We start from the raw sequence: 144,179 nt of genomic DNA on the forward strand, positions 1-144,179 counted from the left end.
TAACGTAACAGCAAACCTGTTTTTGGTATAATGATAATTTTCATGCATTTTACTGTAAATTGGACATTTTTTTGGATAATTGTTTATAATGTTAACTTAAATCGGTCAATTGATCAAGACAAATTATTATATGTATTGACAATTGTATTTGAAGTCAACTTGAACCAACGAAACCTTTAATATAAAAATGTAATATTTTTCAGTAATTGTATAATATTTGTACATGATGTAACAGCAAACCTGTTTTTGGTATATTGATCATTTTCGTGCTTTTTACTGTCACTTTGACATTTTTTTTTAATTGTATTTGATGTAACCTTTATCGGTCAATTGATAAAGATAATTTTATTATGCATATTGATAATTGTATTTGATGCTACCTAAAATCGGTCATTTGATCAAGACAAATTTATTATATGTATTGATAATTGTATTTGATGTTACCTTTTAATCGGTCATATGATCAAGATGTTTTCTAAGATGTATTGACAATTGTATTTGAAGTCAACTTGAACCAACGAAACCTTTATTATAAAATTGTTATATTTTTCAGTAATTGTATAATTATTGTACATAATGTAACAGTAAACTTTTTTTGTATAATGATCATTTTCATGCATTTTTGTGTAAATTTGACATTTTTTTATAATTGTATTTGATATAACCGTCATCGGTCAATCGATCAAGATAATTTTATAATATGTATTGACATTTGATGTTTCCTGAAATCGGTCATTTGATCAAGACAAATTTATTATATGTATTGATAATTGTATTTGATGTTACCTTAAATCGGTCATTTGATCAAGACAAATTTATTATATGTATTGATAATTGTATTTGATGTTACCTTTAATCGGTCATATGATCAAGTTGTTTTCTATGATGTATTGAACATTGAATTTGAATTCAACTTGAACCTTTATAATAAATTAGAATATTTTTCAGTAATTGTATAATAATTGTACATAATGTTACAGTAAACCTTTTTTGGTATAATAATCATTTTCATGCATTTTTGTGTTAATTTGATATTTTTTTATAATTGTATTTGATATAACCTTCATCGGTCAATTGATCAATATGTTTTCTAAGATGAATTGACAATTGTATTTGAAGTCGACATGAACTAACGAAACCTTTAATATAATAATGTAATATTTTTCAGTAATTGTATAATAATTGTACATAATGTAACAGCAAACCTGTTTTGGGTATATTGGTCATTTTCATGCATTTTACTGTAAATTTGACGTTTTTTTGGATAATTGTTTATGAAGTTAACTTAAATCGGTCAATTGATTAAGACAAATTTATAATATGTATTGATAATTGTATTTGATGATACCTTTAATCGGTCATATGATCAAGATATTTTCTAAGATGACTGGACAATTGTATTTGAAGTCGACATGAACGAACGAAACCTTAAATATAAAAATGTAATATTTTTCAGTAATTGTATAATAATTGTACATAATGTAACAGCAAACCTGTTTTTGGTATATTGATCATTTTCGTGCATTTTTTACTGTAAATTTGACATTTTTTTATAAGTGTATTTGATGTAACCTTTATCGGTCAATTGATCAAGATAATTTTATTATACGTATTGATAATTGTATTTGATGTTTCCTTTAATCGGTCATATGATCAAGATGTTTTCTAAGATGACTTGACAATTGTATTTGAAGTTAACTTGAACCAACGAAACCTTTAATATAAAAATGTAATATTTTTCAGTAATTGTAGAATAATTGTACATAATGTAACAGCAAACTTGTTTCTGGTATATTGATCATTTTCATGCATTTTATTGTAAATTTGATTTTTTTTTATAATTGTATTTGATGTAACCTTCATCGGTCAATTGATCAAGATAATTTTATAATATGTATTGACATTTGAAGTTACCTAAGATTGGTCATTTGATCAAGACAAATTTATTATATGTATTGATAATTGTAATTGATGTTACCTTAAATCGGTCATTTGATCAAGACAAATTTATTATATGTATTGATAATTGTATAAAACAGTTTATTCAATTTTTGATGAAATCAAATAAAGTTTAATTTTGGACCCAGATTTTGACCAACTTGAAAACTGGGCCAATAATCAAGAATCTAAGTACATTTTTAGATTCAACATATCAAAGAACCCAACCGATTCATTTTTTGTCAAAATCAAACTAAGTTTAATTTTGGACCCTTTGGACGTTAATGTAGACCAATTTGAAAACATGACCAAAAGTTAAGAATCTACATACACAGTTAGATTCGGCATATCAAAGAACCCCAATGATTCAATTTTGATGAAATCAAACAAAGTTTAATTTTTGACCCTTTGGGCCCCTTTTTCCTAAACTGTTGGGACCAAAACTCCCAAAATCAATACCAACCTACCTTTTATGGTCATAAACCTTGTTTTTAAATTTATAGATTTCTATTTACTTATACTAACGTTATGGTGCGAAAACCAAGAAAAATGCTTATTTGGGTCCCTTTTAGGCCCCTAATTCCTAAACTGTTGGGACCTAAACTCCCAAAATCAATACCAATCTTCCTTTTGTGGTCATAAACATTGTGTTCAAATTTCATTGATTTCTATTTACTTAAACTAAAGTTATTGTGCGAAAACCAAGAATAATGCTTATTTGGGCCCTTTTTTGGCCCCTAATTCTTAACTGTTGAAACCAAAACTCCCAAAATCAATCCCAACCTTTCTTTTGTGGTCATAAACCTTGTGTCAAAATTTCATAGATTTCTATAAAATTAAACTAAAGTTATAGTGCGAAAACCAAGAAATGCTTATTTGGGCCCATTTTGGCCCCTAATTCCTAAAATGTTGGGACCAAAACTGCCAAAATCAATACCAACCTTCCTTTTATGGTCATAAACCTTGTGTTAAAATTTCATAGATTGCTATATACTTTTACTAAAGTTAGAGTGCGAAAACTAAAAGTATTCGGACGACGACGACGCCAACGTGATAGCAATATACGACGAAATTTTTTTCAAAATTTGCGGTCGTATAAAAATCACTTACCACTCCTCTAAACACTTCGGAAGTATATCGGAAAGGGGTCATCTCAAAATTCATTTAGATGTTGATATAAGCTGTCATCACTTCTTGGATGTTGTTAAGACTTTTAATTGTTTACCTACGACTGGGACATTTTCTATCATCGTTTTTATGACAAATGAAATTTATTAGTTGGATACACTCGTTCGTAAAACGATTTTTGTTGGTAAATTTGACAATAAATTAAAATAAATATTTTTGTATAATTTTCTGGGCATACGTTTAAGTATTTAGTTGTAATTTAACAGTGGTTTTGAAGATACTTTGAGAAATAAATATACTTTTGTGTCTATATGCAATAAACAGAAAGGGAAAAAAGGGGGGGGGAATGATTAAAGACATCAAAAGATACAATATATATATTTAGACAGAGATTCATAATAAATCTTACCTTCAACTTTGCACCCATTGATGCTTATGCCAGCCCCCGACCCAACCCGTACTACAGTTGATGGGGACTGACATATCACAATAGTGGTGGGGTGGTGCACTGTGATTCACCTCACACCCCTTCCACATCTCAGCATGGTTTCAGACACTCTGTTACAGACTCGAAAGCCACGGACACATTTCTCTTCCTTTGACGATACGAAGGTGGCATTAATATACATCAATAGTTCCAATGACAAAATTACGTGACGTCCTGCCATTTTGATTTCGCGGTCAATAAGTATTTCGCGGTCAATATGCGATAACGAGGGAGGACGGATACACGATGCATGCATTTTTTACTATTTATTTAAAAAAAAAAGTATTTTTTTATTATTATATGATTTTAAAAATAAAAAGTGAATAAATGAATATTTTTACGGAAAAACTTCGAATCCAACTTTTACACATTTTTTTTTATCTTGTTTTCCCCCCCAAAAAAATGACCGCGAATGACCCATTTACGCAATATAAATTAGGTCGCCCTAATTTTGGTTAAAAGTTAATGGATTGAATTTCCTAAAGTACAATACATGTGCTAGATAGATTAATAAAATTTAGGTTGATCATGAAACTATGTTAATCACAATTTTGATTGATGTTTCGTTATGGGAAAAAAACGAGAGGAATTTAATTAGACTGTATAAAGGACAAGGTTGGCCTTAACTTGATATAAAAACAACTGAAAAAAGTAAGAATTTCAAACTACATTCGACTCACCTTAAAGCTAAAATTTGATTCCGAGAAAGGTATGTGCATTAATTGATAACTTTACTTATTTTTTTGTCTTAAAATAAGGGTTTCAATTTTTTCTTTTCTTTTTTTAAATCAATTTCGATACAGTTTTAGACAAAATAGTTTTGATTCCAATCAATTATAAGAATATGTGAAACAAAAATATTTTTTTGTGGTTAAACAACTTTGACTTGCTTAATTTAGAATAAACATTATTTCTAATAAATTTCTGAACTTCAAATTTATATGTATAAGTGTGAGTATGTGTCAATTTACGAAAGTTCTGATGTTTTAAACTTTTTTTACAACAGAAAAGAAAAATGGCAAATTTTTTACCAGACGAGGATTCGGTATACAACTGGACCGAGTGAGTACATATTTGATTTATGAACATTCAAAGTTCATTCTAAAATCGTTACCATCGATTTTATTCTTTTTTGATTTCCTCATAAACATTCATGGTTTTTTTCAATTTAAGTTCTTTTAAATAATCAATTTGAATAATGGAAGTTTGATATCTTTTCAATTATCTATAACACATTTTAGTTTATGTACAAGAAAACATTAATGATTTATCTCTTTTTTAATTCGCAGACTGATTTATTTTTACAAGACTTCCCATGGAGTGGGGGAGATGAGAGAGGGGAGGAGAGTAGCCCAATTCATTTTGGCACGGTCTTTAAAGAAGAACCAATATCGTAAGTTTCCTTGTCTCTTCTTGTATTTTTGTAGGAATATTGTAACTCTGAGACATTTCAATATGATTAAACACATGCTATTTCGGAGTAATGGATAAAAAATATTGGATGTATATATATATATATGCATTTTCTATCTGTTATGTGAAACTACAACATTATATCTTCACAAAACTGGGAATGTGCTGTTAACATTTATGTAAAAACCTACTTTTTTAGTTCATTTTCATTCCAAGAATTAATTTTGTAGTGGTGTAAAGAGATTCTATGAAGTGGACTCTTCAAGAGAGAGTTTACTTTTGTCACCTGAAGAAAAAAAGAAATCATCTAGGTAAGTTTTAGATGTGAATTTTCGGTATATGATGTACAACTTTGCAGTTACGTCCAGTCAGAATAGGGCCGATAAATATGATGTCTCGTGTAAAGAAAGTGTCACGCTTATTGCACGTTAAGAAACCTTGCAACAGCTCTTCCAGGGGATCCGTAGGTGACCTGTTGCAAGGCTGAATTTCTGTCCCTATGCAATATACTCTCCGATTTCCCGTGGTAGTCTAAATTTCTCCGACCTTGATCTACCGCGGACCACCTTATTACAAAACCTATATATTGTGTTTATTGTTAATTTATTTTTGACCTAATATACATGAAATATTTGCCAACAACCAATGAATCAATTTTGTATATATTGTATATGATTTTTTTATTCAGCAAAAAAGGGGTAAAACGACGGTTGATAACAGAGGATAAAGAAAATGACCAGAAGATGAAAAGGTAAGTTGCTTTTTTATTGTTTTTTTTTCATTTGTTTACAAACCAAAAATAAAGATTTAATGTCATAACGTAGTATATTTATTAAACATATGAAACTAACACGAGATATGACCTTAATCATTATTACAAGTAAAAAAAAATGGGGTAGGATACTTTAAGATTAAGCGCTGAACAAAAAAACAAAACTCTCTGGCTGATAATCAATGATTATCTTTGAACGTTGTTAGATTGTAAGTGAGAAAAATAGAGAAAGAAGCATTAAAAGGAAAAGATATTGTAACCATCAACGATACAGATACACACAACTACATTGTTTATAGGAAAAAAATATCGAGTTATCTCTCTTTATACATAGTCTCAATTATATATAAAAAGCGTTTTTTTTTTATAAAGGTGTTATTTCTTCAATATGCGTTTTCTGTCTTAAATTAATAGACAATGATATAACTGTTTTGCTGGATCAGTGTTTGTTTTATATATGTCTGCTTTGTTCTTTTTATTTTAAAACAGATAATAACAGATAAAACAATTAACAGAAGTGATAGGGAAAATGGAGGAAAATCATTCTACTACTATTCACATCTTAAAGGGTATGATAACCCAGTTGGAGAAAGAAAAGCCAAGAAGGCAGAACATTATTACATTATGAATAAAGTATTTGTACTTGTATTTGTATTGGTTTTTTTTTAATAACACATTCAGTACTAGAAATGTATTGCTCAAAGATTACATTACGTTAATTTCAATAAGTCATTTGCTCATACTGGAAAATATCGAACGTAAACAACAACTAGACACATTACAAAATCATGCTTACATTATAGTTTAGTCGCTACACGATTTTATTTGTTTTCTTAAATAGAACCCACAACTATTTATACTTCTTAGTATATAAGGATGGGCCAACTTCAGGTGTTGAATCATTTAAAAGGAGTGGGTTACACAGATGTTTAAACACCTGTAGTATATTTAAGGAGTGGTTGCTTCGGTGTTAAAAGACACCTGTTTATATGATTTAAACGTGTGCTTTTACACTGGTTTCTGACAGTGTATTTAGGAGTGGTTTGCTAGGGTTTTAGGACATCTGTTTTAACTTGTGCTTCTTGAAAAAAAAATACAATGCGTTCCTTTAAAGGATTGGGTTTGTCATATGCTTAGACACCTGTTTCTGATAAAACGTATATAGGAAGGGGTTCACACAGGTGTCGGGACATCTGTTTATGTAGCTAATGCTTTTAAGTGTAAATCTATAAGGAGTAACAGTTATTCAAAATATGGTGTGAAGGTTCGCATTGCATCAGTGTATTATTAGAGTGTTTAAAAGTGAACATTTATAAAGTGCTTACACTTTCACCTCAAAATATTTATAACCCCTCTTATTTTTAAAAAGAAAAAAACTTTGACCCCAATATTTTATAACCCCCTCATATTTATGGCCCCATTTGAAAGGGGGTGTTATAATTATGCACCCACACTCAAGGGGCTTTGGGTGTTCAGTGATACTACACTACTTGGAACATTTCTATGAATGTATTATATGGGTTATATGCCTTTACTCCAAGACAGAGCAAAACAATTATTTTAAATTTGAATTTTTCATTTTTTTGGCATTTAGTTTTAATTGTTCGAAATACTTGCAACCGGACTTTAACAAACATCTATTTTCTTGTCATCTTTGTTTATATCAAAATCTACTTACTTGTCTGAAAAACATTTGCAATTACCCCTTGCAATCGCTAACTTTTAAATTATCTCCCTTTCACGATCTCCCGAATAGAAGATCACTTTACCTTCAGCGAAAATGGCTACAGCCTGATCGCATTTGGTTTGAAAAGCAATCGTTATTATAATATTAGAAAGGAATAGACATCGAGTGATTTGGATTCAATGGAAGACAAGTATAAGAGCTGTGGAAATTGCAGCGCACGTATGAACGTGTTAGATACGCACGATGAATGCTACCGACATCGGATTTGTCATAAGGCCTTTCCCTGCAATATTTGCCGGGAATGGGATGATGAGAAACGGTCACTCGTGGATAAAATGCTGGAGAAAGCCAGGTCAAAGCTTTCTTTTTATCAAGTGCCGTTAACCCTTCTGTGCAGGAGGCAGGCAAGATGAATGAAAAATTAGCATGAATAGTACAGGAAAGCTGATTATGAAACTATTCACCAGGGCAATAGTCTGAAACTATTGACTGGCAAATGGTTCTGTGGAATGAAATAGCACAACTATTTCATTACTTTTTATATAGAAAAAACATACTGAAGTATAAAAATGTAAAATACTACTAGCACTATTTTGCCATACATGTTATAGTTGCTATTTAGTTTTAATATTTAACTTTTAATGTCGATAACTGCACTACCCTAAAGTGCATTGCACATGTATGTAGTGGAAATATACTGAGCCAAAACAGTTCAGCAACAAAAATGTAAAATTTTATTTTATTACAAAATCATAACAACATATAATTTTAATAATAACTAAATGGAATTATGACTTGTCAGAAGTAACATGAATGTTTATCACTCACCTTCATAAGGATTTTCTTTGTATGGAGCGAGGGGAGGTCAAAATGCGGAAATGAGTATAGTGTTATTTAAAATTAATTTCTCAGCCATATCCGAATTGGTTGCTGCCTTATACCAGTCATAAGATAAAAATTGGGATACCATAAAGCATATTTTGTTAATAAGGAACAAAAGGGTAAAACATGCTACACAGAGGAACAAGTGATAAGTATGCTGGAGTTTCTTATTGACAACATATTTGTTGAATTTGGAGGTAGACTTTTTCAACAAATTGTCGGCATTCCTATGGGAACGAACTGTGCGCCTCTCCTTGCCGACCTCTTCTTATTTTCATATGAATCGGAGTTCCTTCAGACACTTGTCAAAAACAAGAAGACCAAAGAAGCCAGGTTATTTAATTTCACTTTCAGATATATTGATGATGTTCTTTCCATTAACAATCCGAACTTTTCTGATTGGATTCCATTAATATACCCACCAGAACTAGAAATTAAAGAGACCACAGACACGGCTTCCTCCGCCTCATTTTTAGACTTATTCCTCGAATTTGACATACACAGTCATCTCAGTACCAGAATCTATGACAAACGAGACGATTTTAATTTTGAAATTATCAATTTCCCCCACCTTAGTAGTAATATACCAACTTCACCTCCATATGGAATATATATTTCCCAACTTATTAGGTATTCAAGAGCTTGCAGCTCCTATTCAGACTTTGTAAAACGTCACCAGTGTCTGAGCAGAAAGTTGATGAACCAGGGGTATGTCAAAGAACGTCTCGTCCTTTTTCTAAAAAAGTTCATCGGAAGATACCCAGAACTTGTTGATAAATATTCCGTATCAACTTCACAAATAATACAAGATGGTCTTGAAGTATAGATTTTGCGTACTGACGTTTGTTATCATCTTAATTAAGTGTTATAGTATTCTTTTATATGTCTTTTTTAGATATTAATTTGAAGTGACTCTGTGGTTATGTAAAACCACATACTTTGAACGGCAAAATTATTTCATTTATTGATATTACTTTTACTGAAGGATCTTGACATGCTAAGAATGACATAACTATTTTATACAATAATACCACTTTTTCTGTTTAGTCGGTTTTTATGATATACATTTGACATGAAACTGTACTTATGTATCCCGTCATACTTTGAACCATACCATTTTTTTAATTATTATTATTACTTTTACTGTAAAGTCTGGTTTTTGTTATATTTACTTTACGTGAGTCTGCATTTAAGTATGCCGTTATACGACAACATTATTTTTATGTCTACCTGTGCGAATTTCAAACGCGCAATTTTACACCGGTAATGAAAACCTTCTATCTTTTAAGGGTAGACTTTACATATATAAATTCAGCCGTATTTGACGTGAAACTGTACTTATGTATCCCGTCATACTTTTGAACTACACCATTATTTTATTTATTATTTTTACTGTTAAGTCTGTTTTTGTTATATCTACTTTACGAGAGTCTGCATTTATGTATGCCGTCATACGACAAAATTATTTTTATGTCTACCTGTGCAAATTTCAAACGCGCAATTTTACACCAGTAATGAAAACCTTCTTTCATTAATGGGTAGACTTTACATAGTTAAATTCAGTCGTATAAGAAAAGCAAAATGAGAATGTTAAATTTGATGTATGCCTTTTTGTGCTTCTTTGTTACATTTGTTGTTTATGTAGTGATATTAAGATGATAACACAATATTGACTGTTGTACCCCTATTTTTGGAAAAAAAAGTTTTGTTTCCAGGTTTAAGTGAAAAAAATAATTTGTTTTGGACCCTGAAAAAAGAAAATGTTTGTTTCACCCTCAGCTGCCACTATATGTAATACTAAAATTGAAAGAAAAAAATTGTTTTCAATTTGTCGCAAAAAAAATAGATTGTTCTTCGCCGAAGGCGAAAACAAAAGTTTGCACAAAAAAAAAAAAACCATAGCCCACCCCAGAAAATCAAATGGTTGCTACCTAATTTATCTTTGGAATAAATATTATGGCGGAACTTATGTTCTTTGACAATACTAATAAACGACAAAAACATTTTCTATTTTGGAGTGCGTATTAAAAAATTATTTGTGCCTTTTTAGTCCGGTGACTTTCTGTCTTATCACTTTTGCACTTAAAATTAACGGTACCAATTTTCTTGCACCAGATGCACATTTCGACAATTCATGTCTCCTGAGAGATGCTCGTGGCATCCACATGTTGTGCTTGAAGGAAGAGATTGTTGTGTTCTCAAGCACAATCTTTTGGCTGAAATAAAATATTTGTTTGTCAGGACGTTAAAACGACAAATTTATTATTTTACCTGTGTGACGTACATAATATAATTGTCATGTAAGGTACACACAGTAAAGACATATCTGTGACGACTCCATCAATAATACATGTGAAAGCAGAAGAGTCCCAAGGTTAATGCTTTAGAAAGCTATATACTACATGGCTTTACCCTAATTTAAGATAATATGTATGCATGTATTTGTTGAATTGGTATTGGAAATGTGGTATTTTTTAATATTGTTTGATATGAAAGGTTGTACTTTATGCAGATACAAACATTTTATTGACTCAAACTCAATTACAATTAAAAACCAATTTTTCAGAGAACAATTGAAGGTCTTTCCACCTGGATAATAAGAATGAAATTTAAAAACGGTGTTAGAAAATGTCACTCCTTGTTGATGTTATTTGATACCTCAAACTGATATACAAATAATAATAATTTTGTAGTTTATGGTATGGAGAGGTTCAATCGCACTGTTTTCACCTTAAAACAAAGAATTATATAACTTAATGATATCTGTAATGTCTGCATTGGACGATTATACAGGTTTTAACAAAAGGCATTGACTAACACATAACACCATTGAAGGTACGATCTTTAACACAACACATTTTTACAGGTAAACCTTAAAATGCACAAGGTAAAGCTAGATAATTAGAAGTTGAACTGATCTGCATTAAATGATCCATAAGATATAGCAAATTTCTCTACATCTGAGGGACATTCAAATGGATCCAGTTTGGTCTGATTTTTTTTAAGTCATCATCACATAATACTTTCTTTGTCTTCCATACAGAAAGCATGTGTTTTGCTGGTTCTATAGGATCAATTGCTGTCATTTTTACTGGATCTGTATTTACTATCTTCTGCCAATTAAGGCACACCTCCAAAAATAGGAGTAGGAAAACTATCCACCAATATTAAAAAAGAAAAAAAACGGTCACACTATTTAATTATTTAAAGTTATATCATAATCTTCCACCAATAAGACAAATGGTCAAGGTTTATTTACACACACATAAAAAAGAAAGATTCATCTTCTTATTAATTTTAAATGTCATCTAAGCACACGGTCTCTCATCTGCTATAAATTGGGAATCACAAAGATTTTGAAAAAGTTAAAATGTTTATACTAATCAAAAAAAAACTAAATGAGACAATTTATCCAACTAGATGAGATAATTTATACTATCTGAAAATAAATTATCCATCAGTATGAAAAAAATTAAGGGAAACGGGGAAGTATCAAGATGCGATCAGTCCTCAACAAGGCATATATAATTAACACACGTGACTGTTTTTGACTTCTTTGAAATGTCCAGTAACTGATATCTTCTAGCATGTAATTTATAGCACAAGCTTCTGCATAATGGTTCTAGTTGAGTATCAATGTCTGATGTAAGAGCTTGAGAATTCAACCGTGTGCAATAAAAAAATATGGGTTTACTATTACGGTTGTTATATGAATTGTAGCATCTACTTTATGTTTGGCAAATAGCATACTAATAATGTTTAGTATTTCTAACATAAGTGGTTTTCGTATGCATTCTAGTTCTTCACAAATCAACCGGAAATGATTCATAGTTTTCTGGTATAGCTTTATTGAACACAGCCCGTTTTTTCTAAAGAATGTAGGTTCCAGTGAAGATTTTTAGTCGGACTGGAATTCTAGATTTGTCTCTTATATTGACTGATATAGTTAAAGAAGCTCAAGCAATGCAGAATATCTTATACCAAACTGACGTTCAAGGTTCTCTTTATCTCCTTGCTAGTAGAATTGTTTATAAAACCACATTCTTGACGATGACTTTCCCAAGGGTGACTGGGGTATAGAAATATGGTCACTTGGTCTTCTCCCGACCGGCAGTAAAACGCTTGCCAAAGTGGGGCGTCCGTTTGGCTGTGCGGGATGTATCAAGTTCGCAGCAACGTCCGGTCAGAAGGGGGACGTTAAATCCGATGCCTCGTGTAAAGAGAGTGCCACGCTCTTTGCACGTTAAGAACCCTTGCGACAACTCTTTAAGGGGTCCGTAGGTGGCCTGTTGCAAGGCTAAATTTCTGTCCCTTTCCAATATACCCTCATTTTCCAGTGGCAGTCACAATTTCCCCGACCATCATCCTAGATGACCTCTATTACAACTTCCTACCTATTGTATTTATTGTTAACTTGTTCTCGTCCTGAATATGCATGAACTATTTGCCACTGGACGTTAAGCAACCAACAATCAATCAATCAATCAATCTTGACGATGATTTTCGTTGTCTCTTGACAGCCATTCTTATTTATCAAAACCACCAATTTTTTTTCACCTACAGTACCCGGGAATTTCTTTTTACATTTGTTGCAACCTGAGGTTGCTGCATGTCTACACAGCTTTCTACTAGCAGGAATGTCACATCCAACACGTACGAGTGCAAGTTTAAAGCATTTCAATATGAAAGATGGCTTATTTGAAAACAATCTGACCAAGACTTCTCCATTTCTTTTAAGAGGATTAACAAAGGTATTTGTCTTAGACTCTTCAGATGAGGTTTTTATACATGTACCAAGCCATTTTTGCTAAGGAAAATGGTTTAAAATTTTATTTTATTTTGAGGTAGAACTTTACCTAAAAGATTGCTTTCAAATAACTGGATATTCATCCTTACATCTGTCTTTGTCCGAGGTGTCTAGACTCACTTTTTGTGCTGACATGAATTGTCATCGATATGGTTATATTTATAAATTTACTGTTCAGAATTTTTTGAAATACTAAGACGTTATAACCTCGCATATATTGCACAAGTTGTATTTGGCAAAACTTTTAGGAATTTTCGACGGTTTAAAGACCTAAAACAGAAAAGAAATATTTAAACAATGTGTTATGTATTACTTAGTACTAGTATAACATTTTTGAGGTAGACGGCATCTGTTTAGATTAGCTTTTTATCATACGACCACGTCGTATATTGCTATCACGTTGGCGTCGTCTTCGTCGTCCGAATACTTTAAGTTTTCGCACTCTAACTTTAGTGAGAGTGAATAGAAATCTATAAAATTTTAACACAAGGTTTATGACCACAAAAGGAAGGTTGGGATTGATTTTGGGAGTTTTGATCCCAACATTTTAGGAATTAGGGGCCAAAAAGGGCCCAAATAAGCAGTTTAATATGTGTACACTATTTAATCATTATAAAATTATAAAAATATGTAAAATTATTACTCAAGAAACAACACAGAGAGACAAAAAAAACCATGAACTAGATTTTAAAGTGATTTTTTTTCGCGATCTATTTATCTGGAAACAGAAGAATTGTTCACAGAAAAATAAAAACAAAACAGTCATGGATCTTTTATTTGCGGTGTGATATTCACAATAAAATATACATTTATGTATTCAGCTACCAAATACAATAAAAGTAAACACTAAAACGTACACTCTCATACAGTTAGCCCTAAAAACCTTGCATTTCATTTCAAAACAAACACTCATGCCTTATAAATAACACATATAAACTACTACACACTAAAATGGCTAAAAAAGAAGACCCAAACAGCAAGCACTAAAAAAATAATATTTACATCAAACATTGTAACAACGATACACCGACAAAAAGCAAAGATTGTAATTTTTTCAAAGAGAAAGTTTCATAAGAATTTTATATTTAAATTTAATGACATTATTGATAGTAAAGATTCATATGTTTATCTTGGTCTGCTATGTATCTCTTCGAAAAAAGTTGGTAGACTGTATTTGATGCATTGGCGGTTATTTTGACCTACTTCTCGGATATATGGGGGTTGGAAAATAAAAATAATACTGAAAAAATATATCCACAGTTTTGTTAGGGCATTTTTTTTTTGGGGGGGGGGGGGGGATCGTCTACGCCAAATTTAATGGTGTATGGGGGAACTTTGAAAGATTTCTACTTGAACTTCACATCAAGTTAAAATTGGAATGTTTTTGGCACAAGCTAGCAACAAATGATATACACGAGTAGTGGGTAAACTCTATAAGGTACTTTGGTATATGCATGAACATGGAGGTTATGATAACAAAAAAACGAATTGGCAAAATTTGTATCAGATCTAGATGATTGTCCATGACTAGCATATATTGAAATTCTACAACTTGAAGTGCACCTGGAGTTGGTGACAGTGCTGGGGTTGGTGCAGGTGTTCCAGCCTGTATAAATATAAAAATGAAATATAAGTTGTTATCTTAAAATGTCTTGTAAAATCAATTAATATATCTAATAGAATCTAACAAAAAAAAATGCTGTACTCCGAGGAAAATTCAAAGAGGAAAGACCCAAATCAAATGTTCTAAAACATCAAACATCAAACGAATGGATAACAACTGTCATATTCCTGACTTTTTTCAGGCATTTTCTGTAAAAGTAGTGCCATATTCTGTGTTACATGAAGTAACGGGTTTTTGTTTGCTACTTTATTGAACTGTTTGTCATCGAGTGATGTTAGGTACATAGTATTACCTGATGGTTTCTGGAATTATGTATTTGCAAGTCTTCATTTCTGTGGTGCACTTTCTTGCAGGTATCACATGGAAATTTATCTTCTCCCTGGTCCAATGTTGAACTGTTTGGAACTGTTTTCATGAGAATGTACTTATTTATTAAATAAGAAAAGTGCTGATATTCAATAATTACAGCCTTAATTTCACTCCCTGGTATTGTTAAATATCACGAGCCATATGGCGAAGGGAAATTCATTCTCAAGATTGGCATTTTTCGCAAATCAATATGGTGTGCTTTTCCGCCAGCTAGTACATCTTATCATCTATCAAAAAATAACCATGAATATTTAATAGCGGGGGCTTAAGATTTGACGTAACAATACATAACAAGTACAAAATAAACAAATACTAACCGATTTTACTTCCAATGATCACTTGATATAGCACACAGGTATATAATTAAAAAATGTCGTCGTATATATTTGTAACAGGAGCAGGTCCCCGTACATTGTGATGTTCAGTTAGACTAGTTTAGTGGCGTACCCGTCCCTGAACGTATCTCACAGATGCTCGTTTTGGCTTTGAAAACGGAGATTTTTAAGAACACCTTTTATTTTCAAAAGTTAAACTGATATATTTTCTTTATTCTATTCCCACATTTGGCACATTTCCTATTTTCATTCTCAATTGTACGAATAATTTTAACATTTAATGCTCGGACTGACTGAAATAGTTGTCTGTAGTCAACTGAAATGTATCTACTAAAAGTAAACGGTTCTGTACCAGCCAAATATCACTTACGATTTGACGGTACAATCTGTTGGAATTGAGAGAAATGAAGACGTCTGAAATAAACCCTTTTAAATATTTGCTACCTTAAAGTTTCAAGCAGTGGTGTAAAACAGATTTCAGCCTAGCAAAATGGTCTTCTATATTAGATGAAAACACCACAATGTCATCTAAAAATAACATACACTCACTTAAACGCGCTTCACCCATGCATCTCTGAAACGATTTTTAGCGTTTGTCAGAACAAATGGGAGCCTTTTAAACTCCTAGAATCCCAAATGACTTTTTGAAAACCCGATATTCTGCTTTTCGTACTCTTCAATATTCATGTGCCAATATGCCGACCGAAGGTCAAGTCGTGTAAAATACATAGCCCCAGCTAGACAATCAATCGTCTTGTCAATGCGAGGCAAAGAATAACTACCACGAATTGTCTTCTTATTTAAAGATCTAAACAAAATCTCAAATAACTGTCCTTCTGAACGAGAACAGCGTTACTAGCGTGAGGACTGTTTGACTCCCTTATACAGCCCGCATCCAACATTTCACTTACATGTCCTCTTGCCTCATCACCTCATCGAACAATGCTGTTTGAATACGCCTGTTAGCTTGTCTAAGAGGTTTATTATCTGATTACTGAATCTCGTGTTCAATCATATATGTGAGCCCAATGTCAGTGGGACCTTTTGAGAAAATAGACCTCCACTTACTAACTAAACATTTCAATCTAAGTTTAGTGTCATCCGGAACATCGACAATCTTTAAGCTAATTATTCCTAGAGATGACAACTCCTGATCAGACGAAATAATTTTCACATCATCAACATCACTTTCAGAAAATTAACATGACGGACAACCTTAATTTCATTCAAATTACACAAGTGTGTTTTAGGTTTTATTACAATAGCTTCATAACAAAAACTTGTTTCACAACAATTAATCATCTACGAGGCCCCTCATGGGGGGGGTCCTAGTAATCACATAATCACCATTTTGTTGCCAATATAATCACATAATCATTAAACATTTGCTTATCTTTAGTAATCAAATAATCATAAACTAAAAATACAGTCCTAGGTAATCAAATAATCATGAAATATTTGGCTTAATAATCAAATAATCATTAAAAAAACGGCCAAGTAATCACATAATCAAAAACCCCATGAGGGCCCTCATCTACGATATTTATGAAGTTATCCTTCTTACATTTCTAAGTTTTGCATTCAAACCTTTTATAATAATTTAAATTTTATTTAATATAAATAAACAGCTTTGAATGGATGCAATAATTCTCGTAAAATCAATATAAACAGATTGGAATATTTTAAATTTATATTTAAAACAAAATATTCTTTAATTTATAGATAGAAAACAGCAGGGAAATAATATTCATTAAAATGGCATGTCCCTTCAAGTTCCAAATTAGAAAAAGAAAGCTCTGACACGTGCGCTTACACACAAGTTTGGAAACTTTGTTGTTCTTCTAACTGTACTTAATCTTAATCGGAAAAACATCAATGAATTTGGTTAGCAGTTTGGTCTTGTCCCACTTAACTTTAGAGTCCAATCCTCTTGTCTAAAATAACTTCTTGATTTAGGGATTAAACAATGTACCCTTTTTCTGGTCATTATGAGTCAGCTACAAAACTGTGGCCCTCATGTAACTGTTTGATACTGATCCTCTGAAAATTCCTTTGCATGATTTGCACTTCATCAGCAATCTCCTGTACAGTGGTTGATTTTTGTGTTATGTAAATGAAATATATTGAGTCTGTAGAAATGTAAGTGTTGTTTTATTTTGCATAACCTTTCACATGTACAAACATGTATCATTTCTATGATTTATATAAAAAAAAAAAAGTATTCATCGTCTCTTGGTATCTTTGATTACTTTACATGTACATCATACACTACCGATAAATATATGCATTTCTGGACAAGTTTCCGTTTATTAAAGTGAGAACTTACATTGTTTAGCTGCAATAAAAAAAACACACACACTATAACGAATTAATAAAATTGGTAAACGACAATAGAGCAGACAACAGCCGAAGTCAACCAATGGGTCTTTAATGTAGCGAGAAACTCCCGCACCCGGGGGCGTCTTTCATCTTGCCCCGTTAAAAAAAATGTGCATTAGTTCAGTGTTAAACTCCGAATTGTACACAAGAAACTAAAATTAAAAATCATTCAAGACTATCAAAGGCAAGAGGCTCCTGACTTGGGACAGGCGCAAAATTGCTTAAAAACATACTTAAATGAATATTCAGTGATGCATTAAAACACACTTACCAATTACATTTCAACACGAGCTAGAAGTGTTTAGAAACGTACTATGCGATGCAAGATTGGTATTATAAGGTAGTCTCTACCAAAAGGCAGATAAACAACCTTTCTCTGGAAATCATGATGGTCAAATAAAATCATTTAACCTCTCCCTATAACTTTAAGCAATAAGATGTACATTATCTCAAGTCATATGGATTTTTGTGGTATGTGTCTACACTAAGCTTTTTCCGATTCATGCAACCGGTTTGCTACTTGTGAAATATGATTTTATTTTAAAAGATCTATTTGATATGGGGTTGAAAGGCAATATGCCTAATTTTATTTCTAATTTTCTCTCTAACAGACAATTTAATGTTAGAGTTAATTCGACCATGTCTGATCTGTATGATCAAGAGATGGGTGTCCCTCAGGGCAGTATTTTATCTGTTACATTATTTAGTCTTAAAATCAACAGCCTTGTTGAAGTTTTAAAAAGTAATATTGAAGGTTCATTGTACGTTGATGATTTTTTAATATGTTACAGAGGCAAAAATATGAATAACATTGAAAGACAATTACAATTATGTCTTGGAAGAATTGAAAAATGGGCCTCGGAAAATGGTTTTAAATTTTCCACTTCAAAAACGGTCGGGATGCATTTTTGTAACAAAAGAAAATTGCATCTTGATCCAGAACTAACTTTGTACGGCAACCCAATTAAAATGGTTGATGAAACCAAATTTCTTGGTTTACTTTTCGATAAAAAGTTAACCTTTCTACCCCATATCAAAATGTTAAAAGCGAGATGTTTAAAAGCTTTAGATATTTTAAAAGTTGTCGGCAGCACTGACTGGGGTGCTGATCGCAACATTTTACTCAATTTATATAGATCTCTTGTTAGATCTAAACTAGATTATGGTTCTATAGTGTATGGCTCTGCAAGGAAGTCCTACATACAGATTCTCGATGCTGTGTATCACCAAGGTTTGCGTCTCTGTCTTGGCGCATTTAAAACCTCACCAGTTGAGAGTCTGTATGTAGAGGCTGATGAGCACTCACTCACTGACAGACGTTTGAAGCTTGGACTTCAATATGCTGTCAAACTAAAAGCCCATTCAGATAATCCTGCCTACAGCTGTGTTTTTAATCCGATTTATGAAGATATTTTTGCAAAACATGAAAATAAAATTCCTCCGTTAGGTTTACGTTTAAAACCACATTTAGCTTCTTTTGATTTAAAATCTGTTGCTCAAGTTCAAACTTGCAAATGTCCTCCATGGGAACTTCCCAAACCAAAAATGATATTTGATCTCCGTGAACACAATAAAAATAAAACAAATCCTCTTTTAATTCAGCAACACTATGCTGAAATTAAAGCCGATTATCTAGATTTTTCAACTGTCTATACTGATGGATCAAAAGATGGTGATAGAATTGCATCTGCGGCTGTCTTCAGGGACAGAGCTGCAACCCTCCGTTTGCCATCTGATGCATCCATCTTTACTGCTGAAGCAGAAGCAATAATTTTGGCTTTGAAATTTATTGCTTCTTCAGATAAATCCAAATTTATTATATGTTCGGATTCACTTTCATGTTTACAAGCTATACGAAATACTAAAATTAAAAACCCAACAATCCTGAAAATTTTATATGTAATGAGGAATTTAAAAATTCTTCTGAAAGAAATAATATTTCTATGGGTTCCGAGTCATGTTGGAATCCTTGGAAACACAGCTGTAGACCTTGAGGCAAAGAATGCCCTGGGTGACCCTCTATCGAACTGTGATATACCATATACTGATTTTAAATCTAATATTAGGGAATATGTTTTTAATATATTGAAAAATAAATGGAGTAAAAAAGATGATAATAAATTGCATGAAATTAAACCTAATTTAGGCAAACCTTTTAATAATATTATGTGCAGAAAAGATCAGTGTGTTATTACTAGATGCCGTATTGGTCATACTAGAATAACACACGAGTATCTTTTAAAAAATGAAGATGAACCACAATGTGTTCCTTGCAACTGCAAGTATACTATTAAACATGTTTTAATTAATTGTATTGACTTTGCTGATATTCGTAAGAAGCATTTCAATGTCAATAATATGTATGATTTATTTAATAATGTTCCATTTACAAATATTGTTGCTTTTTTAAAAGAAATTGGAATTTATTATAGAATATAAAATTGTTATTATATTTAAATCGATTTTAATTTTTATCACGTTATTTTACTGTTGATTTTTATTTGTATATACTCAATTTGCTTTAGTCAAGAATTTTAGTATATTGAAAAACCTTTTGTCTTATTTTAAAAATATGCTTTAAATTGTAAAAATAGTCGAATTAGCTCTCGCCGCGATATAGCCTTTTTGTGCTAATGCGGCGTAAAGCTACCAACAATCAATCAATCAATGAAATATGATTTTGAGCGTTATTTATCTTTTCATTAATTTCTGAAGTGATCTTATCTCTTTACAGGCCTCTGGTTAACCAGATATTTATTGAGATGGCGACCCTATTGCAATAGTCATTATATTGACCATTCCTGCCCAATTACCAGCACGGCATGTTTGTAGTGGTATGTTATAGCATCTCCCTTATTTTCAGCCACGTCATAGATGTTTAATGATTGACCTTGAAGTAAACGGGTAAAGAGATATTCAAGATTCTCATTGTTTATTTCTGGATGTCCTATTTAACTTCTCCAAGATGTGTGCAAATAGTTTCCTATTTTGACACAACACTAATACTGGCTGAAGACGTATTCTATCAGCAAGATCTTCGTTTCCTGTGAAAAGTTGAGAAAAAGGGTTGTATAGACAATTTCCATTACCAGTAGTTTTGAGAGCCAAACTGTTGGCATTTACAGGTCCTAGAACTGTTGGTAGAAGTGCTTGCGATAACCTGTCAGTAGTAGAGAGTGTTCAGTTTTAGGCGCCGAAAAAAGGTAGGCACGCTGGCACGGATAAATATGGTCATGCCCCTCCCTCCCTGTCAATCAACAGAAGTCATGACCTTTCGTTTCGATTACACCTAAACTTATTTGGTCATAACGATCTGTGAAAAATCTATACATTCACACGTTGTATCCAAATAAGTTCATCGGGTGAGGCTGAAAAGATAGTGTTACCTCCTCGAACAACATTTGCCTGGTCATATACTCAAATTTGGATTCAGATCGACTACGTCATCGTGTAAAAGAATAGATTGATCAAATTTGGATTCAGATCGACAATGACTTCGTCGTCGTCGTGTGGAAGTATAGGTTTTCACAGATCGAAGTGAGCAAATAAGGACATGGAGGGAATTTGGTCACTATGAAATGAGAATATAAATTGATAGTTTTTCTTCACCACTTCATCATTCGTCGATTGACCGAGATGGAGAACGCACGTTGTAACATAGAGTTAAATAATAACAGATTTGTACAGGCCAAAGAATGGAAAGACCAAATCAGAATTGATGTGCGAGAATGGGAGCTGAAAGACGGAAAGTTAATCCCAACGAGAAAGGGAATTTCTCTCTCTTTAAACAGATGGAAACTGTTGACAAACAGTTTTGATAAATTGGACCAAGCCCTAGCGGAACAGAAAGACCACTCATCACACCTTGGGGGAAACGTGTACTCATCCGTACAAGCCAGAGCTAATTGTGTAAACATAAGACAATATTGGTTACCTCCAAATGAAACAGAGGTAGTGCCTACCAGAAAAGGGATCACGCTTAGACCTGGAGAATACGCTAAACTGCAAGACGTTGCTAGTGTGATTTGTGACTTTGTGCCAGAGTTGAACTCTATTGTTCCTTGTCCGTATAGCTCAGACCATCAAAATCAACTTGGATTTCTACGATGTTCCGAGTGTAATCCAGACAACTTTTTGGTTTGGTGAGATTGACAATAGATATAAACTTTAGGTTAAATCCAATCATCAAATTCAACTACGATGTGTAATATCGACCATGTTATGGAATGGAACGGTAACATTGATAATGTACAAGAACTTTATGTGAAATATTGACTTGTTAATATGAAGTTGTAATTATTTCATGTGTAATAGTGCAAAACTATGTAATTAAATTTGTAAATTTTGAATTCTGTCTTGCCTTTTCTATTACTAGTATTGTTCAGTGTAGCACAGGGAAATCAGTAACATGAAAATTCGCGAAGTATTTTTCCGTTCGCTTTGTTTAAAAATACGGTATGCTTTGCTCATTTGAATAGCGTGGAAAAGTACTTTTTGAAATTTCATTCGTTTTATCGGACACCTTCTTATTTCTCGTTGCTTGATATAAACGAGATAACAAAAAGAATACAATTTAATATATGTTTGTGATGGAAATACTAACCATTTCAAAACAATGTTCATATTAGACGAAGTAATGTAAACATTTGATCACCAACATGTGGTAACTATAAACACACTACCGGTAATGAAGGTATCGAGTAATGACTCATACTGAACAAATATAGCAAATAGTAACATGAACATCTGACACGTTCAACCAATGAAATCTTATTTATCCTTTACACAATCATATAGGAAAGTTCCACACTGTAAGGAACTGGTACTTAGAAAAATGGTTTTTCAATGTGATGTATGTTTAAAAACCTTTGGTCGACAATCTGAACTAAACAGACACAAGAAATCTATTCACAGTAATGGTGAACGATTTACTTGTAGTAAATGTGACAATACGTTCAACAGAAAAGACGTATATTCCGATCATTGTCGCAAGTGTAAAATCCTTTGTAGGTATTGCGATCTAGAATTTGATCGTCAAAGAGAGTTAAACCAGCATGTAAATTTGCATCACACTGATAACAAATTTATGTGTATCAAATGTGGGAAGAAATATACCGGGAAATGCGGATTATACACACACCGTCAGCAATGTAACCAAACAGTAAGTCAATTTCTCTTATGATAGAAACAAAAAAGATACGGATAGATGTTACGAACACAACACTAAACAATAAGTTGGGTTTCAGAGTTGTTCTACCTTCTTTACCAATGGTATGTTCATATATTTCCACGTGAATTTCACAGAAAAGTATGCACCAAGTAAATTACTACAACACGCAGAAAGATTTACAAATTTTAATAGCGAATTAAATAACAGATAAAGATAAATATTTTAAAGATAAAAATCATTTTTAAATCGCCGCATTCATAGAATTTTTAGAGAAAGAAAATGAATCAAATTGAATTGTCGGCCAGAGATCAAGATTTTCATATTCTCAACCTGAAGTTATTACAAACGCCATAGTATGTATGGTAGTATTGGATTATTTACCTTTCATATTGTTGAAGGGACTTTCAAAATAGAAAATTCATATATTGACAAAAATGTACTTTACATTTAACTTCTTCGTATACATGTAATTAGCATTTGTTTTATTTTGGAAAGTAAAAACAAATTTCATCAGGAAAGCTCAAAGCCAAGGCTTATAATACCTACGGACACACTTTAATTCATAGTATCATTAAACAATGCATTTGAAGAGTAATTCCATGAGAAACTCAAGCCCTTTGAACATGAACTAAACTACCGGTTAACCGGTTAATCGGTCGAAAGGTTGTCCCAGTAACCGCTTAGTCAAAACTGTACAATTTGACAACACTACTTTTTAATAGTTCTTGGTCGTAGACGACTAATATCGGTAGCCTCCATATTCGATTGTTCAGTTTTTGTTTTAACTTGGTCACTTTCTGTTTTAGCTTGCGATTCTCTGCCTCAATTCTCTCTTTTTCTGGATAAAGCCTTTCTATTGACTACAAAGAGAAAACAAAAAACTGTGTCTTAACATAAAATTCCATCAAAGTTTAGGGCAAGATTTTTTATTTTAAACTGTGACTTTGAGATAAAGAACAGCAATACAAGCACTGATCCTTTGCTTTGGATATTGTGTTGTGCGTGTAGGGATTTTGTATCATGAATTTATACGCCTTAGGCCTTCTTTTGATTATAAAGTTAGTTTTTGAGTCAAGTAGGTTATTGTTCTTCCTGGGTGTATTTCATTTTTATTTATTTGTAATATTCTCATAACTAACGATATCAATAAATTATCCTGAAAATGTACAAATGGATCCAATTCTCAACATTTAGTATATCAATAATCAATTTAAAAATAGTTTGTACATAAAAGCTTACGAATGCTAAAGTAAATTTATCTTACCACAGCTAGATCCAGGAACGATTCCATGGTTCCAAAAGATGGACCCGGCGAAAATAATCTCTTGCGAGCTTTTGACTCCCAGGCTATAGTCTGAAATGGAATGTTAACATATACATACATGTATAGAAATGTATGATAAATAATGCTCGAATCAACATTTTTAAAACAAACCTGTTCATTGAAGCTAGATATAATTCATGACGTGAATAAGTTCAAAATTCGTCAATAAAAAACAATTGAATATACGTTTCGCTGTCTACATCATTGTCTTTTGTACGTTTAGCTCCCATTCTTGCGTGTTTTGTTTTTCTTTTAAATCATGACAGTTTATTAAACATGGAAGTACCAAAAGGAAAAAAAATTAACTCAGTAAAGTAAATTTTCGCTTACCGCTGGTTCTTCTACAACTGGAGTCTCTATAGTTTTTGGACTCCCCCGACTCCATAAAACCCTTCTAGTGGGTTGGTCAAAAACCTAGTATCAGAAAAAAAAAAAAGAAAAAGAGAAGATATTAGTTTTACATGTTTTACATTGGTTAGGTTTTGTATAAATTCAGGTTTGTTTAAAGCTTTTCAAGATTTTCATATTCTCAACCTGAAGTTATTACAAACGCCATAGTATTTATGGTAGTATTGGATTATTTACCTTTCATATTGTTGAAGGGACTTTCAAAATAGAAAAGTCATATATTGACAAAAATGTACTATACATTTAACTTCTTCGTATACATGTAATTAGCATTTGTTTTATTTTGGAAAGTAAAAACAAATTTCATCAGGAAAGCTCAAAGCCAAGGCTTATAATATCTACGGACACACTTTAATTCAAAGTATCATTAAACAATGCATTTGAAGAGTAATTCCATGAGAAACCCAAGCCCTTTGAACATGAACTAAACTACCGGTTAACCGGTTAATCGGTCGAAAGGTTGTCCCAGTAACCGCTTAGTCAAAACTGTACAATTTGACAACACTACTTTTTAATAGTTCTTGGTCGTAGACGACTAATATCGGTAGCCTCCATATTCGATTGTTCAGTTTTTGTCTTAACTTGGTCACTTTCTGTTTTAGCTTGCGATTCTCTGCCTCAATTCTCTCTTTTTCTGGATAAAGCCTTTCTATTGACTACAAAGAGAAAACAAAAAACTGTGTCTTAACATAAAATTCCATCAAAGTTTAGGGCAAGATTTTTTATTTTAAACTGTGACTTTGAGATAAAGAACAGCAATACAAGCACTGATCCTTTGCTTTGGATATTGTGTTGTGCGTGTAGGGATTTTGTATCATGAATTTATACGCCTTAGGCCTTCTTTTGATTATAAAGTTAGTTTTTGAGTCAAGTAGGTTATTGTTCTTCCTGGGTGTATTTCATTTTTATTTATTTGTAATATTCTCATAACTAACGATATCAATAAATTATCCTGAAAATGTACAAATGGATCCAATTCTCAACATTTAGTATATCAATAATCAATTTAAAAATAGTTTGTACATAAAAGCTTACGAATGCTAAAGTAAATTTATCTTACCACAGCTAGATCCAGGAACGATTCCATGGTTCCAAAAGATGGACCCGGCGAAAATAATCTCTTGCGAGCTTTTGACTCCCAGGCTATAATCTGAAATGGAATGTTAACATATACATACATGTATAGAAATGTATGATAAATAATGCTCGAATCAACATTTTTAAAACAAACCTGTTCATTGAAGCTAGATATAATTCATGACGTGAATAAGTTCAAAATTCGTCAATAAAAAACAATTGAATATACGTTTCGCTGTCTACATCATTGTCTTTTGTACGTTTAGCTCCCATTCTTGCGTGTTTTGTTTTTCTTTTAAATCATGACAGTTTATTAAACATGGAAGTACCAAAAGGAAAAAAAATTAACTCAGTAAAGTAAAATTTTCGCTTACCGCTGGTTCTTCTACAACTGGAGTCTCTATAGTTTTTGGACTCCCCCGACTCCATAAAACCCTTCTAGTGGGTTGGTCAAAAACCTAGTATCAGAAAAAAAAAAGAAAAAGAGAAGATATTAGTTTTACATGTTTTACATTGGTTAGGTTTTGTATAAATTCAGGTTTGTTTAAAGCTTTTCAAGATTTTCATATTCTCAACCTGAAGTTATTACAAACGCCATAGTATGTATGGTAGTATTGGATTATTTACCTTTCATATTGTTGAAGGGACTTTCAAAATAGAAAAGTCATATATTGACAAAAATGTACTATACATTTAACTTCTTCGTATACATGTAATTAGCATTTGTTTTATTTTGGAAAGTAAAAACAAATTTCATCAGGAAAGCTCAAAGCCAAGGCTTATAATATCTACGGACACACTTGAATTCAAAGTATCATTAAACAATGCATTTGAAGAGTAATTCCATGAGAAACTCAAGCCCTTTGAACATGAACTAAACTACCGGTTAATCGGTCGAAAGGTTGTCCCAGTAACCGCTTAGTCAAAACTGTACAATTTGACAACACTACTTTTTAATAGTTCTTGGTCGTAGACGACTAATATCGGTAGCCTCCATATTCGATTGTTCAGTTTTGTTTTAACTTGGTCACTTTCTGTTTTAGCTTGCGATTCTCTGCCTCAATTCTCTCTTTTTCTGGATAAAGCCTTTCTATTGGCTACAAAGAGAAAACAAAAAACTGTGTCTTAACATAAAATTCCATCAAAGTTTAGGGCAAGATTTTTTATTTTAAACTGTGATTTTGAGATAAAGAACAGCAATACAAGCACTGATCCTTTGCTTTGGATATTGTGTTGTGCGTGTAGGGATTTTGTATCATGAATTTATACGCCTTAGGCCTTCTTTTGATTATAAAGTTAGTTTTTGAGTCAAGTAGGTTATTGTTCTTCCTGGGTGTATTTCATTTTTATTTATTTGTAATATTCTCATAACTAACGATATCAATAAATTATCCTGAAAATGTACAAATGGATCCAATTCTCAACATTTAGTATATCAATAATCAATTTAAAAATAGTTTGTACATAAAAGCTTACGAATGCTAAAGTAAATTTATCTTACCACAGCTAGATCCAGGAACGATTCCATGGTTCCAAAAGATGGACCCGGCGAAAATAATCTCTTGCGAGCTTTTGACTCCCAGGCTATAATCTGAAATGGAATGTTAACATATACATACATGTATAGAAATGTATGATAAATAATGCTCGAATCAACATTTTTAAAACAAACCTGTTCATTGAAGCTAGATATAATTCATGACGTGAATAAGTTCAAAATTCGTCAATAAAAAACAATTGAATATACGTTTCGCTGTCTACATCATTGTCTTTTGTACGTTTAGCTCCCATTCTTGCGTGTTTTGTTTTTCTTTTAAATCATGACAGTTTATTAAACATGGAAGTACCAAAAGGAAAAAAAATTAACTCAGTAAAGTAAAATTTTCGCTTACCGCTGGTTCTTCTACAACTGGAGTCTCTATAGTTTTTGGACTCCCCCGACTCCATAAAACCCTTCTAGTGGGTTGGTCAAAAACCTAGTATCAGAAAAAAAAAAGAAAAAGAGAAGATATTAGTTTTACATGTTTTACATTGGTTAGGTTTTGTATAAATTCAGGTTTGTTTAAAGCTTTTCAAGATTTTCATATTCTCAACCTGAAGTTATTACAAACGCCATAGTATGTATGGTAGTATTGGATTATTTACCTTTCATATTGTTGAAGGGACTTTCAAAATAGAAAAGTCATATATTGACAAAAATGTACTATACATTTAACTTCTTCGTATACATGTAATTAGCATTTGTTTTATTTTGGAAAGTAAAAACAAATTTCATCAGGAAAGCTCAAAGCCAAGGCTTATAATATCTACGGACACACTTGAATTCAAAGTATCATTAAACAATGCATTTGAAGAGTAATTCCATGAGAAACTCAAGCCCTTTGAACATGAACTAAACTACCGGATAACCGGTTAATCGGTCGAAAGGTTGTCCCAGTAACCGCTTAGTCAAAACTGTACAATTTGACAACACTACTTTTTAATAGTTCTTGGTCGTAGACGACTAATATCGGTAGCCTCCATATTCGATTGTTCAGTTTTTGTTTTAACTTGGTCACTTTCTGTTTTAGCTTGCGATTCTCTGCCTCAATTCTCTCTTTTTCTGGATAAAGCCTTTCTATTGGCTACAAAGAGAAAACAAAAAACTGTGTCTTAACATAAAATTCCATCAAAGTTTAGGGCAAGATTTTTTATTTTAAACTGTGACTTTGAGATAAAGAACAGCAATACAAGCACTGATCCTTTGCTTTGGATATTGTGTTGTGCGTGTAGGGATTTTGTATCATGAATTTATACGCCTTAGGCCTTCTTTTGATTATAAAGTTAGTTTTTGAGTCAAGTAGGTTATTGTTCTTCCTGGGTGTATTTCATTTTTATTTATTTGTAATATTCTCATAACTAACGATATCAATAAATTATCCTGAAAATGTACAAATGGATCCAATTCTCAACATTTAGTATATCAATAATCAATTTAAAAATAGTTTGTACATAAAAGCTTACGAATGCTAAAGTAAATTTATCTTACCACAGCTAGATCCAGGAACGATTCCATGGTTCCAAAAGATGGACCCGGCGAAAATAATCTCTTGCGAGCTTTTGACTCCCAGGCTATAATCTGAAATGGAATGTTAACATATACATACATGTATAGAAATGTATGATAAATAATGCTCGAATCAACATTTTTAAAACAAACCTGTTCATTGAAGCTAGATATAATTCATGACGTGAATAAGTTCAAAATTCGTCAATAAAAAACAATTGGATATACGTTTCGCTGTCTACATCATTGTCTTTTGTACGTTTAGCTCCCATTCTTGCGTGTTTTGTTTTTCTTTTAAATCATGACAGTTTATTAAACATGGAAGTACCAAAAGGAAAAACAATTAACTCAGTAAAGTAAAATTTTCGCTTACCGCTGGTTCTTCTACAACTGGAGTCTCTATAGTTTTTGGACTCCCCCGACTCCATAAAACCCTTCTAGTGGGTTGGTCAAAAACCTAGTATCAGAGAAAAAAAAAGAAAAAGAGAAGATATTAGTTTTACATGTTTTACATTGGTTAGGTTTTGTATAAATTCAGGTTTGTTTAAAGCTTTTCAAGATTTTCATATTCTCAACCTGAAGTTATTACAAACGCCATAGTATGTATGGTAGTATTGGATTATTTACCTTTCATATTGTTGAAGGGACTTTCAAAATAGAAAAGTCATATATTGACAAAAATGTACTATACATTTAACTTCTTCGTATACATGTAATTAGCATTTGTTTTATTTTGGAAAGTAAAAACAAATTTCATCAGGAAAGCTCAAAGCCAAGGCTTATAATATCTACGGACACACTTTAATTCAAAGTATCATTAAACAATGCATTTGAAGAGTAATTCCATGAGAAACTCAAGCCCTTTGAACATGAACTAAACTACCGGTTAACCGGTTAATCGGTCGAAAGGTTGTCCCAGTAACCGCTTAGTCAAAACTGTACAATTTGACAACACTACTTTTTAATAGTTCTTGGTCGTAGACGACTAATATCGGTAGCCTCCATATTCGATTGTTCAGTTTTTGTTTTAACTTGGTCACTTTCTGTTTTAGCTTGCGATTCTCTGCCTCAATTCTCTCTTTTTCTGGATAAAGCCTTTCTATTGGCTACAAAGAGAAAACAAAAAACTGTGTCTTAACATAAAATTCCATCAAAGTTTAGGGCAAGATTTTTTATTTTAAACTGTGACTTTGAGATAAAGAACAGCAATACAAGCACTGATCCTTTGCTTTGGATATTGTGTTGTGCGTGTAGGGATTTTGTATCATGAATTTATACGCCTTAGGCCTTCTTTTGATTATAAAGTTAGTTTTTGAGTCAAGTAGGTTATTGTTCTTCCTGGGTGTATTTCATTTTTATTTATTTGTAATATTCTCATAACTAACGATATCAATAAATTATCCTGAAAATGTACAAATGGATCCAATTCTCAACATTTAGTATATCAATAATCAATTTAAAAATAGTTTGTACATAAAAGCTTACGAATGCTAAAGTAAATTTATCTTACCACAGCTAGATCCAGGAACGATTCCATGGTTCCAAAAGATGGACCCGGCGAAAATAATCTCTTGCGAGCTTTTGACTCCCAGGCTATAGTCTGAAATGGAATGTTAACATATACATACATGTATAGAAATGTATGATAAATAATGCTCGAATCAACATTTTTAAAACAAACCTGTTCATTGAAGCTAGATATAATTCATGACGTGAATAAGTTCAAAATTCGTCAATAAAAAACAATTGAATATACGTTTCGCTGTCTACATCATTGTCTTTTGTACGTTTAGCTCCCATTCTTGCGTGTTTTGTTTTTCTTTTAAATCATGACAGTTTATTAAACATGGAAGTACCAAAAGGAAAAAAAATTAACTCAGTAAAGTAAAATTTTCGCTTACCGCTGGTTCTTCTACAACTGGAGTCTCTATAGTTTTTGGACTCCCCCGACTCCATAAAACCCTTCTAGTGGGTTGGTCAAAAACCTAGTATCAGAAAAAAAAAAGAAAAAGAGAAGATATTAGTTTTACATGTTTTACATTGGTTAGGTTTTGTATAAATTCAGGTTTGTTTAAAGCTTTTCAAGATTTTCATATTCTCAACCTGAAGTTATTACAAACGCCATAGTATGTATGGTAGTATTGGATTATTTACCTTTCATATTGTTGAAGGGACTTTCAAAATAGAAAAGTCATATATTGACAAAAATGTACTATACATTTAACTTCTTCGTATACATGTAATTAGCATTTGTTTTATTTTGGAAAGTAAAAACAAATTTCATCAGGAAAGCTCAAAGCCAAGGCTTATAATATCTACGGACACACTTTAATTCAAAGTATCATTAAACAATGCATTTGAAGAGTAATTCCATGAGAAACTCAAGCCCTTTGAACATGAACTAAACTACCGGTTAACCGGTTAATCGGTCGAAAGGTTGTCCCAGTAACCGCTTAGTCAAAACTGTACAATTTGACAACACTACTTTTTAATAGTTCTTGGTCGTAGACGACTAATATCGGTAGCCTCCATATTCGATTGTTCAGTTTTTGTTTTAACTTGGTCACTTTCTGTTTTAGCTTGCGATTCTCTGCCTCAATTCTCTCTTTGTCTGGATAAAGCCTTTCTATTGGCTACAAAGAGAAAACAAAAAACTGTGTCTTAACATAAAATTCCATCAAAGTTTAGGGCAAGATTTTTTATTTTAAACTGTGACTTTGAGATAAAGAACAGCAATACAAGCACTGATCCTTTGCTTTGGATATTGTGTTGTGCGTGTAGGGATTTTGTATCATGAATTTATACGCCTTAGGCCTTCTTTTGATTATAAAGTTAGTTTTTGAGTCAAGTAGGTTATTGTTCTTCCTGGGTGTATTTCATTTTTATTTATTTGTAATATTCTCATAACTAACGATATCAATAAATTATCCTGAAAATGTACAAATGGATCCAATTCTCAACATTTAGTATATCAATAATCAATTTAAAAATAGTTTGTACATAAAAGCTTACGAATGCTAAAGTAAATTTATCTTACCACAGCTAGATCCAGGAACGATTCCAAAGTTCCAAAAGATGGACCCGGCGAAAACAATCTCTTGCGAGCTTTTGACTCCCAGGCTATAGTCTGAAATGGAATGTTAACATATACATACATGTATAGAAATGTATGATAAATAATGCTCGAATCAACATTTTTAAAACAAACCTGTTCATTGAAGCTAGATATAATTCATGACGTGAATAAGTTCAAAATTCGTCAATAAAAAACAATTGAATATACGTTTCGCTGTCTACATCATTGTCTTTTGTACGTTTAGCTCCCATTCGTGCGTGTTTTGTTTTTCTTTTAAATCATGACAGTTTATTAAACATGGAAATACCAAAAGGAAACAAAATTAACTCAGTAAAGTAAAATTTTCGCTTACCGCTGGTTCTTCTACAACTGGAGTCTCTATAGTTTTTGGACTCCCCCGACTCCATAAAACCCTTCTTGTGGGTTGGTCAAAAACCTAGTATCAGAAAAAAAAAAGAAAAAGAGAAGATATTAGTTTTACATGTTTTACATTGGTTAGGTTTTGTATAAATTCAGGTTTGTTTAAAGCTTTTCAAGATTTTCATATTCTCAACCTGAAGTTATTACAAACGTCATAGTATGTATGGTAGTATTTGATTAATTACCTTTCATATTGTTGAAGGGACTTTCAAAATAGAAAAGTCATATATTGACAAAAATGTACTATACATTGAACTTCTTCGTATACCTGTAATTAGCATTTGTTTTATTTTGTAAAGTAAAAACAAATTTCACCAGGAAAGCTCAAAGCCAAGGCATTTGAAGAGTAATTCCAAACTTAACCACAATCATCTTTGGGGTATCTTGTTTAAAAAATGTGTGGCATGACCCGGTCAACCAACCAAGATGGCTGCCATGGCTAAAAATAAAACATAGGGGTAAAATGTGACTGCGAACTTGATACATCCCGCACAGCCAAACGGACTGGGGAATAGAAATATGGTCACTTGGTCTTCTCCCAACCGGCAGTAAAACGCTTGCCGAAGTGGGGCGTACGTTTGGCTGTGCGGGATGTATTAAGTTCGCAGTCACGTCCGGTCAGAAGGGGGACGTTAAATCCGATGCCTCGTGTTAAGAGAGTGCCACGCTCTTTGCACGTTAAAAACCCTTGCGACAACTCTTTGAGGGGTCCGTAGGTGCCCTGTTGCAAGGCAAAATTTCTGTCCCTATCCAATATACCCTCATTTTCCAGTGGCAGTCAAATTTCCCCGACCATCATCCTAGATGGCCTCTATTACAACAACCTACCTATGGTATTTATTGTGAACTTGTTCTCGTCCTGAATATGCATGAAATATTTGCCACTGGACGTTAAGCAATCAATCAATCAATCTTGTGTACTGTTTTCTCATTGGCAAGATATTCTATACTGTTTGTGATTAGTCTATGTTAAAAAATTGTGTATGCTTTTTTATATACACGTATGATATGTTCACTGATGCGACCACTGAGTGATTTTCGTATAAACATTAAAATATTTATTATTGCCTGCACCAACAGGAATATGCACTTCACTTTCAATCTAAAGTTTTGCAACTTGTGCCTGGATACTTCTCTCAACTTAAGCATGAGTTTTTGTTGGATGGAATGTTCACTTGCATATTTGTTGTATATGCGGTGATACTGGCGTCTCATATTTCAAACTGTGTATGACCTCCTCAGATGAAGCATAATATTGGGAGTTACCGCAAGAAGTATTATGTTTAAAGGAACATTGTTATGACATATAAGTATAGTACCACTCTGATTTTTTACTGTGTAAATAGTCTCTGGTTATATGCCAATGTATAAAATTTCATCATCTGTATGCAGGTATGAAAGGTAAGATACTTGTACGTATATAATGTTTTGTTCTTTTGTTGTTATTTTTGTATGATGTATTGTGTTGATTTATATATGCCTTCAACCCTATTGGGGGTATAATGTGCATTTATTCAATAAACTAAACATTAATGAAGAAAAAGAATTCATTATACACACAATTTTACAATATATTTACAGACAAAAGACTTCAAAACTAGATTAAGGACAGACGAGAAAGCATCTATTATCATAAAGCCACAATCATGAAGCTGATGAACAACATATTAAACGCCATATCCTCTTAACACGAGCTAAACGTAAAGTTGACGATGATTTCTCACAAAGTCTTCTTAAAATCATACGCTCAGATTTACAGAATATTGATGAGAAAAATTGGTGGTCTGCCAATCGTAACCAATTTATGTTTTATGTCATCAGAAAATTTGAAGTCACGTTTTAAAGAAAGTAACACATCGCTTTGCTCATAATGGCAGATCCACTTTCTTCATCAAGTCCAAATCAAGTATTTTTGTGTTATTACTTTTTTTCCACCACTCGAATACAGTATAGGGATTTGTAATTAAGTGTTAGCAATTTAAAATGTGTTGCGAATGATATTAACCAAGTTTTTTTTGAATTGAAGATGTTTAATAAAAGATGTTTATAGATTTTTAAACAGTAATTTTATATCTGTTTTTTTCTGATTCAAAGCTAGATCGTTTTAATAATTTGCAAATATTCGAAAAACTTGTCCGAGAAAATAGTCATCGAAGATATTAGAAAGGTAAACAGTTTGACACGTGTAATTATTGCCACAACAGCTTTTGGGATTGGAGTAGATATATAAGATGTGAGGTTCATAATTCATTGGGTGCCTCGCGTAGCCTTCAATGTTTTATGCAAGAGAGTGTGCGAACAGGTAGGGATGAAATAACATCTATATCCATCTTTTTTTCCATCCTATTGATAAAGCCAAAAATAGCGCTAATGAACACATGATTTGGTACTGTAATTCAAATTCATGTAGGAGGAATAATTTGATTCATCATTTTCCCCCTGATTTACACGATCCAACACATCACACTCGAGTTGTGATAGTTGCCGGAAAAACTGTTCCTGTTCAGAATGTTCAACTTTTGACAAATAATCCTCTCAGACTAGGATGATAATGCTCTTTCTGCAATTGAAGGCATTAAACCTTTCAGGCAAGTCGTCACTGAAAAACAACAGGCAATTCGACAAAGTCCTGAACAAATGTTTGCTGCATTAGTCAGAGAACATAATCAACTTTCTGTTCTGAGTTTAGACATTGTAACACATTTAAGCCAATAAATGAAAACAGATATACAACATTACATTTTTTTTAAATTTCAGACAAGAAAATCACCGGCTTTAAAAAGTATTAAAGATGCTGTAACATCAATTCAAGATAAAAAGCAAAAGAAATTTGCCGCTGCTAGAGGAGACAAAGCTGATACTTCAACAAGGGCACCAAAGACATCAACGCCTACACCACCACAAATTTTGATTGATGTGTTCTCAATGGAAGAAATGCATAATGTCCTGATGAGAAATAATTATCAGGTATTTTTACAACTTTAATTATTTTATGCTTTAAGCCTAGGAGAAAGAGTAAAGATCGTAAAACTAAGAAATTGTACATTTCCATGTAGATATTTGGCAAAAACAACAAACAATGCATAGGTAGTCTCAATAGTGACCAATAGTTCATTAAATGACTATATAATCTTATATCTTCTCTTTGGTATATAGGTTATTGGAATCTATGAGGTGATAAAGGTATTGCACCAATCTTTTACATTTACAAACCTGGAGGAAGCTCAATTGATAGGAAACAGTTTATGAATTTAAATGGAGGCTTAATATGGGATCGAAATTTTAAAAATTCAGGTTACAGTCACTTGCCCAGAACCGACTTTAACCACTGTGGTATGATAAAGCCGCTCATCTTAGCAGACATGATGGACAAAGATGACTGGGACGGGTTCAATGATAGGTATTCATCATTTCATATTTATATCTAGTTTTTGTAAAAAAAATATTCAATCAACAAATATAATATGAAATAACCTCATATTAAACTGTCTCTTTCAATGCTGGAAGTTAAGTAATAACTGTCTGAAAGATATCTCCCTTGATTTTGTTAAATATGTTAAGGTCGTTGTTTTAAGTTAAAGCGATTTTCTTTTCATAGATTTTCTAATTGAAAGTAAATTGTACTCCTTATATTGCCTATATCGTTTTTGAGTATATTATTCCATGCTATTGAAATAAAATAAAAAAACATAATTGACGGTTGAAATATTGAGATATTAAATTTTTTAAATGTATTTTGATGAAGTAAGGTTTGCTATATGTTCACGAACATTGTTATTTTCTTTTACAGATACCTCATTTCTTGTCCAAAGGAAGTTTTGTTTACATCATCGATGTACAAGATACCCATCCCAGAAGGAATGAAGATTGGTTTGGATAGAATTTTTACTGTTATTGACCAAAAGCATGAGGATGGGATCCAATACATATTTAATGAAGATGCTATAATAGTATTTAATATCAATTCTCTGTAAATATAAAAATGAGCTGGCCATGACATGATAAAGAATTCCACCAAATGTGACCTCAATACATTTTATGTTCTTATTTTCTCAACAAAAAAAAAATTTCACTCCATAATCATAATGTGTCACCCTGTTGTTGCCATGGAAACATGACTTTTCAGGTAAAAATAAAGGTAATTCAAATCTTGTTAAATTTGTGTTTGAAGACTGCTTAATGTCATGGAAAATTTTCTCCAAGAATATTTTAATGTTAAGTTTTAATAGGCCAATATGCAGATTTATCGAGGTTTTCTATATTTTAAAGAATTTAGTGGTTCTACAGTGTTCCATAGATTCTTAAAATATGTAGATGTTTTCATTTCTTTCCACACTGATTTCAAAGTACTTTCTGACCTCAATATAATATATAGTGGGAAAATTCTTGTTTAGTTAATTTAGAAAAACATTTTAAAACAATACCTATATAGGTAAACTGTATCCTGCTGATCGAACCTAAGCGAAGTACTACCACTACATGTCCCAGGAGGACTATATTATGGCATTGTTGAATTGTCTTTGACCCCCTCCTACTACACAGTAAACGACAAAATTATTTTCCATTACCTGTGTGACGTAACACAAAATTTGTCAAATTCAAATTATTTTATTCAAGAAAACTCACAAAGAGCATAAAATGAACAATATAAATGCATATGTACATAAATATTGAGAAAGAGTTATAGCTGACAAAGAAATCTAATACACACATAAGGGAACAGTCATTATTTATCAGCTGAGGGGGTCGGTGCATTTTAGGGGGGGGTCATTGCCAAAAATATCATACCACTGGGGGGGTTACCATCAAAAAATATTTTAACTAGGGGGGGGGGGGGTCACACAATAAACTATAAAGGTTTTTTATGTCTGACTTGTATATAAATTGTTGACAAAATTGAAGTGAGTGTGCAATCTGTGACATAATGTCTGTTTATTAAATCTTTGATAGTGTAAACTGTAAAGCACCATGCAGCAGGATATGCCTAATTTCTCAAGGGCAGTGAATCTGATCACTCCTTATCAAAGTTGTGTAAATTTACAATCAATAAATTAACAACACTATGAAACGTTTCTCCTTAGTTGTGACCACAGGAAACAGTGAGTTGGAAACTTAAGGTTTCTGGACATGCATAATTAACTTTCTATTAAGTCATGATAGTGTTTAAATCATTTTGATGTGATTCTTGAGATGAAATGGGTGTGTATATATAATTATTTTGATGAAAGCAAGGATGCGTATTAGGTATATGTCCGTCACGTGGTAATAAGTATACTTATTTTATGAAATTATTACAAAGATATCGAATAAGAATAAAAGATGATCTCGATATTATAGGTATATCCATAGATGTAATACCCATAGTATTACATCTATGGTATATCCCTTCTGTATTCTTTAATTTTTAAAGGTAATATTTTTCTATTCGTTAGTATTTTTTGCCCTTTTCTCCTTTTATTCATATTTTAACACCAGTGTTTTCTGTTCTTTTTATTTATTTATTTTTCTGTAAATTTTATCCATTCTCCGATATTCTTTCCTATCCAGATTTCTGACCTTAATAAAAAAAAATATACTTGATGGGCGCCATGGTATTCACACACACTAAACAATACACTATATAATTTGGAAAAAGAACAAATATTCAGCTGGGGCCCCGTAACAAAAATGTGTACTTCAAAGAAATTTGATAACACACTAAACTCTTAAAACATACATCTGTACAAAACAAAGAAAGGCCAGAGGTTCCTGGCTTGGTTGTATATTTCTTTATCTCACATAAACCATTTACATATTTAATCAAGAAAGGACAAGAACCATTTAATTGGTGTTATTTTATTTGCACTTCCTAAATCATTTGTACATTGGAATCCTGAACCCCCATTCATAACTAGATATTTTAAAGTTCAAAGGTTAAAAAAAATAAGATACAAGGGCCTGGGATTGGGATTAAAATAACAGTCAGTATTGAAAGTTTATCTACCAGTATTCTGATAAAATTTGTAGAATTATAGTAGCAGTAAAATAAATTAATAAATTGGAACATACAATTTTCTGTATATTTTTTTCTATTTTTCTACATGCACGTGTCAGATATTCCTTTTTGAAAAAAAAAACAAGAAGAAAAGCTGTTTTTTATACTCAGAGCTTCTCAAAAGCTGGTTACTATGTAGCTGGTCATCATCTCCTCAACACAACTGGGAATTTTTTTTTTTTGGGGAGGGGTCAAACTTTTGAAATTATGTTCTTAGGGGGGGGGTCATTATGTGGTTTTATAAAATAATGGGGGGTTCCCAACATAAAATTTTGTATAAATAATGACCATTCCCTAAAAAGGAAATATTATATTATATGGTATGATAAATATCAAGGGAGACAACCCTGTTCTTATGTAAATACTCTGTCAAGTTACCATATCCATACAACAAATAAATATATATATATATATATATATATATATATATGACAGAACACTAAGATGATAATTTTTCTGTTGCTTTGCTATCAGTTTTGTAAAATATACTCAAACTTAGAAATCTAGATATATTTCTACATACATTGGCATGTTCATTACTCATAAGCCAAATAAATTTGTTATCTGAGTTCAGTTTTGAACTATTCTTATTATAGCAAATGTCTATATAGGTTTGCCTAATAGTAAAATATTTTTGGCAATCTAACAAAATGTGTTTTTCATCTTCTACTTCACAAGAGGAACAGTTCTTACATGTTCTGTCATTAACAGGTGTTTTTGGTATTGTATATCTACCCAATTCAATTTGCAGTCTATGATTGCTGGTTCTACATCTACTCAAGTTATATTTATCATTTTCGTTACAAATATTAACAAGATAATTTTCAAATTTGAAAATGCTTTTGAAAGTTCTATATGTTCTCAGTTTCTCACTGGTTTGAAGTTGTTATAACCATCTAGATTCAAACTTACTTTTAGTAGATTTTATTATCCTTTGGATATCACCATTTTTCATCTTTCATCTCACTTTGTGAGTTTTCTTGAATAAAATAATTTGAATTTGTATAAAACATATTTTTGCCGTTTATTGTACATAATAATTTTGAAATCTAAACACAAAGGTGTTTTAGTTTAATAGAATATAATTCATGATTTATTCCCTTGATTTTGTGTAAACCTGTTTTTCATCCCTCTCATTATGTCCATCAGGTTCAATAGTACGTAGCTAATGCATCCATTATCTTTCTCTCTATTTCCTCCTTTCGGAATCCTAATTTTGGTTCAACCATAATTATTTGACAGGTGATTCTAAAAGTATGTCCGGTTCTTATGGTGTCTCTTTATTGGACAGTTTCATCCCTTTGAATAACACGACCGGTGATTGTCTGATGTTGAATTTAGTTTCTGTTTTCCCATACTGCAGCTTGCAAGTTCCAAGTAAATCCGAACATACAATAAATTTGGATTTATCCAAAGAAGCAATAAATTTCAAAGCCAAAATTATTGCTTCTGCTTCAGCATTTGCTTTTTGAACCCAATTTTCAATCTTTACCAGTAATAATCCTCAAGAAAGTTCAACAATGTGTTCCCCACTGATATTGGCAGTATTGACAAATCTTGTAAGACACTGGCTTACCAAATTTCTTGACAAGTTATGCAAGGACATAGAATATGTTGATTGTATTGTCGGTATTCACTGGAATACAGATAATTCAGAGTTCTGTAGTACTTATTTGGTCTGGCACATAATCTTTAACCAGTATTTCTATTAAACTAGTTATACTCTTGTCTAAATTAATTTTGTGATTCCACTCCATTATGTGTTCGGACTTTGTACCATGAGTTTGGTGGAGTTCGTGCTGCTTAAAGTCCACATAGCAGGATTAAACTTTTTTTTCTCAAGATAATAACTTCTTAGCTAATTTCAAATTTTCTTGTTCTAGTTGTATTCTCTTGGTTTCTTCACGTAACCTTTCGGTGTCCAAAATTAAGTTTTCCTCTTCCAACTCTGCCAATTAGTTACCAAAAGGTACCAGGATTATAATTTAGTACGCCAGACGCGCGTTTCGTCTACATAAGACTCATCAGTGACGCTCATATCAAAATAGTTATAAAGCCAAACAAATACAAAGTTGAAGAGCATTCTCCCCCTTTTTATTTTTCTATTGACATGACATATAAAACTTACAGGTTGTTATTAAGTTATACAAATATTCTTTTTGTATTTAATGCTGAATCTGCTTTGTGAGCTGTGTCATAAAATTAGTAAATATAAAAAAAAAGTAAAAACACAAAAATACCGAACTCCGAGGAAAATTCAAAAAGGAAAATCAAAAATCAAAAGGCAAAATCAAAAGTCCAAACACATTAAACGAATGGATAACAACTGTCATATTCCTGACTTAGTACAGGCCTTCTTATCAATTAATTCTAGGTTTAAGTAAAAAAGCAGTTAACATTGCATCAAGGGCAGAGTTAGGCCAATGTCAAATAGATTTATATGTAAAGGTTCCAGCACTAAAATATATAGCAAGAGTATCTTGCACAAAAAATTAATCCGTTATATGATTCATACTGCACAACTAAACTGTTGGATGAAACAGGAACCTATTCTTTGTATACTTTTGTAAAAAAAATATAACTCGTGAAAATAATTTAAATATATCTGATATACAAAATATTGACTTCATAAAAGAAAAATATAAAATGAATAAAGAGGGGGGATAGGACCTTTATCGGGACTCCGGGATCGGGTGTTTTTAAGCTCGGGATTTCGGGATTGTCCCTTTCGGGATCTGGGAATTCTTTTTTCGAATTCAGGTATCTCGGGATCTCGTATTTTTTAAGACCGGGATTTCGGGATCAAGACCCCTCCTACCCCCTCTCAATAAACACATGAAAGATATTATGCAAGAAAACTATAAAAAGCTATTCTTTAAAAAAAATCAATTCTTTAACATCGATGCATTTAAATACTTCATAAAGGTAATGGAAAATATATTTGTCGTTTACAGTATAGAGGGGCTGGACAGGGGTAATTTTTTTTTATGCTTGAAGATTTGGTATACAGTTTTAGCATGTCATGTTCCGATCTGATATTAATTTGCATAGTTTAGATCCCACGATCTATTCAATTTAAACGTGTTTCAAAAATAGATACTATGAAGTATAACAATAGTGATGGTGTGTAAAATTGGTGGATTTAGGCTCACGATATTTCGGACCTTTCGATAACGCATTTCGTAGAGAAGTGTTATTAACAATGTTGATGTCACCGGCAATAACGTGGCCAGCAGGATTATATGTGAATTGGGAACAAGCGCGTGTGAAATCAGAATAAAATATGTTCATAGGAAACATATAATAGGTACATCTTTACCAACTTCCACAAGAAATCTACAAAAACGGTTAAAAATTAATTCAACATCACGAGCACGATGAAAGCCCCATATTTCTGATGCGTAACTAAGAACGGAACCAACCATACTGTCAAATAAAATACAACATTGATCAGTTGAAATGTAAACGCTTTTGAGAGTATTCATTAGTTTTGATAAGGCCTTGGATCCTTGCTGAGCCAGACGTTTCTCTGTTTGTAGAAATTTGCCATTAGAATGTAGAAATATTCCGAGGTAAACATATGAATCAACTATTTGGAGTTCCTTGTTGTCATACAAAAAAATAGTCTTAACCCGCTGCCAGCCATTTCTAAATACAATAACTTTCGTTTTGTCAGTGTTTACTTCAATATTTCATTTTATACAATATGTTGACAATTTATTAAGTAACAATTATGTTGTAAAATAGCAGGTGATTTCCCAAATAAAACGCTATCGGCTGCGAGTAAAACTAGGTATATTAAATATTCGTTCAGAGTTACGACATCATCAGTTGCATCAATAGACAACCCCAAGGGTGACTGGGGAATAGAAATATGGTCATTTGGTCTTCTCCCGACCGGCAGTAAAACGCTTGCCGAAGTGGGGCGTCCGTTTGGCTGTGCGGGATGTATCAAGTTCGCAGTCACGTCCGGTCAGAAAGGGGACGTTAAATCCGATGCCTCGTGTACAGAAAGTGCCACGCGCTTTGAACGTTAAGAACCCTTGCAACAACTCTTTGAGGGGTCTGTAGGTGGCCTGTTGCAAGGCAAAATTTCTGTCCCTATCCACATACCCTCATTTTCTAGTGGCAGTCCAAATTTCCTTGACCATCATCCCAGATGGCCTCTCTTGTATCGACCTACCTATTGTATTTATTGTTAACTTGTTCTCGTCCTGAATATGCATGAAATATTTGCCACTGGACGTTAAGCAACCAACAATTAATCAATCAATCATCAATAAACACTGGACACTTTTAATTTGCAAAACACTCATTTGCAAATCCGCCGCCGCCTCAAATAAGAGCTACAGTATCATGTATATAACCAAAATGTGCGGAATTACATGGGATTCAATATTTACATTGGTTTTCTACTGTTTCTATTATATTTATTTTGCTATTTGATTTATAAAAACATGGGATTTTCATTATCCCATGGGACAGGGCAAAATCCCATGGGATTTTTTTTGGTCCCATGGGATAATTGTTGTCCCATGGGATATTTGTTGTCCCATGGGACAAAAAAATCCCATGGGATTATAATTATCCCATGGGATTTTTAATATCCCATGGGACAAAATAAAATCCTATGGGATTCAAATTATAAATATATAGATATAATTATACAGTAATGTGCATGTTACAATATATTCTATTTTGGTAGTAAATTGTTATAAGATGAATCTTTTAAATTGAATATCGTTTTTTCTTTGAAAATGTTAATTCAACATATTGTTCTATAACTCTTCAAAACTTAATTTTTGAACAACAAAGCAGATATTGTAAGTATAAATATATGTTTATTTATGAATTATAGAATACTTTTTCGAAACACAATTATTTACCATTTGAAATCAGTGAAAAACTCTATTATTAGGCTAAGCATACTAGTAGCTATTTAAGTAAATGTATTTTTTTTCATAATATCCCTCCACACAAAACATTAATAGTTTCTTATCATCAAGCATTGTGTGTTTGTATTGTCCACTTTTTGGTCATTCAGCAAAGAACATTGACATTATTGTGGTTTCAAGATCGTTTGGTATTTTAAAAAACTCTAAATCATTGACTGACTGATGAAAATAATGACTGATCCAACATTGTCTTTGAATTTATTCTGGTCTTGTTTCTATGTTTTCTTCATTTATTCTAGGTGATGAATTTCAATCCTTCTGAAAAAGAACCAACACAAATTGAAGTTATTGATTATACAAAATTGTTTGCATACATGTAGTAATAATATGAATTTCAATAAAAATAGCTATGCGGTATGGATTTTACTGATTGTTAAAGGTTGTCCAGTGTCATCATGGTCATCAGTTGCTAACCGCCTTCTTCCTTTGGTCTCTGATGGAGAGTTGTCAAATTATCAATATACCACATCTTCCTATTCTAATACTATATAACAATCAATTAATTTATTGTTCTTTATAACAATTTTTAACATTTGGGTATTTTCCCAAGCTATATATATAAAGATCAATGTTAAAACTTTAGACAATTATGATACCATTCCATTTTTCACAAGAATTCGCAATATATTTTACAAAACGCAGACAAAAGAAATAACATTTCCTGAAGCTTTTGAAGTTCTGACAGTTCAACTTTATTTCAATAGAAAAATAACTAGAACTCTTTGGAATATTGGAAATTATAACATTGCTACAAAAATGTTATATTGTTTTATCCTTATTTTTTGTGTTGTTGGCTTGCTGTTTCATTTTTATATACAGTTATACATACATCAATAATCTTCCTCTTTATTAAAATTAAAAATAGATATTTTTGATATCCCAAAACATAACAGATCTATTGAATAACTTATTACCAAGTTCACAAACACCAATGTGGTTGATATTAATTTTAAGACATGTATATTAATGTTCCAGACCATATCAGTATTTGGACCGTATGTTTACAGTCTGGAACATATAAGTATACTCTTACAGTCCGACCATATGCATACAGTATGACAGTCATACCATTTGAGTATACTTGTACAGTGTCTAGTACCAGCTAGACCAAACATGTGTTTTTATTTCAATTTTAACTTAATACAAATTTAACTTTTTGTATTATCTATTAAAAGGTTTCAGTTATATTGATCTGTAATGTAAATTTGTTTCTAATAAACTTGACCAACTTCTTAAAATTGGGCAGACTGTACGTGTACAGTCCAAATACTCATATGTTCTGGAATATAAACATGATTAACGAGCATTTGACAGGATGTCATGCTAAAATCCCATTAATATAAGTACTAAATTTTGAGTATTTACATGTAAATCCACAAGTGACTTACTGAAATTCATGAGGAACACTCACCAATATTTAAGGAGAATACAATTTAGAGGAAAGACTGGACAGATGAATGCACAAACACTATCATGACTATTAAGGAGGCTCACAGGTATAAGATTTTCAGAAAAAAAAATAAACACTTATTTTTCATTACCATGATTACAAATTTTATCAGTTACCTTTAGTAGAATTTTGTTACTTTATCATATGGTACAAAAATAATTCAAAACAAGAATGTGTCCAAAGTACACGAATGCCCCACTCGCACTTTAATTTTCCATGTTCAATGGACCATGAAATTGGATAAAAAATATAATTAGGCATTGAAATTAGAAAGATAATATCATAAGGAACATGTGTACTAAGTTTCAAGTTGATTGGACTTCAACTTCATCAAAAACTACCTTGACCAAAAACTTTAACATGAAACATGCACTTTCATTTTCTATGTTCAGTGGACCGTGAAATTGGGGTCAAAAGTTAAATTTGGTTTAACAATTAGAAAGATCATATCATAAGGAACATGTGTACTAAGTTTCAAGTTGATTGGACGTCAACTTCATCAAAAACTACCTTGACCAAAAACTTTAACCTGAAGCGGGACAGACGGACAGACGAACGAACGAACAGACGGACAAACGGACGCACAGACCAGAAAACATAATGCCCCTCTACTATCGTAGGTGGGACATAAAAATAAAGGACACTGATGAGTTAAAAAAGATATTACATCTCAAATGCTTAAAAATGGCGTTTTTGCACCAAAGGGAGATAATTTAGAGCTTTTTCAATGATATATACATTTTAAGTCATCTGGTGTCAAACCGAATTGATCGTTTTGAAGGATTTGGTGTATCATATGATAAAGTAATAAAAAAAATTGAGTTATGAAAAAAAAGTATTAAATATTTTTCTGAAATTGTTATACCCTAGAGCCTCTTTAAATGTCATTTGATCTCTATTGGAGAAATGTCTCATTGGAAATCAGACTGCTAAGTGTTTCTTATTTTTATATCAACCCAGCCATATTATACCTGTCCAATATCAGGAGCTTGTACATAGTTCAGTGGTTGATGTTGGTTCATATCCGTCATTTTTATTTTTCATAATTTTTTGTTTTTATAAATTAGTCTGGTATATTTGACGTTTGAATTGATGCTCTGTTTCAAATTTGGTTAGTGTTGTCTTTTATAGATTACTATAACATGTATAGGGTATGGGTTTTCTCATTATTTACACGTTACAGGTCATCAATGGCCTCTAATAAGTAATTACAATGGTTACATCCACTAAATTGAACTCTGATGGATAGTTTTCTCATTCATCTTTAACCCTGCTTTCCTGACCTTGAATTATTCATGAATATTCATGAACAATTCATGAATATTCAAGGTAACAGTTCATGAATATTCATGAATGTTAAATGGCACCTTGAATATACATGAATATTGTTTGAACTGAATAAGCTTGAATATACATGAATATTGTATGAACTGAATAACCAAGAATTAACATGAATAATTATCTATAGAATATTCATGAATTTGAAATAGAATGTCTTTGAATAATGCATGATAGAATATTCTAGAATCACCATGAATGAAAAATATATATCTATCCCAATATTGAATGCTCAATACATACTCTAGAATAACCTTGAATGTGAATATTTCATGAATATTGAATGGTTGAATATTCTAGAATAACCATGAATATTGAATGGTTGAATATTCTAGAATAACCATGAATATTGAATGGTTGAATATTCTAGAATAACCATGAATATTGAATGGTTGAATATTCTAGATTAACCATGAATATTGAAATAAGTGTCCTTGAGAGGTTTTTTGAAAACCAAAAGCAAATACAGACATTTAAGTTTAAAATATTTTTTAATCATGATAGCTGTGAAATATGAATTTACAATCACTTTCATTAAGATCTAGCAAAATTGTCCACTATTTGATCTAGGATTTAATCCAAACCCTTCCTTAATCTATGTGTTTTCAGATCTATTTTTAAACTAAAGACCGGCAAATCTATTGGAGCAAAGTGATAATCATACATAATTTTTACTTATTTGCAGATATATTTTTTTGTCTGATAGCTTTTTGAACATTTTGTAATTTTGCAATGATATCTTTTTCTAGATTATCTGGTCATTGTTCTAAAATTGTTATTGTCAAAAGTTCTTATGTACATGTAGGCCTATCTTATGCTGGCTTGACTTCGTGCTTTGCATTGGCTTTTCTTCCTTTCATACTATGCTCAACCCGCTAGTTTTCTTCAAAAATGAACAGGAAAACATCTATGACACGTGGCTGAAAGTCACTTATGTTGCTTATTATTTTCTTGACATCTGAACTATTCTTTGTATTGTAAAGAAAAAATTCATCCTCTACGATTTCTGGCTTATGGTGTTTCGTGGAATGAAATTTTTTCTTCATTTTTTTTTATCTTCCTCTAGCTTCTCAATTCTCTTTTCAGAATCAGCAAAGGTTTTAACTTTGGAGGCCAGTTTTGGATATTCTGTTTAATCCTGTGATAAAAATAAACAAGTAGAATATTAAGATTTTTTAATTACATTGTTTTAAAATACATTGTTCTTAACTACACATTTAAGAGTATTACTACTGCTTCAGTACCAACATGATTTACCAGATATATTGCAAAGGCCGATCAAGGGGGGGGGGGGGGTTCAGGTGGGGCCTGGGTCCCCCCTTTCGTGGGAAAATTTGATCATATAGGGAATCACTGAAGCATGACTGGAGTGCCCCCTCCTTATGAAAAGTTCTGGATCCGCCACTGTATTGATCCAATATCCACCCTTTTGTAGTACATGTATGTATCACATTTTTTTTGTAATAGTAAAACACCCATGCAACCATGCATCCCGTATTGCTTGATAAGGTTGGAATTGGGATCCATACTATAAATGGGTGGCTATTGGATCAATTACCTAAAATTCATGTAGATCAATAAAAGTGACTTAACAGATAAAATTATAAAAATTCATGATTTTAACACAAATTGAAACCTTAAATGTAGACTTTAATGGCTAGGTGGGTAATTAAAACTTGTTAAAAGTTAATGATAAGCATACATTGTACATTAGACATGATAATGGGCTAACTTATATCAAAGATCACTGGGGAAAAAACAAATGAGATCATTCTTATCAGAATGTCATTAAAAAATTCAATGCAAATATTAGTATATTTTTTTTTTGTCAATATTGGTGCTTTAATTGCCATGCATTATGGATTAAACACACTAATTGTTTCATATAATAACAGTTATGGACTTAAAAAACTGTAAACCACAACAAATTTCATTTTATACAAAAATTGACATCTTAAAAGTCATTAATTTATAATTAAATATGTATAAACTAATATTTAATTTAAGCAATAAAGTCCCACACCGCTCATTTACCAGTCTTTCCCATAAATAACTTATCTTTGATCGGTTTATGTCGATAAAGGTTGCAACTTGCTAAATTTAGCTCAGTCCTCTTTAATAGAAATCTATAATATCTAAAAATTATTTCAAAACTAGAAAAAAGAAAAACAACTTACCATATGATAACAAAATGTAGTAACAACTGTACATAGTTTTTCCATATCTAACTTGAACAAGTCACACATAAATTCTGTAGAATCTTCATCCTCTCCATTAAAAATAAGAGTTGTTTTTGGTGTTATCCTGGACATTTTCCAAGAAAACAATAATGTCTAAGCCATTTTCCTTTAATGCAAACTTTTTCTATCACTGGCTAATTTTATAAACTCTGCCTCTGACAATAACATGATTAAACACAATCTTTTTCTAAAAAGCACCAACAAATTATTTGAATCTTGTAGCTCCATGTGTGTATTTTACTTCCCAGTGGTCAGTTGGGGCAATGTAGGGATAAGTTCTTACATTTTGTAAGTCATGCATAAATGTTAAATAAATGAACAGGTCAAAAATATTTAATGTTTATAATTTATGAAACATACTGGCAGTTTCAAGGTTTATATTAATTTAAAATAAAAGTATATAATAAAACATTATTTCATTATCAAAAAGAAGTATATGCAGATTTTCCTGTATGTGCCCCATTCAGAGACTGAACTAAAGGAAGTTAATTCCAGATGTGAACTCAGCAGGGGACAATCTGATAAATGCACACAACCAGATCTGAATTAATAAAAGGAAGAGCTGTGTGGTTAAAAGTAATTAATATTGTTAAATGATTTGTAATGTATAAAAACTATATAAATTAGGAATATAGGATAATGTTGGGCAATGATAACTTACTTTTTGAGGTGCTAGAGATTACAGTGTTACAAATCATGTGTTTTTTTTAATCTTATTAACTTTACACACATTATCATAAATTGCTGGATGTTTAGAAAATTTTAATAAATATTTTTATAAAGTTTATAAAAGATTGGCTGTAATAATGCTATGATATGATTATTAATGAAATTTAAGAGTATTAAAGGGGGGCATCCAATTTTTAATTAAAAAAAGGGGGGGGTGGAAAAATTAAATATGAACTTATTTTTTTAAACTTAGTAATATTTTTGGATTATAATTTTTCAAAACAACTGTTGGGGAATTTTGCAAAGGAGCACTTTTTAGAGTTTGTCACACAATGGAAACATTTCCAAATTTATTCCTTATTATTCAATTCATGAAATGTATGCCAAAACTTTTTTTTTTTTTTACCATGTTTATTTTATGATCATGATAAGGCCAAAAAAAAAAAGGTGTGTTTCCGGTCGCCCGACCGACCCTAATTTTTTGGCGCCGACCCTAACTTTTTTTTCCCGGAAAAAAAAATTAAAAAAAAAAATCCGGATTTCTTTCGTTTTTTTCCGGAAACGGTTTTTGTTTAGTATAGCCTTTGAATGGCATCTTTTAAACGTTTGATTTCAAATAAAATTTTAATACAGTAAGCATTTGTGTGATACAGATTGAAGTCAAACAACGGCATGGCTTCTGCTATGGCCATCAGTCAAAGTGTGTTATCAATAACAATCGATGAGTGTCCACACAGGAACGAGAAAAAAAGTATAATAGCCCCATTTTCTAATTCTACCACCTTTATTGATATATTCAATCAGTATCATGACTTTGGATTAAAGAACAATGAATTTACTGTGACTGGAAAAAACCATGAAATATCTCAGTTCTGAAAAGTTTGAAAATTTTATAAGCTGGAAGTCCTGGCCAAGTCTTCTGCAACTTTTGAACATGGACTATTCATATCTTGTATACTTTATACAATGAACTGATGAAAATAACCTGAAAGAATAACAAACTGATTATAAAAATACACAAAAAAACAACCGAAGCAGGCCAGTAAAAAAAAAAAAAAAAAAAAAAATACCTACCTACCGACCCTAATTTTTTGGGGCATGCAACAGGAAACACACTTATTTTTTTTTTGGCCTAATTAATAAAATTAAATTTATAATACCTTACATGTTTTGTATGAAGATGTTATGAATATCACCTACATGAGCTATCTAATAAAATTATCATCATATTTTTTTTCATTTTACTGTGGAATACATACATGTACATGTATGTTATTCAGCATCAACAATCAAGTAAAAATATACATACAAAAGTCCTAGACTGTGTAGAACAAATTTCATTATCAATTTTTATGCGATTTGCCACAAATAATTCTGAGTCATTATCATGCAGCTTTATTGATGCTTATTCATGTTTGTCACACAATGGAAAAATATTCTAAGTCCAAAATGTATTCCTCATTATTCATTCTTATTCATGAAATGTATGCAAAAAAATTCTAAGTCCAAACATTCATTCTTATTCATGTTTATTCATATTGACAAAAAGGGTTGTATTACCCCCAAAAAACAATTTTGAAAGAAGGAAACTTAATTATACTATGATATAGTAAGTGACTAGCATTTTAAGAACATTTATTTGTTGTCTCCAAACAGTTATTAAAAATTCATGTATATTCCACTTAATTCATGTTTCTTATTCATGAATAATTTTGACACTGGAATGGTAACCATGAATGGAAGTGGAATATTCATGAATATTCATGAATATTCTACCTTATTCATGAATACATGAATATCATGAAAGCAGGGGACCACATCTTATTTTAATAAATATTTAATCATTATTCACGAACAAAAACTTTTATAACAGTGGACTTACCATTTAGGCTTTGTTGACCTCTGTAAATCTTATTTTGTTGATAATTTCTTCTGTTTATAGTTTCCCCTTTATCTTTAATGTTCTTGCCCTACACATAAAAGGGTGAACATCATTTAATGACAAAAATAACTACTATATCATAATTAGTAGGCAACTGAAAATTTTGCCTTATTTGTATATAACATCAACTTACTCATCATTCTTGCTGTTCAATATCATGAATATTATCATTATTCTATGAATCAGAGGTCACAGTAAAATTAACCTTGGCAGGCAGACATCTTTTTTTATATGATACCTTGTATTCATTCCATTCAACAAGTAGACCTATGCCAATGTATGCTTAGAAAAACTGATAAAATGACAAAACCAAGAAAACTTATCATTGACCAAAGAACAATAAAATGCGGTCATGGTTTATATATGAATCTGCCATTCGGACATGCACAAGGGGCCTTATTGCTTACAGTATCCGGAAAAAAGACCAAAGCAAAAACTAAACATTTTCAAAGTTCCTTATACCCTGCCATTTTGTTATGGATGTGTCTGTTCCAAGTCAGGATCCTATAATTCAGCACTTGATTGTCGTTTGTTTATGTGAAACATATCTGTTTTTTATTTTTTTTGGTACATAAATTAGGTTGTTAGTTTTCAACTTTCAACTTGGCTATCATCATGATCATGTGTAAATTCATACAAGTGTTCGGAAAACAGGAAGTTGTGGAGTGATGAATCTGAAAATGCATCACACGGTATAGCTGACTTATTTATTAAACCCTGAAACCAAATTTCAGAAATCCTTCTATTGTAGTTCCTGAGGAAAATGGGACGAAAAATATTCATTTACTGATGCAAAGATGGATGGACAGACAGGGGGTAAAACAGTATACCCCCCCCCCCCTTTTTTTAAAGTAGGGGTATACTTTTAATACGGGGGTATAAAAACCCTTGCAAGATGTCAAAACAAAAAGAAGTAACCTAATTCTTACTTGTTAGGGGCTATTTATTTATTGTCGGTTATACAAATAACAATACAACATAAGCTCTGAAGAGCTTTTATCCGACATACATACATGACAAGCACAATACATTTGTACATGAAACATAAAGCTCATCAATGAGATAGTAGTCTCAGATAGAGAGAGACGGGGTCAACCAAACTCCCCTATTCAATCTGAATGTAGGACAGAAAGTCACATTTAAAAAGTCACACACAGTCACAGGACAAAAAGTCACAATTTAGTTTAAAGATTATTTTTCTTTGAACAAGAAAACACTCTTTTTGTATTTTTCTTGAAGTTTTATACATCATGTACATGAACATGATGTAGCAACTTTGTAATTAAAATTTATTAAAATCAAATAAATCAGTGCTTTAGGTTTGCGCACATTACCATTACATTTGCACACAAAAATCATTACGTACAATGTGTGCAGCTTTTGATTACATTTGCACGCATTTTTTGACATGTAAATATAAAAAAAAAGATATGGTATGATTGCGTTTTACAGCTGACTATGCGGTATGGGCTTTACCTCTGCTTTGCTCATTGTTGAAGGCGGTATGGGCTTTACCTCGGCTTTGCTCATTGTTGAAGGCTGTATGGTGACCTATGGTTGTTAATGTCTGTGTCATTTTGGTCTCTTGTGGATAGTTGTCTCATTGGCAATCATACCACATCTTTTTTATATTGGCTCATTGTTGAAGGCCGTAAAGACCTATAGTTGTTAATGTCTGTGTATTTTGGTCTCTTGTGGACAGTTTTCTCATTGGCAATCATACCACATCTTCTTTTTTATAATATGAACATTATGAACGATCATGACAATTTCCTTAAATTAAAAATGAATATATGTAATAAAAAGAAGAGTCGTCTCATTGGCATACCACATCAGTGACATGCATATAAACTTTTTTTGCACATGACTAGAATTTTCCTTCTTTTATGGTGGTTCACTCTGCATTCAGAAGGTCACTTCCATTTATATGTTGAAGTTCCCTTCCTTCCAGGTTTGTGACTGGCAAGATTTTACATAATCTTGGCTGCATTCCCCACCCACCACCACATTGCAAATTTCAGTCCAAGTGGATACTTTTATAATTATTTTTATGCTGTTCACTTTAAAAAAAAAATTTGCAGTTAAATATTTAGTTTGGTTTTTATTTATAAAATATGATTTACATATTGCATAACTTTGCCTTATTTGTTTGCGACTTTATTTTTTATTTTAAGAAACAGTAATTGGTTTACAATTATGGTATGTTAATGGTTTTAATAAAATTCAATATTTGAAGAAAGAAAGACGGATGACATGCAAACATTTTCTTAAACATGTTAAAACATTGACTGTTTAATTTCAAGTATCATTACGATTTTTTTTTTAAATGTTTATCATTTACTTATATATATAATGTTTGTCCAAATTTAAATGTGCAAATTTAACTAGGGGGGGGGGGGGGGGGGAAGTGAACCAAAATTTTCATTTAATATAAGAATTTTAACCGGACTTGGACTGAAACTAAATATTGCAATGTAGAATACGAAATGAAATAAAGTAAGGGGAATTTTACACAGCAAGGGAGTTTGTATACTGAAATTTTATGGATATCACTTTGTACATGTTATATGGATGAAATATTTTACCTATTTTTATATGCATGTCATCCATGCCATCATTATTTTTGTGTTACATTTTAATTTAATTTAATTTATTTTTTTTGTTGAACTTTTTTAAAATTTAGAAAAAATTTACAACAAAAACTGGTTAAATAAATCTTGAAAGTTCACAAAATATAACTTTTTAAAATTATTTATTATTATAAGATCAAAATTTAGAAAAATATTTTATCACATCCTTGATGATAAGTTAAAATACCAGACAGAATAGTTCAAAACTCTACAGATCATAATAAATCACATGACCAACCCTATGGCCAACCTACTATGATACTGTTTTATACAACACAATTTAGATGTCCAGAAATTCTAACAGTCACCTCGGTATATGATAAAATTACAAAAAAGTCATCACAGGGAAATTTTTATGTCATATCCAGTATTATTATGTCATATCCAGTATTATTATTTCATATCCGGTATTATTATGTCATATCCAGTGAAGATTTTAATGTCAAATCCAGGAATTTGATTTCTCAAATTAGTACATATCCAGTAGAGAATCGGCTGTATACATGGGTTTGACTCTCAAGTACATGAAGCTGATGCTGTATTCACTGTCTCATTCTAATGATGAATTTAAGATAAAGCTACCTATCATTGAATAAGATTTACCTGAACGAATGTAACTCTTTTAATATTGTATTTATACTAACTTTAAATCAATTTTAGAGGGCCTTCGTAACCTGTAAATTGCAGACGTTAGACCCCGATCTTAATTAACTATGGTGTTCGGTTTTCCTTCTGAAAGTTTTAGGTTCTAAATATCCCGACACTCCAGTTTACCTTCAACAGTAAAAATTGGCTGCCCCATTACAACCTTCAACAGTAAAAATTGGCCGCCCCATTACAACCAAAAGTGCTAGAAGTGGCCTTATATTACATCACAAATCAATCAATCAAAAATTAGCCCGAGTTTTTTTAAGTCTGCCTTAAGATTACTCTGATACATGTAGATCCGAACAAGGATTGTTCTTCAAATTTCAGTTGTCAACAAGTTTATGATTATATGGTCATTTTTATAAATTTACTGTTACAAAACTGAATTTTTCAAAAAACTTAAGGATTTTCATATCCCAGGAATAGATTACCTTAGCCATATTTAGCACAACTTTTTGGAATTTTGGGTCCTCAATGCTCTTCAACTTTGTACTTGTTTGGTTTAATACTATTTTGATCTAAGTGTCACTGATGAGTCGTACAAAATGTATGTAGACGAAACGCCTGTCGGCGTACTAAATTATAATCTTGGTACTTTTGATAACTATTAAAAATTATGACAATGTGAGAAGTGAATACAGTAGCTGTCATGTCTGTTTATTGGAGATGTCCACTTCATAAATCTCTTCATATTTAATATAACAAAAAAAGGCTTTTTCAAAAAGAAAATTAGTAAAAAAGGGGAAATGGGGCTGACTGGCAGATTCTTAAAATAAATGATGATGTTACAGCTGATGAAGGCCTCTATGTGACTTGGAGATTATAATGATTAGGAAGAACAGCAATTAAAACAGTCTTGTTCAGTCTTTTGTACCATCTTTTTTAGTGATTGTCATTTGTTGCTCATTTGCTACATGTCTGATGTTAATTATTTTAACATTGGCACTCATACCACCTCTTCCTATATCAATTCATAGTTCTAGCAGAAATGAAGTCATTGGTTTCCTCATTTATACTGTTTCACAATTTTTAATGCCTTGGTAATGGCATTTTATACCTTACTAAACAGTATTGTTTTTGCTCATTGTTGAAGGCAGTTAAATGACCTACTGTTGTTTCAAATTACCATGATATTAACCTATATAGATACATGTTTCCTTGAAGAACATACCATAACACTGTATGGATTTTGTTTTAATCCATTCCCCATCCCCCTTTTTCACATTTATTTTTGAAAAAGCCATGTGATGCAAGGCACTGGAGGTATACAAATTAAAAATGCCCAATGCACCATTTGACAGATTTTAAAATATTGAACATTGATGAGTCACTGAATGAAGTTGTCGTTATTAGCCTCATATTATCACATAACAATTTTGTTGTGGTCTCGTACATGTATTCTTTTTTTTACATAAATAAGGCTGTTAGCTTTCTCGTTTGAATTGTTTTACATTGCCTTATCGGGGCCTTTTATAGCTGACTATGCATTATGGGCTTTGCTCATTGTTGAAGGCCATATGGTGACCTATTGTTCTTAATGTTTGTGTCATTTTGGTCTTTTGTGGATAGTTGTCTCATTGGCAATCATACCACATCTTCTTTTTCATATGTAAGCGTCTAAGGAGCATATTGTAAATCTTGCACTTTAAAAGCAATAATTTTTATACCAATGTAACCTGTACTGAATATTATGCCAATTATATCTCCGACTGGACATCCATCATATGTCATATCATACATGAATCTAAAACTTGTGCTGTAGATACTTAACTTTATAGAAAAACTTTATATTTAGAGACTATATAACTTTATAGAAAAACTTTATATTTAGAAACTATATGATTTAAGCATATTAAGTAAATGTGTTTTCTTGTTTAAATTTTAATCTTTAAAATATATATTGTATATCTTACTGTACAGTATGGGATTTGCTCATTATTGACAGTTGTTAATTCTCTGCTATGTAGATATTTCATTGACAACCATTCCACATCTCCTTTTTTTATTTCGTTGGTATGCTTGGTGTCATGTAATATAATTAATTATGGATTTAGTCCCCCAAAATTTACAGTGCAATGGACATTAATAATGGTACAATCCACAGTGGTCAAGCAGCTTTTGTGCAATCCGTTTGTCAGCTAACAGATTGTCTAGGTTCCCCTTTCCCTTATTCCATTATTTTGTATTATGTCTTTCAGGAAATGGTACTTTTTGCTGACCTCAATCTGTAGCCGGGAGAATGATTGATTAAAATTTGATATGAAGGATTTATGAGTGGGATGTTTCATCTTCAATGCCTTATACTTGATGCAGTCATCCACATCGGTTGATGGGCCCAGTAACTGAACGCCAGGTCAAAAGGGGTCTTCTTTCTACTAGATACTGAAATAAAAAAAAATGTATGTATATGACATATCAATGTATACATATATATATATATACATATATAAACGAGTCTAAATTGAAAACTATGTTCAAACCTATGATTGCTTTGGATAAAAACCGCAATATATATATATATGTACTTATTTTTTATTCAAATGAAATGGAAACAAAATTAAACTATATTATTACATTTGTTGCAATGAACTACATGCAATGAGTTTATCAGTTACAGTGATTTCACAATAGAATAAAGACCAATAGACGCTGTCAATAGAAACTAATTGAAAAGGATGTGTAGAAAAGGAAATATAGTTTTTTACATTTTCTACTTTTTTTTTTTCATAAAAAGGAAATTTGCCTATGATTACAAATATGCTCAACTTGTGACAGAACAACAACAATATCATCAATATTAAAACATTAAAGAATGAGAGTCTGAAGTTTAAGTAAAATTACCTGGTAATATATTTCGTTGGGTGGTAACACTTTTATGGACACTGATGTTGCTAGGCTGTATAGTCCACTTTAAAACTGAAATTAAACATATTAATTTAAAAACCTGTCAATAGATAGATTCCTTTAAAATTGTTATAAAATTTATGATATTATTAAGGCTATTTCATTAAATGCATGTAGGTGGAAGATGATTATGCATAATGGTAAAAAAAAAACCATGGCCCACATTCAATAATTAAACTTCTACCATCCTACCATTTTAATGGAGACTAAGCCTTTACCGAAACTATACATGCTATATGATGTTGAGTTATGAAGTACTATGAATCCAGGAAGTTTGAACATATATAAAATTATATGTCATTAACAGCTGCTTATTGTTTATATATTTGTACAAGAATATAAAAAAAATGTTTTATTAAAGGCATCATGTAGGAACAATGTATGTATGTTAATGTCAGATGCAGGAATAAATCCATCATGTCCATCAATAAAATAAAAAAGCGCAGAATAATTTTAGATGTCTTTTTTATGCTATGCCTATACTATTATTAGGTAGGCATGTTCCTGGTGTGGGTGTCTGTATGAATCTGTTCTCTTGTGGTAAAATACAATTTTGTTCTAGGTTACTTAATGGTCACATCAATTTGAATCTCTACTTGATTTGAATTATTTAATTACCTTTAATATGTGATTTGTACAAATGTTTAATGTTGTTGTTCTCGAGCAGTTTCCTCTCTCTTTCCTCTCTGGTCTCAAGTTCATTTTCTATGTCTGGAATTTGATATGGATCTATGATAAATGTTTAGATGAAATAAAATTTATGTAGATTACTGAAATAAAATTTATGCAGATTACATAACATTTTCTGAAAGGAATGTTAAACTAAAGTGTCAACAAAAAAGGGCAAAATATGATTAGGATATTAACCTGTAGGCTGTTACTTTCTTGCCTGAAGAATCTTAAGTATTTATAAATCTGTGTTTTAATATGCTAAATGAACATTATTAGTGATTGAATTTATATAAGATAAACAATCAAATGAAGTTAACACACACCTTTTAAGAATATAATCATCATATTAATACATTATTTCCTTTGTAGTAATATACCTTGTTCTAAATTCTTTTCAGGCGAAGTTGATGGTTGATCCTCGTTGGCAGGTTCTTTGGTGCCACTACTGCCTTGAAATTCTATGGAGAGAAAAAAATGCAGGTAAATAATTATGATGCTTAATCATACTGAACAGACACAGTTTTTCTGTCCAAAATTGATTTTGTTGATCTTGCTAAACCAGATAGACATAATTATATATACTTATGCTATACAATTGACATGAAAGACAGTACACACATTGGTCAATAGATATAGGAAGATGTGGTGTGAGTGCCAACGAGACCACTCTCCATCCAAATAACAATTTCAAAAAGTAAACCATTATAGGTCAATGTACGGCCTTCAACACGTAGCCTTGGCTCACACAGAACAACAAGCTATAAAGGGCCCCAAAATTACTAGTGTAAAACTATTCAAACGGCAAAACCAACGATCAAGTTTACTTTCTCCATATCAAAATAAGAAGATAAAAAGACACATTTATAACTTATTATACAAATAACTATTTCTGTGTTTGTTTTTTTCCCAGATTCATAAAATTTGTCTATCAACTAACATGAATGGAGAAAAACAAGTTTAACTTAAGGTAGATGGGGTGGGGTGTCTTAATTGTATTTCATAGAATTTTTTAATAATTGGACCATTAATCATAATCTACGTCATAGAATTTTGAGATAACCTATGAGAATATAACTTTAATAGTATGCTTTCAGTTAAGAAAAAGAAAAAAATGGGGTCCCCAGACCTGTTTTCTTGCTACATAATAAAACAGGTAAATTTCTAAAACATTACATTGTTAAAGTACCTTAATCTGAATTATCTGCCCTTGCATTTGAGTTGCCTCCCCTTAATGCCTTATGTGGCAAAATTATAAAAAAAAATAATTTAACAAATGTTTACTGTTTTTTGTAAAATACAACCCTAAATATGATACAGCATGTCATTTTCTATATTGAAATGAAAGTTTCTTGCACATAAATTTCCTACTACTTTCAAAATTTGCACATTCTATTAAAGATATAGACCTTGTTTTCTGGTATTCCGAAATCCATGATGGAAGAACACACCCTATCTACCTTAAGGTTAATCATTGATATTAGCATGATTGTTTTAGTATTGAGAAACATTTAAATCTATCATTTACCTTGTACAGGTATGTTGTGCTGGTAGTTGTCTGTTGACTCAGATGGCAAGTCTACAAAAAACATCAGTAGTTTCTGGTAAGTTTATACAGTATTAAGATGCAATTTTAAGGAATTAAATAATAACATCTAAAATGAATTTTAAGTTATTTTTCACTTAACATTTATTACTTTAGGCATAACTTTCATAACTTGAAATATTGTCAAACAAGTAAGAATTAAAATGTATCAAATACCAGATTTTCACCAAAAAAATCATGAAATTATTATTCGAAAAAATACCTAGATTTCCAAATATATGTATGATGATGAATATATAATATAAGGTCTTTAAAACTTCTAGCAGCAAAATATTTGCAAATTCAAATTGAGAACATGCAAATCAATATTCTACATTGCTTTGTACACGATTGTTATACTGAGCTGGATTTTAAACATGCTTGTAAACAAGGAACACAATTAATTCCAAACATGAACAAGCACGTCTTTTCTTTATATCCTTAATAATAAAGTTATTTTTAATTGATTAGTAGAGATGCAGCCATAAAACAAAAGTTTATCAGTTAAGAAAGGTATATATAACAAAAAATTCCGAATTTTTGCAAGAGTATTCAGTTATTGTCTGGACCCGATTTATCAAAAATATTATAATCTAAATTATGTTGTTGCTTGGGAAATTTTCATTGCATTTCTCATGAATAGTCTTGAAATATCATCAATAATATAATATTTTGGAGTTGACATTGGTTTAAATAGTTTATACATACCTGTCTCAGTTGGTGTTATATACACGACTTTGCCATCATTGTCAAACGTCTTAATTCTTTGAAGTGGTAATGTGATGATGTTTCTTTTATAATTTTCTATAACCTTTTCCCAGATGTCTTTCAGTTGTTGATGTATTTCTTTATAGGAGGATGACCGGAAGTGGTGCATGTCTGGACCTTCGATGTGAAAAGGTTCATCATCAGGACCATCATGGAAGATCATGTTACCATCTTCCATATGCCACCAAACTCCTTCGCCAGGTAAGATGTAATCACTTATCCTCTCCAGATGGCTTTGTAGTAAAATAGGTCTTTTATTAAGAATGGTTGAAGGAATTAAAGTTCTGGGTTTGGCCTGAATTTGTTTCGCGAGCTTTTGAATGATAGATTCTTGAATGTAAATACTGTCCTGCTTGCTGGATTGTTGACAAGTGAATCGAAGAACTGCGTTGTCGCATACGGTTTTTGGTTGACGGTTACTGGTGTTTTCTGAAATTCTTCGTAGATCTCCAAAACATCTTTCTTCTTGTTCTGTTATGAGGGACCTTAAATTAAATATTCTTTGAACTTCTGCAAGATGGATGGATACACTGTGGAAATGACTACCAAAAATTTCCTTGATGTCATTTTAGACGGGACTCCGACAACGTTTCTGCAATTTATCGCGAGAAGAAAGCTTTGATTATATAGCCTTAGTATCTGTTTTGGAGATCTGGTGTTGTACTTAGAATACGAAATGTTGGTTATTTCAAGAAGCGAGTTAATAATCTGTCTTATGCTTGGATCAGTCTGTTGTGAAGAAGCTAAAAAATGGGATAATTTTACTAAGTATAGCCGCGCATCGGATCCCTTTATTTGATTTTTATCTCCGATGGTGTGTTTTGAAAATTCCTCTTATTCTTTTTGAAGTTTTTTGTCGCTTATATGGGATGGTAATTCAGTTATAATGTTCTGTATAAAATTGGAAAGATCATGTAATGGTTCCATGCCAAATATTTTATAGTTGTTTAAGTTCAGATGATGGGTTGAAAGAGTAGGATTTGTTGTCATTAGAGCTGGTGGTCTGCAAATTCCATGAAGTAGGGCGGATAGATTTTCTTGTAGTTCAGGACGTAACATGTTGTGAATATCAATATCTCTGCTTTCTAGTTCTTCTATGAGGTCGTCTTTCTTTAAATTTTGGAATGGATTTAAATTTCCCTTTTTCAGTTCTTCGAAACATCGTGTGGATTTTATTAAACCGACTCATTCATCTAGTGTAAGAGGTGAAATGCCATAACAAAGAACAAAATTTCCATGAGCATTCGCGTGAACTCCACATACACAGGGATAATTTCCACCTCTCTGCTGTCCGATTTCAAATTGTCTTGCAGGACCGTCGCCGCTGAATACACGCATCACATCAAAAATTTTAATATTACCATTGTCTGCTGTGATAGGTTCCGATAAAATTTGGAGGTCTTCAATTCTAACTGCAGTGTAACTGGATTGTTCTACGTCGCTGCTACCTGATTGGCCGAAAATATATAACTTTGGTTTTTCTACTATACCTTGAACATTAATTGGCTTACGGTCTTTATACTTCTCTTGGTACTCTATGTCAGTAAAATAGTTGGCAGGATCATATAGCCATGAGATGGTGAAACATACATAGGAATGGTTTAAGATGCAGCTGTGGTCGTGCCATAGTTTAATTTTTCTTGTTCTTTCAGTGAGTTTTAGATGTTCTATTTTATCTGAAAGAGTTCCTGCTGGTGGTTTTTGTCCGATCCTGATATAACGAGATGTAAGTTGGTCCATGGTTAAGCTGTCATATTCCTGGTCACTAAAATATCGTAATACTCCACTGCTTACCTGTTCCTGCAAAGCTATTCTTCTAAGTCTAACGAGGGGGAATTTTCTACCATGTATAACTGTTGTTTTCTGCTGCAATTTTCCATCTGTTATTGTAGTTGAAATGATGTCCTTTGGTGCTATTTCTTCCCCTAAATACAAGTCTCCGGAGGCTATCTTTACCTTTATATCTTTCTTCAAGTGGGATTACTGCCTTGGAGTAGGGAGGGAAATCTTTGTTCTGCTGACGATAACCACTTTTTTTGCCCTCCTTACCCTTCTAAAATATGCCCTTTGGTTTTTATAAACTTTTGATTTGAATTTGTTGGTGTTAATTCCTTTGCTTCTAGCATATTCCTGTATAATTTGCCCCCCGTTTGCAGGAAACTTGTCGTTGCAGGTCATTTGATATTTACGGGCTAGAGCTGTCCAGTTGATCGTGTCCCCTTCATTTTTGGATTTAATCTCTGCTAAAAATTCTGTTCTGTCAAATCTGTAAGAGTCAAATTGTCAATGGTGGTTTTTGTGTTTCCTCTTACCAGTTTTCTCTTTCTCTAGACTCTTATTTACTCTCTGTTGGGCGTTGTCTTTGGTTTCAAAAAAATTGCCGAGGCGGATCCTGTCATGCTCACGGAAGGAAATTGATGAAGAAAGGAAATTGTTAACGTCATTTCCTCCGTCGGTGAAAGATTCATTGATTTTTTTCCTGCTTTCTTGCATATTTTAATTTTTGTTGATTGCAATTCCTTTGGTGTTACTGGTGGGGACAGCATGATGGAATCTGAAATGGGTCTTGGAAATTTCATATCTAAACGTTGCTCTACTATGGGTTGGATGATGTTGACGATTGATTTTATTACTTTCATTCCCTTGGTAGTGGTATTGCTGTTTGGTGATGTTATCTTTAATATGTTTTCTGTCCCTTGTTCGTAAAGCTGGTGTGCATTTTCAAAATTAGGTGCTATGGATTTATGAAGAGTTGAAAAGTTGAAATGAACAGTTGAACAAGGTCTACAGTCGACTAGCTGGTGTTGAAGCCTTTCATTGGAGCTAAGTGAAAGCCAATTTTTAAGAGAAAAATGGCCAAGAAAAGAATGCTGCTGTCCAGATTTGTTAAGATTTTGCCAATATTTCTTGTCTGAGAGATATGATTGTAGTTTTGTGGTTTTGCTTCTAAATTGATCGAAATTCAAATACATTTTTGGGTACTTTTCCATAAAAATTGAATAGTTGTAGTATCTATCTTTCATGTTGATATTATTTGTCAGTCTCTCCTTATTTTCTTTATCTTTTTGGGTATTCCACCAGTGTATTGTCTCTATATCTTTGGTGGATCTGCTGATGATCACTTTTGCAAAGTTACAGTAGTTTTTCTATTTTCATTTTTTTAAACTACTGTTTCTATTTATTTGATATATTCAAATAGATTATCAATTGGTTTGAACAATAGTTATATGAAGGGACAACACATATAAAGTAAAATATGTCACGGGTTGTAAATTCTGCAATTTTTTTTCGTTAAAACTGTTGATAACCCTAATAATACATAGAGGTAAACACTTATGTTGATTCCCTAAAAAAACATCTTGTGAGAAAGTGTTAATTAGAACAAAGTAAGTATGATGGTTTTTTTGTATATGAAACAAACACTGCCCACCCTGTTTTATACTATGTTCCCCATTCTGACTATAAGCAACATAGTTAACATCAGAGCAGGATCCCAACCCTCCTTCGGACCTGGGACAATGGTATAACAGTACATATTTCGACATATTTCTTACTCTTTATTAAACATAACAAAAACAACTTATTTGGTAGATTGTAAGACCTTGCATATGTATTTACATAAAAGTAGACATACCTGAAAGGTATCCTTTTAATCAAGTTGGGGTCCTTCACAGTAGTTTACGGTTCTCTCCAACTCTCTTAATCAAATCGATTCGTGACATGCAATGGTCCAAACTCCCCTTTCCAGATAACCCATACCAATGCACATCTCGGTTTAAGCTAAAACTTTCTACCCTTGGAATTTAAATGGATCCATGTATTTCTCTTTGTCTTTTTTCAAGGGAAATTTCAATTTGTAAATATGTTTTTCCTCCATGATTATCTAGTTAATTGCATAATGCATGTTTCGTCGGCGAATATAAAATCCAGCATGGACTGAAAATCCCTAAGAAATTTCTCATCAAGATACAACAGAATATCGTGCAAAACCACAAAGAAAATGATGCATCAAGTCATTTGTTATTATAGACTAACACTTACAATTATTAGTCATAACGCAATACCTTTGGACATTTAAGGTAGCACAATACAAAGATTTTTTTACTTCCAATCACTAACCTTTGAAATGCTGTAACTTGCTGTTTTGAAGTTCATCCAAACAAATTTCAAACATCAGAGAATGTCTTAAGAAAAGTATTTTTCCAAAACAGAATTTGTAAAATGAGAAAACAGGGAGGAGGGCAAAAAACAGCCATTATCGGACCTTGTCCTTAAAAAAAAGAAAAACAATTGGTGTAGTTCTCTCTTGCAAAGGGGAATATAACAAACAAAATTGTGCGTTATGTCAAAATAACTAAGACAACAACCACTTGATTGTCTAGCGGGGAATGGATTCGAATACACTTTTTTTGTTTCTATCAAGTTAAGCATTATATATAGTGGCAGTGAATTTTGTCAATCACCAAGGTTTTTATCCTTAAGCTGTGTATAACTATCCTTGCATATGAAAATGTACCTGTCGAGTTCACGATTTTACAACTAGCAACTAGATGAAAACAACAGAGTTCAACATCTAGCATATTAGAATATATTCAGAGACATCGTTTTTGATAAGCTGATTAATATGACCATAAGAAACACATACTTTGATTGGCTGAACACGATTGTCTTCCCTTGGGAACAGTTCCAAATATGAAACAATGATATTTTTCGTGATGATTTTCACGATTACCCTTAATTTTTAATATTTTTCAAAGAATGCAAAGACGTATTATAAGGCGTTGTAGATAGAGTAAAGAGAATTTACCCTTGGCGAACGCACAGTACTATATGGGTGAAACTCAGCACAAACAGATCAAGGGCGAGTCGACCCGATACCATATTCACTTTTGTGACTACAAATATCTACATATCTAACGTTCATAAAGATGAAAAGAAATCTAATAATATACATGAATGAAACGGTATATATCTACGATAGTGATTGTTTTTCAATCTTAATTTACAAATTGAATGATTCAGATGCTTACTCGCGAATTAAGTTATGAAATTTTAATACACAGAAAGAGATGCAGCAAACATTCTGGTGACGGCTCAATATTTTTAAGCCGGCCCCATATGCCGTCAAAAGACTTCAAGTCTTTTCCCACCAAAAGCGTGATATATTTTACTGAAATTTTTGTAAAATTCATAATAATGCTGTTGTTAGTTAAAGGTTAAATCTACTACAATTATCTATTAAAAGTATTTAAATTCACCTTGAAATACTTCTTATACAAATGTCAATAAGTATCAGAAAATTATCTTGATCAGCTGACAGATTTAAGGTAACATCAAATACAATTATAAAAAAAGTTGTCAATTTAACAGTAAAATGTGCAAAAAAAAGCAATACACCAATGATCGGTAACTGTAAGTCTATGCAATTGTAAGTAGAATATGGTCGATTTAAGATAGAATCTAAATAAATTATCAATAAAGTTGTTGCATTTACTAAAACTGGCAATTTCTTAATAATTGTGTTGTTGGTTCAAGATAACCTCTTACACAATTGTCAATACATATCAGAAAACTATGTTGATCAAATGACTGATTATATGTACAGATGGGTGCGGTCCTTACCTTGACAAAAGTTAACTTAGACCAGACTTGTTGACTGCTATGTAAGTTAACTGGAGAATTTTTAACCAGAAAATCAATCAACCGACATAATAGATTAACAGTATACGATTCCAAGAAGAGAACCTTTTATACTTTTTTTTTTATTAAAAAGTACAAATAATTCAGACATGTCAGTGCTGGTACTCGGATGATGCGGCCTTATACACACCATACTGAACTTCTATCTCTAGTGACGGTTCAATATTATGAATAGAGATGAAATGCTGACACTCTAAATTTATGCAGAAAATATTTTGCACTAATTGTTTTCCAATATTATTGCATATACATTGGCATTTTGTTATCTGGTCTGTGCGTCCCGCTTCAGGTAACAGATTTTGATTTAGATTTAGGTAAAACGTTAGTTTGCAAAAGTATAGGAAACTCATGTCTAATATTGAATACAGAATCAAAATTGGGGTATACCAAATATCTACCTTTATTAAGTATAATGATTTGCAATATCAATTCCAAAAAATAATAATGTCCAGATTTCCTGAGCGTGTTTCTATGTTGTGTTTGAGTAGTTTTTTGGCGCATTGTTTTTCAATTTTCCTCATTGGGCTGTCAGTTTTATTATAACTTGCGACTTTTGTCCTTATGGTGTTTTTTTTTATCAAAAAAAAAATATATTTCAATATTACGATATACATGTACCTTTGATAATAAATTTGCTTTCTTTACTTTTCCAGAAGATGACACAGGATCGAGTGATGGACACAGCATTGAATCAGCATTGTACATACATTTCCAAGGGAGATAAATTGCACTGAAACAGTAGAGGACGCTATAAACTGACCAATGTAGAAAGGTAAACGCATAACAATACACATTTTAGTCTATTATTCTTAAATGGTTTGGACAAAAAACCCTTAAATCAATCCCAATATTTCTTTTGAATATTGATTTCACAGAGAGCCATACCTTTATATACACATTGTCCTAAACATCAAAATTACTTGTTCTTTGCTCCCTTTTCAAGAACAGTTAGGACGATTACCCCTTTAATCGCAACATTGTTGACCTTTTTCAAAGAGTCATACACTTATTAAGTTCGTGTCTAAATAGTGCATCAAAATAACAGTGATAAGATAATTATTTCACAACTACATGAATTTTGCTTTTATATAAAAATATAATTAATATTATCAATGGACTACTATGACAATTGGCTAAGGCAAGAAAATCTCGTTCTAGCAGAATATGACTGCATAAAATGTAGTAAGCCATGCAGGATAGATGACCGAAAGGACAAACAAGGAAGTCAGAGCTTCCGATGCCTACAGAATAAAAACCATGAATACTCAGTTTTTACCTATTCATAATTCAGCAAAATCCCATGCAGACTGTAGGGATGTCTTACAATTTATTAGGGGGTATCTTGAAAGAAATTCGTTACATTTGTATTCTGTAAACGCCGGTAGTTCTTCTGATACAACTGCAGTGATTTGGGCAAAACAGTTGAGATAACATTTTACTCAATATGTATTCAATAACATGTTCTCGATGACATTTGATGGAGAGATTGAATTAGACGAGTCACTTTTTGGTCGAAAATGTAAATATCATAAGGGAAAGGACACCGGATGTAAAGTTTGGATATTTAGGATAGTAGATAGATTCACCAACCGCTTGATATTGTTTCCGGTAGACAAGGAATAAGCAATAAGCAAACGCTTATTCCTTTGATCATGATGCATGTTAAGCCTGGTACAACAATATTTTCGGACGGTTGGGTAGCAAATTTAACTCTAAATGATCAAGGGTTTAGCCATTTCACTGTGTCCCACAAGACAACATTTAGACAGGTATTACTTTAAATGCATATGGCCTATAAATTATTCCATTTAAAGTTTTCAAGGAAAAAAGTGTTATACGCTATAGATATAAAGATGTTGTATGAGTGCCAGTGAGACAATTTTCCGTACAAGTAACAATGTATTTAGAGTTATATATCATTATAGGTCAAAGGGCTGCCGGTCAAATTACGGCCGTCAAAACGGAGCCTTGGTTCAAACCGAACAGCAAGCTAGAAAAGCATAATTATACACGCTTTTATTGTCTATCATTTCGAATCAAGAATCAAATAAGTTATCTAGCCAGTACTTTTTCGTGCACTGCAAAACAAATTTGAATGTCTTCATGCTGTGTGTCTGTCCCTATGAGTATACATCAAGGTTTTTTTTTTTTTTTTTTTTTTTTTTTTTTTTTTTTTTATTGTTTTTAGATTCTAATTTGATTTAAGCAAATGAAATGAGATCATGAAAATATAATTATATGCCCTTGCCCTCATACGGAGAAACCAACGTCATTTCTAAAATGGCCATAGTATCTGAATAAATATATAGCCAATAATCTAGGCACACCAATATTGTATGAAGTGTAAAACATAATAATTAACAATATCACTTTGTCATGTTTGTCACTGTTTAAATCACTGATTTCTTCGTATAGCTGCAACGTTAATAAATGATTGCATTTTGTAGTCCTATGAAAATATCAGCACTGGTGGAACAGTCGACGTAGATACAAATACAATAGAGGGGGCTTGGAAACCCTGTAAAGATTAGTTATGGGTATTGTTATAATTACATTATGCACTTTAAACGTAATTGGTTCAAATGCACATTGACTCATAATTATTGATAAAGTTTGACAATCGTACTTGATACTTAAATATCGGAGGCAATTTCTTTCAAAATATTCTGAAATATAACTGCATGTAAAAGGTTTTGTAACAAACGTCTGAAATAATGTTAAAGCTTTCAACTGAAACATATATCATTGTAAAATGACTTTTTAGAAATAAATTTAAAAGTAAACGGAAGACCATTTTGAGGATTTTTTTTTTTTTTTTCACTACTGAAAATATTACAAATTGCAGAATATTTTCAACATTTGAAAGTCACTTGTGTGAGATCGTGTGAAGAAATCACCATTCTACGTCAAACATTTATCAGGCATTCTTCGACGAACTTAGGGGAGTGTACAATTTGAAAGACGTTCCAGAATTTAATTTGACAATTACATAAGAGCTGAAGAAACATCACATTAAGAGTTAAAAATAAAATGACAGTTTATGTTGAAATACAGCTAAATGTTATAATCTCCTCTAAGGGGGTGGTAAATTTCCAGATGTTGAACTATTGACTTGAAATTTGATAAATTGCTTATTGAAGCGTGGATCTAATTGTAATAACCAAATACTATTATTTATAAGTACATTATAATTCAAATTGACAATTGGTAAAATATGATCCAATTAATTACCTTACTTTCACTCTTACAAAAGTTAACTTATGTTTTTTTTCTGAATTAATAACCTAAATGTAGGATAAACTCTTAATTCAAATAGTTTGGGGGTGATGATGGGATTAAAACTTGCTGGAACATCGATTTAATATATACATGTATCCATATTGGTCATTCGATTTTTCCTAAATTAAGTTAAGAGGGGGTAGGGGAGTCATTGAAAAATTATGTGACTTAAGTTTTTCATCCTACATTTAAATTGAACTTTTGATTTCGTCCCTTAGTAGATTTATCTTTGATTGTAGTCTATATAAATAAGTAGATAATGATGTCGTTTAGTACAAAATTTATGATGGGACATGTTTGACTACTTGTCAATTTGAACCTTATGTTCATCTTCAGATATCTACCCCAAGGGTGACTGGGTTATAGAAATATGGTCACTTGGTCTACTCCTGACCGGCAGTAAAACGCTTGCCGAAGTGGGGCGTCCGTTTGGCTGTGCGGGATGTATTACGTTCGCAGTCACGTCCGGTCAGAAGGGGGACGTTAAATCCGTTGTCTCGTGTAAAGAGTAGAACCCTTGCAACAACTCTCTGGGGGGGGGGGGGGGGGGGGGTCCGTAGGAAGCCTGTTGCAAGGCAAAATTTCTGTTTATCCAATACACTCTCATTTTTCAGTTGCAATCCAAAATTCCCCGACCATTGGCCTCTTTTATGACAAGACCTACCTATTGTATTTATTGTGAATTGTTCTCGTTCTGAATATGCATGAAATATTTGCCACTGGACGTTAAGCAACCAACAATCACTCAATCAACATTTCTATGTAATACATCATTTGCCCATTATTCCCTACCCATCAAATCCCATCAAGACCCTCCTTTATTTGACTTTAAAAGAATATTAATTGAAACCATTTACTTTTCAATTCATGTTTTCAAAATAGTTTAGTATAAAACATTCAAAATTAAGTCAGTTAAATTCAACTAAGCGTCAAAGATTTGCCACTGAACATTATGAAATAAAACACTTCATATTTAAAATATGCTTACAGATTGTTTTCTTTATTTATATTGAAGTTGGTGCATGTTTTGACGTTAAACATGGCATCCGTTGTTCTGATATAGCAAAAGAACTGCTGGAAGAACAGAGATAGACATGACCCCACCAACATCCCCAACGGAGGTGGAAACTACAGTGCCTACTTTGACTGCCCCTGTTGTTCCCATTGAAGTCAACATACAGGTTGCCAATACTCCAACTAACCCGCCAAAAGACAGATAACTGCAACTTCCAAAAAAGCTGTTATGAAGGTAAGCTTATTTAATAATTCTTTTGAATTCATATAGTGAGCGTTTCGGGTGGCGGGCTGTTCTTAAATAACTGTCGCCCCTTTCCCCCCAAACTCCGAAATAAAGCTTTTAATAAAAATAGTAATTTTGAAGAATAGTACACTTGAGAATATTTTGAGGCTATCAGACAAACAAAATTGAACACAAAATACATTAATCCTGGAAGTGGTTTACCCAGATTTAAAAATTTGTAAACTACAATGTATATATGTATGTTTATATATTTATATTGAACATTTGAATGAAAGTTAATTTTATTTTACAGAATGTATAAAGATAAGGAGTCTTATTTTAAAGACGATTTGATGGATATTTGGCCGTCAGAGGGCATGTGTTGTCAGGTAGTGGGTTGCACAGGCCATATCCTCAGAACACATGCCAAATACACAGCTCACTGGAAGCTAAAGCATGTGACACAAATAAATGTTTTCTCTTTTCCACATAAGTGTAAGCAGAAATATGATGAGAAATGGAAGATGAACAGACATCTGAAGTTAATACATAAATACAGTTCAGAGATGGTTTCAGCCGTTCAAATTCCTATTTCGAAAGAAGAAAACATGCACTATGTATGTCCTGGAAATGTGTTGTACCGTAAAGTGTCGAAAGTAAACACTGTAGCTAGGGACGTCGCTAGGAAGGCTAAACAAGATTATATAAGAGGACAAAATTTACCGATTCGTGGTATAGGGGGTCTTCATTATCTCGGAAGGTCTTTAACAGCGTTTATTGCCTGATTTTTATTCTCAAAACGACTTATAGTGGAATGGTGATAACCCATTACAAGGTGACAATCACATAACTTTAACAAGAGGCTCTCAAGAGCCTGAATCGCTCACCTTAATTTTTTTGGTTAAATCTCTCATCAATGATTATTTTGGCTTTTCAATTTATTTAAATGTTTTTTGGATCGTCCTATTTTCTTCAAAAGCAAAAAAAAAAAATTTCTCTGATGTTCTATTTTAGCCATAGAAGCTATGTTTCTTGACATACAAGGAAATAAAATATAAAATTTATACTAGATACTATGAAACTCATTTAGCCTAAGTTTGGCTGAAATTGATACAGCAGTTTCAAAGGAGAAGATTTTTAAAGGCAGTGCTTTAAGGCCTGACTTTCAAGTCATGAGGTTCATCTTTCCTTACGCAAATCTTTGCTGGGGGTCATTTTGCAAGAAATAGATCCGGAAATGTTTAAATTTCTCCTCTACTTTTTGTGGTATGTATTGGTTTTTGTTCCTTTCATTTACATTGGGAAATAAAGAAACGATCAGTGTGTATTGTTCGTTTTAAAAATCTGTTTATTAATGTGTCTTTTGCATTATAAGCAGTCAATCTGATTACAAACTATCATTATTCGAATTCCGTGTGGAAAGAGGTCCGTTCAATTTCGAGTACTATTTGCGATCTAAAGATATTTTAAAATCATTTCACTCGTTGATATAACATGATATTATAATTAAAAGTCGACTGACCGTGAATTATATTGCATAATATACAATTTAAAGTATTTCTGTACGTGAAGCCGTCTAGGAAGCCGTATGACGTTATAGTTATTTCGGTCTCAGTTATGTAAAATATGAAATTATCGTTCCTGAATAGGGTTCCATTAATTAAAGACAAGAAGCGTCAAAAAGTGATAAGAAGCGACAAAATTAAAATAGCGATAAGAAGCGACAATATAATTAATTTAGCGAGAAGAAGCGTCAAGAAGACTATATAGCGACTATACATAAATAAAAAAAAATGTCATTGCAACAACTTATTCCCCATAGATACTAAAAAAACATGCATTATTTTTTATTATAGGGGCGGTTATAAAACATTTTTTATATTACTGTACATTGATAGATAAAAATATGTTTTTATTAAGAAGAAAGGGATTAGTTTTTATTAGATATAAAAAAAAATATATTTTATGCACACGCTAAAAATTGGCCATCAAAACAAAAAAAATTCAATTTCCTTTTAAAGAATTTATTGAATCAAAACCATGCAATATCATTTCCTTTCTAACAGTGAAATTCTTCTTTTTCATAGGGACATATTTGATAGGTGTAGCTTCACCCTATCACATCAAATGAGAATAGCCTCGTGAGAGAATTACAATTCGCTTGTCCTTTGTTAGTTATTGTCGCTTCGTCACTAAATTAAACTTCTTGTCGCTGTTTGTCTCTAAAATTCGTCTTGTCTCTTATTAGTGAGACCAGTCAGTTCCGTCCTTAACTTCCGTTTTTGCACTGCAAAACAATCACACAATTAACGATGCCTAGTCCTTGTTGGTGTGTACCTGAGTGTCATTTAAGAGGAGGACTTGCATTTCTAAATGACTTAATAAGAAGGAAAAGTTGGACCAACGCCTTGGCTCAAACGTAGATTGTCATGTGCGATGCAATCGTAGAACCCATATCAATCAGCTGTTGTTTGCAAGGCACATTTTACTGAAAATGACTACGTTCAGGAAACTATTCATGGTAAAACTTTATTTTCTTTAAGAAATATATACTGTTATTTATATAATCGCCATGCAAGTAAACCAAAGTCTGTTTGCAACCGCAATTATCGTTTTAGAATAAAAAGGGGGGTGAATTCAAGACGTCATAACTTTTGGGATTACGATTCAATATCATCTGTTTGACATTTTTTGGTTAATACTACAATTGTATGGTTTTTCTACAAGAGATATATTATACTGATAATTATTTTAGCAGTAATTATGTAAATTTCGGTTGTAATGACAAGAATTCATGAGCTATGCCTCGGGCTTTCTTGAAAAATATCAATGACAATGTAAACAGGAACAAAACATTGACATGAATGATGCTCTCCACCTATGTTATAGTTATTTAGGTATTGTGTTGCACAAGTCTTTCACAAGTTTCAAAAAAGCTAATGTTATAAAACTTTTTTCAGGGCACATACCCACTTTATAGAGACTTGTCTACTGCCATGCATTCCCATCCTATTTTCATGCACCATGGTTTACAAAATTAAAAATCAGGACGGTGTCCCGTTAAACCAAAAGAACTAAACTGGATGAATATTGTAGGAGAAATCTAGAGGAAAGTTTTGATTTGTGAAATTGGTTTTCCTGAACAGATGTACATTCATCCTGCAGGAAAGATTTATAACTGTCCACCACCAACTGACGAGCTAATGTTGAGCTTCACAGATGGAATTACTCAAACACCATAAATGCCTATGTTTTCAGCACAGATTTCACAAATCATGACACAGCTGTGCATTTTTATGCCCCACCTACGATAGTAGGGGGGCATTATGTTTTCTGGTCTGTGCGTCCGTTCGTCTGTTTGTTCGTTCGTCCGTCCGTCTGTCCTTCTTCAGGTTAAAGTTTTTGGTCAAGGTAGTTTTTGATGAAGTCCAATCGACTTCAAACTTGGTACACATGTTCCCTATGATATGATCTTTTTAATTTTAATGCCAAATTAGAGTTTTTACCCCAATGTCACGGTCCACTGAACATGGAAAATGATAGTGCGAGTTGGGCATTCGTGTACTGGGGACACATTCTTGTTTATACCTGTTAAGAGTCGAAAACTAAATATTATTTTTATATAAATAAACATATATTGTGTCATTTTAGAACTTATATTTTTCCAAAGGATGCATGAATGAAAGTAGTGAAATTCATTTTGCTTTGATATATAGATTTGAATTACAATTGTTCATGTTATTGTTATGCATATAAAAATAAGGAGATGTGGCACAATGTAAATATATGATATTCTGTGAGTTTATCAAACTAAAGGGGATAAGAAATGGGTATAAGCAGTTACAGGACTGTACTACTGTACAATCTCCAACAATGAGAAAAACTCATACTGTAAAGAGAATTTCATATTTACAAGTAAGTTTTGTTTTTGCATTGAATAATTTTCTTCTATTAACAAGGTATTAAATAAAACTGGAAATCAACATCAATTCTAGAAAACCTCCATTTCTTCTTACCTCTTAATTTCATGGTGTTAGTTCAATTATTTTTTAATTTGATGTAATTACCTTTTTTTTCTGTTTAGTTGTTTTTTTTCATATTCAACCTATTAATTATGTTTTACATACATATTGTGCATTATAACTTACCTTAGGAAATAAATTGCAAAACTTGATAGTATGGCTAAACCTTTTCATGATTTGTAAACATGAAAACTTAGAAACTAAGCTTACTCCATGCATGCATGGACGAAGGTAATTAACGTTAACTTAGTCCATGCATGCATGGACTAACACAACAGACTTAGTCCATGCATGCATGCACTAAGGCAACTAACCCTAACTTAGTCCATGCTTGCATGGACTAACACAACAGACTTAGTCCATGCATGCATGGACGAAGGCAACCAAGGCTAACTTAGTCCATGCTTGCAACTAAAATTAACTTTTTTAAAGTTTAAAAAATTTATAAATGCAAAATATTTCAAAAAAATCAAATTTTTCAAAATTAAAAAAAAAAAAAAATATTTAAAAAAAAATTTCTTTTAAAATTTAATTCTTATAAAAATAAATGAAAAAAACATGAAAAATTTACAAAATTATTTGTTTCCAAAATGCTGAAAAAGTTCAAATTCCATTTTTTTTTTCAAAATTAAACAAAAAGAAGAAAAAAATGGTTAATTATCACCACCAGATATAGGTACCCTTGGATATAGGTATAAATGCCACATGAGAATATTCACGTCTGCCAAAAGATTGAAATGTGTTCACATTTCATTTCAATGGTAAAAACTCTTCACTGAACAGATCAGTTGGAGACGGTCAGTTGGAGGTGATTTGTTTAACATAACCTGGACAGTAGCTGCAATTAGTTCCTGAAAGTTCCTAATCATTTAGTAGTGGTAAGTGTTATTTTAGTTTGTTGTTATTATATCTGTAATAAACATGTTTTGTTGCACTATGATTTTTGCCTTTGTCTCAATAGCAGCTAACTTTTTGTATGTATTGTACATGTACATGCATTTAGTCGTCAAATCATCAACCCAACAATGTAAGATCTGTAAATTTGCTTTCACAAATTTTTTGTTCTTCCCATGCCGGGATTCTAATCCATGCTACTGAGATATTGTGACACCAAATCTGTACAATTTTTAAACACCAGAGAAGAGCAGATGATTTAAACACTTTTGTGTAAACCAGCATTACATAAGATGTTTTTGTGTCTAATGTTATTATTGCAGTTTGAGCATTCAAAAACATGTTCATTATGTCCACTGGTTGTGTTTGGTTGCTGTCTGCCATATTAAATGGATTTCCTTTTTTTGTTATTTGTTTAAATTTGTCTATTAGCTTTCTCTTTTGAAATTAAATAAAAACAGTTCACAAATTAAGTGTGCTGGGCTTATTTTAATTAACCTTCATCAGAAACATACTAACAAAAATTTGAAAGCAAAGGATGTAGATACCATTATCTTGGGACTTAATAAGCCCAAGTATAACGATCTTTAAATTCAGGCTTTTGCTCATTGTTGAAGACTTCAGGTGACCTGTACTTGTTTACATCAGTGCCCTACTATGCAGGGCTAGTAGTTGTCTCAATTGCAATCATTCAATGTATCCTTGCTTTTGTATCATTTAAAGACTTCAATTCTTTAATCATTTCAGTTAACACATTTTAATTTCAAAACATTCAACAGATATTTCCAAATAACAAATTTTGTAAACAACAGATATAATTGGTAACTGGTAATTATTTTACAGTCAATATGTTTTTATATTTATCAAGAGGCATCATAATCATGTTCATTAAATTCTTTCCTTGTCAGACTGTTACTGATCTCAAAACCAGTGAAAATTGCAAGTAGCTTTTAGTTTCTAGTAGTACTATTTTGATAAGATGTGTAATTTTTCGTCATTTCTTTTGATGTTCTGTCATATCCAGTCAGACTATTTCACATGTTGAACTTTACTCACAATTATATTTCATCTGTAAATGCTAAATTATGCAACTTCTAATGCAGGGAGACATGAGGGTTACTAATTTTTTAAATGTATAACTAGTTTTTATCTAATACAGTATATTTTTTAATATCAAAATAAAAATAACTAAAACTGAGTATTTAATAACAATATTTATTTGCAATTTTTTTCGTTTTCCGTTATCTAACTTTAGTTTGCCTCAACTAAATGTTATGAAACTTATAAATCTAGGAAATTTGTAGAACATATTGTTGTTAATTGACCATGTTGATTTGCCATAATTTATCACATTCACACATATTCATTGCAAAAACATCTTCTTTTTCATAAGTGTCTACAGGAGCTTGTGTTTCTGTATCTTTTCTTTAAAGAATCATCATGATAGCTTTTGTTCCCTTCACATTCGAGACATAAATGAGATCTTCAGGAAAATATCTACTCCTTATATCTTAATCTGAAAAAACAAAACAAAAAATATGCTTTGACATAGTTTGACATATTTTTACAAGATTGTACATACTGAAATGTCTTGCCTGCTTTATGGTCATGATTGAACTTTCTGTTGCATGTTTCAATCTGAAGAATATACCACAATTAGTTCCTAAAACATATACACATGACTAAATTTTTCTTCCAACATGATTTTTATTTATTTACTAATCAAGGTGAGAGTAGACAATGAAAAGTAGATAAACATATATAGATTACCGTAGCTTCTCAACTTTAATTTGATATCAACAAAATGTATTGTGGCAATTTCTCAAATATCAGTGGTGGATCCAAGGGGAGGGTTCCGGTGGTTGGAACCCCCCTTTTTTTGAAACGATCAATGCACTTGAATGGAGACATATAGTTTGAACCCCCCCCCCCCTTTAGAAATGTCTGAATTCACCCCTGAATATAATACAGGTTACCCAATCATCACAGTTGGTTGACCATTATGGATAAACCATTTCACAGATGATATCGGATGTTTCTTACTTCGTACCTACAATCCCCTTTCCTCTTCATGAATGTGATCTACCGAAATAGACTATATACCAAGTTTGTAATAACATGTGCAACACGAAGGGTGCCACATGTGGAGCAGGATTTGCTTACCCTTCTGGAGACCCTGAGATTACCCCCAGTTTTTGGTGGGGTTTGTGTGGCTCAGTTTTTAGTTTTTAATGTTGTTTCTAGTGTACTATTAATTGTCTGTTTGTCTTTTTCATTTTTATCCATGGCGTTGTCAGTTTATTTTCGATTTATGAGTTTGAATGTTGCAATGGTATTTTTCACCCCTCTTTTTTTTAACAGGAGGTTTAAATAAGCTGTAATTAGCAATGGATGTTAGTAGCCATTTAATTCTTTTAAATTAAAACTAGTCTGAAGTACTGAACCATGTTTGATTGAAATATTTGTAGATGCTATAATGACACACTTCTTCAAACATCAGTAACAGTTATAATCATACCTTTGCTGACTTCAGCATTTGGTTATGTCTTCAGTTTCTTTTCTCATCTGTCATAGTATCAATATTATATATGTAGCATACCATCATCTTGATGCATTCTGTATTACAAATAGTTACTCAACAGTTTTATCGTAGCAATCTTTTGGTGGGTTTTTTTATCAGGAACTACATGTTCTACATTCTGGAAATCTTACAATGCATGGAAAAGCTGAAATTATAAATTAGGTAAATAAATTTTAATTAATATGAAACGACACAATCAGCTTTTTTAATGATAAATGTGTACTAAGTTTCAAATTGATTTGACTTTAACTTCATCAAAAACTACCTTGACTAAAAAAACTTTAACCTGAAACTGAGGAAACACTTTTAATTTCTATGTTCAGTGAACCAAAAAAATGGGGTCAAAAGTCTTTAATTTTGTTTTAAAATAAGAAAGATCATATCATAAGGAACATTTGTACTAAGTTTCAAGTTGATTGGACTTCAGCTTCATCAAAAACTATCTTGACCAAAAACAGTAACCTGAAGTGGGAAGAATGGATGGACAGACAAACAAACAGACGAAAGGACGCACAGACTAGAAAACATAATGCTTCTCTACTATTGTAGGTAGAGCATAAAAATTCATAAAAGAACTAGCAAAAAAAGGCACCAACAAAAAGAAACAAATCTAAAGTAATTGTCCATTAACCAGGAAACCCTTGTTTTTCCCATTTTGTTGCTCCTAATTCATAAACAGATTGAGTCATAACTCCAATATTCCAACCCTTACTATCCTTTGGAGTTTTGTGGTGTGGAAACTTCAGGCAATTCTATAAACTGTTCTACAAATTATTGTCTGGACAATAGAAAATTGATTATTTGGGCCCCTTTTATACCCCTTTTTCCTACACCAAAGGGACCATAAATTAACCCCCAAATCAATCCAAACCTTCCTTTTTGTGGTTTCAAACTTCAAAGATTTATATTTACTTATGCTAAAACTATTGGCATTTTTTTTAATTAAACTTAAGTTATTGGCAAATTTCCAATGGATTTTATTAATACTGAAGTTATATATGTTGGTAAATTTCAAAATCACATCTTTAAGGTGGTACCCAACACTTGAACTAAAATTAATTTGGCTCGTTTAATTTTCTTAAAGTTTTGATAAAGTATTTACTTTGACTCTTTGACAAAAATATAAAAATTTAAATTTTTTGAACCAACCGTTTTATCAGAAAAATTACACTGGTTATATAGCAGTTTGACAAACACTCATTTTAGTCATTGAAAAGCTTAATATCCCTTTAACAACACAACGTAATTAAAACGTTTAGCTGACTTTACAGAGTTATCTCCCTGTAGTGTTAGGTACCACCTTAAAAGTTGTGTGAAATAATTCAAATATATTATAACTTTTGGATTACCTCCCTTACACAGCTTTCAAATTGTCTTGACTATCCTTTAACCAGAAAAATAATTGTTTTTCATCTTTTTTGCCCCTTATTCATAAATGGTTTTATCTATACCCTCAGCCAATCCTAACCATCCCATAGTAGTATAGAGCATTGGGGTATAATTTTAGAAAGATCATACACTTTTACACAAGTCATTAACTTAAAACTACAAAAATGCTTGTGTTTGGCCCATCATTCTTGACTGTTTGCCCCATAACCCTAAAAATAAATTTCAACCTTCTTCTTATAATATTTAACATTGTGGTACAATTTCAGAGGAATTGAAATACTTATACACAACTTATTGTCCTGAAACTAGATAAATGCTTGTTTTGGTCCCCTTATCCTAAACCTTAGGGACCATAACCCCCAATATCAATCCCAAGCTTTCTTTTTGTTGTTTTAAACATTGTGTTAAAAATCTATTTATTTCTATTAACATGATTAACTTATACTAAAGTTATTATCTGGAAACCATCCGTCTTCGAACGATGCTCAGCTGACCACAAAGACGATGTGATACCAATATAATTATATGATTGCAAAAATTTTATGGTTGTATAAAAAGGTATTCTAGACTTTAAACTAGAGGCTCTAAAGAACTTGTGTCGCTCACCTTGGTCTACATGTATGTGAATATTAAACAAAGTACAGATGGATTCATGACAAAATTGTGTTTTGGTGATGGTGATGTGTTTGTACATCTTACTTTACTGAACATTCTTGCTGCTTAAAATTATCTCTATATATAATGAACTTGACCCAGTAGTTTTAGTGGAAAATGTTAGTAAAAATTTACAAATTTTATGAAAATTGTTAAAAATTGACTATAAAGGACAATAACTCCATAGGGGATTAATTGACCTTGTTGACCATTTCCGTCATGTTGACTTATTTGTAAATCTTTCTTTGCTGAACATTATTGCTGTTTACAGTTTATCTCTATCTATAATAATATTAAAGATAAAAACCAAAACAGCAAAATTTCCTTAAAATTACTAAATCAAGGGCAGCAACCCAACAATGGGTTGTCTGATTCATCTGAAAATTTCAGGTCAGATAGATCTTCACCTGTTAAACAATTATATCAATTATACCCTTGTCAGATATATGCTCTAAATGCTTTGGTTTTTGAGTTATAAGCCAAAAACTGTATTTTACCCCTATGTTCTATTTTTAGCCATGGCGGCCATCTTGGCTGGTTGGCCGGGTCATCTGACATATTTTTTTAACAAGATACCACAATGATGATTGTGGCCAAGTTTGGTTTAATTTGGCCCAGTAGTTTCAGAGTTCTAGAAGATTTTTGTAAAGGTAACAACGCCGGATGCAAAGTGATGGGAAAAGCTCAGTAGGCCCTTTGGGCTAGGTGAGCTAAACATTACTTTTTTTCTAGTTTATAACTGAGTGAAGCCAATATCATATATACCCAATAAATCATCAAATTCGAAACATATTTCTATGTTGATTAAAATGAAGCTTTTTATTATTTGATGCAAATTTTATGTTCGGAGAGCATTCTACAGCTATTTTCCAGTATTCATTTAGGAATTACTTGATCATCAAAAAAGCGGTGTTTAAAATATAATACAGGGGACTCATATTCATTTTAACTTTATTTCGTGCTGCTACTTTTGATTTTACACAGTTAAGATGGCTCAGACTTATTCAAAGTCTCTATCAGAATGCCGTATTATTTTAATCTTTACAAAGAGTACCTCAAATTTGTCAAAAAAAATAGGGGTTCCAGACCATTTAAGCTCAAAATTTTACTTTAAATAGGTACAATCATGTTAAAGGGACCATTTTCAATGAAATGATAGGGAAAATAGAGGTGCTGACATATTTTTATGGGATATCAAACTAGAGGCTCTCAAGAGCCTGTGTCGCTCACCTGTTACTGTATTTACTGATGTCGGTCATCTTGGTTGGTAGGTGAGGTCATTAGACACTTTTTTTAAATAGATACCATAGTAATGATTGTGGCCATGTTTAGTTTAATATGGCCCATAGTTTTAGAAAAGAAGATTTTTGTACAAGTTACAAAAACTGACGAAAATTTGTTAAAAAATTACTATAAAGGGCAATAACTCCTTAAGGGGTTGACTGACAATTTTGGTCTTGTTGACTTATTTGTAGGTTTAACTTTGCTGAACATTATTGCTGTTTACAGTTTATCTCTATCTATAACAGTATTCAAGATAATAACCAAAAACTTCATAATTTCCTTAAAATAACCAATTCAGGGGCAGCAACCTAACAACGGGTTGTCCGATTCATCTGAAAATTGGAAGGCAGATAGATCTTGACCTGATCAACAATTTTACCCCATGTCAGATTTGCTCTAAATGTTTTGGTTTCAAAGATATAAGCCAAAATATACATTTTACCCCTGTGTTCTATTTTTAGCCATGGCGGCCATCTTGGTTGAATGGCCAGGTCACTGGACACATTTTTTAAACTAGATACCTCAAGGATGATTGTGGCCAAGTTTGGTTAATTTGACCCAGTAGTTTCAGAGGAGAAGATTTTTGTTAAAGTTTACGGAAGACGGACGCAGGACGACGGACGACGGACGCCAAGTGATGAGAAAAGCTCACTTGACCTTTCAGGTCAGGTGAGCTAATAAAAACTGTCTGTGACACCTCAGGTGTGACCTGGTCCAAATCTGTAATGTACAAAGCTGAAATATAGCTTCAAATATTAAGCAAATACAAGGACTTATATATACATATATGCGTCCCTGGCAAATACAAGGGTCACCAATAAGGAAAAATAAAAATTTTGCCTTAAAACCCAAATTTTGGAGGGAAAATGGTGAAATTGGGTGAAATGTCAATTTGAGCCTTTAGCAGACCTGTACAGAAATTGCTAACAAAACCACATAGAAGCACATTTCAGAGATGCAAGTAAGAATTGTATAGCTTAAAATTTATTAAAAAAACATAAATATTTAAAAGTTTTTAGGAAAGTTAATTGTTCAATAACATGTAAATTATTCTCACTGATTTTTGTGATAATTGTCTTTTGATGGATCAATAATAAAAAAAACTAACTTTTTGTTTTGATTTATAAGCTAGTAGTCAGCTTGGAATTAATAAAAACAATGATGTCATGGATGTACGAACTGTAAATCACGAAAACAGGAATTTAATACAAGGATTTACAAGTTCGTTTAAAATTACATTTTGTATATATGTAACAAAAAATTTGTTCCGGCGTGACATTTGTTCCACGGGAACAAATTTCATAGGAAATATGTTCCACTGGAACTTATGTCACAGAAAATATGTTCCAGCACTATAAAATTTGTTCCGGAACTAATTTTTTAACCAAGTGTGAAATAAGTTCCGGAACAAAAATTACAGCACCATGACAATGTATAAGTTTTGTTCCAATATTAAAATAAAAAAAAAAGTGAAATAGGTTTGTGTGATATTAGTTTTGAAAGAAGGTATTGTATAGAAGTCAATGAAAATGTTCTGCTGGAACCTATTTCACAGGAAATACGTACTGTGCTTGCATGGGGTAGTGTTTGCAACTGAAGGCATGACTTTAGGATGAAAATAAGAAATAAAAGCGATGATAATGTTTCATAATTTGTATCTATTTTTATCTTTTATGTGGTATTCCACCTCCTTGTTTCCTGTTGATCTGTCATGGGTGTTCTAATCATACATGTACTTAGCTATGGTCATTGCACATTTTTAAGAGAGTGTTTTTTGTTTCTCTATGTCTTTAAATATAATTGATCAGTCACTTTGTCCTTTTTGAAAACGTACAAATGTTCATCTTTAACTATTATAATATTTTTTTTCCGGAATGACTTTTATTATTATTTCTTATTCTACTCTTTCCTGGTTCATAAGTGTCATTTTTAGTATTATTAATTGAGTATGTTATTAACTTTTGCTTTACTCCACATGATCCAAATTGGATGTTTAAACTTTTTCTATATTACCTTATCAATTAAGTACATGTTTTTATACGACCGCAAATTTTGAAAAAATTTTCGTCGTATATTGCTATCACGTTGGCGTCGTCGTCTTCGTCGTCGTCGTCGTCGTCCGGCGTCCGAATACTTTTAGTTTTCGCACTCTAACTTTAGTAAAAGTGAATGGAAATCTATGAAATTTTAACACAAGGTTTATGACCACAAAAGGAAGGTTGGTATTGATTTTGGGAGTTTTGGTCCCAACATTTTAGGAATTAGGGGCCAAAAAGGGCCCAAATAAGCATTTTCTTGGTTTTCGCACTATAACTTTAGTTTAAGTTAATAGAAATCTATGAAATTTTGACACAAGGTTTATGACCACAAAAGAACGGTTGGGATTGATTTTGGGAGTTTTGGTCTCAACAGTTTAGGAATTAGGGGCCAAAAAAGGGCCCAAATAAGCATTATTCTTGGTTTTCGCACAATAACATTAGTTTAAGTAAATAGAAATCAATGAAATTTAAACACAATGTTGATGACTACAAAAGGAAGGTTGGTATTGATTTTGGGAGTTTAGGTCCCAACAGTTTAGGAATTAGGGGCCAAAAAGGGACCCAAATAAGCATTTTTCTTAGTTTTCGCACCATAACGTTAGTATAAGTAAATAGAAATCTATGAAATTTAAACACAAGGTTTATGACCATAAAAGAAAGGTTGGGTTTGATTTTGGGAGTTTTGGTCCCAACATAGTAAGGGGCCCAAAGGGTCCAAAATTAAACTTTTGTTTGATTTCATCAAAATTGAATAATTGGGGTTCTTTGATATGCTGAATCTAACTGTCATGACTGTGTATGTAGATTCTTAACTTTTGGTCCCGTTTTCAAATTGGTCTACATTAAGGTCCAAAGGGTCCAAAATTAAACTTAGTTTGATTTTGACAAAAAATGAATCAGTTATGTTCTTTGATATGCTGAATCTAAAAATGTACTTAGATTCTTGATTATTGGCATAGTTTTCAAGTTGGTCCAAATCGGGGTCCAAAATTAAACTTTGTTTGATTTCATCAAAAAATGAATAAATGGGGTTCTTTGATATACCAAATCTAACTGTGTATGTAGATTCTTCATTTTTGGTCCTGTTTTCAAATTGGTCTACACTAAAGTCCAAAGGGTCCAAAATTAAACTTAGTCTGATTTTAACAAAAATTGAAATCTTGAAGTTCTTTGATATGCTGAATTCAAAAATGTACTTAGATTTTTTATTATGGGCCAGTTTTCAAGTTGGTCCAAATCAGGATCTAAAATTATTATATTAAGTATTGTGCAATAGCAAGTCTTTTCAATTGCACAGTATTGCGCAATGGCAAGAAATATCTAATTGCACAATATTGTGAAATATCAAAAAAAAAATTAATTAGAGTTATCTTTCTTTGTCCAGAATAGTAAGCAAGAAATATCTAATTGCAAAATATTGTGCAATAGCAAGATTTTTTTTTAATTGGAGTTATCTTTCTTTGTCCAGAATCAACTTAAATCTTTGTTATATACAATATACAATGTATATTCACTTTTTACTACCAACTGATAAATTAAAATAATCTTTACCATTCAGTGATAACAAGCAGTTTTTTTACATCTTAATATTTTATGATGTATTTAAATGAGTAGTTATTGTTGCAAACTCCATTAGAAATTTTAATTGAGATTAGTTTTGGAATAAGGGAAAGGGGGATGTGATTAAAAAAATTGGGTTCAATTTTTCTCATTTGAAATTTCATAAATAAAAAAGAAAATTTCTTCAAACATTTTTTGAGAGGATTAATATTCAACAGCATAGTGAATTGCTCTAAGAGAAACAAAAATTTTAAGTTCATTAGAACACATTCATTCTGTGTCAGAAACCTATGCTGTGTCAACTATTTAATCACAATCCAAATTTAGAGCTGAATCCAGCTTGAATGTTGTGTCCATACTTGCCCTAACCGTTCAGGGTTCAACCTCTGCGGTCGTATAAAGCTACGCCCTGCGGAGCATCTGGTTTATAATTTCTTTAAACTCACTTATGACAAGTGCTCAGTATATTTTTAAAGAAAACTTGTTTAACCAGGGGAACATATTTCATAGACAAGGAACTTATTTCACCAGGTGAGGCCAGGATTTTTTAATTTATTGGTTTACGGATCCGCCGACCCGATTTTGCTGATTTCCAGAATAAAAATAAAATTCAATTTTCACGCTTTTTTATTCCCGCCGACCTTAACAAATGCATTATCCCTGAAAAATAATTAAAATATTTTTTTTCCTGAAATGAAATGCATTAATCACTAACAAAATTGACAACACTTTCTGGTGTGAAAAAAAACCCTTCCAGTTTACGTTTCTAAATATAGACAAATCAATTATAACTGACCTTGAAATGTCGTTTGCGCAAATAATTTTGCGGAACGAAACTTGTGTTTAAAACCAATTACACAATAAGTTCGTTTACCTTATTTGTCATCAGTCCGTAAGATGCATCATCTCATAGAAATAGACTTGTCCAAATGTGGACAGGGTGAAGGCATCAAATTAAAGAACTGAATATTAACAAATCATTAGGAATTTTCTTGTTTTTTAAATATAGGTAATAAAAAAAATGTCATTCATTTGGATAAAAAAACGGGAATGCAAGACAACAGATTAACCCGATATCGTTTTTCCAGTGGACGATTCTATTAGGTTTTTGACACGTGTGTTGAAACTTATTTTCGTACGACGTTTATGCATTTTTTCTTTATCAGTTTTCGTGCTTGAAGATCATTATTTACCAAGTTTTCTGGAATTGATTAAGAGCTACGCGAATCTATTTTTCTTGTTTCTGAAATGATGATTTAATTTCGTCTTTGTCCGTGCATCCCCCTTTTTTTTAACTGTAAATTACTAGACAATGTCATGCGTAGTTTATAACAGCTGAGCAAGGATTTGTATAGTAAGAAAACTTCTTACTATACAAATCCCTGAGCTGAGCAATAATATTTTATCGAACTAAAATTTTAGAAATGATGATAAAATAGCATAACAAACATATTGCTAGAAAGGTGAAATATATATTGATTTTGCATATTTTTTTGTCTTCAAAGATGATTTTTTTTCTTCTTTTTTTTCCCGACCGACCGACCCGACCTTTTCATGGGGAAAATCCGTAAACCAACAAATTAAAAAACCGTGGCCTGAGGAACAAATCTCACGAACATGGAACTTATTTCACTAGATAAGGCCAAATAAAATAATATGTGTGTTTCCTGTTTCATCTTTGAAAAAAATAGGGTAGGTAGGTAGGGATTTTTTTTTATTTTACCATTTTTTTTTTACATTGAGTCTATGGGAGAGAAATCCTGACTTTAAGGAAGCTGGCTTGTCATGTTTTGGATTTTTTGTCAGATTTTTGGAATCCTCTGGTTTTATCCATTCGAATGCCTTGAAAAAATTTGCCCGGTGACCCCCATTTTTCTTTTTGAAATTCTTTAACATGTATAATGATAAGCCATCTGTAAAAGTCTTATAAAATTTTAATTACTTTTTAACAGTTTTTGAGAACTTTAACTTGTCAATAATAAAGCTATGAAAAGTCAAGAGAGAATATTTTCCCGCCAAAATTTCAATGGCTCATATCTCCAAAACAAGCACGGTGACCTATATATTTTTTTTGCTCTTTGGATTCCTTTTTTAAATCCTGATCAATATAAACTAGTGCTTTGAAAAGTTAATTACTTTGAAACTGAGAAGCAAACTCCCTTAACAGTGCTTATTGAAAAATGACAAAAAAAAAACTTTAGGGTAGGCTATTTCTAAGCTTAAAATATAGGGTAGGTAGGGAAACAGGAAACACACATGCTTTTTTATTTGGCCTAAGGAACAAATTTCACCAACCCAGAACTTACAAATGTATTTCACCAGGTAAAGTGTGGAACTTATTGCATAGAGATGGAACAAATTATATAGAAATTGTCTGTGAAAAAAGTTCTCCCAGAACATATTTCCTGTGACATTAGTTCCACTGGAACTTTTTTCACAGGAACAAATTTTGGCTCACATATATTCTGAGACTTGTATTAAAAAACAAATTATTTTGTTAAAAAATAGCAATGAAGATAAATTAATACATTGTACTCCAGTGTTCTACTATCATGACAGTGACTAAAGCAAATAGGGGAAATCATAAATTGGTTGTGGCAATACAAAAATTCAGCAAATTTTTCAACAAACTTTAACATGTAATGTTCAAATAATTACCATTATGCAACTGGAGTACAAAAAAAAATCAGAGCAAATTGATCCAGGGCGAACAAGTACAAGTATGAGTGATAAATTTGTCCTGGTAAAATATGTCAGGGCGGACAAATATTACTATATAGTATAAAAAGTCCATGGTTACAGAATTTACTAGTATACATTTAGTCCGATATTAGTTATATATGTCCCCAGACAAATTTTCCTAGGTAATCATGTCCTATAAAATCCTATAAAAGATTCAATTACTTGCATTTGCAAATTTAAATCTTATGTTTTAGTAATGTTTAAGAGTCACATAGTTAAATTTTAGATAAAATTTATGTCCCCAGACTATTAATTTTCCCACAAAGTCATGTCCATGTCATTAGAAATCCTAGGTTTAAATGTCTATGCCTTTAATTTTTAAAAGTGAATATGAATGTAATATGTTTTAACATTGTTATAGACAAAACGAAAGAGTTGTGTATCAATCTGTTACAGCTAATTTCCTAAAGCATGTAGAGCAAGACTTAAGTTAGCTTGCTTGCTTTGTATTTAAATTGTACACTCATTAGGATAATATCCAATTAAATTCAAATATTAAATATACAGGTTAAACTATGCCTATATATATTATATAAAGATGACCATCATGTCAATCATATTAACAAAGCTTGTATAAACAATTATACAAACAAAGAAGGCAAGCCAACCAAAGTTTTGCATTACATGCATTAGGAAATTAGCTGTAAATAAAATTTGTCTCCAGACTAATTTTCCTAGAAAATCATGTCCATGTCATATTTTCCTAGAAAATCATGACGATGTCCATGTCATTAGTATTGAATTCCTAGGTAAAAATGTCCTAGTCCAAATAATTATAACAGCTTGAAAGGCTATTATATTTTTTTTCTTTGAAGCCTTACTTCGACGAACTAAGTAAGGCGTCAAAGAAAAAAAATATAAAAGCCTTTCAACTTACAAGACGTCAAAGAAAAAAAATATAATAGCCTATCAAGACGTCATAATTATTTGGACTAAAAATGTCCATGTCTTTTATTATAAAAAATGTTATAAGCAAAGCAAACTGAATATTTATGTTTTTAATAATTAGGTTATTAAGGAAATATTCTGCATTTTTATTGGAAAAAAATTTCTTCTATTTTCCAATCTTATCTATAAAAAAAAAATCTTCTATTTTAAATATATTTTATGATACAAAAAAACTATTAGAAAAACAAGTCTTGTGACATATTTTCCTAGGAAAACAAGTCACAAACATAAATTACTAGCTATGGACTGATTTTCCTAGAAACATTAATTTGTCCTGGGACTTTAATTCCTAGTAAAATCATGGACATGCACTTAATTAACTAGGAAAAAAGTCTGGAGAACAAATTTTACAACCGGACCAAATTTACTGTTACACTATTCCAACTAATTATGACGTCTGGCAAGGCTATTTTTATTTTTTTTCTGGGGCGTCCCAGAAAAAAAATAAAAATAGCCTTGCCAGACGTCATAATTATTTGGACTACTGTTACACTAGGACCACAGGCGCTAGACGTTCCCCCTTTTATTAATTTCTTGATTAGCTATAGCTGCTGTCACGGTGTATTTGTTTATACAGAAGAATTCTAGAGTTTTGTATCACTTTGACAGTCAAATCCTGACACAGCAGCCCAACTGAGACCAGATACCATTTTTATTCATGAGTTATGATCAGTATCAGATATAAATGAGGGGGAGGACAGGGATAAGGGAGACAGGGAGAAAGGAGGAAGGGGTGGGAGAAAGGGGGTAGGAGAAAGGAGAGGAAGGTTGGGAAAAAGGAGAAGTTGGAGAAAAAAATAAAATATGAAGAAATAAAATATCTCTCTTTTTCCGGTAAATTAAAAAAAATAAAATAAGGAGAAGAGGGGTAGGAGAAAGGAGAAAAAGGGTGAGAGAAGGAAAAAGAGTACCCCCTGTCCTCCCCCTCATAGGACTCATAAATGCATTTTCAGATCCTTTTTTCGCTTGTTCTATTAAAATCTTACCACGTAAATTCCATAACTCTCTTTTTTATTTAATTGAATGTTGATTTTGTTTGCCTCAAAACAAACTGTTTTTTCTGTGAATAATTTTCAATCTCCTTGCTTCTAATAGTATGAAAAATTTGCAAATCATCTTTGACAGACGACGCGAGCACGAATCGCAATCTGTCAACAAAGTTCTAAATGCACATAAAAATAGTCCGCTGTCGAGTTTTAATTTGATTTAGAATGACAAGACATTTCATCGTTCTCTGTAGAACAAACCATGATATCAATACACATTTGTATTTTATTGATCTTTCTAGGGATGTTGCGACTTAAAAGTCTTTAATAATAAATATTCGTGTAGTAATATGCCCTAACTCTTCTGTACGAAAGGAGACCGTAAAGACAGAGCAAACGAAACTTGAGGATGAGGATGAAGATGAAGATGTGTTGATAAGATCTGATACGTAAAATGCATACAACTTAAATTTTCTCGGTAAAAAGTCACTTACTATTATTTCTCTTTCAAAACTGCCATTAAGGAAACACGCATTAAAATACCCGTTTGGAAAAAAAGGGGGGGGGGTGGTCTCAACGCCAACGGAAGATTCCGGGAACGTTCGGCCTGATATATATATTTAGCCGTCATGTTTATAAGAATGTAAATTATTTGAATTAATATGGGGAAGTTTGTTGAAATGTTCGCCGATTATGGCCTTTTAGGATAAAATTTGAAAAAATAGGCAGGGCAGGAGTTTTGAGAAAAAAAGAGGCAGGATGACACACTTGCAAAAAAAATAAGACAATTTTGGTAAAAAAGTCAGGATAAACTAAAAAAAAAAAAAGCAGGACCAGAGACATATAATACAATGTATTATATGTCTCTGGCAGGACCGAACACAGTGAAAAATAAAAAGGCAGGACAAAGATTACAGCTAAAAAAAGGCAGGACAAAATTTACATCCTAGCCCCCCCCCCCCCCCCCCATAAAAATCAAATGGTAGCTAAATGGAGCTACCATTTGATTTTTATGGGGAGGCTGTAATCTCTGTCCTGTATTTTTATTTTTCAGTCTATTTGGTCCTGCCTTTTTTATTTCTTAGCTTATCCTGACTTTTTTACAATAATTGTCATCCTGCCATTTTTTTTGCCAAGTTACTCATCCTGCCTTTTTAGCTCACCTGTCCCGAAGGGACAAGTGAGCTTATGCCATCACTTGGCGTCCGTCGTCGTCCGTCGTCTGTCGTCCGTCGTCTGTCGTCGTAAACTATTTCAAGAATCTTCTCCTCTGAAACTACTGGGCCAAATACTTTCAAACTTTAACTGAATGTTCCTTAGGGTATCTAATTTATAAATTGTATCCGAAGTTTTGATCTATCAACAAACATGGTCGCCATTGCTAAAAATAGAACATAGGGGTCAAATGCAGTTTTTGGCTTATAACTCAAAAACCAAAGCATTTAGAGCAAATCTGACATGGGATAATATTGTTTATCAGGTCAAGATCTATCTGCCCTGAAATTTTCAGATGAATTAGACAACCCGTTGTTGGGTTGCTGCCCCTGAATTGGTAATTTTAAGGAAATTTTGCTGTTTTTGGTTATTATCTTGAATATTATTATAGATAGAGATAAACTGTAAACAGGAATAATGTTCAGCAAAGTAAGATTTACAAATAAGTCAACATGACGGAAATGGTCAGTTGACCCCTTTAGGAGTTATTGCCCTTTATAGTCAATTTTTAACCATTTTTCGTAAATCTTAGTAATCTTTTACAAAAATCTTCTCCTCTGAAACTACTGGGCCAAATACTTTCAAACTTTAACTGAATGTTCCTTAGGGTATCTAGTTTGTAAATTGTATCCGAAGTTATGATCTATCAACAAACATGGTCGCCATTACTAAAAATAGAACATAGGGGTCAAATGCAGTTTTTGGCTTATAACTCAAAAACCAAAGCATTTAGAGCAAATCTGACCTGGGGCTATATTGTTTATCAGGTCAAGATCTATCTGCCCTGAAATTTTCAGATGAATCAGACAACCTGTTGGGTTGCTGCCCCTGAATTGATAATTTTAAGGAAATTTTGCTGTTTTTGGTTATTATCTTGAATATTATTATAGATAGAGATAAACTGTAAACAGCAATAATGTTCAGCAAAGTAAGATTTACAAATAAGTCAAATGACGGAAATGGTCAGTTGACCTCTTTAGGAGTTATTGCCCTTTATAGTCAATTTTTAACCATTATTCGTAAATCTTAAAAATCTTTTACAAAATTCTTCTCCTCTGAAACTACTGGGCCAAATACTTCCAAACTTTAACTGAATGTTCCTTAGGGTATCTAGTTTGTAAATTGTATCCGAAGTTATGATCTATCAACAAACATGGTCGCCATCTGACCTGGGGTTATATTGTGTATCAGGTCAAGATCTACAATGTATCTGCCCTGAAATTTTCAGATGAATCAGACAACCTGTTGTTGGGTTGCTGCCCCTGAATTGATAATTTTAAGGAAATTTTGCTGTTTTTGTTTATTATCTTGAATATAATTATAGATAGAAATAAACTGTAAACAGCAATGATGTTCAGCAAAGTAAGATCTTCAATTAAGTCAATTTGACCAAAATTGTCAATTGACCCCTTAAGGAGTTATTGCCCTTTAAGGACTTTTTTCGCAATTTGTTCATCATGTTGACTTACTTTAAAAAATCTTCTCCTTTGAAACTGCTGTATCAATTTCAGCCAAACTTAGGCTAAATGAGTTTCAGAGTATTTAGTATAAATTTTATATTTTATTTCCTTGTATGTCAAGAAACATAGCTACTATGGCTAAAATAGAACATAGGAGAAAATGATTATTTTTTTTGGCTTTTGAAGAAAATAGGATGATCCAAAAAACATTTAAATAAATTGAAAAGCCAAAATAATCATTGATGAGAGATTTAACCAAAAGAATTAAGGTGAGCGATTCAGGCTCTTGAGAGCCTCTTGTTTTTTTACTCAAAATCCTGTCCTGCCTTTTTTTTCAAATTTCATCCAAATTGCAACTGTAAAAGAGAGTACAATAAATTGAAAAATAAATTAAAAAAAGGATTGTTTTCATTCCTTAATAAAACAAATAAATGAGATAAACCCAAAGAACACCAAAAAATTTTGGGGAAGCATTAATAATTACAAAAAAAACAATAATTGTGAGCCTGCTATTTCTGCCAAAGAATGGGAGATTCACTATAGAAATTTGCTTTCTTCAAGTAATAATGATACAACTGATACAAATCAAAATATCATGAATATAGAGAACAAAAATCACAACTTTTCTGATACATCCCTTAATGTCCCTATTACACGTAAAGAAATCAAAGACTGTATTAAGAAGTTAAAAAAGGGAAAATCTGGAGGTCCTGATTTGATGATTAATGAATTTCTAAAGGTGTGGTCAAACACTCTAGTTTTACTTTTGACCAAACTTTTTAATAAATAAGATACTTAACTCAGAAAAATTCCCCAAAATTTGGAACATTTCTCTTGACATCAATTTATAAATCTGGTGACCCATCTAATTGTGGGAACTATAGAGGTATAAGCATAACAACCTGTCTTGGTAAAGTCTTTACATCCATTTTACAAAAAAACGACTTAGTGATTTTCTTGATTATACATAATTTATTATTTTCAAATCAAGGTGGTTTTAGAAAAAAATTACAGAACTGTAGATCATGTCTTTATTTTAAAAACAATAATAAACAAATATTTGTTTAAATGTAAAAAGAAACTATATGTGTGTTTTGTAGATTTTAAAAAGGCTTTTGACAGTGTCTGGAGATCAGCTCTGTTCTTAAAATTACAAAATAAAGAAATACAAGGCAAATTTTATAATATACTGCATGACATGTACTCTAATACATGTACCTTATATTCATGTGAATATCAAAATATGTTTACCAAGCCTTTTCTTGATAATCAGGGTGTCAAACAAATTGATATCGGAATATGCAGATGGTCTCCAGAACTCTCTTGATTCTTTACAAAATCATAGTACTGAATGGAAACTGGACTTGAACCTTAAGAAAACAAAAATTATAATTTTCTCTAAAACTAAAAGTAAATTAAAAAAACGTTTACTTTTATTACTTAGGAGTTGATTTTCATAGCTCTGGAAAATTTATACAAGCAGTGTCAAGCCTCTCAGATAAAGCTAAAACAGCATATTTTGCATTGAAGTAAAAACTACCATATAGTGAAAATTTGTCTGTTAAGACTTGGCTCCAGCTTTTTAATTCAATGATAACTCCTATTTCAACTTATGGATCAGAAGTATGGTTATCAGAATTCAAACCAAATTTTGAAGCATTTATAGACAAAAGTAAATTAGACAAAACACAAAACTCCATATTTAAAAACATACTTGTGGTTCATGGAAAGTCTTCCAATCTAGCAGTGCGGTGTGAATTGGGCACTTTACCCATTCGTATTAAATGTTATCAACTTATTTTTTTATGTATAAATATTATGAGCGTCTCAGTAATATTGGTGAACAGTCTGGTGTTCCGCATGAAATTTTCAAGGCTGCTTTTGAAATGTTGAAGTGGACAAAACTCTCACAAATAGAGAAAATTCATGGTCTTATAAACTATCTGAATTAATGAAATATATTGCAATACCCTTTAAAAAGCATTGTAATAGTAATTTCAAACAGAAACTAGAAGATTTCTACAAAAATAAAATTATATTTGAACTTTCTAAAATAAAAGATGGACACTGTGGTAAACTTTTATTTTTTAGTAAAATTTAAACAACAAGAATATTTAAATTTTAATATTCCTAAATACATGTACCTTTAACCCTTTCCTCCATAATGACGCCTTTTGACGCCACCCCCCCTTACTCAATAATGACGCCTTTTGACGCCTTTGTAGTACCTCAGTTGAAAAACTTTGACTACAAAGTGTCTGCAGTTGACTTAATAAAATTGGTATCCATTATGAAAAGGAATATCATAGGAATACTAGTATATATATATCCGACTCAAATTTATTTGATGAAATAGTTGTTTTTCGCAATGCCTTAATAAAACTTTAAAGCATATGTTCAGCATTGTATCAAAAAAATCCTATGCGAATCAAGTATGCAAAAAAAAAAAAATTCAATGGAGGAAAGGGTTAATTGAAAAAAACTCACTAAATTAAGAATAATGCACACTCATTAGCAATAGAAACTGGGAGGTATGTAAGACCAAAAATACCATCTAATGAGAGATTTTGTAAATTTTGCACAGGAAAAATTGAAAATGAGATTCATTTCTTGATTGAATGTCTGCAATATAACAAAATTAGATCTAAATATAAAATTAATGATATAAATTTAAATAATTTGGATGAAAATTTTACCAAAATGTTAAATCCTATGCCTGAAAACGAATTTAAATCTATTTGTATGTATATTGAAGAAGCTCTTGATTTGAGAGACCACCATACCGTTTCATCAGATAATAATCCTTGACAGTAGTTTGTCCATATGCATATATATATATAAATATCTTATATTGTGTGTTTTTAAGTAAATATATGAAAATCTAGAATAATACTGAAATATAAGTCTATGGTATCAATATCAGTTTATAAGGTATTTGTATACATAGAATTGGCTTGACTTGTTCCATGAATCTTTATTTCATTTGTGTGTTGTTTTAATATTATTAACCGGATTTTTGTGACAAAAATGTCGGTTATTGATTTGGGGATGTACTGCGGGCGGGCGGTCGGTCGGTCGGGCGGGCGGGAATCAAATGTTGTCCGTGCATTAACTCATGAACCGTTCAACCAAAGCTTTTAAAATGTTAATATGTTGTTACTGACAACTAAATGAAGGTCAAGTTCAATAATGGCGATTTTGACTTTTACCGTTCAGGAGTTATGGTTCTTGAAAGATTCAAAAATTGAGTTTCCAGTCGTGTCCCTGCATTTACGCATGAACTGTTCTTCCTTAGCTTTCCAAATTTTAATATGTTGTTACTGATGACAAAATGGAGATCAAGTCCAATAATGGCGATTTTGACTTTTACCGTTCAGGAGTTATGGTTCTTGAAAGATTGAAAAATGGAGTTTCCAGTCGTGTCTGTGCATTTACGCATGAACTGTTCTACCTAAGCTTCCCAAATTTTAATTTGTTGTTACTGATGACAAAATGGAGGTCAAGTTTAATAATGACGATTTTGACTTTTACCGTTCAGGAGTTATGGTTCTTGAAAGATTGAAAAATGGTGTTTCCAGTCGTGTTCGTGCATTTACGCATGAACTGTTTTACCAAAGCTTCCCAAATTTTAATATGTTGTTACTGATGACAAAATAGAGGTCAAGTTCAATAATGACGATTTTGACTTTTACCGTTCAGGAGTTATGGTTCTTGAAAGATTGAAAAATGGTGTTTCCAGTCGTGTCCGTGCATTTTCTCATGAACCATTCAACCAAAGCTTTTGAAATTTTTATATGTTGTTACTGATGGCAAATTAGAGGTCAAGTTCAATAATGACGATTTTGACTTTTACCGTTCAGGAGTTATGGTTCTTGAAAGATTGTGAAATGGCGTTTCCATTCACGTTGTTGCATTTACTCATGAACCATTTAATCTAAGCTTTTCAAATTTTAAGATGTTGATACTGATGACAAAATGGAGGTCAAATTTGATATTGACGATTTTCACTTTCACCATTCATCAGTAATGGTTCTTGTGATATTGCCAGGACACAAATAAATATTAATAAATCCGGTTTGCTGTCGTTGTGACAGCCTCTTGTTAATTATCTGTATTTGGATCACGCCTCTATTGAGCTCTTTCCAATAAAATATTGAATTGAATTGAATAAACAGGAATCTCGGGAGGGGGCACTTCCTATACATATAAGGTGTCAGCTGGGAACAGTATATTTAATACATGTACACATGTTCCCAATGCATAGTCGGATCCTTGGCCCCCCCTCCCCTTTTCGTGGGAAAAAATTGGTTTATCAGAGGCGGATTTACCATTTAGGAGGGGGCCTTCCCCCCCCCTTTTTTTGGAAAAATTTGGTTGCTTATATAGGAAATCACTGAAGCGTGGCTGGAGCGGCCCCCTCTTAGGTCAGTCAGTGGGCCCCACTTATAAAATTTTTTGGATACGCCACTGTTTATATATAGGGAATCATTGAAGCATGACTGTAGCTTAAATTTCACATTATTATACATTTTTCTATCAGAGGCTTTATTTTGGCTAGCATACCAATTGCTAATATATTTAGTGTGAATTAATTTGCTAGATATGTTCAAAAATTTATATTGTCCGAAATGTTTTTCTTCTTGTTTAATTTCAAAAACTTTTTCTACTAGCAAATGAGAACTGGCAGAAGAAGTTATGTTAGATTTGTTAAGCTCTTGGCTGCATTTATAAGCATCTTTCAATAGACTGAATTCAGTTGTAAGATTTTCAAATCTATACCAGTATTTTACAATTGACTTTACAATATCATAATGTAAGCGGAAAAGATTGAAGTGGGGACCCCCTCTTAGGCAGTCTATAGGCCCCCTCTTATGAAAATTTCTAGATCCGCCATTGTTTTCTAGTTTAAAAATATGTGAATAGGTGTTGAAAATATTAAGCAATATATTAAGTCAACAAATTAAAAAGAAAATATGGTATACTGTATGATTGCCAACGAGACAAATCTAGTCTCTAGACAATAGACACAATTACATTAGAAATTAACAACTTTAGGTCACTGTATGGCCTTCAACAATGATAAAACCAGAAACTACTATAAGTTACAATAAGGAGGCTCGAGGGTACATGTATAAAAATTTAAGAGAAAAATAAACATTTATTTTTTCATTACAAAGGAGTAGATTCAGTAAGACCCCTTTTTGGCCCCAAAATATAGCAGTTTTACAAAATTGTGAAAATGTAATCCTTAAGCTATTTATTGGAAAGTAGCATGCTTCTGCTAAATAAATATAGGATGTTTTTGACAATACAATGCATATATCAGGTACTACATGTAGCATCATTAAGTTATGCTTAATTACTGAAATCTTCAAAATTTTAGATTTTTTGGTAAATTTTAGACGGTTTCTGTCTTAAATGAAAGTGTAAATTTTCCCCTTACATTATGATATTGTAATTATTCGTGTTCATTTATAATATTTAAATGTTAATTATACCCCATGCAACGAGTTGCGGAGGGTATAATGTTTTTGACCTGTTCGTCCGTCCGTCAGTCCTGTTTCTTGTCATCACAACTCCTTTCAAACCATGCATCAGAATTTCATGAAACCTTTTCAGATAATAAGGACATACTATGTAGTTGCGATTCAATTTTTTTTCTAGGAGTTGCGCCCCTTTGAACTTATTTACTTTAATGTACTACTGCAACAGTTTGTCATCGCAACTCCTCTCAAACCACACAACAGAATTTCACGAAACCTTTTCAGATAATAAGGACATACTATGTAGTTGTGCATATCGACGGGAAATTGGGATTCAATTTATTTTCTAGGAGTTACGCCCCTTTGAACTTATATTTACTTTAATGTACTACTGCAACAGTTTATCATCTCATCTACTCTCAAACCATACAACAAAATTTCATGAAACCTTTTCAGAAAATAAGGACATACTATGTAGTTGTGCATATCAACGGGAAATTGCGATTCAATTTTTTTCCTAGGAGTTACGCCCCTTTGAACTTATTTACTTCAATGTTCTACTGCAACAGTTTGTCATCTCATCTACTCTCAACCACACAACAGAATTTCACAAAACCTTTTCAGATAATAAGGACATACGATGTAGTTCTGCATATCGACTGGAAATTGTGATTCAATTTTTTTTCTAGGAGTTACGCCCCTTTGAACTTATTTGCTTCAATGTACTTCTGCAACAGTTTGTCATCTCAACTCCTCCGAAACCACACAACAGAATTTCATGAAATTTTGTAGATAATAAGGACATACTATTTAGATGTGCATATTGGCAGGAAATTAATTTTTCTTATACAATATTTTTTTCTTACACTAATTTAATTTCTCCAATGACAATGTGGGGACGTGGGGTGTGCTCACTAAGGTTCTTTAATTGTATTTAATGATAATACATAATATATATATATACATGTAAAGGTTGAGGATGAACACAGATGCGGCCACTTTCATTTTTTGACAAAAAAACATCAGAAAAGTGACATTTTTTGGCAAATTCAATAGATTTTTCATACGATAGCTTGAATCTGAGCGTTTTTAATGACTAAGTCAGTCAAAATCTTTCACATTAACTAATTGAATCAATTGAAATAGACAGTTAAGAGTTTAAAAAGTGTCCAAAATCTTTCGTTAGATGAATTTGAAATTTGAGGCCAAAATCGGAACCTTACCTACTCCTTTTATTTGTTACCTTAAGTAGTTGTTACTTTATCATATGGTACAAAAATAATTTAAAAAAATCAATTTTTGATGGCCTCAGATGAATTGTAAAATGTAGATATCATTAAAATTGCTCAAAATTATCTCCCTTTGGTATAAAAATGCCATTTTTGGAACTCATCCGTGACCTTTATTTTTTATTATTATTTTCAATTAAGCTGTTCTTAAACTAAACTATTGTAAAATTTGAGCGATTTCTGTAATTAAGTTCTCTTATTTCGGTATTACCTCTATTTCTGCTATTAGTTCAACAGAAAAAAGGTACCTTTACAAAAATGTATGCTTCTTTCGAAGGCAGGTTGTGAACGGTGACCCCATTTTTTTTTTTATTAAGTACAAGATTTAAGTACGTTTATCATTTTTACAGAAACAATTTTTCCTTGTAGATGTTGCAGATACATTCATACAAATGATGTTGAAGAAACAAAGAGAAAAGGAACTTGGACTGTACCAGTTTGTTTGCAGCTTTTAAGGTGAATTATACTTATTTAAATGTTTTGTAAAAATAAGAAGATGTGGTATGATTGTAAATGAAACAACTCTCCATGAGAGACCAGTGAGACAAAAATTAACAACCATAGGTAACTGTACATCCTTCAACAATGAGCTATACAACGTCAAGGACTTGAAATTACCAATGAACAACTTACATTGACTTAGGGCCTGATTTATTAACAAAACATTGAACGATAAACTGTTATGAGATACAGCAACAAACTACTGAATTACAAGCTCCTGAATTGAGACAGACACATGGAGTTTGTAAAACATTAAAAATGGTTGCTGGCACGAAACCCTCCTTCTAACTTATGACAGTGGTGCAACATTTCAACTAGCAAACTATAAAAATCATTTGAAAAGGGCTTAATTCTAAGATCAATACAAAGTTAAAGCACAATAAAAAATCCTAAAACAAAAACACATGAAATACACATCTGAGATTTATAGCAGTTACTGAAAGCATGTTCTAATAATCAATATTTTATCCTTGTCCTTACACAATGGGCTGAATTTCTCTTAAGGGCATACCGTACAGTTTTGATCCTGCATTTACAAGTTCGTGAAAATTTGCATATAGGCTATTTTTTACCTGATTAAATCAAATATGTAATAAAAAATATACCTTCATGTGCTACTTTTTGAGAAAAATAAGGTCGAAATTTTGTATATATATATTTGCTCAAAATTCAGATATGTGGCCGTATTTTCTTTTTTCGAAAAAAAGACATAATTTTTTTGTTATAAAAGATAAACACAAATTGTTTTTTGTTAAAGTCATATGAAACAATGAGTGGTGAAAAATAATGTTTGTCCAATTCTTGAACCAATGGATGTATACATTCATAAACTTAGTCCTATGTGCAGGATTTTATCATTATTTTCGCAAATATATCATATAATCGCCAATTTTTTTCTCTCTCTGTTTGTTATGATTGAACAAATATGGCTGCTCATTAAATGCCGTGATTTGAAGCTGAGTTTAACCGATTGTCACCTTATAGTAAACAAATCACAAAAAGCATGGGTATTGAGCACGTGTTTAACATGTATAATCAGATATTTGTTTATTTCAATGACAGATCCATGCGTATTGTGGTCACTGGATTTTTAAGAGGAGGGTTACCCTCGGGTCACTATGCATACTGAAAATATGTCGGCAAATTGCTTGTTGGCAGCAAGCAATTAAAAATAAGTACTCTTCTTCTAAATGTGGACAAATTAAAGAATTTTATTTTCATCAGAAAAAAGTATATGTACATAAGTTGTTTAATGAAAACTAACCATTTAGTTATAAAAAACATATGCATATTTTTTTTTAATTTGAGGTTTCTTATGACTTTAACTAATCAGTAATTTCTGTATTTTATAAGTATCTTAAAAAATTATGCATTTTTTATTCCGAATCGGAAATAACTCGTATTTATCAAATGTTCATGAATTGAGGAAAAATATGTCATTTTTGGCTTTATGTTTATCAAAATTAAAAAAAATCCTTTATTTACAGTTTTATAAAATTTGGGTCACATAATCTCCCTGCATTAATTGAAAGTCAAACAAATTGCTGTTTTGAAAAATGGGGTTCCATGAACTCGTTTTCAAATAAATTCAGTTTGAATGATAAAAATCAGTCGAAAAATGCATTTTTCTTTGGTATGTTAAAGTTTGATGTCGCGAAAATAACATTTTGCATTAGCAACGTCATTACCTCCTCTGTAACTGTATCGTATGCCCTTAAAAGCTAACCTAGACCTATAAATGAATGATTATAGCCATCACTTGATGTCATCTAAACAAATAACATATACAATGTAGATGGAGAGAAATTTTAGTTTAAGTCGCAAAAATGATCAACAAGAAAAGATCGTCAAATAAGTATCATGAATGGTTGAAATTGTCAATCAACTCCTAATTATTAGCTCACCTGGTCTAAAAGGCCATGTGAGCTTTTCTCATCAAATGGCGTCCGTCGTCGTCGTCTGTCGTTGTTAACAATTTTTCAAACATCTTCTCCTCTGAAACTACTGAATGGATTTGAATGAAACTTAACATGATTGTTCCTTAGTATATCCTGCACAAAATGTGCGCTTCGATTTTTGATCTGTCAAAAAACATGGCCACCGTTACTTAAAATAGAACATAGGGGTCAAATGCAGTTTCTGGCTTATATCTCAAAAACGAAAGCATTTAGAGCAAGTCTGACATGGCCAAAAATGTTCATTAGGTCAAGATCTATCATCCCTGAAATTTTCAGATGAATCAAACAAACCATTGTTGGGTTGCTGACACTTAATTGGTAATTTTAAGGAAATTTTGCAGTTTTTGGTCATTATCTTGAATAATATTATAGATAAAGATAAACTGTAAACAGCAAAAATGATCAGCAAAGTAAGATCTACAAATAAGTTAATATGACCAAAATTGTCAATGGACCCCTTAAGGGTTTATTGTCCTTTAATGACAATTTTTCACAATTTGTTTATCATATTTTCTAACTTTAAAAAATCTTCTCCTCTGAAACTGCTGAATGGATTTGGTTAAAACTTAACATGATTGTTCCTTAGATTATCCTGCACAAAGTGTGTGCTTTGATTTTTGATCCGTCAAAAAACATGGCCGTCGTTACTTAAAATAGAACATAGGGGTCAAATGCAGTTTTTGGCTTATATCTCAAAAACTAAAGCATTTAGAGCAAATCTGACATGGAGTAAAAATGTTCATTAGGTCAATATCTATCAGCCCTGAAATTTTCAGATGAATCAAACAACCAATTGTTGGGTTGCTGCCACTTAATTGATAAACAGCAAAAATGATCAGCAAAGTAAGATCTACAAATAAGTTAATATGACCAAAATTGTCAATTGACCCCTTAAGGGTTTATTGTCCTTCAATTTTGTGCGTCATATTTGCTAACTTAAAAAATCTTCTCCTCTAAAACTACTCAACTAAATTCAACCAAACTTCAACTGAATGATCAGTAGGGTGTATAAAATAAAGTTTGTGCTTTATTTTTTATTTCGTAAAAAAACATGGCCGTCATGGCTAAAAATAGATCACAGGGTAAAATGCAGTTTTTGGCTTATATCTCAAAAACTCCAGCATTTAGAGCAAATAAGACAAGATGTTAAAGTAATTATTAGGTCAAGGTCTACCTGTCCTGAAATTTTCAGCCGAATTGGGTAACTGGTTTTTCAGGTATAATGCCCCTGAATTGATGATTTTAAAGAAATTTTGCAGTTTTTGGTTATTATCTTGAATACTATTATAGATACAGATAAACTGTTTATAGCAAAAATGTTAAGCAAAGTAAAATCTACAAATAAGTCAATTTGACCAAAATTGTCAATTGACCCCTTAAGGAGTTATTGCCCTTTTAAGACTTTTTTCACAATTTGTTCATCATGTTCACTTACTTTAAAAAATCTTCTCCTTTGAAACTGCTGTATCAATTTCAGCCAAACTTAGGCTAAATGAGTTTCAGAGTATCTAGTATAAATTTTATATTTCATTTCCTTGTATGTCAAGAAACATAGCTCCTATGGCTAAAATAGAACATAGGAGAAAATGATTTTTTTTTTTGCTTTTGAAGAAAATAGGACAATTCAAAGAACATTTAAATAAATTGAAAAGCCAAAATAATCATTGATGAGAGATTTAACCAAAAAAATTAAGGTGAGCGATTCAGGCTCTTGAGAGCCTCTTGTTTAATAAATTAGCCACAGAGACTCTCAGAGTTTTTTGTAAGGTCTAGTTTTAATTAGGATTTTATTGTAGATAAAGGAGGTAAATTTCCTCTGTTGACAAAAAAATGGTTGAGGAGTCCGAAAGTTTGACTGAAGACTTAAGATATCAAATGAAGGTAAACATAAATTTAAAGTAATGTTTATATTTGTATTAATACATGTACCTCGAGTATGCATCAAAGATGTATTGGGTAAGATGGTAATAACTGTATGTGAAACAATAAAATTTGTTTAAAGTGGGCAGTACATGTATATTAAAACACACCATCAACATTAGCACAACTAAAAATGCAATCATAAAAGCATCTGCAAAGTTTCATAGAAATCTGTGAAAGTATGACACAGTATCCATGGTATCAGTTATTTGATGTCCATGTCATTCAAGGTGGATATTGTGTCATTGGCAATAGACAAATTTCCTATTTACATGTACCCACTTTAATCGGAACAAATTTGAGGGAAGTTAACTGTTTAATGCATATGCCATTATGTTTTCTATACATGACTAAATCATCAGAAAACAGTAAACCTTCCGCCAAAATTGCACCATTTATATTTTTGAATTTACTTCTTTCGGGTGTTTGTAGTGACAGAGTACCAAGATGTCTTACCACAGAGAAGGTATTAAAACCTGTTGAAAAAACATAGAATCCGAGTCAAAAGTTGATAATGTGAAAATAGACTAAATATACCACATCATCTTATTGTCGAGCCTGCAACTTTTGTTGCAGAAAGCTCGACATATATATAATGTTCTGGGGGCCAGCAGCGGAGTTAGCTGAATTCTTAAAAGCTTTATATTTTAGAAGGATGAAGACCTGGAAGCTTCATACTTTGAATATATACCAAAATGCCTCAGGTTACCAAGTTTCTCTCAGTCACATGTCTTATGTCCTTGACCTAATTTTCATGGTGGAGTGTCTACTTGAAAAAAAAGTTAAGATTTTTATACGACTGCAAAAATTCAAAATTTTGGTCGTATATTGGTATGAGGTTGGCGTCGTTGTCGTTGTCATCCGAAGACATTTGGTTTTCACACTATAACTAGTATAAGTAAATAGAAACCTATGAAATTTAAACACAAGGTTAAAGACTAGAAAAGGAAGTTTCAAATTGATTTTGGGAGTTTTGGTCCCAACAGATTAGGAGTTAGGGGCCAAAAAGGGCCCAAATAAGCATTTTTCTTGGTTTTTGCACAATAACTTTAATAGTATAAGTGAATAGAAATCTATGAAATTTTAACACAAAGTTTATGACCACAAAAGGAAGGTTGTTAATTATTTTGGGAGTTTTGGTCCCAAACAGTTAAGGAATGAGGGTCCAAAGGGTCCAAAATTAAACTTTGTTTGATTTCATCAAAAAATGAATTATTTGGGTTCTTGTATAAATGTCAAATCTAACCGTGTATTTAGGGTGCAATCAACAGTTTTTTTCTATGACGTCATATTTTGAGGGACCATCTATGATTGACCCTTAGTGGTGTTAATGTTAATGAAGATACTTGTATAAAACTAGATATCATTAGAATCAGAATTTTCTCTAGTTTATAATGAAATAAAAATAAATTGTACTTTTAATAGTACCAAAAAGTTTTATCCAGAGAAAATGGGAAAAACATTGCCTAATCTATGCATAAAAAACAAGAAATCAGGCCATGTGCACACCCATGCAGACATGATACATGCACATTTTTCATATTCAAAACAGTATGAATTTCATAGGTTTTTACCTGGTCTTTCTAAAAATTTATGCTTCAGGCTACGTTTGCCTGCTTCGAAAAGAGATACAGTGGGTGCAAATAAGTTTTGCACTTTTCACTGCCAAAAAACAGGATGTTTACAGTTTGTCTCCCCTAAAAACATGTGTATTTAATCTAATTTTTAAAAATTATTTTAATCATTCAACCTGTTTTAATTGAAGCTAATTAACTTAATTTTACAATTAAATATAAAAAACATGATACTTTTTTACCAATTATGTTGATAAAAAGGGACTTCCCTCCAAGTCTATTTTTAGTCGGGGGAATTACCCCTAGTTTTTTTAGCTCACCTGGCACGAAGGGCCAAGTGAGCTTTTCTCATCACTTGGCGTCCGGCGTCCGTCGTCCGTCGTCCGTCGTCGTTAACTTTTACAAAAATCTTCTCCTCTGAAACTACTGGCCCAAATCAAACCAAACTTGGCCACAATCATCATTGGGGTATCTAGTTTAAAAAATGTGTGGCGTGACCCGGTCAACCAACCAAGATGGCCGCCACGGCTAAAAATAGAACATAGGGGTAAAATGCAGTTTTTGGCTTATAACTAAAAAACCAAAGCATTTAGAGCAAATCTGACATGGGGTAAATATGTTTATCAGGTCAAGATCTATCTGCCCTGAAATTTTCAGATGAATCGGTCAATCGGTTGTTGGGTTGCTGCCCCTGAATTGGTAATTTTGAGGAAATTTTGCTGTTTTTGGTTATTATCTTGAATATTATTATAGATAGAGATAAACTGTAAACAGCAATAATGTTCAGCAAAGTAAGATCTACAAATAAGTCAACATGACCAAAATGGTCAGTTGACCCGTTTAGGAGTTATTGCCCTTTATAGTCAATTTTTAACCATTTTTCGTAAATTAAAGTAATCTTTTACAAAAATCTTCTCCTCTGAAACTACTGGGCCAAATTAATCCAAACTTGGCCACAATCATCTTTGGGGTATTTAGTTTAAAAAATGTGTGGCGTGACCTGGTCAACCAACCAAGATGGCCGCCACCGCTAAAAATAGAACATAGGGGTAAAATGCAGTTTTTGGCTTATAACTCAAAAACCAAAGCATTTTGAGGAAATCTGACATGGGATAAAAATGTTTATCAGGTCAAGATCTATCTGCCCTGAAATTTTCAGATGAATCGGTCAATCGGTTGTTGGGTTGCTGCCCCTGAATTGGTAATTTTGAGGAAATTTTGCTGTTTTTGGTTATTATCTTGAATATTATTATAGATAGAGATAAACTGTAAACAGCAATAATGTTCAGCAAAGTAAGATCTACAAATAAGTCAACATGACCAAAATGGTCAGTTGACCCGTTTAGGAGTTATTGCCCTTTATAGTCAATTTTTAACCATTTTTCGTAAATTAAAGTAATCTTTTACAAAAATCTTCTCCTCTGAAACTACTGGGCCAAATTAATCCAAACTTGGCCACAATCATCTTTGGGGTATTTAGTTTAAAAAATGTGTGGCGTGACCTGGTCAACCAACCAAGATGGCCGCCACCGCTAAAAATAGAACATAGGGGTAAAATGCAGTTTTTGGCTTATAACTCAAAAACCAAAGCATTTTGAGGAAATCTGACATGGGATAAAAATGTTTATCAGGTCAAGATCTATCTGCCCTGAAATTTTCAGATGAATCGGTCAATCGGTTGTTGGGTTGCTGCCCCTGAATTGGTAATTTTGAGGAAATTTTGCTGTTTTTGGTTATTATCTTGAATATTATTATAGATAGAGATAAATTGTAAACAGCAATAATGTTCAGCAAAGTAAGATCTACAAATAAGTCAACATGACCAAAATGGTCAGTTGACCCGTTTAGGAGTTATTGCCCTTTATAGTCAATCTTTAACCATTTTTCATAAATCTAAGTAATCTTTTACAAAATCTCCACTGAAACTACTAGGCCACAATCATCTTTGGGGTATCTAGTTTGAAAAATGTGTCCGATGACCTGGCCATTCAACCAAGATGGCCGCCACGGCTAAAAATAGAACATAGGGGTAAAATGCAGTTTTTGGCTTATAACTATGAAACCAAAGCATCTAGAGCAAATCTGACAAGAAGTTAAATTGTTAATCAAGTCAATATCTATCTGCCCTGAATTTTTCAGATGAATTGGACAACTGGTTGTTGGGTTGCTGCCCTCCAATTGGTAATTTTTAAAGAAATTTTGCCGTTTTTGGTTATCTTGAATACTATTATAGATAGCGATAAACTGTAAACAGCAATAATGTTCAGCAAAGTAAGATCTACAAATAAGTCAACATGACCTAAATGGTCAATTGACCCCTTAAGGAGTTATTGTCCTTTATAGTCAATTTTTAACAATTTTCATTAATTTGGTAAATTTATGTAAATTTTTACCAAATATAGTTCTCTGTTACTAATGGGCAAAGTTCATTATAGATATAATTGTAAGAAGCAAAATCGTTCAGTAAAGTAAGAACTTCAAACACATCACCATCACCAAAATAGAATTTTGTCATGAATCCATTTGTGTCCTTTGTTTAATATGCACATAGACCAAGGTGAGCGACACAGGCTCTTTAGAGCCTCTAGTTATACGAAACTGTTTATAGCACCCTTAGATTTTTTATTTTTGGTCCTGTTTTCAAATTGGTCTACATTAAGGTACAAAGGGTCCAAAATTAAACTTTGTTTGATTTTAACAAAAGTTGAATTCTTGGACTTCTTTGATGCTGAATCTAAACATGTACTTAGATTTTTGATTATGGACTGTTGGTCCAAATCGGGGTTCAAATTAAACTTTGTTTGATTTCAACAAAAATGGGGTTCTTTAATATGCTGAATCTAACCGTGTATTTAGATTTTTAATATTTGGGCCCGGTTATCAAATTGATTCACATTGACATGCTTGAGGTCTAAAGGGTCTAAAATTGCACATTATTTGATTTCATCAAAAATTGAATTCTTGGGGTTCTATGATCATGATGATATGCTGAATCTAACCATGTATTTATATTTTGGATGTTTGACCATAATAGGTAAATGTCCAATTTAAAATTTATAATTTTTTTTCTCGCCTTGACGGAGTAAAAAAATGAGACGGCGGCAGCATCAACAATGTATTAGTTTGTGATTAGGTCAATTTATGGTGAACCACTAGTGGTAGGTCAATGATATTTGGTATGCAGTTGTATAAGCATTGGCATATCTCATTTTCATGGAGATTTTTTGACTCCGCCTCCTTAGTCATGGTCTATAGACTTTGATAATTTTGCTGAGTTAATATGTATTAGTTTGTGATAAGGTCAGTTCGAGGGGAACCATTAGTGGTAGGCCAATGTTAATTGGTGTTCAGTTTTATAAACATTAGCACATGTCATTTCCATGGAGAATATTTGGCCCTGCCCCCTCAGTCATGGTCTATTGACTTTGAAACTTTTGCTTAGTTTACATGTATTAGTTTGTGATAATATCAGTTTAGGATGAACTGCTAATGTTAAGTCAATGATATTTGGTATGCAAATTTATTGTCATTTGAAAGTGTTGTTTTCATGGAGATTATATAGCCCCACCCCTGATCATGGTTCATTGACTTTGAAACTTTTACATAGTTTAAAAGTTAATGTTTGTGTTTAGGTTCATTTAAAGGGAACTACTTATTATGAGTCTATGGTAATTGGTATGCAGTTTTATTATATTTATCATTGGCACATCTCATTCCATGGAGATTGTTTAGCCATGTACCTTCAGTCATTGTTCATAGACTTTGAATATTTGCATAACTTACATGTTAAAATATTGCTATTTAATTTCAACATTGCATTATCAAAATTACATGAATATTTGCATAACTTACATGTTAAAATATTGCTATTTAATTTCAACATTGCATAATCAAAATTACATGAATATTTGCATAACTTACATGTTAAAATATTGCTATTTAATTTCAACATTGCATAATCAAAATTACAAAAAGGGAATACATATCTCTGTGATAACAGTTTATTAAGTGTAAGTTCTTAGACCACATTCATTCTGTGTCAGAAACCTATCTTGTGTCAAGTATTTAATCACAATCCAAATTCAGAGCTGTATCAAGCTTAAATGTTGTGTCCATACTTGCCCAACTGTTCAGGGTTCGACCTCTGTGGTCCTATAAAGCTGTGCCCTGCGGAGCATCTGGTTTGTAAAGTGAAATTCTCTCTTATTATAAGTAATAGGATAACTATATTTGGTATGTGAGTCCCTTGCAAGGTCCTCATGGCTGTCATACAGTTTTCACTTGACCTCGACCTCCTTTCATGGATCAGTGAACAAGGTTAGGTTTTGGTGGTCAACATACCTGCCAACTTTTCAAAATGCTCATGGGGGTTTTGCGTGCAAGATGGCTGTCATAGTCATAAAAAACCTTCAAGGGGGCCTTCAAATACATTTTAATGTTGTTTTTTGGCTTCTTCATATTTTTATTATGCTTAAAGTCATCGTAAAACTAATTGTTTTGTTTAAAATTGTAAACCAAATTGCTCTTTCAAAATTTGAATTTGGGAGCCTCCATGGGGGAAATCCCCCGCAAATAGTGACAGTTGGCAGGTATGGGTCAAGTCCATATCTCAGATACTAAAAGCAATATGTCTAGTATATTTGGTGTATGGAGGACTGTAAGGTGTACATGTCCAACTGGCAGGTGTCATCTGACCTTGACCTCATTTCCATGGTTCAGTGATTATGGTTGAGTTTTTGTGTTTTTTTTTCTGTTTTTCATATACTATTTGCAATAGGTCTAATATATTTGGTGTATGGAAATAATAACAGAATGATTGTTAGGTGTACATTTCTAGCTGGTATGTGTCATCTGCCCTTGACCTCATTTTCAAGGTCAGTGGTCAAAGTTAAGTTTTTGTCTTTTTATCTAATACTATATGCAATAAGTCTACTGCTATAATAACTATATTAGGTGTATGGAAATATATTAGTTGTATGGAAGAATTATTAGCTGTATAGATGTGTGCCTTGTATGGTTCATCTCACCTTGCCTGTCCTTGGCCTCATTTTCATGGTTTAGTGGTCAATTTTTAGTTTTTTTGGTTAATGTTAAGGTTATGTTTCAATTGTAATAAAGCTTTATTTTAAGGACTACAAAAGAAGGCGAGACATTTCAGCGTGTGCACTCTTGGTTTTATATTAAACCCTAGAAAGAAGCTACAGATTAATGTTAACTGCAAAAATACTAAAATCCTTTATTAATTAGATCATGTAGATACAGGAAATGAAAATATTTTGAAATTTTTTATCATAAAAATGGTTATGTTATATATTCAAGTTTCACTAAATTCCAAGAACGGTTTCCACAAATAACAATGACTGATTTTCAAAATGATCATCATGTAAAAATGAAGAGATGTGCTAAGATTGCCCATGAAAACTATCTTTATGAACAATGACAGTTCAGTGGTTTGCTTTCAGCCTTTAGCAAAAATAACTACCATATATATTGTAATAAGCTATAAATAAAAGCCCCCCCCCCCCCATTGTAAAATGTTAAACAATTAAAAAGTAAAAAACAGCGTCCTGATCTTTATAAGTTCGAAGAATAAAATTGAGTCATATTATGGTATGATGTTGTTGTTAGCGATGTATGTCGACACATATGGTTTACCGATAATTATATAGTTTAAGCGAATGGATATCCATGAAATTTTACACAAGGTTTAATACCAAAAAGGAAGGTTGGGTTGATTTTTGGGGTGATGGAACCAACAGTTTAGAAATTAGGGGCAAAAAAGAAGCATTTTTGTAGTTTCCAGACATTAACTTGTGTGCCAGTGTACTAATCTCTCTGAAATTGTTCTTCAAGGTTCCATATCACAAAGGGTAGACTGGAATTGTTTAAAGGGGTAATTGCCTCAAACGTTCAGGAAATAGGGGGTCAAAAACAAGCATTTTTCTAATTTCCAGACAATATTTTGTGTTTAAGTGTATGGATTTCTTTAAAATTGTACTGCAAAGTACCATACCACAAAGGAAAAGGCTGGGATTAAGTTTTGGGGTAATTACTGAAAGGGGGTTGAAAAAAATTGGGGGAGGGGTATTTTTTTCTCCTCATAATTTTGATCAAAATCCAAATACAGACAGTCTATCAAGCTTGAATATTGTGTCCAAACATGCACCAACTGGTCAGTCAAATAACAAGGCTGCGCTGCACATCATTTTCTTAATCATATTAATCTGACATGTTAAAGTTTGTACATTATGAAGTTACTAACCTGTTGATTTTGTGTATTTCAGATTATTATTGAAAAAAGAGCACTTTGAAGTACTAGGAGAATTTGAAAACATCTTGGTGAAATAGTCTGACTGATTATGACAGAACATCAAAAGAAATGACGAAAAATTACACAGCTTATCAAAATAGTACTACTAGAAACTAAAAGCTACTTGCAATTTTCACTGGTTTTGAGATCAGTAACAGTCTGACAAGGAAAGAATTTAATGAACATGATTATGATGCCTCTTGATAAATATAAAAACATATTGACTGTAAAATAATTACCAGTTACCAATTATATCTGTTGTTTACAAAATTTGTTATTTGGAAATATCTGTTGAATGTTTTGAAATTAAAATGTGTTAACTTAAATGATTTAAGAATTGAAGTCTTTAAATGATACAAAAGCAAGGATACATGGAATGATTGCAATTGAGACAACTACTAGCCCTGCATAATAGGGCACTGATGTAAACAAGTAAGGTCACCTGAAGTCTTCAACAATAAGCAAAAGCCTTAATTTAAACATCGTTATACATGGGCTTATTAAGTCCCAAGATAATGGTATCTACATCATTTGCTGTCAAATTTTTGTTTGTATGTTTCTGATGAAGGTTAATTAAAATAAGCCCAGCACACTTAATTTGTGAACTGTTTTCTTTTAATTTCAAAAGAGAAAGCTAATAGACAAATTTAAGCAAAAAACAAAAAAAAAAAGGAAATCCATTTAATATGGCAGACAGCAACCAAACACAACCAGTTGACATAATGAACATGTTTTTGAATGCTCAAACTGCACTATAACATTAGACACAAAAACATCTTATATAATGCTGGATTACACAAAAGTGTTTAAATCATCTGCTCTTCTCTGGTGTTTAAAAATTGTACAGATTTGGTGTCACAATATCTCAGTAACATGGGTTAGAATTCCGGCATGGGAAGAACAAAAAAATTGCGAAAGCAAACTTACAGATCTTACATTTTTGGGTTGATGTTTTGACGACTTGCATGTACATGTACAATATATACAAAAAGTTAGCTGCTATTGAGACAAAGGCAAAAATCATAGTGCAACAAATAAATTTGAGAAAGGAAATGGTGAATATGTCAAAGCAACAACCACCCGACCATAGAGCAAACAACAGCCGAAGGCAACCAATGGGTCTTCAATGTAGCGAGAATTCCCGCACCCGTAGGTGTCCTTCAGCTGGCCCCTAAAATATGCATAATAGTACAGTGATAACGGATGTCATACTAAACTCCGAATTATACACAAGAAACTAAAATTTAAAATCATACAAGACTAACAAAGGCCAGAGGCTCCTGACTTGGGACAGGCGCAAAATTGTGGCGGGGTTAAACATGTTTATGAGATCTCAACCCTCCCCCTATACCTCTAGCCAATGTAGAAAAGTAAAAGAATAACAATACGCACATTAAAATTCAGTTCAAGAGAAGTCCGAGTCTGATGTCAAAAGATGTAACAAAAGAAAATAAATAAAATGACAATAATACATAAATAACAACAGACTACTAGCAGTTAACTGACATGCCAGCTCCAGACCTCAATTAAACTGATTAAACATGTTTATTACAGATATAATAACAATAAACTAAAATAACACTTACCACTACTAAATGATTAGGAACTTTCAGGAACTAATTGCAGCTACGGTCCAGGTTATGTTAAACAAATTTTCAGCTCCAACTGATCTGTTCAGTGAAGAGTTTTTATCATTTAAATAAAATGTGAACACATTCTAATCTTTTGGCAGACGTGAATATTCTCATGTGGCATTTATACCTATATGCAAGGGTACCTATATCTGGTGGTGATGATACACAGTGATAATTAACCATTTTTTTCTTCTTTTTGTTTAATTTTGAAAAAAAAAAATGGAATTTAAACTTTTTTCAGCATTTTGGAAAAAAATAATTTTGTTAATTTTTCATGTTTTTTTCATTTATTTTAAAAGATTTTATTTTTTTTTATTTTTGAAAAATTTAATTTTTTTGAAATATTTTGCATTTATAAATTTTTTAAACTTTAAAAAAGTTAATTTTAGTTGCCTTCGTCCATGCAAGCTTGGACTAAGTTAGCCTTGGTTGCCTTCGTCCATGCATGCATGGACTAAGTCTGATGTGTTAGTCCATGCAAGCATGGACTAAGTTAGGGTTAGTTGCCTTAGTGCATGCATGCATGGACTAAGTCTGTTGTGTTAGTCCATGCATGCATGGACTAAGTTAACGTTAGTTACCTTCGTCCATGCATGCATGGAGTAAGCTTAGTTTCTAAGTTTTCATGTTTACAAATCATGAAAAGGTTTAGCCATACTATCAAGTTTTGCAATTTATTTCCTAAGGTAAGTTATAATGCACAATATGTATGTAAAACATAATTAATAGGTTGAATATGAAAAAAACCAACTAAACAGAAAAAAAGGTAATTACATCAAATTAAAAAATAATTAAACTAACACCACGAAATTAAGAGGTAAGAAGAAATGGAGGTTTTCTAGAATTGATGTTGATTTCCAGTTTTATTTAATACCTTGTTTATTGTCTTAAAAGCAAATATGGCAAGTGGTTAAAATGCTAATGAGACAGCTTTTATGGCCACCAGATGTCATTGTTACCTTGATTAAAAACTCCTTTTTAGCTCACCTGACCTGACTCATCACTTGGTTTCGTCGTCCATAAACTTTTACAAAAAATCTTCTCTGAAACTACTGTGCCAAATTTAACCAAACTTAGCCAAAATCATCATTGCGGTATCTAATTTAAAAAATGTGTGGTTAGACCCGGTCAACCAACCGAGATGGCCACTATGGCCAAAAATAGAACATACAGGTAAAATATAGATTTTGGCTTATAACTCTGAAACCAAAGCATTTATAGCAAATCTGACAAAGGGTGAAATTGTCTCTCAATGAAGATCTATTTGCCCAGGAATTTTCAGACAAATCTGACAACCCGTTGATGGATTGCTGTCCCCAAATTAGTAATTTGAAGGAAATTTTGCAGAGTTTGGTTATTATCTTAAATATTATTATAGATAGAGATAAACTGTAAAACAGCAATAATGTTCTGCAAAGTAAGATCTACAAATAAGTCAATATGACCAAAATTTTAAGTTGACCCCTTAAAGAGTTATTGCCCTTTATAGTCAATTTCTAACAATTTTCACAATTTTTTATATTTTTTGTTCATTTTTAAAAAATATTTTCAACTGTAAATACTGGGCCATGTTTATTATAGATAGAGCTTATTGTAGCACCAAGAATGTTCAGTAAAGAAAGATCTACAAACGCATCCCCATCATCAAAAACACAATTTTGTCATTTTATATGTGTCCGTTGTTTAATATGCACATAGACCGTCCAAGGTGAGCGACACAGGCTCTTGAGAGTCTCTAGGTCATTAATACAGGTAGATAACTTTATTATGTTTATACTGAAAAATAATTTTGCTTGGAGGGAGAATTTTAAAAAAGTTCTGTCTTCAAAAGAGTTGACATGTTACTATGTACATTAACCATTATGTTACTTGATGTTCTAGCAATACACACAGAACGGAGACTAGTCAATCTTTGTGAATTATTTTTCATAGGATAGGAGTAATTGAATATGTGTATATAATCAATAATTAAAAATAGTTTTATTTACATTAAAAAGGAAAAGTTCTTATGTCTTAAAAATGCATTTCATGGCGAGGTACAGAAAATATACTGTAAACAGCAGACTATAGATATAGGTGAACTAGGCACAAGAGAACTCTAAATCTTAAATACTACAAACCACCTCTGTTCTATGGAAGATAATGATATAACTGGACTAGAAATACACACAACCTGTAATTAACTGCCTTTACAGCGCTTTCGCGCTTTGATTTAAAGTAAGTCAACATGATGAACAAATTGTGAAAAAAGTCTTTAAAGGGCAATAACTCCTTAAGGGGTCAATTGACAATTTTGGTCAGATAGACTTATTTGTAGAACTTACTTTGCTGAAAATTATTGCTCACTTTAAAGTTTATCTCTATCTATAATAATATTCAAGATAATAACCAAAAACAGCAAAATTTCCTTAAAACTATCAATTCAGGGGCAGCAACCAAACAACAGGTTGTCTGATTCATCTGAAAATTTCAGGGCAGATAGATCTTGACCTGATAAACAATATTACCCCATGTCAGATTTTCTCTAAATGCTTTGTTTTTTGAGTTATAAGCCAAAAACTGCATTTGACCCCTATGTTCTATTTTTAGCAATGGCGACCATGTTTGTTGATAGATCAAAACCTCGGATACAATTTATAAACTAGATACCCTAAGGAACATTCAGTTTAAGTTTGGAAGTATTTGGCCCAGTAGTTTCAGAGGAGAAGATTACTGAAATAGTTTACGACGACAGACGACGGTCGACGACGGACGCCAAGAGATGGCATAAGCTCACTTGGCCCTTCGGGCCAGGTGAGCTAAAAACTTGGTTATTTAAAGTGTTGAAAACAATGAGGATAAAAACATCTGTTTTGCTGTTTACGGGTACGGTAGCTGCATGTGCAGATAAAAACTTATCGAGTCGATATTTATTGATTAAACTCAGGTGATACCTGAATAATGTTCAACTAGTTCTATTTTACCAAATTAAATCACAAAAAAATAAAGTGTTTTTTTGATTTCAATTTCAATTTGGTGTTGCAATACTTTTTTCCAGGTGTATATAATATATACAAAATGATGTGTGTATAGACTATAACTATGTACTGTGGTTTCTGTTTTGATGTAATTCCTGTTTTTGAAAGTTACTGTTATTATTTGGTTGCAGTGTAATGATTTTAGTTTTACTTACTTTGGAAAATGCATCATATACATCCAAGGCCTTGCGCTGAAGTCCGACACTTATCCCAGCTAACGCAGAAAGACCCTGGTAGATGATCATTAACACAATGATAAAGCCGAATTAAGTTATTGCGTTCAAAAGAGAAACCGCATCATGCTTTGTGTTGTTATCCAAGAGATCATCATACAAGTTGAGATCATATTTGTCTTTATGTAGGCCGTAAGAAATAAAATCTAAAGACTCTACTACAAACAAATAAGAGTCGAAGAAATGAGAATATGCATAATGTCTTTCTGCCCATCGTGTTTTGCAAAGATCTAACAGAGGCTTTCTCTTCGTTTGTTGACGAAAAGGATTGTTCAATGATACTTTCCAGTACTCCTTGACGTTTTGGGCTGTATCTGTAGAACAGACAGACTTTTCATTTTTGTGACAGTATGGGCTACATCTTTTTGTTTACATCAAATTACCAAGGGCCATGGCTGTTTTATCTGGTGTATGGCACTAAAGGTGCTTGTTCACGTATACATCTCTGTAGTGCACAGTGATCACTTGACATGTTGGCCGCTCCGGCAAAAAGAGTTGACACCAATGGTAATAAATGCAATTACCAAGAACTATTCCTACATGTTGGCACACAATCGATTTTCTCCAAAAGAAAAAGAATTCAGAGAGATGATCGATCATATGTATGGGAAACAAAAAAACTGTTATAAAATGGTGTGGTTTTTTAAAAGACAGCGTCATACAGGCACAAATTTACCATTCATAAAGGACTTGAAATCTAAAAAGTCTCAAAGCTGATCTGGAGAAAGTGTTTCCGGGAAAAATAAAGGGCCAATCAAAGAAACTATCAAAACTTGCCAGTTCCCAAGCAAATGAGAGCTTTAACCATACAGTCTCGACCAAGGCAGCAAATAATACACATTATTCGGGCTCCTCCAGTTTAAGTTATCGTTTCAGTATTACAAAATAATGAGGTTTATGGTTACGCGTCAATATTAAATATTTGCAAATTAAAATTTTATGTGTTTTTTTCATACAATAGTTATTCCGATGTATATTAATGAATACAAATAAAGCAAATGACAAAAAAATATTCAAAATCCAGATTTTCCCTTGATAGTTTTTAATTTTGAAGGAGAAAAAATGATTATTTGCATCACAGACTCAATGAAATAACTTTATATACAAACTTTGAAGGTCAAAAAATTATTCCTGATATTGTTTGTTTGCAATTTTACTTCAACTTTGAATCAGCAAACGACATGATGAGATAACGAGCCGAGTGCGTTAAATTTAGCTCTAATGTCATAATAGAATTAAAGACACTTGTAAAAGTGGAGCTCCCAAGCTTTACATACAAGCGGATGTTTAGTAAAACTTTATCGAAAGCGGCTTCTTGATCTCAGAGATAGGGAACCTTCTCTCTGTTTCTGGGAGTACAATATCGCTAGAATAGACGATCCCTAATTTCTGAACTGCTACTTCGCATAGCCGAAGTGTGTGTGAAAACGGCAGACGATGACCCCACAGCATACGTAGGTGCTCCATTTTCAACGTTAGGTGTATTGAACATATTTTCCCGAATTTATTTCTGAATCTGTGCTAATCGCCAATTGTTTGCAAACCAAGCCTGCTTTATTCGGAATCAGATACACTCTGTATCATACGTTCATCTATTCTTTCTTTTTTTAAAATTATAGGTGTAGGTGTTCTGCATAAATGAAATGCCGCCAAAACATTATTTTATGTCTACCTGTGCGAATTTCAAACGCGCAATTTAACACCAGTATTGAAAACCTTTCATTCTTTAAGGGTGGATTCTACATAGAAAAATAAAATCCGATGATACATGCAAAATTAGGATGATAAATTTGATGGATGTATGTTAGTGCTTCTTCGCAACATTTGTCGTTTTTAAGCGATTAAGATGATAACACAATGTTTACAATTGACTTAGTATTATTGTGTTTTTACTTTTTAGAAAACATTTCATAAAAAAAAATCGGTTTTAATAATTAAAAATAAGTAAAATGTTACCAGACATAGAGTTTCAAACAACTGAACTACTTAACAGAGTCCAGCCAACTCTTGATTTAAAAAAAATATAATCAGAAATAATGTTGTCGTTCTTTGTATTGTAGTGATCCCGAGTTAAATATGACGCTTACCCAAGAAGCTGATTGGCCTTTGGTTTTTCTGTAAGTCTAGCTGAATTCGTTACCGGAAAAAGAGAAAGAAGGCATCATGGGATCGTACAACTAATCTGCTTAGCAGGGTGATATCGTCGAAGAGAAAAACGTAACCAGCTTAAAAGGGATAATAGTAATATTATCAAACCTATCTTTGGATAAAAGAGGGACGAAAGACACCAAAGGGACAGTCAAACTCGTAAATCCAAAACAAACTGACAACGCCATGGCTAAAAATGAAAAAGACAAACAGAAAAACAATAGTACACATGACACAACATAGAAAACTAAAGAATAAACAACACGAACCCCACCAAAAACTAGGGGTGATCTCAGGTGCTCCGGAAGGGTAAGCAGATCCTGCTCCACATGCGGCACCCGTCGTGTTGCTTATGTAATTACAAATCCGGTAAATAGTCTAATTCGGTAGGTCAAATTCATGAAAGGGAAGGGGATTGTAGTTACGACGTAAGTAACATATCCGATATCATTTGTGAAACGGTTATTCCATAACGGTCAACCAACTCGTGATGGCGTCCGTAAAATTTACGAAGGGATGATTTCAACTTCACCATTTGGAACTCTTGGTTTAATAGCTTCCTTGTGAGCAGTAACCCTCTATCAAGAAAATCATGATAGGAAATGCAAGCACGGGAATATCGTATCAATTGGGAGATATATACCCCGTATGCAGGTGCTGCTGGAATGTTGCTACTTAGAAATGGAAAGTTCACAATTGGAAAGCTGAAATCATCTCTTTTGTCGTAAAGTTTTGTCTTCAACCGACCCTCATTGTCAATTTCTAGATGTAAGTCAAGATATGAAGCCGACTTACCTGTATCTGTAGTATCCTTTATCTCCAATTCGATCCACATAGTCACCAAATTTTGAATTGTTTAGTGAAAGAACGTCATCTATATAGCGGAAAGTAGAGTTAAAGGATATTGCTAACTTCTTATCTTTCTTCCTAAGAAGTTCCTGCATGAAGACAGCCTCATAATAATAAAGAAACAACTTATGTTGTTTAGGTATCCAATACAGTGATGGAAGATCCAGTTCTTCATCTTTGGTTGAAATACCAAAGGAACAAAGAACAGACCTATGATTATCCAGGATTTCCTCTTTGGTAAGTGTCGTGAGGGTATATGTTGGGTTTCCAAGTGAATAGTCTATACCTAATTCGTTTATCAAGCAATTAATGTAATGACTTTTACAGGTAAAAACGATGTTATTTGGGGCTTTGTCTGCGGGGACAACAATATATTCATCATGGAGGTCAGATAGGTGTTTAGCAACATTTGGATCTTTGAAGATTGACGTAGCATGGGCATTGATGGACCCATTCAGTTTCTTAATTCTGATTTGTATTAACGACCTCACTGCCTTAATCCATTCGGATAGAGTGTCTACGTCTTCCTTCTCGCGCTTAGCCCATTGCCTGGCATAATCCTCGACTGAATCCATCAAAATTTTAAGGTTGTGTTTATCACCAGCCCAGTAGTCAGCACTTCGGTGTTGACGTCATGAATATCAATTTTGTGGTCATTTTTATAAATTTTCTGTATACAAAACTTTGAATTTTTCGAAAAACTAAGGATTTTCTTACCCCAGGAGTAGATTACCTTGGCCGTATTTGGCACAACTTTTTGGAATTTGGGTCCTCAATGCTCTTCAACTTTGTATTTGTTTGGCTTTTTTAACTATTTTGATCTGAGCGTCACTGATGAGTCTTATGTAGACGAAACGTGCGTCTGGCGTATAAAATTATAATCCTGGTATTTTTGATAACTATTTACACCACTGGGTCGATGCCACTGCTGGTGGACGTTTCGTCCCCGAGGGTATCACCAGCCCAGTAGTCAGCACTTCGGTGTTGACATGAATATCAATTTTGTGGTCATTTTTATAAATTTTCTGTATACAAAACTTTGAATTTTTCGAAAAACTAAGGATTTTCTTACCCCAGGAGTAGATTACCTTGGCCGTATTTGGCACAACTTTTTGGAATTTTGGGTCCTCAATGCTCTTCAACTTTGTATTTGTTTGGCTTTTTTAACTATTTTTATCTGAGCGTCACTGATGAGTCTTATGTAGACGAAACGTGCGTCTGGCGTATAAAATTATAATCCTGGTATTTTTGATAACTATTTACACCACTGGGTCGATGCCACTGCTGGTGGACGTTTCGTCCCCGAGGGTATCACCAGCCCAGTAGTCAGCACTTCGGTGTTGACATGAATATCAATTTTGTGGTCATTTTTATAAATTTTCTGTATACAAAACTTTGAATTTTTCGAAAAACTAAGGATTTTCTTACCCCAGGAGTAGATTACCTTGGCCGTATTTGGCACAACTTTTTGGAATTTTGGGTCCTCAATGCTCTTCAACTTTGTATTTGTTTGGCTTTTTTAACTATTTTGATCTGAGCGTCACTGATGAGTCTTATGTAGACGAAACGCGCGTCTGGCGTATAAAATTATAATCCTGGTATTTTTGATAACTATTTACACCACTGGGTCGATGCCACTGCTGGTGGACGTTTCGTCCCCGAGGGTATCACCAGCCCAGTAGTCAGCACTTCGGTGTTGACATGAATATCAATTTTGTGGTCATTTTTATAAATTTTCTGTATACAAAACTTTGAATTTTTCGAAAAACTAAGGATTTTCTTACCCCAGGAGTAGATTACCTTGGCCGTATTTGGCACAACTTTTTGGAATTTTGGGTCCTCAATGCTCTTCAACTTTGTATTTGTTTTGCTTTTTTAACTATTTTGATCTGAGCGTCACTGATGAGTCTTATGTAGACGAAACGCGCGTCTGGCGTATAAAATTATAATCCTGGTATTTTTGATAACTATTTACACCACTGGGTCGATGCCACTGCTGGTGGACGTTTCGTCCCCGAGGGTATCACCAGCCCAGTAGTCAGCACTTCGGTGTTGACATGAATATCAATTTTGTGGTCATTTTTATAAATTTTCTGTATACAAAACTTTGAATTTTTCGAAAAACTAAGGATTTTCATACCCCAGGAGTAGATTACCTTGGCCGTATTTGGCACAACTTTTTGGAATTTTGGGTCCTCAATGCTCTTCAACTTTGTATTTGTTTGGCTTTTTTAACTATTTTGATCTGAGCGTCACTGATGAGTCTTATGTAGACGAAACGCGCGTCTGGCGTATAAAATTATAATCCTGGTATTTTTGATAACTATTTATCAATTGTGTTGAGAGGCACATTGCAATAAAAATTCTCTAATGATAGACCAACACTGAATCAGCGATGCCTACACAAGATACAAAATATGTCACAACTATTATGTACCGTACTATAGTTACCTAATTAACAAGTTTTCAGTTCCAAAAATATATTTTTAAACAATACACATTCAAATTAAAAAGATTAACCACACCAAATCGACTGCTTCAACTATACATAAAGAAACAACTATTTTTCATATGGATAAGGTGCGCACTGAAAAGTAAGTTTATTCCAAAACAGTGAATGAAAATATCCACTCAATAATAGTATTAATGTTATAGGTATACTTTCAGTACACAATCAGAACTGAAGCAATACTGACGATCAACATAAAGTATGACATTGCAAGTTGTATCTTGCCGAACAGTACTGATATACATGTATACGAGGGTAGAAATGTACCAAAAAAGTGAGTTTCTTGGTAGTGTCTTAACATTAAGGTTTATGTACCTTTCTGTAGCCATTTTTGTACGAATTTTTCAAACCTCAATAGTATAAAAACTAAAGATAAAATAAATAATAGAGATAGGCCATTTAGTACATGTTCCTAGGGGAAACTTGATGCAAAGCATTATTTTTTACTGTTTCATTGCATTTGATAGAAAAAGAGGACTTGGTGGCAAATAAATCAAGATTTTTATAGAAAATCCACAGCCTTTAATACAGAGATTTTTGTTATAAAATTTGAAACATAAATTACTCACTTGATTGTCTATGATGTGCTAGTGTTTATTTTTTACAAAAAGTTCTAAGTAACCGGTAAATTCCAAAACACCTCGTGCTGAGTCACTAAAGTCGAGCGCACCCTAAAAGGTGTACTTGATTTTGGCCATATTTATACTTGTCTTAACCAATAACTACATTTATAAACTTGTTTTAAAGAAATCAATGCTAGCACTGCATGCAATAATCCTATATCTATCAGTCATCAAATTGCCAAATATGAGGGTACAAGGATAAAGGCTGTGGATTTTCTATAAAAATCTTGATTTATTCGCCACAAAGTCCTCTTTTTTCTAATAAATGCAATGGAACAGTAAAATAATGCTTTGCATCAAGTTTCCCCTTGGAATATGTACAAAATGGCCTACCTCTATTATTCATTATATCTGTAATTTTGATACAATTGAAGTTTGAAAAGTTCGTACAAAAATGGCTACAGAAGGGTACATAAACCTTAACGAATTTAAACAAAATTATAATAAATCAAAATAATAATCACGTCTAAATAGAAATTCTGGCGTTGTTATTTGTTGTTGTCAGCTTTTTCAATGGTGGTATATTTTCATTGTTGTTTATAGCATTTTCATAATAATCAAAATTTACGCAAATGTCTTGGGAATTACGACTTGAGCCCTGTTTTTCATGTTTGGTTTCACCTAGTCCCAATTCACAAATAATCTTCATTTCAGCCTGAACTTGGTCCGCGTTGTACATCGTGCTTTTAGTAATAGCATTATAAGGTACTAATCCTCCAGGGTAAAACAAGTTTTTTTCTAACTAGTTGAGATTGAGTTATTGGCTCAAAAAATCCGCATGTAACCAGTTGTAAATGTTTTCAAAAGTATTACAAGAGTTTTATTGATTGCTCGGCATTTTGCAAATTTATTTGAATGATTTCTTCTATAGTATTTAGGTTGCTATCTTTCATTGTTGATACACAATCTGGTGTAATTGCTGTGCTCTTAACAGATAAAAACTAATTTTTCTTCTTCTAAATATTCTTTAATTTTCTTTTTTTTTAATACCAGAAATGTAACAAATATTTTTAATTATTCAACTGAATCATCACGTTTAAGTTTCAAATGTCTGGTAAAGTTCGACCTGAAGTAAACATGTCTTCTTACACATTGAGTACATTTTCCCAGTGTGTGCACTTCTAAGATTGCGTTGAAGGCTAGACTCAAATGCTTGAGCTTTTCCACAATGGTCACATTTAAATATGGACGCCTGATGTACGGCTTTTTTTTTTTTTTTTTTTATGGGAAACGGGGTCATTTGTGTGGCAATATCTCTTCGTGAATTTGGTACATGCATATTGTCTTTCCTGACAAAAAAGAATGTAAGTGAGAACATGTTATACAAACTCATTGTATACCATCTATAGATTGAAATAAACAATTTGTCCATAGGCGACAATGATAGCTCTGTTTGAGATGCAGACTTTGGGAAGTTGATTTTGTAACGAAAAAGGCCAATGAAAGAAATTTTGCTTTATATGATAATGGGATTACTTGGAATTCATATCACAGTCCCAGGGCCTACAACTTTATATTTAATAACTACATGTACTTACTACCTTTAAGATACTTGGAGATCTCCAGCTAGTTGCGACGCTTACATGCGCAATTCTTGTGCTGACCCCGACTTGTATACAAATGTCCATGTAGTAGTACAGTTATTTCTGACACGGCCGGTCGACTCGTGTTCGTGTGAGAGATATTTCTCTACTGTTTGGAGACATGCTGCAATGACAGACGATCGGCTTTGTGGTTTTGCATTACTCAGTGTACACCGTAATAGCGATGTAGGGCAAATTAAAACACGCATTATTAAAAAGATATATTTGAGTGAAAACATGACGATTCAGCTTGCGTCCTTTTCAAAAGCCAAATTAATATATTTATATCGGGGAAACATTTACCAATATTACATTTTAAATATACGAAGAAATGGTATTGGTGTCAATCGGATAACTGTTACCCTCAATCCAAGTTAATGTTCTGAAAGTTAATAATTATAGGTCTAAGTACGGCATCCAACACAGAGCCAACTGGGAGGTCAAATAAAAAAGACTATACCACTTAAAGAAGCTGAAAATGAACTGTGGTTCATCAGACACCGATTAGGGTCCACAAAACTTGCCAGTGTCAAGAAAGTATCGAATGGAAAGGGCAATTTGGACGATAAAAATGGACTGACAGTGCGCGAAAATACTTAGTCCAAAAACTGAAGGACAATAATATGCAAGATACCGACATAATGCAGATATCTTGTCATAAAATGCAATCTATCAGAAATTACAGTGCTTTAAATGTGGACAAGCACAAGCAGATATCAAATGTCCTCAGCAACATGACTGGTGAACCCCTTCAGCCCCTTGTTCTAGTTACCTCAAACTTACCTCTCCCTGCATGCCTTCTTTTGAAATTGGTATGTCCCCATTTCATTATAATGGGTACATAATCAAGATTTGTCCAAAGTGTGGGAAAGAAAAACAGGCCTTAGGGATCATCTTAAGAGAAAAACCGCCATGGCCTACAATAGAACATAGGGGTAAAATGTAGATTTTGGCTTATAACTCTGAAACCAAAGCATTAAGAGCAAATAGATGTCCATCAAAAACATGAAGATTTATTTTGTTAAGTTAGCTTAATTGATATTACTTGTAAGTTTCCCCCTCATACCAGTTCTTAAATATTTCGAGGCTTCGAATTTGTGATTGATATATATTTCTAATATCTTTTGAGCTTTTATTATGAATATAAATCTTGGATATCCTGTTTGAACAGGACATTGTTCAATGATTGGCTCAATGTCCCGCAAATAATTGATTACAAATGGAGGTCAAAAACCTGCAGGATATGTGAGGTACCAGTAGAAAAGGAAACATACCAAAGACAAATCAGTGCTGGAAAAAGTTTGGTGGGAGTGCTAAAGCCATGGAACCAGATATGGTAAAAGCATTGATGATGTTATGGTTAGGCTGTTGCTCTCCCAAGACACACAGAATAAAAGTGCATGTTCCAACCTCCCCATCATATAAATAATTTTTGCTTCTTTAGTCCATGCTTACGTCTTCAAATTATGTAAAATAAGTTGAAATTAATCTATTTCAAGTCATAATCTATTTCTTTTTAACATTTAATTGGGTCGTGTTTGACTGAGGCCCATTCAATTTAAGTTTAAGGAAAACTTTTTTTTTTAATTTTTATATGTCTAATGTATAAATATTACTTTTAACTCTTCTATACACATGAGTTGATGGCGTCATGTTTAGGCTGTTGCTCTCCCAATGCACGCAGAATAGAAATGCGTGTTCCAACCTCGCTAATTTATTAATATTTTTTGCTTCTTTAATTTATCTTCAATTTATGTGAAATAAGTTGAAATTAATCTATTTCAAGTCATAAACTATTTCTTTTTAACATTTAATTGTGTCTTGTTTGACAGAGTCCCATTCTATTTTTAAAAGTTTTAGGAAAACTTTATTTTATTTCAGAGTGTCAAAGCCTATATATTGGAAGACGTGGTGTCTTTTCCAGTGAGAAGTAAATTCTCCCCTGAAGGGAAATCCCTCAAATATACAGTTTGGGCAATAGTTGACAGTAAAATATGTCAGATAGCAACTTTTAAAGAAAACAAGACCCAGCAGTTAAACAGGGACGAGCCAATCAAGTTTATCAAAATACATCATGACGCAACATACGGCTACATCATTAGGCCGGACACAGTTGTAAGTTGTATAAAGAAATATTTAAAGTTGAAAATTTAAGTCCCGAAGGACATGACGGGAATCTAGAGTTCAAGTAAAAGTTGAAAAATTTCGAAACAAACAAAACCTAGCTATTCTTTGCATAAAGGGAACATTAAATATTCGGTTTACGAAAGAAACAACATATTCTTTGCATAAAGGGGACAAATATTCTGTTGATGATGTTTTGCAAATTTCATTAACAACTTGCAATTACATTTGTACCTTTTAATTTTCGTCTTTGATATTATCTGTTAATATGTATTGTATATATATATATAAAGTGCCTAGACAATCAACCTTATATATATATATTCATTTTATAAAAAGTAAGGTCTACCCTTATATGTAATCAAAGACATAATTTTTAAAGTCTTACAGATTTTGAAGCAAAATAGGCAGACGATACTAGTAATATAAATTACCAAAGTCTATATGTAGACTATAGGTATACATTTGAATTGCATAAATATCAATAATACATAAAATACATATATTACAAACATAACACAAACTATGTGACAGCATAGCAGAAGGTGTTGTAGAAATACATATACATTATTTTAGCATTTCGGTGTTCAAATTAAAAGATCCAAATATGAATTTATCTAAATTACACATCTCTTTTACATTGTTTATACTTATTTGTTTGATAAACTAGTACAACATTAGTTTCAATATCCATGAAATAGTAACAAACTGCATCACGAATTCCTTATTTCAGATAATGAAAACAAGTAGTCCCCTCAACGAAACTGATGTGGGTTTGAGAGAAGAATTTGTTAACCCCCAAATGTATACAATAGACCAAGCGGCATCAATTTCCAACGGGGTCCGCATTTCTTTGGAGAAAGTTGGCATTACAAGTGTATGTATTTAAAGTCGATATGTCTTTACTTAAGTCGTAATATAAATCGACTATTTCAGAGTAATATCCACAGAAAATAACATAATATTTTAATCATATGTTAGCCAAATATGTTATAATACGAATAACATAGTAACCAACATACATGTACATATATTGTTCAATCCAGAGAAATGAGATTTTTGGGGTCTTCAACTTTATATTCTATCAGTTTTACAATAGTATTCTTCTACGCAACATATCTTTTGTTTGAAACGCCTTCTGTGCAAAATAACATTTTAACAACAGCTTTGATTTTTCGTATCTATAATGCTATTTTTATTATCTCGATAATTTCCCTGTGTTTTGAGTGTATATATGACAATTTTTGCTAGTAGTTACAAAATCAAATCCCAATCTTTCAAATGTTCGCTGTGTTATAAAGTGATAACGACCCTTTAAGTTCCAATGTTATACATTTGTTTTTCAAAATCAAGAAACTATAAAAAGTATATACATGTAAATTCATCTGATACTACAATAACCTTTTACAATTGAATGGAGATGGACAGTTGACTCCAACTAAGTTAACTTTAATATTCATGAATTGTAGATAGGGGAAATACAGATAGCCAATGGGTCAAAGAGACGAGAAATGATCCTCAAGTATAGTGGCCGTACAGCCAAGTTGACGACCTGGAATGGCTTGGCAGATACTGTTGGTGGCTGCCATCTCCAGGCCGGAAAGATGTACAGCATAAAAAGTGTTGTACCAACAAATGATTTTCATGACTGCAGATGCTATAACGCATCTCCGTCAACAACCTTTGAGGTATTTCGTATACTTATTCGTTTTCATCTTTTTTCATTAAGTTTTATCCTTTGATCAAACGAAGAACGACAATGAACGTTATTCTAAACTCTAAATAAAAAAATTTAAAAATCATTAAAAACACATTCAAAACTTGTAACGACAAGAGGCTCCTTACTTTAGACAGACGCAATAATACGGCGGTGTTGAACATATTTGATGATATGATGGACGATTTTAACGACCTTGCATGGCTATACAGCCCTCGCACGATCTACACCCTCCCCATATACCTCCGTATTATATATAATATATATTGAGGGTAAATTATATGGCTTTCCAAATACCGTTTCGATTGCTAACATCACTGAAGAGACATTTATTGTCGAAATCCGGATCTGGTGTACAAAAAGTATATTGACACTTTATGTGTGTGGCATAACATCTTGGCCACCAGTTCATTGTTTTCTGTTTAGTATTGAATTTATATTAGGCAGCAACCATTTGATTTTCTGGGGGGGGCTATGGTTTTTTTTGGAAAAAAAAGTTTGTTTCCAGGTTTTGGTGAAAAAAATAATTTGTTTTGGACCCTGAGAAAAAAAAATTGTTTGTTTCACCCTCAGCTGCCACTATATGTAATGCTAAAATTGAAAGAAAAAAATTGTTTTCGGTTTGTCGCTAAAAAAATAGATTGTTCTTCGCCAGAGGGGAAAAAAAAAGTTTGCACAGAAAAAAAAACCATAGCCCCCCCCCCCCCCCCCCAGAAAATCAAATGGTTGCTGCCTTAAGATCCATTGTGTTACATCTTATGATCAATTTTATTTTGCAATCGCCAATGACATTCAGCAGGGTTAAAGAACATCAGTTGTTCGACCTGTAAGTCAAATGCGTTTGGTTTAAATATACTCTTTCACTTTCTTTGTCTTTTTGGAAAATGTTGTTTGTGCTGTATTTAGACCCTTCTACAACGAAATTTGTTTTACATGCACGCGTATAAAAATTGCGGTTTTTATCCCACGCAATCATAGGTTTGAACGTAGTTTTCAATTTAGACTTGTATATATATATGATGGATGTATTCAAAAGCATGATTCAAGGAATTGGATGTTTTTTTAAATATGATTTAGTATTTAGTAAAGCAGATATTAATTTGTATTACAGTTATTGGAAGACAGGGTTGAGGATACAGGAATCATTACCGGGTTGGTAGAGTCGGTTTCGTTTGAAAGTAGTCCAAATAATTATGACGTCTTGAAAGGCTATTACAATTTTTTTCTTTGACGCCTTACTTCGACGTCATAATGCTGAAGCCGCCATTTTCGGTTGGACTTTGACAGCATATTTTGCTTTCAACTTTGAGACCCAATTTAGCCATCAAATTTTCATTGAAGGCTAAAACAAAATGCATATATAAAAATTCTTACCTTTTATGTGTTTGTTTGTGCAAAATATTTCCAATTAATCCCTACAGAAATAATAATATAAGTAACAATTCCATCCGAGGCGGTGTCATGTCGACTGCATTTTTTAAAACGTTTGTCTGATTTCTTTTTAGGAGATTATAAAATAATTTTTACACAAAACTCGGTAAAACCTGAATTTCCGGAACTATTGTTTTACATTATCCGGAAATTCAGGTTCGTCAAAATGTTCCGAGTTTGGTTCAAAAATATATTTTATACACCTAAAATGAAGCATCTTGAGGAAAAATCAGCTAAACGTTTTAATAAAGCAGTGAATTCCCTCTCAAAGTCCAACTGAAAATATGAATTTGGCGTTATGACTTTGGAGTAAGGCGTCAAAGAAAAAAAATATAATAGCCTTTCAAGACGTCATAATTTTTTGGACTAGTTTGAAAGGTACGTTTTCCCTGGCGGCACGTCATTTTATTTTATTGCTATCGTGAAGAAAGATTTTGTTTTTGTACAGAGAAAAAAAACCGAGCAAAGCCCAATTTAATAGCTTAACGTATCGCACAACACTTGTGCCGACCCTTTAAAGAATTTTTGAATTGCTTGATCGTTTGATTGGTTTTAATTTCATTTGTATCTAAATTTCTTTGATAATTTGAGTTTTTAAAGCTTGCATCTAGAACAAAACAATTGTGCTTACAATTTAATAATTTAATCATTTTTTTTTACTGGAATATTTCAAGTTTCCAAACTGAATTTCCCCTAAAACATTTCATTAAGTGCTAATTTTCATGGTAGTAACAATATCTTTCGCCTTGCCATGCATAAAATATTAGTGTGTAATTTAATGAATGCGAGTTAAGCGAAAGTTTTTTTTTTAAACAATTTTTCGGAAACACTAGAGAAAATATATCCGTAAAATTGAAAAATATAGTGAGAAATACCAAAGACCTACTGTTTCAAATTTTGCATTCAATATTTTGTGTATTTCTATTGATGGAAGGTTTTGAACTTCTAAATATCATTTACATTTGTACAACACATGTCAAAAGTATTCTTCCTAAATGTTTTCTTCAAGGTAACCAAATTTTAGTAAGAGAAACATTAAAAGTTTGGGCACTCCTTGAAATTGAAGACCACCAATAATACAGGAAAAATGTTAAATATTTACTTTCAATCGTTTATCTTAATACACAATGGAATTTCCAAGTCTCACGAAAAAGCCGTCCGCAATGACCATAAAACTTCTACGTATAGTTTATGAAAGAGGGACGAAAGATACCAAAGGGACAGTCAAACTCATAAATCTAAAACAAACTGACAACGCCATGGCTAAAAATGAAAAAGACAAACAAACAACAGCACACACGACACAACATAGAAAACTAAAAAATAAACAACACGAACCCCATGAAACTATAATGTTTTTTTTTTAGATAAAGCTCGATGGGAGTAAAATAAATGTAATAGTGTGAAAAAGGAGATATAAAAGGCAATGTTTTGCACACACTATTTCATATAAATTAATTTAGGTCTTGTTTTTGAATTTCAGCAATATAATAGAAGTAGAGGACGAATATTACAACATACCCAAGAATATGCTAATGGCAGTGTTTCCATCTAATACAAATATTCGCGCCAAAAGGAGGAGAGAAGAGTTTATAGAAATGTAAGTATTTTTTACTTTTGGTCCGATATGTTTCTCTCTACACATAAAATCGGACATCAGAAACGGTTTAGTTGAGAAAAATAACAAGACTGCTCTTCACGTACCGTTATGGCGTCAATAAGTATCTGTGAATAATTATTAAACAAAATCTGTAAAAAGAATGTTTTGGAAAACCTTTGAAATATGTTGATTCTGTTGCATATTATAACTATCACGCACCAGTGAGAAATGCGTAAATGAGAATGTAAATGACTATATAATAGTGCGTCTATTGTGACATTTTCCAAAAAAATGAGAATATCGCGTCTTTAGTTTAGTACTTGTATTATCAAAATAAACATGACTGCTTTTCTTAAAATGCAAGGTAAAATAAAAAAAGGTTTTTTCATCACTTTTGTATCAAATTCATATAGTTTTGTGTTGTACGAACTGTCGAAGATGTGTTACATTGATGATATAAAGTGCTAAAAGTGTTATTTTTAAATTTCAGAATGGATGCAAAAAACCAGAAAACAGACTAAAGAAAGGATGCCAGTGAATGATAATTAAAATTGATAACATTTTATTATAGATTTTTTTTTATAAAAGAGTAACACGTTAAAATCGCAATTGCACTTAAATACAATTAAAATCACTGAAAAGGCTTTATACACCAAGGAAACGAAACGAAACGAGCACTACAAACTCGCCATACAGAGCTAAACTAAGAAACGAAAAACTCACTCAAATTGGTGACCCTATATGCTTGAGAAGTCCACCTTTTCGTATAACCTATACGGAAATCCGCCGTTCATTCGCGTTCTTGGCACTATGTCGTGAAAGAAACCAATACATAATTATTATATACAACTGCAACTGAAGGTACCAAGTTTTAACTAGAAAGGTGCCATCTTGCATGCAGATTTTCAATAATGAATTGCACAAAATTAAGAAGAAACCGAATATGATTCTTCCCGTGTCTAAACAGCCGAGCAAGCATTTATATAAATAGAATCTTAACTTGCTAAAACAAACTCATTCTTTAAGAATAGAGATGTCTTCACAGGTCATCAACATACCGAAGTGAGACAATCCATCAGGTTTCGGTCCCTTGGTTTAAAAGATAAACCTTCGTGCGTTGCTTGTTGCAAAAAAAACAACCTTGTCCACCAATCAATAAAGCAATCAATGAATCCATCCACCATTCCACAAATGTTTGTTTCGAGGAAAAGGCCGATGGTCAAATGTCGAGTTAGTGTTCTATCTTTATTTTGTTACGTTTGCCTTGAAAAGTTAACCCTGAGGTTGTACTTTTTGCACAAATTTAAACGTCAAAGAGTTTAAACCATATATTTTCATCAATTGTGTCCACTAACTTATCCGATGATATAGTGGGCAAAGTAAACACAAGAGTGCACACGCTGAACTGTCTCAGCTTTACTAATCATGTCCGGTACACCACAACAGCTGTTAAGAAGAAAAGGGACTTGAAAAAGAAGCAACTAAACAAAGGTCTGTCTTTGTTTGACAAAATGGCAAAATTTGCCGATGCAAATGACGATACATTCTATTTTGTAATGTTTAAAAAGGGACAGGAAGTTTATTTTTTGTGGATCAAAACAGTATGTAGAAAAAAAATTAAAACAATGAAGCCCTCAATGAGTCGATGATAGAAACAAGGGAGGAGCCTTTGTTGAGGAAAATAATTATAACTGCTGCCAAAAAAATAGCTGTCAAACCTTCTCCTTCTCCTTCAAAAGGAAATGCAAACATGGCTTTCCTTCCGGGATTGAACGTGCAGCAGTATCATCAAAAAGAGGTTTTGAAAGCAACCAAACCAACAGGACAGGAAGAATCTATAGCTATTAACAAGGACTCAATTGTAAATTTAAAATCAAGATTTTTTGTAAGACAGAGAAGGAAAAATCCTAATGATAGATGTAAAGAGAAAAGGGCATAATAAATTTAATTTTTCTAGCGAGTAGCTATTTTTCAATTCTCCAACACAAAATGATTGAAGGTGGTACCCAACACTTTCACTAAAATCAATGTGGCTCGTCTAATTTTCATAAAATTTGTATTTTCTTTGACCCTTTGACAGAACTATAAAAAAAAAATTGAACCAACCATTTTATCAGAAAAATTACACTTGTTATATAGCAGTTTTACAAACACTAATTTTGATCATATTGAGAAGCTTAATATTCCCCTAACAACGCATTGTAAATAACATTTATTTATTTTTCAATTTAACAATTGTCAAGACATCATGGAGATGGAGCCGCCTAGACCTTCCATAGAGGTCCGTTTCCTAGTCTCAACCAAGTTGTAAACATTAATCTATGACAGCTCAACAGCTATAACAGCTGGCCCTTGGTGGGCGTTACTATGTGTAACAGCTACGGGATGTGAGGCAGGAGTAAACGAATGAATTATATGATCATAACAAAAATGAGGAACATTTCTGTGTTAGTATCGAACATTTATTTTTTAAGTGACATTATTTTTATATATCTTCATGTGAAGGAACAGTTAATTATGTATATGGAACTATGGATTTATAGAAGATGTGTGGATTTATATATATACACCGTGATTGGACAGTGTGAAATTTGGACAATTATATTCAGTGAAAAGACTGTTGGAAGTATATAGTTATAATAATTAGAAATTTTAAACGTTCGCCTCACATCCCATGTACAGTGTAAAATTCGTTGAAGTAGATCAACCGACAGGACTTGGTATTACCAGCATGACCAATGTAAATAATAGTATAAGTAGTGTAGTTAATTTGATGATGGTGGGATTTGGACCATAGGTCAACTTTTAATGGTCATGTGTTGTTATCCCAATTTGGGAGTTATTGCCTTCTTTGTATATTTTGTCCTTCCTTGTCGGGTTGATGTCTTTAAAAGGGAAATAATCTGTGCAGCAGTAGTTAATTGGAAATTTAGGGCGGTACTACTGAATTTGTCTTGAGGACAGTAGTTGATTGAAATTTTGTGTTTTTTAACTGGTAGTATTTAGTATTTCTTTTGGCGAGGTAAGTCAGAGTAGGATAAAAAAAAAATAATAAGCTGTTAAGTTGTAGGTTTACCCATTGTTCGCATATTGTGTAAAGGTTACCAATCTATTAAGTTTTGCTGTTTAGTTCCTTCATTTTTTAGGGAAGTTTAATGATTTTTGAATCCATATCTTAGATTCAGGCGGGTGGTTATTTTTTAAAGATATCTTGTGTCATGCTTGAGTTAGTAAAAGACGTTGCCAGTCTTATCCAGGGGAGTTATAAGTTCTCTAGTGTTCCTTGTCGGAACTAAAGTTCCTCCTTTTTAAGATGGAGGGGGGTGTTGTGTAATTGCCCAGTAGTTCTAGGGGGTTTCCTCTGTCTGGTGTGATCTACTGGTAAAGAACAGAGAGACCCGAATGGCATGATGACCAATTTCCAACGGAGCTTGTTTATTTTATCCATGCCCACCGTCATTTTACACCAAATTTATGAAATTTTGGAAGCCTGAGAAAAAAAATGTTTGATTCAGCCCCCCCCCCCCCCTCCCCAGAAAATCAAATGGTTTCTGCCTTACCGTTTTTTATTGGGGAAACAATTTTTCATGAAATTTGGGATTTGGTTTGTTATATGATTATATAACTTCAAACACATTTTTAATGGTTATATCAGCTGTCGATGGCAATAGTTTGTTTGTTTGCTTTGTTAAAAAAGGGGGGATCATGCTTGATGGCATCATATATAACTTTTTTTAAATAATTAAAAAGTAAGGAAAAACTCGTAATAAATTCATTAGAGAAACAGAGCGTCTGAAATTTGAAAATTTACAATTTTGAAGAAAAAATTTAACATTTCTGTACCAAATGTAACCAATTCACTAAATTGAACTTTTTTTGCATATTTTTCCTGGGATTTTCCAAGTTGGGTGTTCTAGACGCAATCAGAGAGAGACCTGATTTGATGGAAAATGTTCTTTGTTGCCAAACAACAGAACATCACAGCAAGAACAATGCGGACATATTTCAAGCACATTTTTTTCCCGAAATTGGGAGCAACCACCATAAACTAGAGGTACAAAGAATATGCTGGTTGGAAGTTTTTTTCGTTGAAATTGAAAGTGAGTTCAAACAAGCATTATGTGAATGCCATTCACCGATACCGGTTAAAATTTCATTGAATTGAAAAACAATTCTACATGTAACTAGGTCTATCAATTGTCATGGTCAAACTATATAACAAATTAATATCAAGTCAATAACTTCAAGCATGACGAAAACTATGTTAAAAACTAATTATTTAAGTGAATTTTCCACGGACCATAACAGCCCTTCAATGTCGTTAAAAATTTCCATTTATTTATTTTTATAAATTTCCCGTAAACAAAACTGAATTTTTCGAAAAATTAAGGAATTTCTTATCCCAGGCATAGACTACCTTAGCCGTATTTGGCACAACTTTTTGGAATTTTGGATCCTCAATGCTTTTCAACTTTGTACATGTTTGGCTTTATAGATAGTTTGATATGAGCGTCACTGATGAGTCTTATGTAGACGAAACGCGCGTCTGGTGTACTAAATTATAATCCTGGTACCTTTGATAACTATTTTCACCACTGGGTCGATGCCACTACTGGTGGACGTTTCGTCCCCGAGGGTATCACCAGTCCAGTGGTAAACACTTCGGTGTTGACATGAATATCAATAACTTCTATATAAATAGAAATATAATTATAATCCTGGTACCTTTGATAACTACTTAAATGATTATGCATCATTCCTCATTTAAATTGTTCGGCGATTTTTAAAAGATTTAAAGAATCTATATTGCTTCTGATTTTGGACTGCTCAAATTTTAGCTAAAATTTTAATATCGAACAAGTAAAAGTCATTGCAAAAAATACATGAACATGAAATACGAGTACAAATTCTAGATGGAAAAAAATGAGAGTGTTGCTATTACCAAATACACATTTACAAAATATGATCCAGTTGACAAAAATGCATTGCCAAAGGATACAAGTTTCCAATTAAAGTGGTGTTTGCAATAACAATAGATAAATCTCAGGGCATGACAATTTCTTATTTGGAAAATGGTTGCAAAAATTCAAACCAACCAGGACAAGTTGGTGTGGCAGTGGGCCGAGCTAAATCAACCAGTGGAATTAAAGTGACCAATTATAAATCTTCCGGTATAAAAGGCATCCTGTGGCAGTATACCAGTTTTATCGTTGATGTGAGGTTCCCTATATGATCAATTTTGAAAATGTATGCTGTAAAATTGCTTTCAAAGAACAGAATATTACAGAAGTACCTATAAATGAAGATAATTTTACAGAATCTGACTCAGACATTAAAAAAAGTGAGTTTTTCTCATTTTTTTAAAATGAGTTGGACCATACTTAAACATGTACAATAGTGACCAATGTTTGGACCTCAACACAGTTTTTAATGAAGTTTGCCAACTGAGTTTGTGAAAACAAAAAAAGAATGTGCTTTTTCTGGAAAACTACATAAAAACTGTTTTAATTGTAACTAATAATTGTTATATACTGGTAAAACATCACACGGTTTCTGTAAAGTCTTGTTGTCATTTCGAAAATCATTGTCAAAATTTTTGTATTTTTTTTTCTTAAATTTCCTGCAAAGGGTGACTGGGGAATAGAAATATGGTCACTTGGTCTTCTTCCGACCGGCAGTAAAACGCTTGCCGAAGTCCGTTTGGCTGTGCGGGATGTATCATGTTCGCAGTCACGTCCGGTCAGAAGGGGGACGTTAAATCCAATGCCTGGTGTAAAGAGAATGCCACGCTCTTTGCACGTTAAGAACCCTTGCAACAACTCTTTAGGGGTCTGTAGGTGGCCTGTTGCAAGGCAAAATGTCTGTCCCTATCCAATATACCCTCATTTTCCAGTGGCAGTCCAAATTTTTCTGACCATCATCCTAGATGGCATCTATTACAACAACCTACCTATGGTATTTATTGTGAACTTGTTCTCGTCCTGAATATGCATGAAATATTTGCCACTGGACGTTAAGCAACCAACAATCAATCATCTATTTCATGGACTTAGCTGTCTGTGTCTGTATGTTCTTCATTCTCATCTTTTTCTACTTCAAGGACTTTGCTGTCTGTTTCAATAGTTACATTTCTGATCCTTGGGGAGTTCAGATTGTTCAAACTGGCTGCTATTCACCTAAACATGGAATCATACATTCAGGAAATGATGCTCTTCACGTTGCATTACAAGAAATAAATTGTTGTTGCCCCAAACGGCTTAGAGACCATCTAATCAGAACTCATAAAATCAAAAATGGATCAACACAATTAAAAAAAATGTTGACAAAAGCTGAACCAGTGGTCAGAAGACAGAAAAATGCAGGTTCAAGTGATTCAGAAAGTAAGATGACAGAAAAAGTAAAACTTGAATCTCGTGACATAAAACAAGAACACGTGATTGAAATTTCCTCTGATTCAGACGTTGACACCGACAGTCTCATGTTCGAACCCACACAAAGAGTTGTTAAAGAAGAGTCAACCGACGAAAATGACATGATGTTTGAACCTTCACAAAAAATTGAAAGTTGTAAAACGGAATCTAATCAGGTTTTATTAAAAAAAGAATAAAAAATTAACGTTAATAATATTTCTGCTCTAAGTTATAAATTTAAACAATGTAATTTTTAACATGTTACAGAATGACAGAAGTTTGCATTATCATTTGATTTAAAGTTGCGAGGACTGCAATAAACATATCATTTTAAATATTGCTACATCTAAAAATCAAACCATTTTTTCCCCTAAATATTGCTTAACATTACACTTAAATTTAATGCATTTAATATATATGTCATCTTCGTAAAATGCACCTTTTTCAATTTAAAGACTAGTATATATATTTGCTCACAAAGGGATTAGCTACCTTTTTTATTTCAGTAGTCGTTCATTTTAAATCTGAAAGAAATAAACTAATACAAACTCTTTTGATAACTGAACATAAAAATAATCTGCATCATCCAAAGACAGAAAAATTATTAAAATTTGATTGAATTGGCCACGTAAAACCTGATTAACCCAACATTTTCCGTTGATAATGCCTATAGCAGGTCAGACAGTATATGGTTTCCCTCATTTATCAATTGTTACAATACTTATGGATATACATGTCTTTGCCTTTATTTTATAACTCTGGATGCTATCTTACTTTTATTATTGTAATATTTCTTATATATTTAATTCAATTCCTTTAGGGAGTGATTTAATTGCAAGAAAAGCATTCGAAAAGGAGCTTTTCTGTGCGTGTACAAAAGAGATTTTAAAAAATAGGATAAAACATATACAGAGGATCATTAGATAAATTTATACGAAACATTATTTTTAGGGCTTGAACGAGGAGATACTTAAATGATCAAAAACGTGTAGACATCTTCAATACCTCCTGAAATTGCATGTTATATTTGACACTTGACGTTAAGCCAAGCAACAAACACATTAATCATTCGAAACCGTCTCTGATTTTAATGTGTTTAAAACATATTTGAGTATACTTTGAATTTCATAAACTGTCTCTTCACTGGCTGTTTTTGAAAATTTTTGAAAATTTAGAAGTTTTTCATTGTAAGTAGCACCCCTCTAGGAAGCATCCATATGACATTTATCATATTTTTTTTAGATACAGCATATACAAACTATTTAAAAAAAAATAATTTGATAGCAGGCAGCTAAAAATGAATTAACGGCAATCAAGCTGTATTCACCCTTCTGCTTTGTGATAAATATGGTGCATTACGTTTTAAAATTCACAAACAAGGACACAACTACGACTTGGAAACCTTACTTCGCTTAATACACAGCCAAACAAAAGGGAAAATAGGAGCGACATTCGCCAAACTAAATTGTTGTGGAAGAATATATAATAACAAGATAGGTGTCGTTTCAAATTCGCTCGGTCATATAAACAGAATCGACACTCGTCCATCACCAGTTATACTACAAGAGTTACAAAGAGATTGGATTGCTTCAGAACGTCCTGGAGGTGTAAGATTTATCGTCCAGACAGAAAAGGACATGCATTTAAAGCCAAGGAGACTGTCTGCTATTGTAATCACTAATGACTTACAAAGACGAAGCCTCTCTGAAAAGTCAAAGTCTGACCAGTTAACATTAGCAGTTGCATTACATCTCAAGATGATAACATCTCAAAAGTTAATGTTAACCAGATTACTTTGATTAAAGACTAAGCATCTAAAATTCAGGAGCTTTCCTAACGACACCTTACAATGTAAATTTGGCTATATACTTGTAACCTGATTGAAAAATATGGAAAAAATATTCAGAGTAAACAATTATGAGATACATACAAAAATTCTTTCATATTACACGACAATTAAACTTGTTGTTTTTTTAACCCTTCTATTTACTTCATTTATTCAAAATTCAAGAAATCCAATAATCAGCTGAATGTCAAGTACAAGCATTTGATAGCTTTCGGCCATAAACCTATCAATAAAAAGTTGATAATTATATTGTCTGATGAAAATTGTGTGGTCGAATGGCTTCATTTGCCCCATAAGTGAGTTGAGTCTTAACAAACGTTGTAGCGTATTCGTTTTAACTTTATATTTTAACGATGGAACGAAAAAGAAATTAGTTTTACATTATTAAAATAAGTACAAAAATACGAGAATCTGATTTTATTCAGATTTTTTCTAGTTTATCTAAGTGGGATTCTATACCAAAACACATGAAAAAAAAAAACAAGCTGGGAACATCAATGTGACAAATGTCAAAAGAACCACAATCAGAAATAAAAAGTAAACACAAAAACGAGCACCACAAAACCACATACAATTTAAATTAGAGTACTTTTTTATACTGATTAATTTGGATTGATGTTGAAAGCAGATAAATTTATTTCGTTTCTTCTATATTTGCAAACTACAATACAATGTAAATATATCAAATGTTAAAGAAGTGCAAATGGATATTCCAATTTTTTAATGTTTCATATTCTATTTCAGGCTATGTTTACCTACTGGTCCAAAGTAGAAGCCTAACAATGGCAAAGATTGGGACAATCCCATATCTGCAGACGTGGACACCACTCTAAATCGATATACTATCGAAAGCAGGTACAAATAAACGCTTCCTATACGGTGTTCATATTTTTAAAAGACAGAAAAAAAGTAGGAAGAAAGTGAAGAGTCTAGAGGCATGCATCGAGTAACAAGTTAGCGTTGTTACCTTTGATCAAACATGACTTTAAATATAAGACTATACGAAGAAATAAAAACGTAGTTGTGTCAAAGAAGGGTTATATTACATATATATGCCCTGTCATTACAAGGGTTACAGGTTGTCAACGGAAAAAATATGGTAAAATTACCAAACGGCTTAGAGTCCATCTAATCAAAACTCATAAAATCAAAAATGGATCCACACAATTAAAAAAAATGTTGACAAAAGCCGAACCAGTAGTCAGAAGACAGAAAAATTCAGGTTCAAGTGATTCAGAAAGTAAGAGGACAGAAAAAGTAAAACTTGAATCTCGTGACATAAAACAAGAACACGTGATTGAAATTTCCTCTGATTCAGACGTTGACACTGACAGTCTCATGTTCGAACCCACACAAAGAGTTGTTAAAGAAGAGTCAACCGACGAAAATGACATGATGTTTGAACCTTCACAAAAAATTGAAAGTTGTAAAACGGAATCTAATCAGGTTTTATTAAAAAAAAGAATAAAAAATTAACGTTAATAATATTTCTGCTCTAAGTTATAAATTTAAACAATATTTTTTTAACATGTTACAGAATGACAGAAGTTTGCATTATCATTTGATTTAAAGTTGCGAGGACTGCAATAAACATATCATTTTAAATATTGCTACATCTAAAAACCAAACCATTTTTTTTCTGAATATTGCTTAACATTACACTAAAATTTAATGCATTTAATATATATGTCATCGTCGTAAAATGCACCTTTTTCAATTTAAGGACTAGTATATATATTTGCTCACAAAGGGATTAGCTACCTTTTTTTATTTCAGTAGTCGTTCATTTTAAATCTGAAAGAAATAAACTAATATAAACTCTTTTGATAACTGAACATTAAAATAATCTGCATCATCCAAAGACAGGAAATATTATTAAAATTTGATTGAATTGGCCACGCAAAACCTGATTAACCCACCATTCTCCGTTGATAATGCCTATAGCAGGTCAGACAGTATATGGTTTCCTTCATTTATCAATTGTTACAATACTCGTGGATATACATGTCTTTGCCTTTATTTTATAACTCTGGATGCTATCTTTTATTATTGTAAACCACCGAATTACAGTGTGAACTTTCCTCAACTGAAAATTATCAATGATTGTTCAATCAGTGTTGACTTTCATTCCTTGGGAAGACCAAACCCTAAAATTGAAACGGCTGTGGATCCAGTGTTGTCTGAAATTTTCACATGTGAAACAGACGGATGTGTCCAAAGTTTCAACACACATAGAGAGCTTGAGGAGCATCACTTCGTTGACAAGTGTGTTATCACTGCTGAAAACATCCAAAATTTCAAAAAGTGCAGCTTTGCGTAGAAAAGTTAAACACTGCACAGATAACACAAAGAGATGTTGAATTAGCTCCAGCTAATGTCATTGAAGGACAAAATAGACAAGCCATGGGTTGGGCACTGAAAGCCACAACACTTAATAAAAGGTTTAGTGAAAAGCAAAAAAAATATCTGATTGCAAAGTTTAACATAGGGTTACAGACTGGAAACAAAGAAGATCCTGACAGTGTAGCAGAAGAAATGAAATATGCTACACAGAATGGTTCACGAATTTTTTCTAGTACAGAATTTTTGACACCTCTGCAGATTTCCAGTTTTTTCTCCAGACAAGCGAGGAAAACTGATGCTTTGAGAGAGACTTTGATTACTGAAGTGGAAAAATCACTTACAACATCGGTTTGACACATAACATTGTTATAAATCATTTGTAGAATGGTTCTCTTTATTGATTGATAAAATTATAGTTTTCTTTTTTTATTGGTACAAGATAAGTATATCATTGAGGAAAAGCTTTTTGCATAACTTTGTTATTTGTATTTTACCTGCGTAGCCAAAGGTGGAAGCAGGTCTAGGAGTTAAGTCACTCTGTCCGTATGTCCGTCTGTATATCATATGTAGTTATGCAACATATCAGGAAATTTGGATTCTCAAATTTTTAAGGGAGTTATGTCAATTTGAACTTTGAAAATCATCATGTATCAGCTTTTCATTACAACTTCTCTTAAATTACTAAACTGAACTTCATGAAACTTTGAATGTAGAAAGATCACCATTAGCTGGTATCATCAGTACCAGACAATTTTTCTTTTTTAAATATAATCTTTATTGCCAAATTACACCCATGAGGGTCAAGCAATACAAACAAACAATAATTTTATACTAAACAATGCAATACAGTGAAATACAATGTAATACAATGAAATACAAAATAATACAATACAATATATAGAATAATAGAACATTAGAGTTACAATTATAAATGTATGTAAAAAGCACCATCATAACCTTGTCTGACACGGGTCTGACTCCCTCAGTTCTAAAGGCTGTTTTATGAAGACTCCAACATGACAAACAAGTTCAGGGATGGGGTTTAGAATGTGTTTAAGTTTATTGAATGTTATTGAATGATAATTCAGAATCTTGCAATTCTATAACTTACTCACAAATGCCTTATAAAAATAATTTATTCACTTCAACAATCCTTCACTAATTTCCCTTTCATATTTTTTCTCTGCATTACATTGGGTTTAATTTATAATCATTTCAAAATGAAAAAATCTAAAGCTTATTTATATTAAAAACATTACTGAATAAGGGTAAGCGACGTAGGTCAGGAGAAGGCTATTGCTCCTTGTTTATAATAATGATATAACTTATTGATCAGTTGGAGGTGTTTTTCGAATTCAATTTATCATTACTGTTCATATTATGAAATGGGTGAGTTTCTATTTCACAAAGAATATACTGGAAACATTATTGGTAAAACATTTATATGTATTTTTTTTTTTGTGTGCCTGGTTTGGTATGTTTTTGTTTATGTTTTGATTTTTAACCCTCATTGTAATAAGGAAGATATAATATTTCTATTTTATTGGAGGATTTGTCACAAGTCTGCTTGAAAGTTTTGTGATGGTTTGTACATGATCATATTAATACAAGTTTCTCAAATGATCATACTTTGAATGACAAGACCTCATTAAGAATTGTATAGGAACAATTGATGAAAAAATTCCCCAAAACCATATTTTTTCATCTTTTTCAGCAAATTTCCTCTAAGAGTAGGAAAATTTTGATTAAAAGATTAAAATTGTTTAATTGTGTTTTAATCTAGTAACAGACACAAATGTAATAGGCTATACAACTTGACTTGTTAAAATAAGGTCTTGTTGATGAATTTAGCATTTTTTTCAGTCATTTTCCAGGGGCAGGGGAAGGTTTTCCAACTTTATTTTGCATCCACACTTCATTTTAAATTTAATTTTGGTATTATAGGAAAGGTGAAAGACTGATCTATTAAGAAAATGCTAAAGTACCTATGTTTTATGCATTTATTTGTACATAGTAATAAAAAAACTGCCTTAATCTGTATTTGCCTGTTTTTAAGAAAGTGCCATGACAACAATTTTCAAAGTGGATTATTTTTAAATTCAGCAATATACCATCTCCAGTATTTTTATATTTGATAGAGTATACATTGGTCTTTATTATGCAATAAAGTTTTTTTCTGTCGATGCCTGCGTTCTTTAATAAATCTTACCTAGAAAAAGGTAATTTTTTTTTTCTTTCTGAAACCTAAAAATACCGATCTTTGGTATTTTTGATTTGCTTATACGAGAATGTTATGGACTGCTGATGTATTTTGTTATTTAAAAAGTCAAGTACTATGCTTGTTTTTACAATATCAAAAGTCATTGTATTGCTCAATTTCTACAGATATGTGTACACAAGTCCAAAGTTACCCCAATTTCACCTAAAAAAGCATTGAATTTGAAGCCAAATTTTAGGTCAATGTTTACCATAGCAACCATACACATGAAAAGAGATTTTTTGTTTCTCAATATAATCATATTTGAAGCATATATGCCAAATTTGGTGGAAATCTGACATCTATGGTTTCCCAGTCCCTATTGATTCCTTTGATGCTAACAGAGAATTGCTCTTAATTACGAAATTTTGAAACTGCAATAGTATCAAACCAGCGAAGAGCGAAGAAAATAAATGGTCGAGAATAGCCATTATGTACATATACTAAGGAGAACTTAATGCATTATTATTCATCGATTCGTTGTGTTTAATAGAAAAGGGGATTTTGTGTCAGATAAAATCAATTTTTTTGTAGAAAGTCCACAGACTTTAATACAGAGAATTTCGTTATAAAATTCAGAACATTGATGACTTACTTGTTTTTCTATAATGTGCTAGCGTTTATCAGGTTGGGAATAACCCTAATACTATATC

General features: G+C 32.3%; 4 long non-coding RNA genes across 7 annotated transcripts; 2 read left to right on the forward strand and 2 right to left on the reverse strand.

Moving 5' to 3' along the window:
* The first annotated feature begins 56,446 nt into the window (after positions 1–56,446).
* On the forward strand, positions 56,447–60,372 carry LOC143051084 (uncharacterized). 3 transcript variants are annotated; one of them, XR_012970583.1, is made up of 4 exons: positions 56,447–56,647; positions 58,223–58,304; positions 59,359–59,425; positions 60,261–60,372. It is a non-coding gene; the product is annotated as an uncharacterized LOC143051084 (long non-coding RNA). The 3 variants fall into 3 exon arrangements; XR_012970582.1 differs by lacking the exon at positions 56,447–56,647 and having other exon boundaries at positions 58,183–58,304; XR_012970584.1 differs by lacking the exons at positions 56,447–56,647; positions 58,223–58,304 and adding an exon at positions 58,955–58,977.
* Positions 57,771–59,405, reverse strand: LOC143051085 (uncharacterized). The gene is made up of 3 exons (XR_012970585.1): positions 59,350–59,405; positions 58,202–58,282; positions 57,771–57,881 (listed from the first exon to the last, which is right to left on the reverse strand). It is a non-coding gene; the product is annotated as an uncharacterized LOC143051085 (long non-coding RNA).
* Positions 60,373–75,157: 14,785 nt separating the features above from the next.
* Positions 75,158–111,528, forward strand: LOC143051921 (uncharacterized). Of its 2 annotated transcripts, none has more exons than XR_012970950.1 (4): positions 75,158–75,293; positions 99,309–99,395; positions 103,195–103,279; positions 111,177–111,528. It is a non-coding gene; the product is annotated as an uncharacterized LOC143051921 (long non-coding RNA). The 2 variants fall into 2 exon arrangements; XR_012970949.1 differs by lacking the exon at positions 75,158–75,293 and adding an exon at positions 89,903–89,970.
* LOC143051920 (uncharacterized) lies at positions 76,505–77,951 on the reverse strand. The gene is made up of 2 exons (XR_012970948.1): positions 77,828–77,951; positions 76,505–76,825 (listed from the first exon to the last, which is right to left on the reverse strand). It is a non-coding gene; the product is annotated as an uncharacterized LOC143051920 (long non-coding RNA).
* Positions 111,529–144,179: the final 32,651 nt, after the last annotated feature.

Source organism: Mytilus galloprovincialis, chromosome 11, assembly GCF_965363235.1.
Source record: "Mytilus galloprovincialis chromosome 11, xbMytGall1.hap1.1, whole genome shotgun sequence".
Classification (NCBI taxonomy): domain Eukaryota; kingdom Metazoa; phylum Mollusca; class Bivalvia; order Mytilida; family Mytilidae; genus Mytilus; species Mytilus galloprovincialis.